This window comes from Callorhinchus milii, unplaced genomic scaffold (assembly GCF_018977255.1).
Source record: "Callorhinchus milii isolate IMCB2004 unplaced genomic scaffold, IMCB_Cmil_1.0 Scaffold7, whole genome shotgun sequence".
Classification (NCBI taxonomy): Eukaryota; Metazoa; Chordata; class Chondrichthyes; order Chimaeriformes; family Callorhinchidae; genus Callorhinchus; species Callorhinchus milii.
Genome location: NW_024704748.1, coordinates 21,058,981 through 21,203,159, shown reverse-complemented (window position 1 = coordinate 21,203,159; position 144,179 = coordinate 21,058,981). Strand labels below are relative to the sequence as shown.

General features: G+C 36.4%; 3 protein-coding genes and 1 non-coding gene across 4 annotated transcripts; 1 reads left to right on the top strand and 3 right to left on the bottom strand.

Moving 5' to 3' along the window:
• The first annotated feature begins 17,635 nt into the window (after window positions 1-17,635).
• On the top strand, window positions 17,636-30,718 carry valopa (vertebrate ancient long opsin a). Its single transcript, XM_007896298.1, has 5 exons — window positions 17,636-18,005; window positions 21,862-22,072; window positions 23,924-24,041; window positions 25,466-25,705; window positions 30,488-30,718. The coding sequence occupies exons 1-5, from the start codon at window positions 17,636-17,638 to the stop codon at window positions 30,716-30,718; spliced, it is 1,170 nt and encodes a 389-aa protein (XP_007894489.1).
• A 5,769-nt stretch (window positions 30,719-36,487) lies between these two features.
• LOC103180446 (coiled-coil domain-containing protein 63) lies at window positions 36,488-70,963 on the bottom strand. The gene is made up of 16 exons (XM_007896314.2): window positions 70,672-70,963; window positions 69,718-69,789; window positions 65,813-65,912; window positions 65,091-65,280; window positions 63,912-64,013; window positions 63,219-63,332; window positions 62,172-62,239; window positions 58,538-58,725; window positions 57,421-57,615; window positions 52,021-52,266; window positions 50,791-50,873; window positions 49,480-49,648; window positions 45,663-45,826; window positions 44,302-44,405; window positions 42,807-42,897; window positions 36,488-37,177 (listed from the first exon to the last, which is right to left on the bottom strand). The coding sequence occupies exons 1-16, from the start codon at window positions 70,712-70,714 to the stop codon at window positions 37,145-37,147; spliced, it is 1,962 nt and encodes a 653-aa protein (XP_007894505.2). The 5' UTR covers window positions 70,715-70,963; the 3' UTR covers window positions 36,488-37,144.
• A 2,252-nt stretch (window positions 70,964-73,215) lies between these two features.
• Window positions 73,216-134,317, bottom strand: LOC103182574 (cilia- and flagella-associated protein 46). The gene is made up of 63 exons (XM_042336853.1): window positions 134,241-134,317; window positions 132,974-133,098; window positions 132,140-132,271; window positions 131,559-131,623; window positions 131,034-131,198; window positions 129,287-129,410; window positions 128,942-129,036; window positions 127,557-127,946; window positions 127,060-127,159; window positions 125,803-125,901; window positions 124,300-124,490; window positions 123,031-123,259; window positions 122,412-122,532; window positions 121,477-121,603; window positions 120,653-120,780; window positions 120,426-120,559; window positions 119,155-119,288; window positions 118,513-118,725; window positions 117,477-117,699; window positions 116,569-116,718; window positions 115,365-115,415; window positions 114,865-114,969; window positions 113,998-114,179; window positions 113,399-113,530; window positions 112,832-112,997; window positions 112,198-112,288; window positions 111,187-111,334; window positions 110,281-110,464; window positions 109,929-110,088; window positions 109,484-109,585; window positions 108,332-108,549; window positions 107,998-108,117; window positions 107,053-107,217; window positions 106,388-106,536; window positions 106,054-106,152; window positions 105,368-105,482; window positions 105,111-105,147; window positions 104,647-104,798; window positions 103,964-104,164; window positions 102,658-102,764; window positions 101,333-101,515; window positions 100,896-101,031; window positions 98,801-98,998; window positions 98,088-98,276; window positions 96,243-96,380; window positions 95,913-96,092; window positions 94,641-94,808; window positions 93,629-93,726; window positions 92,728-92,798; window positions 91,453-91,583; window positions 89,288-89,406; window positions 89,070-89,155; window positions 88,180-88,344; window positions 86,302-86,363; window positions 85,919-85,976; window positions 85,228-85,263; window positions 84,515-84,617; window positions 83,717-83,829; window positions 81,631-81,712; window positions 80,178-80,314; window positions 77,709-77,831; window positions 76,646-76,792; window positions 73,216-74,117 (listed from the first exon to the last, which is right to left on the bottom strand). Exons 1-63 carry the CDS (start codon window positions 134,284-134,286, stop codon window positions 73,990-73,992), a joined length of 8,526 nt encoding a protein of 2,841 aa, XP_042192787.1. The 5' UTR covers window positions 134,287-134,317; the 3' UTR covers window positions 73,216-73,989.
• trnav-uac lies at window positions 120,111-120,182 on the bottom strand. The gene has a single exon. It is a non-coding gene; the product is annotated as a tRNA-Val (tRNA).
• Window positions 134,318-144,179: the final 9,862 nt, after the last annotated feature.

Genomic DNA, 144,179 nt, shown 5'->3' with positions numbered 1-144,179 from the left:
AATAACATGTGAGCAAATGCTGTTCTGAGTCGGTTGATTACAATCTACCATTATAGTGTGGAGTCCTGTAGCATATTGGTTAAAGCGCTTACCTCGCAAGCGAGAGGACCCGGTTACACTATAGGACACACTATAAAGTGCGGTGACCGTGCACTCTGTAGGTGAAATATTTAGCAGTATTGCACGACATCACATATTAGGGAGTGGAGTTCAAACATATGTTGCACTATACTACCCCAAAGATGAGTAAGCAGTGGCGAGAGACATTCAATACACAAATTGTGTACTCCTATTGTTTTATCCATTTCAGACATAACAGTAAAAATATTACAGAGCTACAACTCCATGAATAAAGATAATGAGTTTCAGTTAAATCACTCACCAGCACACATCTTTATTCGCTGAATTGTATTGCTGTAATTTTGTAATGTTAAAAGAAGCAGTAATCATGGAAGCATGCCATTCTTCCCACTCCAAATTACTTACTGAAATCTCAGTTTGCGTTCAGCAATAGAAGCAAGGCATAAGAGAGCAGATAAATGTAATATCCCACATTATGTGAACAATCTACAACAACAATATCTTGCATTGATAGATTATTGAAATGCCATTTGATTTTAACCTAATTGTAAATATTAAGTATTTACAAATACCTATTGCACACATAGTTCATCACATTGTTATTTACATTTTTGTTTAAATGTCACTTTCCATCAAACCCTTCGATGTTTGTATCTTTTGATTGTGCACAGTTGTATATTTGAGGCTCTCAGACTAGTTCTGATCAAGTGTCCCTAACTTGAGACAACGAAGTACAGTACTGAGAATTACATAGATGCGGAAACAGGCCATTTGTCCCAGATGGTCAATGCTAGAAAATTACAGCAAATGAATGCACGCTAATTATTTTCTCTATAATAAATTATCCTAGCTGAAAGTCTAATGGTCCGATGTTTTGTTTGATTTGTATACCCATTATTAACATTAATATTAGTATTAATAATAATTATTATTATTAATAATATCAGTAATGCTCTTGGTCTTTAAATAATCCAAGTTCAGTCTACTGGTGACTGAATAACAGAACCCGCATTTAAGGGGAAGCGTTTTCTACCAAGAGATTGACTAAGGATTTTTTAAATCTAATTAGGTGTATTCTTCAAGTTGAACTGTCTTTAAATTGCAAGACTCATCATTATTAGATAGAAAATGCAAACATAATATGATGAATTTCAGTTATAATAAAGTGCTTGATTGGGCAACATTTAGCCAGTGAACATCAAAACATAGGGTATTAATTTTTAAATCTTTAATTGGACTGTTGTCTTGTATTTTCCAACCTCTGCTCCATAAATAGGGCTAAACCACAATTATTATGTATATAAAAAAGTGTTGCCTTTTGTATAATATGTTTCCTATAATATATGTTTATGGTTAAGACTGCAATTTTAGGATGAAATCAAATAATTGCCATCTTTTTCAAATAGTTAATAAATGATTGATAATTGTCAGTTCAATTATCACAACCTGCCAAACAACTAAACTGGAAAGATTTGAATAGATTCTGGTGTACAGACTAGTTAATTTAAATCTATTATCATCAACATTAGCAATAAATAATCCAATTTTAGTAATCCCTTAATCCTAATGAGTATATCACATGTGCCTACTTAAGAGTAGCAGCAAAATCATTTCCATAAGTATCTGATCATTCATTATAAAAATGCTTCAGTAAGGGTTGGTGAACATTTTAAAGTTTAGATTTTAGTGTTTTAGCAATGATTTTTCATTGCCAGGTTAAATCTAGACTAATGCATTGGTAGTTATCCTGAAGGCCACAAGTAATAATTTCTTTGCTAGCCATTAGTTTCCTCTGCCCGAAGTTAAATGAGCAAATTAAAATGTTCTTGATTGCAATTCATTTGATCTATGTTGCTTCCTTATCCCTTTGACAGAAAAAAGGACAACAATTTCAGATGGGAATTTGACAGCATAAACCATGATTGGGTAAAGCCCCATAGCTTCATAAGATGATTCAATTTTGGCTGAACAGTTGGCACTCACTTGATTAATAAGAATGTAAAATATGTAACAGAAGGCAATTTAATCTATGAAACCATTGCTACACTAATCTGCTTTATCATGGACTGTACACAATAATATCTCTGCAAAATTTCCCCTTCCTTTCAAAGGTAAATGAAATTAAAATCTTTAACTTTGTTAGAATTGACACTTTTTGTATAATGTTAGAATCACAATAGATGTTGCGAACGGGTTAACTTTTAAGTTAAGTGTGGGGGACAACTGGACTGACAGTCATGGGATAGGACACATCTGGTTTTCTCTGTTTTTGAAAGAATAACGGACAGGGGCAGGGGGTCACCTCTTATCAGTAAATGACAACAAGCCCACAGAGGTAACGGTCCAAGGTATCAGTCGACGCAGGATCTCGACTGAGCAATAAGTCGCTAGCTTCTGACAGTGCCTGCCAAGCAACAGAAGGCAACCCTCAAGGATAGCAACTAATGAGCAAGTTGTTTAAACTGGAGGACCTTGGTACCATCCCGGGATACTGATAAGGAATAACCAGTCACTTAAAAGGAATGTATAATGATCCCACACCACAAAATAAAGCACCAGATACAGCCCTAAACTGATCAATCCTCTATCTTAGACAATTAAGGACAATGTGTGTGTGTGCTGAGGCACGTACACCCCATGAGATGTTCACGTGAACCCAGCATGATTTCAACAGGTGATCTAATGTCCGCACCATGATTGGATGAACATCGGTATAAGAATTCCGATAACTTTGTGTACGGGGCTGTCCCGGGTCGCGGAGACAAGGATACGGAGATGGAAGACTGAGAGCTGGAAACACTAAGACTGAGGATATCAGATGGAAGATTGAAAGCTGTAAGCAAGAAGACTGAAAGCATGAAGAATCAAGCTTGTGTGCTGTAAAGACACAGTGTTGAACTCTTGAACTCGAGATATCTATAGTGGTGTTATTCTGTTATAAGAACTGTTGATTGTACCGGCCTTTGGTCTGACCCATCGGGATATTGGGGAATAACGAACGAATAATAATAAAACAGTCTGATATCTGGTTAGAGGAACTAGCGTTATTTCCTTACAGATTTGGCTGATTTTATTTTCTAACAACTTCATCTTCTGTTTCAATCATTTTTGACAAGTTGCTTCATTTGGCATAACATAGTTTATGGTCTCACCAATTCTGAAACCACAGAATAGCTAGATAGTTAGAGCACTCGCCTCGCAAGTGAGAGACCTGGGTTTGATTCCCGGCAGGTTGAAATGTTGGGCCAGTTTCCTTACTCCACACACCTCTGTTTAACTAGCAGTAAATAGGAACTCGGTTGTTAGTCGATTTGCGGATCATTTTTCTGGGGGTAATAATTCCTTAAAAAAAACAATAAATTGGTCACGTAAGTCCATGACTGTTTATGGGACACTGCTGTGCGTAATTGGCTGCTGCGTTTCACCCACAAGATATACAGTCAATTCACTTTATAGTATATTCTGTGACGTGCTTTGAGACATCTCGAAGACGTGATAAGGCGCTATATCAAATGCAAGGATTATTATTATTATTACTTCAATAAGGTCCTCTCTGAGACATCTCCTTTCAAGACTCAAGAAATTTTGGGCAAGTTTCCTTATTCCACACTCCTCTGTTTACCTAGCAGTAAGTAGAACCCGGTTGTTAGTCGATTGGCGGATCGCTTTTCCAGGGGTAATAATTCCATTAAAAAAATTGGTCACTTCATATCCACGACTGTTTGTGGGACACTGCTGTGCACAATTGGCTGCCGCGTTTCACCCACAAGTATACAGTCAATTCACTTTACAGTATATTCTGTGAAGCACTTTGAGACATCTCGAAGACGTTATAACTTGCTATATCAAATCCAAGGGTTATTATATTATTATCATTTTCAACTTATCATTCAATTATTTGCACCACCTGATTCCTAGCCAAATATTCATTAGACTTCTTTTCTTTTGAAATGAACTTATCCACATGAAATGTATTCTGAGCCTTAATAACGACTTTTGCACTGTACCTGATTTCTACATTTTCCAACAAAATCCCTGATTTCAGTTTAAAAGACCATAGCCTATATGTATCTACATTAAAGCTTGGGTATAAATATGAAATACACACAATCTCAAAGGTTATATGAGTCAGCATTGTATATCCAGGAATTATGTTAAAATTTGTTTTGTAATGAACAGTAAAAAAATCTTTCATATACTTTTAGGGTAAAGAATGGTTTCTGAATAGATTATACATACATGGAACAATTTGTGAAAAGATTTTTTCTAATCTCTCCTTTAACTTTTCCAATGACAATCCCCAGTTCATGCCCCCTTTACCCCCTTGTTACCAATTCAACAACCATCGTTTTGGAATAATCTTTCACTATTTATCTTCTCAAAATCTTTCAAAATTATGGCAACTTCTATAGAATCCACTTTTAAGCTTTTCAGTTCCAATGAAAACCACTTCAATTTTTGAACATGTCTTATATGTATAACTCCTTATTCCTGATACCACCTTGGATGATCCAATGCTACACCCTTTACATCACTATCGTTTGCAGATCTTGTAGATTATTAATGAAATTTGGATCATTTTATGATAATTATTTTTTCACTACTAATATAATAAGATCGAACTGGATGTTGAAACGTATTGGTGAAGGAAGTGCAAGAGAATGATTTCCTATCATGTTAAAATGACTTTGCATTAAAACTAATTAGAAGTTTTTTTGACAAGCATTAAATGAAAGTTAATGCATCAGAGATGTACCTAATAGCTTTGGAAGAAGCTTTGTCTGAGTATATAAAAACTGCTACTGAGTAGCAGTAGACCTTCCATTTATCTTAATAGCTTAATATAGCCTTTAGTTGTATAGGCTTAGACCATGATTTGAAAATAAATTACCTCAAAGGCTTTGTCTAACATGCATTAGTTTTATATTGCATAATAGAAAAAGGGCTTTTGAGTGTGGAACCTAGCCAATTTCTTGAAGAAAAAAAGACGATTATGCTTGAAAGTAAAATGACCATTAAAACACAAGCTACACTGGGCAGTCTCTTAGCTCCTGCTAACATTATTATGGGAATTTCAAAAGGAGTTTGCACTTTTGAATGATAGAATTGTGTATTGGGGCAGCGTAATTGGATGCTTCCAACACCGAACTATGTGGAGTGGGAAACCTCAGTTTTCTTTCTACCAATCTGCATGAAATGTGTAGTGTCGACACTATATCAGTGTTCCAATATTTCCAGAAAAGTTGCTTAATCTGCTCCTAAATAGTTTGCTGAGAAAAGTATATGTATCTGTATTGCTTTGATTCTTTCCCTTTGTGGCATAGCTTTGTTGCGATGTTGTATTCTTATAAACAGTATTAATACTAACAAAATATAGAATGAGGAAAAAAAACAAATACAGACAGATACATGACTTATGTATCATTATTACGCTTCACATATGGTTACTGGAATGTGTTGCAATTCTATTCAAATGGTTTTGGTGGAAGACAAATCTATTTTCTTGGTCTATTCAATTATACAAGGATTAAATATGTGTAAAAAAATGTGAGTTAGAATACAACCTGCGAAAAGGAAGTGAGCTTGACATTTATGTAAATAATTGTCTCTATGCAGTAATCCACAAGGATCCAACATACAAAATAGTTGCTAACATTGGGTTTGAGACTCTCTCTTGGGCTTATTTTCTGTTTTTTATGGAGTTTGCCGTATTCAAAAGAACCCTAAATGGAGATCATAAACTTCTTTTTCAAGCATCCTGCTGTGCTGGAGGTAAAAAAGTAGAGATATGAAGATATGTGTTTTCATGAAAAATTTATGAATAGAATACATTTGAGTTAAGAAGGTTACTTTGGTCTGTCAACAAATGGACAAAAATGTATTTTATTATTCAAGCCCTAAGGCTACATTAAATATTCTGTTCCATGAATAATTTTAAATGAATGTGAATAAAAAGGAAACTAATTGTTACTATATGTGTTCCTGAATTCATTTTCAATATTTTATTTATTTTATTTATTTTGATTTTAGTGACTCAATTAATGACAGTCTGATTTAGTAATTACATAAAATGCAATCATTGAAGTGTACAAATTCTGCCTAAAATATGTTTTTTCCTTCTGCTTTAAAAACATTTATCTTGTGTCAACATTTTACCACTGCGTTTCATCCATGCATTTTATATTTACTCATTTCAGAATATCTTAAAGGAACCGTTAGCTTGATCAAACAATCCTTTCTGATAATGGGTTCATATTTTGAAGAAGTTGAGTCCGCTCCACTTAGAACATGCTGCTTAAGTATAGATACATTATAAGTTAATAAGAGCTTCAGTGTGCTGTACTGAGCTCCTGATTGATGCACTCCAGTCAAAAGTTTGGAACTGGATATACCTCAGGTGATGACAGCATCACCCTCCATGGATGCACTCGACACCTCACAGAGCCAATATGGAACCTCGGCGTCCTGTTCAACCCGCAACTGTCCTTCATCCCCGACATCCATGCCATGACCCGCTGTCTCTCACCGCAGGCCGCCGAGACCCTAATCCACGAATTCATCACATTCACAATACTCTTCAGATGATCAGTTCATATCTTAAACATCACATATCTGGCGGCTTCTCTTATTGATTATGCTTTTCTTATTATTAAGATTAACCCTAATTTTGGCTCTATGTTGTTGGAAGCAAAATTGCTACTCAAATTCCTACTTATACAGCACGTTTGTTGGTGAATCTTTGCTAGTTTTCCACCAAATGTTCACTATAAATGCAGCATGTGAATAAACAGAATATTTTTCTTTCTCTCTAAGCTTCCAGTTACATGATTAGAATCTACTTATCATGATTTATAAATAAATTATTGAACTTTGTGTTCATACAGCTACAGCAAACAATTTAAGGAATATATAGAATGCAGAATACAGTTGCTAATGTTGAACCAAATTGTCTCAATTTTAGAATATGTAAATATGGAATTTTATGAAATGTTATTTAGCGTTTTTTAATCTTTATTTTATTAATTATGTTGTTGGTGGGATGTCACTGGAAATAAAATCTTTCACCTCTGCTGACACTGAAAACTGAAATAAGGGTGCAGCGAGGGTGCATAATTTGCCCGGTCCCCCAATGTTTTTTTCATATTTCTGTGTAAAGCACACAAAATATCTTCCTAAAAATATGGTTACTGTTTTTTTATTAAAGAAATTCAACATAATGTTAACCGCCAAAATAATATTTTATCTCTTCTCTCCAGGGATGATAAAAGAGCAGCTTGTTAATCTCTTTCTGTATTGGGTTGAGTAAACAAATATGTTATCTCTTCTTCAAACATTCAGACTTCTAATAGTAAATCCATTAGTGTAAAAACCTTCTACATATTTCTTAGTCCTATTCACATATCTAGAATTAAATTTGTATTTTAGAAGATTGAAAATACATTTAATTCAGGGTTTGGGCCAATATATAGAAATCAAGGGAACAACGAAAGTAATTTTCTCTGTCACTGAAACACCTCCTTTGACAGCCTACATGAAACCTAGAATAGCATGCATTCTAGTCCATCAGTCTCCTGGGCAGAAGTTCTGCACACGCCTTACAATTTCTAGAGGCAACCAAGCTACAATTCCNAAAAAAACACCCATTCCCCATATTTGTCTAAGGCAAATCCTTTCCTGCACTATCCTGCACAGATGACATACTTCTCTTATTTAATTTCCTCAGATTTTAGCAGCATCAATTGTGTAATGTCAAGCATTTGATCATCTAAGTCTAAATCTAAACCCTTCCTAACTGTCCTATTTGCTTTCTATTTCTACATTCATATTCTACCTCAAGTTGCCTGAGTGCATCTATGTCATCTGAATGTCCCATCATTTTAAAGTTTTGATTCATGCTCCCACTTCAATCTTCTTTTCTCCAATGGCAATTAGTTCAGCTGTGGAGTCTCTTCATAAAGTAAACCACTAATGGGCCCTGAACCTTCTCTGAGATATTGATATCCTTTTGAAGGTGGCGTACCCAGCAGACGGCCCCTTCCTACCCCTTAACCCTTGTGAGCACCTTGTAAAACATAGAACAGACAATATGGATTCAACAACGAAACACACATGAACTGCGCCCAAGTCTGTACAAGGCTGACCAGGACCCCATCTGGTGTTCATTCCACTTACAATACTGATGCAATTGTAATGAAAAGATGGCCTTTAAACAATAAAAAGTATGGGTTTGATGATGTTGCCGAGCTTTTTGATCTCTAAAGTTATGCTTTTATGTTCTAATCTCTTCTTGCTTAGAGTCACCAATGTATTCAATTATCAACAGCTGGTTTAATACGACTGGACTGAACTGCAGGATCTGATGGGACACAGATTCAAACAAAAAGGTAAATCGTCAGATTAAGCTATTGAATCGAGAACTGGAAAATATGCATATGATGTATATTACCTACGTCCTTAACATGAATGGTTTATCTGAGGAGTACTGGCAAATGGTCAAGAGGTTACAGACAGTTCAGATGATGTAACGTTCTCTGGACTGCACATGGCTACAATTTTCTTAATAAGCATCACTTTTCTCATACTGAAGAGACTGAGTTAGCTACTCGAGTTTAGTGAAGCTGACAGATAAAGCCGCATTTGGAGAGATTAGAGACAGTTTAGTAAATGCTTATGTCACCATTAAACCTCATTCAGACTTTCAGGGAGTTAATGAAGTGCAGTGAAGAAGCTAAAATTGTGAGAATCCAACTGAGTTATTCAAATAATCCAATTACTGCACATTTCCCAAGTGTGAATTGGACATTGATTAAACACTAGAGAGATAACTATTGAATAGTAGCAAGGTGAATGATTTACTTTCTGTTAGAATTGTTTTAATGCTGACACGGTGTTGAAATCAGGCAAATGGGAAAAATTACAAGAAAGAACAGGAGACAATTTTATTTAAGAATAAAGAGAGCAGAACTTAGAAAAACAATGATAATAATAATCCTTGCATTTGACATTATCATGTCTTCGAGATGTCTCAAAGCGTTTCACAGAGTACATTGTAAAGTTAATTGACTGTATTTTGTGGGCGAAATGCTGTAGCCAAATGCTCACAACAATGTCCCACAAACAGTCGTGGATTGAGTGACCAAATTATTATCATAGATTTTTTTGAAGGGATTATTACCCCCAGAAAAGCGATCTCCCAATCGACTAACACCTGGGTTCCTAACAACCAGGGTTACTGCTAGGTGTGTGGAGTAAGGAAACGTGCACAAAAACTCACCTTTTAATTGCAGAACAGAGATAGAGAAAATTGCAAACGAAAAGTTTAACAAAGAAACAGTGTGCCAGTGCGAAATGTATTTAACTTTGAAGAATATATAGAGATATAAATTATTGGATTTGATGAGCTATTTTATTACAAGTTCAGCAAATAATAATTGATAACTTGAAGTATTTGTTCAAATTGCTGCTGCTTGTTCTTGTCTCATATTATGTTTCTAAATTACAGACGAGGGCAAAACTCAAACCAATAGCTTAAACCTGACTAATTGCTCAACATAACAAAACAAGGCATTTTTTATCTTAATTAAAATTGAAGTGATTTGGGATATACTGTGATTAGAATTAATCCAATAGTTTGTGTTCTTAACCATATTTGCTTGTTAAAGTAACATTTCTGATACAGTATTATGGTTATGCTGATCAATGTGATTCTTTTTATCATTTAAAAAATATTCAAGACACATAAACAATTTCCTTGTTCGAAAACTAAATGACTGAACAATTTTGCTTACATTGAATAACTAAGCTCAAAACATTGAATTGTTATGGCTCTTTGCTTTCATTTCCACTCACACAGCTTCTTTAATACCATTAAATTAAATAATAATTATTATAATGGTATTAAAGCAGATCTTTAATTCCATTATAGTTGTAAGGTTAATAGAAAAGTTCACTAGCTTTTATGTGATATGATAACCATTCACTGTTCCTCAATTTCATTGAGATTTCCATTTCCAACATCAGTAAACATTTTATCTACTCCTTTGATGCCAATCCTATATTCACTCAAATAGAAAAACAATACAAACAAAATGAATACACTTTAAAGTGTTACATTTGGACAATCAATGAATCTTTAACCAAGTTCCAAATCGAAATGTGACGAATGTTATGCATAAAATGCGCTACTTGCTTAATATTAATCAGCATTTATCTTGCTTTAATGTGGATCCTGGTACTCAAATGCTCCTCATATTGTTACATCGATCATATACGTTGTTCACAGTAAACACTCACAATAAACTGTTCATGAACAGTTTGTTGTGAGTGTTTACTGTGAACAACATATACCTGCAAAGCTGCAAATTAGTCAATATTTGAAGTTGCGCAAAGCTTCACTAATGATACCAGCAGACTGCAAAGCAGATTACAGGACTCAGAAATACTCAGCACTGTTGAAACTCAAATGAAGGCAATGTTCATTGGAAGTATTTATCCACCACAGAACAATAACTTTTTTTGTTCAAGGAGATCTACGATGGCATTTTAAAAATAGGTAAATCAACGTATCAATAAACCCACTGCTGGTGAAAAGATTTTCAAAGGGAAAAAACATTTCTTTAAGCACACATTGTCTTCGCTGCAGATCATGAACAACACTTCAAAACTGTCACTTGTCACACAGGGTTGAAAACAGATCGACTGAGAGACAAAACCATGAATCAGCTGTATATATGTTACCGATAAGATATCTATATTGATCTCAATAAGATGGCTTTCAGCAGTACAATGTTTGATAGATATCTCTGTAAGAGGACATAACAAGATAAATCACCCTATGTGCCTGTTAGGATCAATACTAATATTGTTAATGTTTCTTTTGGTGTGGACAAATAATGCTGGAAATAATGCATCTATCAATTCAATTATCTTGACAATTCACTTGTGATTTGGAGTTTTACTAGATTGCTAATATTAGAAATTCCTCAACTTTTGAACCAGATTATAATGCTGTTTATAGTCCTGTCGCACACAAATTAAAGAGTCAGTCTTCTTTACAGTATGTCATGTGATGGGCTTCGAAACATCTAGACGATGAGTGTTATAAAAAATGCAAATATTANTTTTTTATGTTATTGTGGTTTAAATTACTTTGTAGAGGTAATTTCTAAATGGCTTTCAGTGATGCATCAGCCAGGCCAATAACACTACCACTTTAAGCATGAATGGATGTTACATTTCTTAATATCTACAACTTCCTTTAACTTTAGGAAGTTCTACAACATTGAACTAGGTTGATTTTTTGTTCACCAGGTATTTTGTCAAGCCATTTTTGAATAGTCTTATTAATAGTCTCAGTTCCATCGATAAGTATAGAACTATGTTTGCTTTACATTGCCACATACTTCCGCATTCAAATTGTAGATAGATATCTTTCCTAATTTTCTTTTGTTTCTTATTTTGCAATTTTTATTATTATTATTTTATTATTATTATTTTATTATTATTAATTATTATTATTATTATTATTATTATTATGTGTTATAAAGATAATACTGGTTTTATGAAGTTACTGGTTTATTTAATATAATTTCAGAAGAGTTTTATTGTCATGATTTTGTGATCCTGAGGCAAGAGCAATTGCATTTTGTAAATGTTTAGGCTCTACCTTGTGGCAGTGGTGACATTCTGGAAACTCCATTGAATACTCACTTGAATGGCGACTCAATGCCTGTTAGAACTTTGCATGGTATTGTTTTGATCATTTACACCCCACAGGTCACAGGAACTGTCTCACTTTCTCAATTGGAAAGAATGTGAACTGGCTTGCACTGTCTCAGTTAAAGGATGTTGTTCTTGTCTGAAGGAGGCCTGATTTGCATGAAAACTCATGGCCTGTAAGAATGTGTATTTCTTGAGTGTACAAGGGGACAAAAAACACTAGGTGTTTGAGCAGGCAGGAGAGTTGCACCTTGGAGGGACATGTAACAAGAAGTGGATCAGTTCGCTCTTCTGTTCAAAGCATAAGTGCCAGGATTTTATGTTGTATAACTCCGACTAAGGCTTTGGGGTGTCATCAAATTATATGCTTGTGTCCGTTAAACATTTATTTTGAAAAGCATATATTTTAAATTTGTTAATATAAACGGGATACTGGTTTTGTCCTCCCGACTCGAAAAGCCCCAACTCTAATCACTGAAGCATTGGATATAAAATACCAAGCTCTGTGACAATCTCAGCCTATGCAACATACTGAATAATTTATATACAAGAATGTTCAGGTGTCACCTTGGTTTAGCTCCCCATAAATTGGTCATTCATCTCGTGTCTGTTTGCAGATCTTGTGTGTAAATTGGCTCCTGTGTTTGCCTACAAATACACGATGACTACACATGAAAACAACATTCTGTCAAGCTCTTTAAGAAGTCTCAATCTTACAAGCACAAATATGTCAATTCAAATGAAACATTATTATAATAATATTTCTATCATTCATAATTTTTGCTTTTTTTTGCCCTTCAGATATCAGAATTAGAAAGATCAATTAAGTACAGTGCAACAGATTAACTGGGCAATTTCACAACCTATCAAGAGAACGTACTCCTATTAAAGTGTCCTGAAACACAGAAATTCATTCAAAATTTATCCAACTTTTAATGCAATAATGAGCAGTGAACCCCTAAAATTCAGTGCACACACGATTGATTGAATGCATGAATGCTGTTTCACTAAGATCAAAGATTTCATTAAAATTAAATGAGCATCAAACGTTCATAATTAGTAAAGAACTGTTTGGGATCAAAACCAAAAACATTAACCTATATTCCTCTCTGCTTTAAGATTGAACTGCTGAGGATTTTGAATATTTTTGTTTTTATTGGTGATCCTTCAATGTTTTTGACATGACATCAGTTGGTAAAATAAGATTCTACATGTTTAACTAAGAATCAATTTTGAGTCCAACTGAAATATTGAAAAAGGAACCTTGTATTTTTGTTTCACTTTCTGAATATAAACAGCAGTTCCTAATGTTTGAGCCAGAAATACCATGTCAATAGATTATTGACATGATCGTTGACATCAGTGCCTTGGAACGTACTCTCAACGTGAAAGGCGATATACGAATGTAATTTTCTTGTTGTTGTGTTGCGTCATTGATCCTAATGCGTTTTTCATTTAACTGTGTAAAAGCTGTTAGCCCATTTCTTCGGTGGTAAATTTAGTAGATTAAATGTTTCAACTCTTTGAAAAACGTTTTCATTCCATTAATCCTGGCAGAATACTTTAGAACATTCTATATACTCCGTACCAAAATACAACCGTGAAGCCTTCTTGGTGGAATATTTTCATCCCACTCTCAGGAAAGTTTCTTTTGTGATGGTGGAAGTACAGTACTGCATCTGAAAGTAGAAATAAATGTTTTTAGCCTCTGCATAACCTATGAGTTTTCAACACATTAGATGCTTCTGTCTGGAATTTTTCTCTCTTGATATACATCAAAAAAAAATTCAACTTGTTACCTCTAGTGATGATTCTCAATCGCATGGCAAAAGTCTTCTCTCCGCTTCTGAGGACAGGAAATTTCCCAAGGAAAATATTTTTGCAAATTATAAATGATTGTTTGACCAACCCCTGAGATCTATATTCAGAATTTGAATGATAACAAGCCAACACCACCATACAGGATTACTGCAGAAAAAAGATGAATCGCATATTTAATCTTATTTTGTGTAAAATTATATGATCTCTGGAGAACATGATTATTCAGTTAGTTGCTTGTATTTCACCAGCTCAGAAAATTGCATTTCAAGATCTTACCAGGGCAAGAATTGTGTCAGGATATTGTTTCTTGTCCAACTGTAGAAGATATATAGAGGTGATTTTTCCCCTCATCAAAGTGTTTCATACTTTATATCCTGATTGCCATGACATATGCTACAAACTTGTGCAAGGATTATTATTATTATTTCTTATTATTATTATAACCTTGAAGTTAAGGAAAGAAAACACATTTCTGTCAGGTGTGCCTGTAAATCACAATGTTAGAATGCGGCTGTTGATTTAAATATGTTTAGTAATGTTTAAGTTTTCCCATGGACTATATATGTGTGAAGATATGATCGCTTGGTTCTAAAGATTGATTTTCTATTCATTTTGTCTTTTTCACTGCATGTTTCAGTGCACATTCTTTTGACTGTTCTAAACCAAGCTGAACATACTAATGTACAAACATCCAAAACATTGTGATGTACATGCATTCAAAATAAAGTACTGTCAAAATACGATCCAGCTAGTTTGATGTGAATTCATTCAGTATCTTAGTAATTTTAGGGAATACTGTTGAATAGTCTCTTTGCTTCCAATTAGGTATTATGTAAACTGCAATAAAATCTTAGAATAGAAAGATATGAAGCATTTTGATTAGAGCACACAAGTGCATCTACTTTCAATTTGCCAAATTAATCTAAACTTCTCATGTTAGGTTTCATTTTAATTCAATATCTTGTTTGCCTTTACTACACAATTGTAAGCTATTATTTTATGTATGGCCTTTATTTCGTGTTGGTACTACTCAATGAATCATTTCTATTGCTGTTTTTTGTGATAGATAGCTGTAAACCTGCAATTTTACAGTAGATGAATTGTAATCTGCTGAAATCAAGAATTTATATTAGACCAGTCTGATATGCAATGAAAATACATTGAATAAAACTGAACTTGATGTGATGTGGCATAGTTTGCTCTATCCATTGTAACAAAGGTTAGACGTTAGTCTACCTTACAAGATAGTAGCCGATAAATCATGAGAGAATATACGCTGGCTGCGGAAGTGCATAAGATCAATTTTTTCATAATGGGTTTCATTATGGTTTGAATCCACTCTTGACTGAGAAATGCACCATTGCAACTTCTGCTGTACACAAATTATGGAGGATGAGGATCTTAAACTTGATCCTCTGTGGGATGGGGATCCAATGAAGCCGAGCGAGGATGGGGGTGATCGGCTCCTGGAGCAGGAGAGGACATGAGCTGCAGAGTTCTGGATAATCTGCAGCTTGTGGAGTGAGGAGTTGGGAAATCCATCATCCAACTGCATCTGAGGGCAGTCCATTTATCACACAAATATGTCTTGTGATGTATTGAAGAGCTTCAAATAGGATCAAAACTTAAGATGGATTGTTCAAAATATAAATAAATATTGCTTCATTTTAAGAATAAAGTTATTAAAAATGATTCCTCACCACCAGTTGTAGCATTTTTTTTAAAAAAAGTTATGAATAATAATCCCAAAAGATTGCTTGGATTTTTGCATTTTTTGCAGCTCAAATATTGAATATGAGGAAGCTGGTTCAACATTAGTAGAGATGCAGCTATCAACTATGGGTGGGTGCAGTGCTTCACTTTCAAGCATATAGATTTAAATTGCTCACATTGTCACAATAGATAAGCTTTGTTGTTCTTAAGATTCAATCACAGTCATATCAGCACTGACTTGTTAATTATAAATAATGGATGTTAAATTGACTGATGATTTATAACCAATTTTTGAAGGGGTAAAACAAAATACACATTTCGTTTAGAAATCGTTGGAAACACAATCACTATTTGAAAGGGAAAAGAACAAAATAATAGATCTTTAAAGGGAGCAAAACCACAATTAGAAGGAAATTGGACAAGAATTTGCAGTGGAACAATATCAGAAGATACCTTGAACCATCGTGGAATTGTATTTTGAATAGCTAGTTTCAGTGGGGGAGTAGGGACCAGCTAAAGATCAATGTCCTTATTCTACACTATAATTCAATAATATAGGTATTGTCTGACTCAGTTGATTGTATTGCACTCTCACCTCTGGTCAGAGATTATGGGTTTAAGCCTCACCTGTCTTCTTTGAGTTCATAGTCAAGGTGTTGTCCTTTGGAAAATATATCAAATCAATGTTCTAACTGTTTGCTCAGGTACTCATTAAAGATCCTATGGCACTTTCTAAAAAAGGAAAGTTTCTCCCAGTTTCCATGCCAACAGTCTGACAGACACAATTAGCAATTTTCTGCACACAGTTTGTTTGTTTGACATTGCTGTGGGCAAATTGAATGCTGTGTTTGCCTTCACATGCACTACACTTTACAACAACTTTTAATGCATGCTCTAGATCAAATGCGGGGATTATTTGTGTTACTATAGATAGGGTCATCATTATATGATAATTATATGATAGTTCACATCATAATTGTCATTAGAGAAAGTTAATCAAAATTTTTATGGTGATTTCTGATCGAGATGTTTCTCTGATATTCCAGTTGTTGATTTTGCTACCTTGAAACCAGTTTTGCTAGATTTAAGTATTGCATTCTTCATTGTTCATGTTGATTGATTCCAAATAATTTGGCATTGATCCATTAAACATGCACAAAGNAAAAGATAGAAAATGCTTTCGTGCATTGTGCAGAAAGTGGAGTCCTGTAGCTCAGTGGTTAGAGCACTCGCTTTGCAAGCGAGAGACCTGAGTTCAATTCCAGGCAGGGCAAAACCTTGGGCAAGTTTCCTTACTCCACACACCTAATAATAATCCCTTCAAAACCAAAAACAATAATAAATTGGTCATTTTCAATCTACGACTGTTTGTGGGACACAGCTGTGCACAATTGGCTGCCGCGTTTGCCCACAAATATACAGTCAATTCACTTTACAGTGTGTTCTGTGAAGCGCTTTGGGACGTCCTCCCGACGTGAAAAGCGCTATATCAAATGCAAGGATTATTATTATTATTATTATTATTAAAGTTTCCAACATGTTCCAAACAGTATAAAGGCAACTTCTTATATTTTAAACAACAACAACTTGGATTTATAAAATAGAGAGGGCGAATAATCCTCCCAACGTGTAGATGGCACTGTATTGTTGGGACACACTGCAAGATTGCCATTCTGCAGTGAGACATGTTTTGCCAGTAAAGTTATAGGATGGCAGTGATAAGCGTCCTACTTTTTTGAGGGAGGAAAAAAAATGCATTCAACGTGTCCTGTGATCCTTTTCATTTTCTGGTGAGTGATTTCTGAAACATTAATGGTTCAGGGAACAACCTAATCTGCCCCTTTCTCTCCCCCCCCCCCCCCCCCCATCCCCCCCCCTTCCTCGTTAAGGATTCTAACTATTAAAAAATACAGAAGAAATTCAGTCCAGATCAATTTTAGACGCTTCCCCTACGCTCCACCTCCCCACCACCACCATCACCAAAACCCTCCACAAACTACAGAGGACAGAACATAATTGCCAGTCTCTAGCGCAGAGTATGAGGTTAGAGAGGAGATACACTTGAAGCAGGAGAGGGCTGACATCCTGCTCTTAGAGCCTAAGAAATATCTCTCTTCTAGACTTTTTTTTTCTTTGCCTTTCCCTGGGCTGGTGATTTCAGGGCTTGTCCATGGTTTAAGGTTTGAGCTAAAGCGGAGCTGTGATTGTTGGATGGATTTTGGACCACTGGTTTGATCAGTGTGTGTGTGGGGGGTGTGTGTGGGTGTGTGGGGGGTGTGTGTGTGGGTGTGGGGTGTAGAGGATGGATTCCTCGTGGAGAGGGGCAGTGGATGGAGCCCTCCCCTCCGAGGCTAGTGTTGGGGTCTCCACTCCCAGAGACCCATTTAGTGGACCTCTGGGCAAAATCGAGTCGTGGAACTTCAAAGTTTTGGCGACTTTAATGTTTCTGGTGACATTTTTATCCCTCAGTGAAAACTTTACTGTCATGCTGGTAACCTACAGGTTTAAGCAGTTGAGGCAGCCTCTGAATTATATCATTCTCAATTTATCCCTGGCTGACTTTCTCATGTCTTTAATTGGTGGAACTATCAGCTTTGTCACCAATCTCTACGGGTACTTCTTCCTGGGAGCCTGGGCATGTGTATTGGAAGCCTTTTCTGTAACTTACTTAGGTGAGTAGGTGTTTTTTTTTGTTAAAATGCAATTTGAATGTACGTTTTTCACGTCAATACCCTTGCAATCTGTGTTGCATTTGGTAATATTGCTGGCATTGACTGATGCAAAAAGAAGGAGTTTGTAGAGTTTTTACGAAACGCTTCTTAGGGGAAGCTGTGTTGGTACAGAGATGGTTTGACGACCTTTTCACATCACACATTTAAAAGTGCAAAAAGCTGAAATCTGGAACCTGCCTTTCCAGAGATGAGAGTGTGAAACTGCTGCCTGGTTTCCTTGTGAATCCCTCCCTTGCATTATCTGATGTGGGAACATCAGCAACAATGAGAAGTTTTTTTTAAAATTATTTCTCCAGGTTAGATGTTTGTGCTGTCTTTCTGCAGTTTATGCTTTTGACTACCAAGCAGCAACATTACTAAGACCACCACGTCTCATTCAAGAAGCTGTACTCATATTCGCAGAATACCCTAATACTGTACAGTAATGAACGAGCAGTTAGAATGCTGACCAGTGCCATAGCAAAGGTTTTGGTGAATCTGATTCGTAAGTATCCAGCTTAGTGTTGATTTGTTTTCCAGGTCGCTTAAAGATTGCCTCACTGGGACCAGGTAAACTGTTCCTGTTCGGAAGTTTGACTTGATTTTAAAATTTAAAAATAAAAAACATGCAGAGTTTGCAATTCCTCTGGCTGTGTATGCAGATAGATCTGAGTTCACTCTGTCCAAGGTGTCAAATAATAAGTGCAGTACGTGTAACGCTTTTTTATTGTTAGCCATTATAGTTGAAAACTGGAATCAAATTGAGATAGACTGCAATTCAAATTTGTAGCCAAGATGTGCAGTGAATGGGAATCTCATTCTGAATGTTATGTGTCTCATGAGTATATTTTTTTAAAAAAATGTGAAAGGGTGTTATTCTCCCAAGGAATAATACAACAACAAATTGCATTTATATAGCGCCATTCGCGTCGGGAGGACGTCCCAACGTGTTGAAATAGAGGGGAAGCCAACCTGTGTGGATTGTTTTATTTGGGTCAGCTGACAATTGCAGAAATCCATCACTGTGCTTAAGAGTAGTGGCGCACTGGCTCTTCGAAAGAGCGCAGGATTTACAGGTAAAATGGGGGCGCCGAGTGTTGGGGGCGGCAATTCAGCATAAAACCTCCGCGCGTTTAAAGAAAATTTTTGTGGAGTTTAAACAGTAGGGTGGGTTTTCGATGATAATTGCCTGGTCCGAGCTCTGGGTTGATAAGTATCAGGCAATCATGAGGGCGTTTCGGAAATTTTCTTGATTTCCCATAGAGCCAGTCCGCCCCTGCTTAAGAGTATCCAAATCAGGCCATGCATGCCATCTACACATGGAAATTCCCGTGTTTATAATGGAATATACATTCTGTCCTCAGAACAGATGCACCCAGCATTCCTAATTGCGGAGAGTATGAGACAGGTTGATAGTAACCAAGAGTATGCACTTACCCTAACTCAAGTTTTTCCTTCCTAACAAAAACTCAACCTTATCTGCACTCGAAGATTGGTAAACAGCAATTTGAGCACAAACAGCACTTCATGCACAAACCTAAGTTGTTTGCGAGTATTTCTGGTAGGCAGGAAAGTGATATATATATATATATATATAACTATCCATAAGAAAATTATTTTGAATGCACGGACCTGTTCTGGAGTAAGGTTACAATCTTCCACTTGGAATTTATTTTATAATAATAATCATAGTAATAATCCTTGTTTATAATGTTGAGAGTGGCTCAAAGTGCTTCACATATTTTCTGTAAAGTGTAATGACTGTGTATTGTAGACAAATGTACGTTAGAAACAACTGATGGAAACAGAATTTTAAACTATAGTCAAACTTATATGTTTGTGACCTAATTAAAATTGTGTGATGGTGAGCTAAGTTTCTTGGCTAGAAACAGAATAAAATCTTGAAACAAAAATACAGACTTTTTCTGAAGTTATATATATCAGTTTTATGTGTTTTCTTTACCAAACTAATTTTGAAAAATAGTTGAGGTCAGTGTTTTATTGTTACCATTCACACGCAAAGCATCAGTATGACAGGATTCTGATGTCATTTCAATCCCTACATTGTTAGAAATATAGGGACAGGATTAAGACATTGTCCTAATCTTCAGGCCATTACAACTCTTTAATTCCATTTCCCCATTTTTTTTCCATATCCCATTGTATTCTGATTTTCCAAGTGGTGTTGCCACAGTTTTGAAATAGAACTTGTTTAATACTGACATCTCAACATAAATCAGATTTGTGAATGAAGCATTTAAAAATATCTTGAAAGGTATTAAAACAGCTTTAAATCAATATGTTTGCGCAGTCCAAATTGTTTAATCTCTGTTCAAAAATGGTTCTACAAAACTCTTTAACTACCATTAAAGCCTCTTAAGACATTAGAAAGTTGGTCACATCACCAAATATTTATTAACATTAAAAAGCTAACCACTATTGAACACCAGTTTATAGGATTTGCACTTCTTCAGAGTACCTGTTAGCACCCCCAAGTAAAAGTGATTTTGAAACTGGAAATATAAATCTGGCTTCCTGCTTCTAATCACTGTAAACTGGTGGAAGTCATTTAGATCGCTTTGAGCAGTATAAATGGTGGATCAAACGAGAGTTAAAGCTCATTGATTTAATGATAAATTAAATAGCTGCCAGGAGACCTGGATTCAGAGTTAGTGCAAAAGATGATGATGAATGGAAAACACTGTATTAGGACAGTGTACAGTGCACAGTGAAACATCGGAACACATTGAATAATTTTCATTGGAAGACTGATGTTCTGATTGATGGAATGCTTAGCAAACCTTGATGATATGGTAAGATCATGGGCAATAGTTAAGTGTCATCTGTGGAATACAGTGAATAGTGTGGCTTCTAATTTTGGATTAATACCCCAAAGTTTAGATGGATTTTGCAGGATTTCGAGGACCAGAAGGAAACTTCACAGTAGCTTTATCTGTTGGGGGAGTTCTAGTTGTGGTTACCTCCTGTTCAGAAGGCTGAAGCCAATTGGAGTACATGAAGGGTTTATATCTTCTGAGGGCCAGACATCCAGATGGGCTTTATTGGTCAAAATGTTATTTTTACTTTGTGCTTCCTCATGAGCCATGACTTATTTATCTGCAAAAAGTGCATTGTTGCATATCCGCCTTGTAGAATAATTTTGCATTTATCCATAATAATCTAAGAATAAATACACCCCAGCAACAGTCAAGGGTGCATTGCTATTGAAAATAGTTTGTATCAAGTTTGCAGATTAGCATGATTTCTTTGGACAATGTTCACTTAACATGTAACCATTTGCTTTTTTTCTGATAAATTACATCTATTGTTAATTTTATGCCTGAATATAAAATAATGAATTGGAATGCACAGGCTTACTCTTCTATAACACCCCAAGCTACTTATAGCATAATTACACCCATGGTATACAGAAAATGTGGTGTACCTTCAGGCTTTCTGCAGGATTGCTCACAGACTAGATGGCCTTCTGGTATCTCATGTTATTCTAGCAACTACTAAAAGCACTCATGAGTGTTTTGCCCAGAAATATTAGTCAGTTCACTTACAGTATATTCTGTGAAGGGCTTTGAGACCTCTCGAAGATGTGCAATATCAAGCTGTATCAAAAATGCAAGGATTATCATTATTATTATTATGAGAGTACTTGCCGATGTCCTTTGTGCAACACTCAGGAAATGATGACAGCAGCAGGAAGGCTGGATCCAAACCATCATGCTATGATAGGATAGGCATGTACTCAGTGTGTGGCTTTTTATGTTGTCACTGAACTTTATTAAGCTATTTTGTGTACTTGCAGGAATTGTGGCACTCTGGTCATTAGCAGTGCTGGCCTTTGAACGGTATTTTGTGATCTGCCGACCACTGGGCAACATCCGCTTACAAGGGAAGCATGCTGCCCTGGGACTTCTTTTCATTTGGATTTTTTCCTTCATCTGGACCATCCCACCCGTCTTGGGCTGGAGCAGTTATACTGTCAGTCCGATCGGCACTACTTGTGAACCTAACTGGTGAGCCAGAAGTTTGATTAAAATGCATACAGCTATTAGTGTTAGCTCACAATACTCATATGCATTGAAGTTATGTTTAAGACTAACTTGACATTCCGTATGTGTGTTGGGAGGGGGGAGGCAGTGTTTGTCCCTCATTGAGCTTGGCAGTCCCAGATTTTTCTAAATAGTGTATAGTGCAATATGTTTTTGTAGTTTGTCAATTCTGGCTGCGCTCAACATTTACCACAAGGGGTCATACACCTCACTGTATGATATTAATGATAGTATGATATTGAATTAGAAAAGCATTACATTCCTGGAATTTATTAAAGTACTGAAAAAAATAAGTGATACAATGTGTTGCTTGACGCACCAAAAGTTGTAAAATTGATGAATTAATAAACGTTATAGTCTTGAGTTGCAGCATGTATTATTTCAGTTGGTGAAGCTACTTGACTATTTTGTGATACTTATTATTTGCTGTTAATCAATAATGTAGTATGAAATGTAGATTAAGCACTGGTATTTAGCTCCCCAAAAACTACTTGGAATATGATTTATTTTGTCTAATCTGTATGATATACATCATTGTTATAGGATTAGAGTAAGGTTACACATTCCTTCAGTCTGTTTCTGTGCATAGATTAAATGTTAGGCCAGCTTTATCTAACCATCTTCCTCTTCATATTTTTTTTTAGTCTCCATATTATGAAGTGCCCTTGGGTTTTGACCCTTCCAGAGAATAACTCAAAAAGACAAATACAGTACAATTAGCATTTTAGCATAAAGTAATGTACAGCACCACCATCCACACTTATCAACTCAAGAAAAGTTTATTTTCCAAAATTTCAATCCCTATATTTCATTATAACTAATATCATTAGCCATAATACAGTTTCCATGTGGACAGTTCTTTACAACAAATAACACATTGCATTTATATAGCTCTTTTCACATTGGGAGACATCTCAAGGCACTGCAGTCAGACTGCCATACCCAATCTTGTTTCACTGTTGATCTCTATGCAGTACAAGGAAAACCTAGTGTTAAGTCACTGGAATCATTGTATATGAGCATAATTAACACTTCAAGAAGGTTAGAAACAGCTGAGTGTAAGGGAGACTTTTCAAATATAGATTTACACTCATTGTCTGCAATCCCCCACCATCTCAACCCCAACGACACACAAACACACATTAAGACAAACTTAATAGAATTGAAAGACAAATGCTACTTAATTACACCTTTGTTGTGAGATTGCAAAATTAAAGATAAGTTATGACAACCTTAGGATACGAAATGGGACCAATGCTTAACTCTTGAAATCACAGATAATGACTGGTGGCCCAAGCTCCTTCCTCTCCTCTCCCACATATGTTTACTGTTTTTTTTATATACCATTAGTCAAAAATTGGTTTACTGAAGAAATAGGTTAAGTTGAAGGACACACATATTAGAAAGGTAAGTTTAATAATGCACTATATTCCATTGTGGTTTGATTTCATTGAGACAGTGTAAGTGTGAATTAAGACTGCTATATGATGTGCTTTGGGTTTTGAACATGTTCTGCAAATACATCTTCAAAGGAAATTAGTTTAGTAATTAGAATATGCTGTGATGTTCTATCAACATTCAGCACTAGCTGTTGTACTTCAGTTGTGAAAAACTATTTAATGCTGCACACATTGTTTTGTTAACTGCCTCTCAGGTAAAGAAAATTGTAATGCCACTTGAAATGTTTTCACGTCCTAATGAATTAATTCAATTTATTAACCTGTGGTTTGATAGTTATTGTTTCAACATGTGTTTCATATCAATAAGAAGTGTTGGGATATATCTAATTATAACTATGCTGCATATTTTTTGCAGGTATTCTACAGAACACAATGATCACACATATATCATTGCATTATTTATAACCTGCTTCATCATGCCTTTAATTGTGATATTTGTTTCGTACGGAAAACTGATGAAGAAGCTGAGGAAGGTAAATTACTCTCTATGAATTACTCTATAATAAGACCAGCCACAATAAATTTCATATCCTCTTGTTATAATTTCAGATAGATCTTACCACGTTCCCAAATATTTACTCCGCCAATCTCCCCTTCCTCCTACCTCTTTTATTCATTTCAAATGAGCATTTTCCCTTTGGTGCTTCATTCAAGTGGTAATTATTCATGTGCAACTGTTTATAGTACATGGCAGCCTGTTAGTGTGTGGAAGCGGGTTATTGTTTCACAAAGATAAATAACCTGTTCACTTGAAAAAATTCCCATCAGGTGTTACTGGATAGCTAGGAGGAGCACAAACCCTAGATGGTTTTTCTTTTCCATAACCCAGAGGACAGAGGCCAATTTGCTGCTCTAAAATCATTATCAGTGACTTTGTTGTTCAAGAGTAATCAACCCTGAATAAGATCCACTAATGAGGATCGATCCTGGGACCTGTCTGGCTCACTGCATAAATGTACTGACTAACTAAAGGGAACGCTCTCCAATTTTATTCCATCAACCACAGCTTAAGGAAGTTGACACATTTACTTTTACCAATTCAAACCTGTCAATAACCAAATTTGCTTTTACCAACTGCTCAGATATGTACTGATGGCCCAAACTGTCTACACATTTTTAAGTGGTTACTTAATGATTTACTTTCAATATTTTGTAAAATATAAATCAATTAGTAAAAAATATACAACACAATTAGTAGGTAGCTCAGTGCCTTTATGCAGTATTCACATGACCTCTGGTTGCAGTCTGAACTTTGATTATCGTCCAAAGTTGCACATGGTTTCCATTTAAACCATGTGATAAGATAAGGCAGCTCTCCATCACTGTCTTAATCTTAAACAGCTTGCATTACTTCGTTTTAGTAAACTTCAGATTAGTACATCAAAAGGAAGAAATTGGGAATAAAAATTGCATGCATTTCAAACCTGCTGTATAGATTAATCCAAACGATGATACTAAATGCATTCAAAATTGATGCAGCAGCCAATTTGTGCACAGCAATATCCCATAAAGAGTCATATTGAATGAACAATTTTATCCTGAGACCAACAACTCAACACTTGGGAGCTCCCTTCTCTTTTCAAATAGTGCCATGGTATCTTTAACGTCCATGTGAACAGGAGCCAGGATCTTGGTTATTCCTGAAAGACAGCACCTCCAATAATGCAGTACAAGCACTCCAGGACGCTACCCGTATGAATGGCACTATATAAATACAAGTTGTCGTTGTTGTTGTACACCTATGGTACTGCATTGGAGTGTCAGCCTAAATAACATACAAATTCTGATTCCCAACCTGGAGCTTGAACCCACAACCTTCTATCTCAGTGGCAAAAGTGCATTGCTGTAAAATGGAATCGATAAGGTATGGAAGCTACTGACGTGATTTCTCTCGTAGGTGGCAAGTACTCAAGGGAGACTGGGAGTTGCAAGAAAGCCTGAAAAGCAGGTAACTAGGATGGTGATAGTCATGATACTGGCATTTCTTTTCTGCTGGACTCCATACGCAGCTTTTTCCATCACGGTTACCGCTTGTCCCACCATCAAGTTAGACCCTCGACTTGCAGCAATCCCAGCCTTCTTCTCGAAAACTGCAACTGTTTATAATCCAATCATTTATGTGTTTATGAATAAGCAGGTATGTTTAATTTGCATTTTTTTCTTCATAAATGTTACCCTAATTTTAGATTAATAAGTAATATTAAGAATATAGTCTGATCGATCTTGACGTTTATGTGTTTACGCATTTCATACTCGTTACATACACTTCACAACATAGTTAATATCAATTCAAAATATTTTGTTGATTTAGCTGGAAGAGGAAACCTATTTAATAATAATAATAATCTTGCATTTGATATAGCGCTTTTCACGTCAGGAGGACGTCCCAAAGCGCTTCACAGAACACACTGTAAAGTGAATTGACTGTATATTTATGGGCGAACGCGGCAGCCAATTGAGCAAAGCAGTGTCCCACAAACAGTCGTAGATTGAAAATGACCAATTTTTATTATTGTTTTTGATTTTGGAGGGATTATTATTAGGCTCTGTGTGGAGTAAGGAAACTTGCCCAAAGTCTCGCCCTGTCTGGAATTGAACTCAGGTCTCTCGCTTGCAAAGCGAGTGCTCTAACCACTGAGCTACAGGACTCCAGATAGTTCTTCATATCAATATTCATGATTTCGCATGAACACAATCAAACAAAGGAGTGAAAGTTATTTGCACTTGCTGGTGGTCATATAACTTCACCTGGCCTAAGCTGAAAGAAGAAGATAAAATAAAGTGCCGAAAAACCATGTTTCTTTCTCAATTCATTTTTAATTTATGGAAGGAAAATTATTTTAAAAGAGCACATCGATCAGAGATACCCACAGGCTAAATCGTTCTCCTTAAGAAAGAAGAGGGTTTTGAATACTAAAATCCACATTCTATATTCAGGAACAGTAGTGAATTACCTTTGACATGATAGAAAAGGGAAAATAATGAATCATACCTGTAATATAAAGAAGGTTTCATTTTGGCTTAACTTATCGAAGTATTGAAAACAACATTTTGGATTTTTTAATTAATCTTTTAAGTGTTACATAAGATTATTAATAATCTGGTTGGATATTTATGTATATGTAAGCTATTTTCTATTAATACATTTAATTGGGTGATCAGAGTGATTCCAAAGGTACACTCTTGATTTTGAGATGAGGTGGTTACATTTTTTGATACTGTTTATTAGACTTGGATTAAGAAAAAAAAGTGTTAATTATTAATGAGTCAGAAATAGGGCTCACTGATTTACATTGAGATTGATGTCAACTAAATAGAATTTGAACCTATTTATTAAATTTGAAATATTGAATCTTCTTTTAATTCATTTAAAATGAATCTTGTATGGTGAAATGCTGATTATTTTTTGGAATGGGTAGGACATTTTTCATAAAGTATATGACTAGGCCAACTCCATAATAGGCCAACCACCTGTGATGAAATATCTGTTACCATTACTTCATTTATTTTCACCACTACGACTAGTATACCTTTCCAGAAAGTTAGCATGCAGGTACAGCGAGCAATTAGGAAGGCTAATAACATGTTAGCGTTTATTGCAGAAGGGTTAGAGTACAAGAGTAGGGAAGTCTTGCTGCAATTGGTGAGACTGCACCTGGAATATTCTGTGCAGTTTTGGTCTCCTTATCTAAGAAGGGATATACTCGCCTTAGAGGGGATGCAATGTAAGTTCACTAGGTTGGTTCCAGGGATGAGGAAGTTGACCTACGAGGAGAGATTGAATAGACTAGGCCTATATTCTCTAGATTATAGAAGAATTAGAGGAGATCTTATAGAATCTTATAGAATTATACCCTTATAGACAGGGTAGATAGTGTGAGACTGTTTCCCCTGGTTGGTGAATCTAAAACTAGGGATTAGTCTCAGGATTAAAAGTCAGCCCTTAGGAACTGAGTTGAGAAAAGATTTCATCACTCAGAGGGTAGTAAATTTATGGAATTCTCTACCCCAGAAGGCTGTGGATGCTCAGTCTTTGAACATATTCAAGCCTGAGATCAAAAGATTTTTTAAAAACTAAAGGGATTAAGGGATATGTGGAAAGGGTGGGTAAATGGAATTAGTTTAGAAGATCAGCTGTGATCTTATTAAATGGCGGGGCGGGCTTGAGGGGCCGAATGGCCTACTCCTGCTCCTATTTCTTATGTTCTTCTTAAGTATCTCTACCTATAATGGCACCTTTGACTACTACTGTAGTTCACTCAACAGTAATGCCTACAAATAAGAGAGGTTCTGGCTGCACCAAATTAAAGTACAGAAACGTTAAAGTACAGAAATGACATTACAGGAATGCCTGTTTGTGTGACTCATATTTTCATGAAAGCATTCTTATCAGCAAATCAGTATGTTAATATTATATACTTTACTCTTTCTTGAACAGGCAGTTACGGTCTGTTACTTGGGTGCACCTTTGTTCACCTGGTCATCCAGGTGTATCTGTGTCCTCTAACACTGTCTTCCCAGACCAAAGTCTGGGATGAATTCTACATACTGAGTCCACCATTTAACTTGCTCCAGGTTCCACTATAGCTAGGAATAGTTTGCAAGCAATATATTCTCATGGCTAAGATGACTAGATGTTTCTATTCTTCTATCTAGGTCAAACAAATCTACCCTAGCTGTATAGATACTGCATGTAGCAGATTTTGTCCAAGGCATGCAATTATTTGAAGCCTCCTTCTCAGTGGAAGGAATGAAAAGAATCATCGTGATGCCAGATATTGGAAATCAAAAATAGAAAATTCACAGCAGGACAATCAGCATTTGAAAGAGAAAAATAGGTCAATGTATTCCTTCATGAGAATTGCTATGTATCTTTGACAGTGTTAGTTGTTATCTCATCCTCTTCATTAATGCGTGAAAAGACCTTGATCTGGACACCACAATAAACACCCGCATGAAAATGTCTTTAACTTGTAGTGTTCTAGATGAAGTCTTGTCTTCTATTCAATGCTTCCGAAAGCCCTATCTCACATTCTTTGTGATGGCAGTACAATGAAGGATAGACCAACGTATGGTAATCTAGACTGAATCACTGAGATGCTTGATCAGTTTGCACTTGAAAGATAGAGATCAATAATACAGTAGAATAATTCTGTCTTATATTACTCAAATATTTCATTTTTGAGGTTTGAGATTTGGACTTCTGATTTTTATATACTGAATCATTAGAAACTCCAAAGCTGGAGCGACTCCACCCTCACCAAAATAAAACTTGCACCTAGTATATACTTTTTAAATTACTTAAATCAAAATAGATATTTAAAATGTAGTGTAGTACACTATGTTTCAGTGCTGTAGATTCTTGGCATGTAATTATGTGTGTGCAAAAATGATCAACTAGGTCATGAAAATCAAAGGTGTGCACACATTGCAAATACATAGGGTAATTCAAAGAAATGCATGTGGAAATGATACAAATTATGATTCCAAACAGAATAGCACAACCTACAGGGATTAAATAGTTGGATAGCTCAATAAAATTACCCATTACATTGTTGCAGACATATAAAATCCATTTGGAAGTATCTAGATATTCAGATTGAAGATTTATAATTATCAGAATAAATCGTAGCATTAATGCTTTAACAGCCAATGAAATAATTGGAAAAGTGTTATGGACTTACAGTATGAAGTAATACTGAGTTCAGAGAAATATTTCACCAGAAATATAAATATCTGTTGCAAATTAATTACAATACAACTCTAACACAAAACTAGCTGCACAGTAATGAGACAGGACAAACACCTTAAATGGATAAACAAGTCCTTAGAATGAAACTGGAGCTTTGTAGATATAGTCCCACAATTACTTAGAATGAACTGTTCATTTGTATCTCTAGGGCAAATGGCAGATACATATGAATAGCAAGCTCCAGAGAATTTCTGTCTGGTGCTCCAAAAGTTGTCCCTCAATTAATCACATCAGCGATGATTCAAGTCTTGGTACAAGTTGAGAGCAAGGATGCAAAATGAAAAAAAAAGTAAAAATTGCCAAACCTGTACTGTGTTACCTGAGATAATGCTGTCATAATCTTAAAATACAGCATCAGGTCATTGTTTGTTATTTCTGTTCTGACAGCATCAGGTCATTGTTTGGGATTCTGACTCCATGCTGACTTTCAGATCTAATGAAAATGCTTAGGGGTCCTTTGTAACAGGAGTTAAACTAATCAGTGGCTTGTTCTTCAAAGTATTTTGTACAGACAAATATATTCGTCAGATCATTAGAATGAATTTATTTATCACACATTTCTTGGAATGACTGACGATCATGTATTAGTCAATTATAATAAAATTTACATTTGTATAACACTTGCACACAAAAGCATTTGACAAATATATTGGCGGAAACGCCAGGGAAATAGAGGTTTGAAAAAGTTGACCGAAAGCACATTCAGATATCCTCTTGGATCCATTCTCTGTCTTTCTCTATCACAAATTAAGGCAGTCACACTGTCTCCTACTCTAAATCATTCTTTCCAGAAACTCAAGATTGATGAACTTCTTACCTCCCTCCGTCTTTCCTTCCATTGTACAGGGTGACCAAAACATTGTGATAACTGCCTTATTATCTAAAAGACAATATTATAATTTATTTAAGATTTATTAGACATTGTAATGGTATCACAATTTTTTGGTCACCCTGTACAAATGTGAAACATTTTAAAATCCAATCTTAGCATCATTTCTTGACTTGTTTGTTCTCTCTTTCCTGTTCTCAACCTAGTTGTACTGCTTTAACACAGTTGAGTGCAGTTAGTCTGTAATTCATATTTAGGATGGCAAATCTAATGCAAACATTTTATTAGCAGATTCATTTCAGATTATTTTATTTCTAATCCTTCTCTTATTTATACAGTTTAGGAAGTGTCTGCTTCAAATGTTCAGTCTGACTGATTCATTGTTAGGAGAATCCAACACCCACCAAACAGCAGAACAAGGAGTGCAGATTGGCAATGATAGAGAGATGCCAACCATTGGAACACGGAGCGCTGCTTCTTCCAATAGAGCAGAAGGTCATGAAGTGCACGGCAATTGTGATTCCTTTGCTCAGCTGTCAATTCCTGAGAACAAAGTGCACCCAATGTAAATGGAAGTGCATAAGGGATGTAAAACATGCTGCCTAAAGTCATTGTAATAAACCATCAATGCCACCTTTCCGCGCAAATTGGTTACAGTAGGGAGCAAGTCAAAACTGGTGGCAGGAGAGCTTGGCTTCCTCTTCAATTTTGCACCTGAAATCGCTGAGCAGAATTATAGCTTCAGATGAGATGCAGTGATGGAACATGCTCAGCAAAAAAATATAATTCACATGGAAGGAGAGAGAAGGATCTGAAAGATACTGCAGTCTTTGCCTAGCAATTGCACATACATTGCAATGGTAGAACTATCAGCAGCATTTTTAATTCATCATGTGTTGAGGTGATTTAAAGTGTACTGGATATGCATATTTTCTTTAAATATAGAAAGTATAATTTTAGGTATAGTAGTAAATGTATTTAATAATGGCCGACTTTCATAACATATTCACACACTCAATAGTAAAATGATAAAATGATGTTTTGGTACAGATTAATATTAACAAGTAGTGTTCATTTTGAATTCAAATGTATTTACTCTCTCTGTTTCTGATCTCAAAGTATCCAGTCACAGTAGAGTGGTCAGTCGTTGTTTACTGTCTTGTATAACTTTATGCTTAGCTTGTAACATGACACAGAGTGAAGCATTGGTCCAATATTCCTTGCATGGTGAGTTGCTGGACTGACCAAGGTAGTTTATGAACAGATGTGATAACCTTCTTGATGTAGAGAAAGATGAATTTGGAGGAAATGCCATTTATCATATACACATGCCAGGGAGTTATGGAGCAGGATTAAAAGATACCTGCTAAACATTAAAAGACATAAAGGTCACCCGCCCAGCTTCTTAGTTGGAAAATTTAGGCAGCAGAAGAAAATAATAGGTAAGAATGTCTACTAAGCGAAGCTATTTCTGCATATCTTTTTGATTTTGTCATTTACCAGGACAAAATACTGCAGGTGAAGATAATTGTTCAGCCATTACAAATACCTGCTTAATTCAATGGACAGTCTATTGTATTTAAGTGGCTATTAACATTATCATTTGTATGATATAGTATAACAACGTATTCAACCCTAGAAAATGTCAAAGAAATTTACCCTGCACTTTGATAAAGACTGTTGACATTGAGATGATGATTAAGCAATATATTGCATGTACATTATTATAGCATCAACACAACAGATTTTATCAAATCTGTTTTTAAAATTTTTTACCCGAGAATATCTTTCGTTAAGTTGAATCTCCTGAGTTATATATTTGATGCACAATTCTGTCTCTTATGCACAGTAGTCTCTCATCAACTTACTTTATTCCTTATTATTTGTCCAGAGGTGTTTTGGTAGACTGGGTTTCCAAGATAGTCTTTTTATTTATTACACAGCCTTTATCCTAATCACTCACAATGAATCCCTTTTACTCCAATCCAGTTTCCACACACTTCAGTTCACAGATATTTTACATCATGCTCTTATGTCACATTCAAGTAAATATTCATAATAAGTTGTTACAAATGTTTGAATGCAAAGCAAACATTAGATAATGAATCAATGGATGGCTCAGTATTTTAAGCATAATTATGACTTAAAAATTTTTAATCACATAGTTAAAGAATATTATGGAAATTATTTATATTATAAATAAGATGCTGAACAAGGACACCAATGCTAGTGTTCAAAAAAGATAGTCAGTTTATATACTAAACAAGTGCATTTCAATTGTCATGATCAGGAGTTAAAGCTATGCATCTTTCTTGATCTTTATTTGTATGAATAACATGAAGTATGATTTATGACTTGTCATAAAGAACAGTTGTTAGTAATAAATTACAGTAAAAATAAATTATTTCTGAAAAGAATAATATTTTTGCTGATTATATTAAATATATCACAGAACACAGAATGGCAACCTAGAGAAATAGATATTGATTTTTTTTCTCCCTATTATATTAATTTAATAAAAAATGAAATCTTTAAATGAAAGACATAAATCTCTAACCTACTTCTGTTAGAGGTAGTTGGAGCTCCATAGTTAGAGTAGGTGCAAACATTCATTGCTCAGAAGAAAATATATTTGCTTTGGAGAGAATCTATGATTCTACGATAGCAGTCTTTCATTCTTAGCCCAACTGAGCACCAATACGAAAATGACATTCTTAGCATTAATGTTCGTTTAAGCCAAGTTAATTCCAAGTTGCATCACATAAAAGTTGGTATTCCCCAGCAAACTAACACAGCGTTAACATTGTGGTAACTCATCAATTGTGAGGAAGCTGCGGGCAGTAATTATTCACACTCAGCTTCTGTTAACCATGCAAGCAAAAGCATTAACAAGAAGGGTGGTACTAGGAGAACAATAAGTGGGAAGTTTGCTACTTCTTGTACTTCTTCTTGTTACTGTTTTGTGACAAGTCATAAATCACGTGTTTGTGATGGCAAACTGCATGGTTTTAGTTGGTTAAACACCAATAGTATCCACTCTTTGGGATCCACAACTTTGGCTTTTGTTATTACTGTTCAGCCTTAGGTAAGCAAGGTACATCACTCCAGGTAGAGGGAAATTCCTTTCCAGGCAGAGGGAAATTTCCATATTTTGTTGCCTACAAATGTGGAGCTTTCAGTATGGTTTGGATAATCTTAAGCAAGTTGATGGTTTTCTGCATTTCGTAGACACCAGCTGGCTGAAAAAAGACCTCACAACCTTCTTATACAGAGGCAAGAGGACTATCAAGTGAACCAACTGACACAAGAAGAACTAAAAACAGAATACAAAATTCTTTGATTGGTAAACGGAGATGAGCTGTCATTTTTAAAGGGTGATGTTTATGCATATGTTTTAATGGAGATACCTTTCGTTTATCCATTGTCTGTAAAACACAATTGGTCCATTTTAATGCTGTGATAGACAATATTGATGATGCTTGATCTATATTTGTCTGAAATCCATGCCTAGGATTTTGAAATATGAGTTCAGGCTTACCATTCTAGGAAATTACTATGACCTTTAGATATATATCTCACATGTGTCAAGGCTCTACTTTTTACCTCCCAAAGTATTGTTGAAATCATATCAGTGGTCCCAATTTATTTTAAAATCTAATCACAGTACATTTTCCATTAGCCATTGAGCATGTGAAGGTCTCAGACAATGTTGCTAAAACTTGGCTTTCACAAATGAATTAAATGAATGACAATGATAGATGAAAGTCTATCTGGTTTGAAATAAATCTTTTTACTGAACAATTAGAATGTGTTATCTGTAATCTTTCTTTGTAAGATTATTTTAGCATTCACCAAAGAAATCGAATTGTCGAAATTAGACCAAGGGCAAAGAGATTAGTAGATACTAGATTCAAAATACACATAGTTGATCTAAAATTGATTATGCTGAATGCTTACACAGATTTTATGATATTGGGCTGTAAACTAGTTGACTGAACTATCAAACTCTCATATAGTTTATGTTGATACAAAAAGCAGGAAAAATCATTTGGATACAAAATTTCAAACAGCATAAATGCTCACAGTCAGCAGAAGGAACTGGATTCCTACTCCAGCTGAGATTGGCTAAATCAGCATAGACGAGGGATTGAATCTGGCATCTTCAGGATCTGTATGGCACAACCATACACCATACAATATCTTCCACAAAAACAGACGTCACTGGGAACACTCAGCAAGTCAGGCAACATCTATCTGATCCCCAAGCTTTAGCTTTTGCCGTGTTCTGACGAAGGGTTGTGGACCCAAAACGTTGACTCATTTTCTCCATAGATGCTGCCTGACCTGCTGAGTGTTCCCAGCCACTTCTGTTCTTGTTTCAGATTTCCAGTATCTGCAGTATTTTGCGTTTTGTTTATACAATATCTTTTACCCACTGAGGGAACAAGGACTATTAATTTATATAAAAAAATGCAGCCTTTCCTTGATTACTCCACTCCAGGCAAAAAAGATGTTCTCATAATTCTTTGAGCTTTCCTGCTGTTCATTCTAATTGTTCCTTGATGTAGCTTTTTCAAAAATTGCTTGTCATTCTTCAATGAGATTACAAAAACAAGAAAATAAAAAAGAAAAGCAACCATTTTTAAAAGTGATTGTTAGAGGTTCAAAATAAGTTTTCAGCCAACAGAAATGTTAAATCAAATGATCGACATTGCCATTTTCGTAAATGTTACCCTGTCAATCTTACACACAAAGGTATGAATGAGTAAACACCTCACTCACATGATGTGGCTGTCTTGGTGACACTCTGAGTATTAAATGTCATTCAACATTCATATGTTTAGTTGCTGTATGTCTCTGAATGCCTCTGAATAATTCTGCTTTCACTTATGACTGAATAATCCACAAAACTTAGATTTTGTTCTTCACTGAGTTCATCAATAAATATTCTGTACAGCAATAGCAAGATTGAACACTGGTCACAGTTTGCAAACTAAACTCTATTCTCACTTTCCACTGTTACTTATTTAATAAACCAGTGCAATTTCTCTCCAAATTCCACGAGTTTTCACTTTAGTCAGAAGTCTTGTAGAAATTATTTTATAAATAGTTTGTACTTAAGAAAAAAGATCAAGATCCATCTAGTTCACCTTCCACCTTCCTAGTGGTCGCATGCACATACGTCCCAAACTACTTATGTACTATATCCCATAATGTTATTTCTTAAAAGAAAATCTGTGTTTGTAAACTATCTAATGGATACATTAATATATCTGGAATATATCAAGAATAATCTGCCTTTCAGAAATTCATGTTGATTTGGATATTTGCTTTACTTTTATTAAATTGTGGAGTCCTGTAGCTCAGTGGTTAGAGCACTCGCTTTGCAAGCGAGAGACCTGAGTTCAATTCCAGGCAGGGCGAAACCTTGGGCAAGTTTCCTTACTCCACACGCCTAATAATAATCCCTCCAAAACCATAAACAATAATAAATTGGTCATTTTCAATCTACGACTGTTTGTGGGACATTGCTGTGCGCAATTGGCTGCCGCGTTTGCCCACAAATATACAGTCAATTCACTTTACAGTGTGTTCTGTGAAGCGCTTTGGGACGTCCTCCCGACGTGAAAAGCGCTATATCAAATGCAAGGATTATTATTATTATTAAATGTTGCTGACTAGCACCCTCCCCTTCTAGAGGACACAGAATCTATAACTAAGGTGACACTGACCCAAATTCAGAAGAGGGAAAAGGCAAACAGATAGTTTTAATTATTCCAGATATACAGTTCAGATTTAATTATTTAATGTCGAGTGATGAATATGTGGAACGAACAACCCAGGGAGGTAAAGAAGGTAGATTGGCTATTTGGCAAAGAATTCAACTGAGGGGGTATGAGCGACAGAGTTGAGAGAATTATTCAGTTATTATAAACCAGCTCCAATAAAGGGCTTTTATTGCCATACATATCAGTATAAAAGCAATACTTAGTGCAAGTCCAAAGGGAAAAATAGCAGAAATATATACGTCCTCTCAACTCCAAGGAACTGACACATGAGCAAAATGTAACAATATGCTTTTACAAACACATCTATCATGGAACTACTGTACTAGGGTTGAGTTGTCACTGAAGTTTAAACATTTCACAGTTTTGCTGGATGAACACAGACTACATACAGTACATCACTGATCTGTTTGGGACTTTAAAGATTTCTCACTGTTAAAGCAGCAATATTCTTTAAGATGCATTTCTTAAACTTTCATTTCATATTGTGCTGGAAGGTAAAACAAGACTCACAATTTTGTATTAGGATAATAATCAAGAATCAGGATATGGTTCTCAAGAAGAAAGCATTTTAATTGAGGAATGAAGTTATACAGTTCAAAGAGCCTGAATTTCATTCATTATTTAGAATATTATCTGAACTCATCAAATAGATTACCACCGTGTAATCACTCCCAGATCGCCATTAGGTATTTTAAATACTGAATAAATTTCAGTAATCAATATTTTATAAAGACAATTAAGTTGATAAATATACAGAAATAATGAGAAAAATGTTAATTTTTGAAAACTTTATTGAAATTTATTGAAAAATTGGGATTAAGGAACATGACCCTGACTGATATGGGAAAGAGTTTTACTGACAGCACTAACATTGTACACCTTGGGTCAATATCCATCCTCTTCCCCAGCAAAATCTTCAATTCTTATTCATTTTAAATGACAAGTTAGTAGAATGAGCTTTGAGCGATGTTTAGACAAGCTTCACATTGATACTTTTCACACTGGGCAATGACTAGACTGAAGAATTTCACACAAAGTGGTGATTTGACTGAAGGCTCTTCAGTCTTGAGCTTATAAAGGTATACAACATTTTGAAATGGGATTGACAACATGAACTCAGAATAATACTTTCAGATGCCATTTCGTTATCCACATCATTCTTGTGATGAATCAATTCATGTTTTCCTGTTGCTTCAAAATGCATTCTTAGAGGCTGTTCCCATCCTCCACTGTAGATAGCTGGAGTTGGAGAGTGCATTGTTAAGATGTTGAAGTGATGTATTAAACAAACTACAGCTGAAATTGTATCGTAAAATATATGTGGAATGTTTTACTTTATGTAAACTATTTACATAATGTTTACTTTCATGATATAACAGAAATTTCTGCAAGTGAAGATAGTTGACTTGAATAGACAGCATTTAAAACCAATTTTAGTTACAACTTGGGGAATGACACAATTATGCATTAGCGTAATTTCGTGCATAATCTAGTTCACTAAGTTTAGGCACATAATATTGGTTAGTGTGACCAAACTGCCTCGTACCTCCTGCGCTGTTCCCGTCACTCTCTGTGCTGCCTCATGCGTCCCTCTCCATTTCCCCATCGCTCTCCATCTCATACCTCCTGGTTCGTCTCTTTGCCTATTGCACTCCACCTGTCATGTGTATCTAGTTACTGTTTCAAGTTTTAGACCACAACATTTCTAGCCCTCTCTGGATTATAAGGAAATTATTTTAGCTGGCACCAGATACACATTAACCAGGAATGTGTGTGCATTGTGTAGGGTTGTGACATACAGATTGCATGTACTGGCAATCTATATGTTACAACCCTACACAATGCACAGGCCTATACCCTTTGCAGTAAATCTTGTGAAGTGCTTTGAGATGTCATCCTGATGCGAAAGGTGCTATATACAATGTAAGGATTATTATTTATTATTATGGTGCTTTGAAAGCAAAATAAACAGCCCAAAACATGTCTGGGAAGAATTTAGTATTCAGTCTATTTTCTCTATGGTTGCATCAAAAGGAATTTATTAATTGCTTTACTGATTAGAATTGTGTGCTCTATTGCAAAATTACAATTTAATCAGATTGTGAACCAAATAATCTCAATAAAATACATAATAAAGAGGGAACAATTTTTGCAGATAAAGTTGAGTTGCTTGCTTCAAATAAGTGAAACTAATATATGATCTTTTCAGGCTGCATTCTGGTTAAATACTTTATATGAATCTAATTCCTCCACATCCTTATTGTCATTTCATCTGCTGTTATACAACTGCCCTTGAAATATTCCATCATGATATTAACCAAAAGAATGGTCATACAATTCTTTCCCCAATCTATAAACCGATCAATCCATAGAGATGTTGATTCAGAGATAATTCAATTCCAAGGAGCTCCAGTTTTTCCCCCTTTTCCCCCACCTGCTGCCCTTAATGGAGGATATATTTGGTAGCTATGGCACTCATTATATCGACCTTGAAAGGGTGAATGGACTCGCTGATTCAAAACTAAAACCTCCTGATGCTCAACCAACTGAACTATTCAGAACCTTATTTTCATTGGATTGTAATCAATTCCAACTTGATATGGAAGATCCCTCCTTATATCATGCACAGAGGAATGTGTGAAACATTGATCATGTCAAGAATGTAATTATATCAGGAGACTGAATACAAGTTTTCAGAAATTTAAGAAAATTAAGTGCAGCCAGCCAATACAGGTCCTGATGGAAGCTTTATTAATGGCATGGAATCTTGATGAATGAATAAAATATGGTTGGAGTATAATACAAATGTAAATGTTTAAAGAATTTATTCTGGTCAACAGAGTTTGTATGATTGGCATCCATATACAGAATAAGTGTGCCAATGTTACATGAAACATCTCACACTGCTGTGTCCTTACCATCAGTATTCCATCAATTTGAATGAGAGCTATGTAGTTGGTCTGTATAGGCATGTGATTTCATCAACAGTTAGAAGGTGTTATCAACAAAAATTACCTGGCTGCGGTTACTACAAGGCTACATTAATAATCAATCATAGTGTAAGTGGTGTAGCCAAGACCCTATGGTTGCCTGGAGGATATTGAAAGGTACCTCTATTCAATGACAGTATAAGGCATCTTAGCACCATTTTGGATTATCAATACAAAAATTAATTTACAATACAATCCAGTTTCAACGAAATATCAAATGCAAGATTATCATTTTGTTTCAATCTTTCTGAATACACTGTCAGTTATTCGAGGTTCAGAAACCCACTTTTATATTTTTACACTGCATTTTACATCATGCAACCAATGATCAATATCTTGCCATTCTGCATTGTTCTTACAAACAGTACTTTGAAACATTAAGCACTGTATGTAGTCAATATATACATATAACTACTCAATGTTACATTGTTGTACATTTGGTGACTGCAAGCTGTAAATAATAAGCCATTTCGTTGTTTCTATCATATAAACAATCTGCTGGTAATTGATAGCAGAGTGCAATAACTCAAATATTTATTTAGCAATTAGTAATCTAGTATTACAGATGGAAAGAAGTTCCTGTTATCAAACAAACTTGTATTACACTGATACACTTCTGGTTAAATAAGGAAATATGAAAATGATGTTATACATAAAGGTATGATGTATAGAAATGTTTATAAATGTTACTAAATAAGATAGTGGTTTCATTTGTTTCATTTGTTTAAGTAGTGTTACATAATAATGTTTTCACAACTGGTTAAGTGTGAAGACGTACAATAGTCATACATATATTCCTTCCACACATGATTATATAACCAATATCACAACACTAAGATTATTTTCAATGCTACACAGAATGATATTGCACAGAAACAAGCCATTGGACCCAGCTTGACCATCTGAGTTAATACTCCACACAAACTCTCACCCCTCACATTCTCCTACCCTGATCTATGTATTGTACAATGCTTGTACTTTTATAGTAAGTACAAGCATTGTAAATAATGAGTGACTAAGAATATTTGTGTGCCAGTGCATTCAAAGAAATTTTAATTCTAATTCAATACGATGTTGATTGAATCATCAAATAAAACTAGAAACAACTGATGTAACTTTGATGTACACAGTTATTAATACCAAAATTAATTATTTGATCATTTTCAGAGACCGTTGTTGTGCAGTCACCTCTTTAACAATCACATTCTCTAAACTGATTAGCATTTGTGGCTTTCATCTTTTATTTGGATCTTAAACCACAAAAAAGCAATCTCTTTAACATTTTTTGAATAGATATTAACGATTCCTATAAAATACTAACACATCTAAAAATCTATTTTTGACTTAACTTCAGTTCTCTCAATCATAGGGGGCATCTTACTTAGCCTCAAGCTCTGAGAAAATTTACAAATCCCTTCTTTAATTTGTATTCAGTATAATTTCAATATTAAGTATTCATTATACTTTAGGATGCAAACACTACCACAGGAGATGGTGAAATTATTTTCTCCATAAGTTTTACAATGTTGAAACACATTGTGTTTCACAACTTTTGTCAAGTTGCTTTGTTAATTTTCTCCCAGCTCATGTTTGCATCTGGCGAGGTATTTAAATAATTTAGAAATTCCTAAATGTTCAATCTAATGGACCATATCAAAATAATTGGAAGTCAAATCCAAATTATTTACGCTTCTTTAAACTCTGCTTAATAGTGGTACATTATGACTTGTTGAATATTTAATCTACTCCTAACACAATTATATCATTTAAAGGAATAGTAATGTTAGGTCAAGGTAATAAATCCACTGTTTTAATTTGATTTAGTGCCTTATCACATCACCCTGCCTATCTATTTCCAGATACTATTAATTGCATGCTGGCAAGAGCCAAGATCCTAGAGTGTATATTAGGGTACTGCTGGAGTTTAAACAGTGAAATCTGCACAGCTTGTCATTGAGAGCACTGTCTGGGAAGGCTCTTGCTACTGTCCAGATAGGACCACCCTGTCTATGCTCTGCAGCTCGTGTACTCTCGCGCACCAGCCTCCGTGACCCCATCACTCCCACCCTCGCCCGACTCCACTGGTTCCCTATCCCCCAGAGAATCGAGTTCAAGATTCTCGTCCTCACTTTCAAGGCCATCCAAGACCTTGCCCCTCCTACCACACTGACCTGCTGACTCCCTACCAACCTGCCCGCTCCCTCCGTTCAGCGGGCTCCGGCCTGCTCCATGTCTCCCGCCCGACCTGCCCTACCATCGGTGGCCGGGCTTTCAGCCTCTCTGCCCCCACACTCTGGAACTCCGCCCCACGGTTCCTTCTCCTCGTTTCCTCCCTTGCCTCCTTCAAAGCCGGTCTCAAAACCCTTCTCTTCGATCGTGCCTTTGGTCTCCCTCCCACCTCTCTGCCTTCCCTCATCCCTACACCACCCCTCCCCCATGCTTGCGTCCCAACACCTGACTGTTCAGCGCATTAGGACGTCCTCCCGACGTGAAAGGCCCTCTTTAAATGTAATGTTGTTGCTGTTGTTGCCCCTCCATGTTCTGTTGATGAGCCTAGCTGGCTACTGGAGTACTAAGGACTACCTGGCTCAGGAAATGGACTACCAAGGGTTGTAAAAGGATTAAATCAATTCCGATATACTGTTGCTAAGTACGTCACCTTGGAGCCAGCCTAGCTCCAAAACGACTCTGCTCGCCTTGCCACAATTGTTTATTGTTAATCAAAGTTAAATTAAATCGAGGATACTTCAAGATTTTTTTTCAAAAAGGGTTAGCTTACATTGTAGCAGAGAACACAGCTTCACTAGAAAGTTGTATTATGCAACAGAGCCAAAGCCATATCAGCCCAGCCCACACCGCCGCCGCTTTCAAAAGACCCAAAGGTTAACTAAAAAAAAAGTCAATCCATCTATGTCACTGTCTGAAATAATTTAAACTTTTAAAAAATAATTAAGATACACGTATTCCGGAATATACTGTAATTTATGCAAAATTGATTTTTGTACCTTTTATCATTTGTAAGAGTAACATTTCAAACAAGTGTAATCTAATTTGAAATGTTATTCTGTTGCAAACCAGAGGTGATCCTCCGTGTTACAGTGATGAATGATGAGAAATGACTAGAAAGCTCAGGCTCTTCAGTTTTGAAAAGCGATGTCCCAGAGGTGACCTTAGCAGTCAGTATCCATGATACTTAATGGATAGAGAAAGTAAATGTGTAGCAATATTTTTAGACATGAAGAATATTAAAGGATATGGGAAGCGATCAGGAGAGTGGGATTGGATTAAATTGCTAATTTGAAGAAAAACACTAGCACAGATTTGATGAACCAAGTGGTTGTTTTTTGTGCTGTAACATTGTATGAGGGCATGAAAAGCCAGCAGGGCAAGAGGGGACAGGTCAAGTTTTTGTAAGGCCAGTTTAGGACTGATAACTGGAAGCATCTTTTAACACAGGGGGTAATCAATCCCTGGAACTGGTTGCTATGAATGGTGATTGTGGTCAAGAGTCAGGAGAGACAAGCAAGGATCATCCAACAACAACAGCAAATTACGTTTGTATAGTGCCTTTCAAGTCAAGAGGACATCCCAAAGCATTGGACAATCAGGGATAAGTATGAAGAAACTTGTTCCCTGGTCTGCTCCTTGGCCTGCTCTTTGCCATCCTCAAATGATCATCAAGGGATAAGGAAGAGTGATATAGTTCACTTCTCTCAACATTGAGAATTATATTCACAGGGGACTCATTGTATAAACACATCTGTTTCTCAGCACTCACTCCTAAGTTATTTCATGTTTAAAGGAAAGTTTAAAATTTGCTTCTCCTTTAAAATGTTGCTTTAAAACCGTCCTATCAAACTGTTTTCTTTAAAACTCACAGCTTTCAAGGCTTTCTTCTGCAGCTCATTCTTTGAGAGAGGCCGTATATCCTTTTCATTCATCTCGTCTTCATCACTGTCAAAATTCAAGCTGCGGTGAAAAGGTGATTGAATAAAGAGAAAGGATCAGTATGAAGAAATCATGTATTTTTTGTGAATCTTCTGGTACTGATTCTAAAATAATCACAATAGGCAGATACGGATTACAGCTCCTTTTTGCATCAGTGGAAATAATTATGTATTTTATCTCTTTAATTAAGGAAATGATAAGCACACAAATATAAAAAAGGATAAATTGCAAAATTGGCAGATGCCATTATCAATACAATTTACAGATTGTTAATGTCCTTGCATCTGTATTAAAATTAATATTTAACAGTATATAATTTCACTCTGGTTTCTTTCCCAAAAGTAATTACCAAGAAATTTGCAACATCTTTCTTCTTAATTTTACTTTTATCATATAGCATCAGCTCGATAATACTGTAAAAAGAAATGTTCCACTTTGTCTCTGCTGATGTGATTATTAGATTATTAGCCATTCTTATAACCCATTGCTACATCACAACACTGCACAACTGCAGTGTAAAGGCAGCATTTTTCTCACCAATTTCCTTGTCTTATTTCATGTATTTTTCATTGGAGTCTCTTTTCAAGCTGCCCTTTATCTAGTCTGCCATTCTTCTGAATTAAAAACTTTTCAGTGTTTTATTCAGTTCACGTATACAACAAGTTTCAGTAGTAGCTTGGATTAATTCCTCTTTTTTGCTTGCTGGGTCAGTTTGAAGTGAATATTACTTAATTCATACCATTGTTGTCCATTGTATGCTACTTTCAAAGTAAGATCTACAGTCATTCTTTGGAAAAAGATTCATAATCACAAATTTCCTTATTTATTAGGCTATCTTCCAACTTCATTGAGGTACCTGCCGAGTTTTAATAAGTCAGAAAGCCAGCTCCCCTTCTCCCCACAATTACAATAAAATGCTGCTTTTGTCTCCTTTCTCATGCAGTTCTGAAAGCAATTTCCAGTTACTGTTCTGCCTTTTCTTTTCTGCTGTGTTTTGAGAAGCTGAATTAAGGTGTCGCTTTGTGCTTCAAGAAATGCATCTCTAACACTGCCATGTCATAAAGATGTGAATGATTCACAGGCATCAATGGCCATTTGGAAAGTACTTCTTTGATGGATTCCAAACTAATTTCAGATAAAGGTTTGTTTTGATAATCTATTGGATGAGATGCAATGCCTTGGTAGTTTAATCTGCAGAGAATTTGCAGGATGCATCCTGTAAATATGAATCCAGATGAGAATTCCTATGTTGTGTTATTTAATTGGATTTTCTATACATATATCAACATCTTCAAAGCAGCAGGATAGGCAGAAAGAAACATTAAAAGCACCGGTCATAGTTACGGAAATTCAAACTTGCAATAGCAATTCCAGAAACTTGAATTGTAATATCTTCTCAACTGATAGATTGTGATCACATCATACCATGCAGATGGTGGCTGAATCTCAAACTGTGTAGAAAATTTGGACAGTGAGTTGCCCAGGTAGTGTTGAATGGATCCTTGACTCTTCTCCATTCGCTCAGCATTCTGTGGGTCAGGCATTCATATTTGAACAAAAAGGTGTTACCAAAGGTGAACTAAATTATTAAAATTTTTAACATCAAAGCTATCCATGTAACATCATTTTCTGTCAGCCCAAAGTGAAAGAATGGGGCGATGCAAACATGACTATTATTAATTAAAAACTTTATTTTATACTCCACAGGCACAATGTGCCGCTCTAACATCCCTGTTGTCTTATCTCTCAAATTTGCAGATAACTATGATTTGCCAATTAACTTTTCCATTTTGGTTTGAAGGAAGCCAAGCAAATGTTGTAATTGTCAGCATGACCCTGATAAATGTCAGATTCTGAAGGAATCTTGGCCTAGAATTCACATATACTGCTGTTATTGTCATGCTGCACATAATTATGATACACATTCTGAAAGTACGAATCTCAGCTAACAAGAATTGAAGCAAATGCTTTGCCAGCAGAGAGATATTCCTGTTATCCTAGAATGAAACTAAGATTTGGTTAATAAATAATTCATTTCTGTTCACGGTTGATGTGATTTGAAAAAGAATGAGGTTGTATCTGATTAGAGACTATAGCTTTAAAGGTGAATACTGCAAGATAGATATTGATTATTTCAATGTTGTTGCATTTGGGTGGTGGGTTTGTTTGTGGTGGTGGGGAGAGAGAAATAATGTTATTTGTAGAAGAATGGAGACCAGGGTTGAGTTGTGCAAATGTATGGGTAGATGAATATTCTGGAGTTTTTACTCAATTACCTTTGGGCTTCAGGTTACATCTACAATTAGCTTAGGTGTCAGAGTGGGCAAGCTTTATTTGGTCTGTGTATTAATTGAGCTCAGTGATAAATTGCACTCTCCTATTTCATGCTTTCTCGTATTCTCATTGCATCATCTGAAAATATGATGGTACAGTATATGACTAGGTACTTGAAAGGGCAGTCTCCTGGATGCAATCTTCCAGGAGAATGTTATGTATAATTTGATCCTGAACCTAAACATAATCCTTTAAGAAAAAGGCTTTGTCCCCTGTTTTGTTTGTTTAGGAAAAAAAGACTAGGGAAAAAAAAACATACATCAGGATTTATTTCTTAAACACAAATATGCACAAACAATGTGATGTACCAGCTTGACCCAATTTTTCTTCAATCATAAAGAAAATGCTCCTTTCACATATTTTGCTTGATTGATAGTTCTCAAAGAATTCCTAATTTGTTTTGAAATTGCAAGCATGTGCTGGCAAGAACAAAAGATAATCGATCTACTTACCTTATACTGCAAAAAGGAGCGTGCAGCCAGTAATTCACTAACTCTTTGTTCAATCATTCCTAGATAGGTCAAGATGTTGTGGTTAGTTACTCCCTCTGACCAGCCCAGAAACTGTGAAAAGTCTTCTGTATTTAGTTCCAACTTTTTGGCAAGACTGTCTATACCTGGAATATGGAAATACAATAATTATTCAGATTAAAAAATGCAATTAAACGTGAGGCATTTCTTAACAGGCATATATTTGTTGACTTATTTTCTTGTTGTGAGGGAGAAGATTAATGCATCATTTCATCAAAATAATACAATAATAATATAATAATCCTTGTATTTTATCATGTCTTCGAGATGTCTCAAAGTGCTTCCCAGTATATATTGTATATACTGTATATTTTGTGGGTGAAACGTGGCAGCCAATTGCAAACAGAAGTGTCCCACAAACAGTCGTGGATTGAGTGACCAATTAATTATTATTATTTATTATATCACCTGATATGATTTACGCTAAATCATGCATGCAAAGGCAAAGGTTGTATGAAATATTTTGTCATAAAGATGATGCCTCTTAAAGACTAAAATCCAGTTCTTTATATTGTTAATTCTACAACTCACAAAACATATACAGCGCAAAAAAAAATTATTTAGTTATGTTGCACTTTGCTTCCTCCCTCCTGTGTCATGCACTATTTCTTGGCTGAGTGAGCAGACAAGTCTGTGCCAGTACTAACCTTCTGTTCGTCATTGAGACATGCTCAATAAAACTTACATGAACTAACTTGCCTCACACTTTTGCCTTCCTCTGAGAAACTGCCTTAATTTACAATGATTATTAATTTTTCAAGTTATATATTCAAGTTTACTTAATGTGATAGTTATGTATTTTACCACCTTGGCTTGAACTTCTGGGACTGCATGAATAAAGAAGTATTCACAGTGGAGTACTGTAACTCAGTAGTTAGAGCACTTGCCTCACAAGCGAGAGACCCAGGTTTGATTCTTGCCAGGGCGAAACCTTGGGCAAGTTTCCTTACTCCACATGCCTGATAATAATCCGTCAAGAAAAATAAATAAATAACTTGGTCATTCAATCCACGACTGTTTGTGGGACACTGCTGTATGCAATTGGCTACTGCGTTTCGCCCACAAATATACAGTCAATTCACTTTACTGTATATTCTGTGAAGTGCTTTGAGATGTCTCGAAGACGTAGAAAGCCCTATGTCAAATGCAAGGATTATTATTATAATTTATTGAAAAGTTACTACAGACAGCAAGACACTGAGGGCAAAACAACATAAATGATAATATTAATGCTTGAATCTGATGTAGTACCTATATCAAAATGTTTCAAAGTGAAAATAGAGTAAAATAGAGTAAAATAACCAATTTTACTTACTGAATTTCTGACCATGACAATGGGAGAAACTCCATTCTCTTCATAAATCGTGTTATGGGATTAATGCCACCCAAACAGGCAGCCCTGCTTAACATCTCATCCAAAAGACGGATGCATTTTAGCTCCCTGAAATCTAAGCCTGGTCACAATACATATCTAAATATTTTTATTTGTTCCAAAATAACTCCACTACATTCAAAGTAATATATTGGAGAAGTTATCAATCATGCTAAGGTATGGATTATATTTCCTTATATCCTGGCTAAAGATCAAGATTTTGGATTAGCTGCACGTATATAAAGATTCTGTCCCTAGTCTCTTGTTCTATTCTCATGTTAAATATCTAGATCCTTTCTGCCTTTTAGTTTAGCCTGGCTGCAGTCTTCTTTTGGACCTTGGTCATTGGTGTCTTGGTGAGATCCTACTTTTGTTGCTTCTGTTTAGCATATATATGTCATATCTTGGTAACCTTGGTGATCTTTCTATTTGCTACCAAACCTTGGGAGACACTGAAACCTTCTCAGGGATGCTAATTTCGTACCAACCATACTTGTCAAGCTCTTTTTATGAATTAGCTTACTGACAAGTGCATTATCTTGTGAATCAGTCATCTCCAGTATCCAGTATCATCTCATCTCCATCCATTCAATCAATCTAAAAAAAAATCACTTCCCTTTTTAGCTTCCTATCATATCCATAGTAAATAAATGAGTTCTCCAATGAGCTATAAATTGCATTATTTCAGCCCCACCGAAGGCTATTTGATATTTGCACGTTTTTGCAGCTCCTCTGAGGCTATTTCTCTCACAACGGATTAATGAATGACTTACCTACTAAATAACTGTCCCATCCAATCTCATTTAACCCCACTGAAGATATTTTGTAACAGTTAATTGATTTGGTAAACCCCTTCAGAGCAGTTAATTATACTGTAATCAATGAACTCGCCAGCTAATCTGAAGCAATGGGCTCAAATGCAATCACAAAACGAATTAATCACTTCCTGCCCAATCTATATGGACACAAAAGCTCCACCTTCAATACTAATGTAATAAATTTTCACAACCCAACTAGCATACAAAAACATTAGCTGTGGCCCCCAATAACTTTTAAATAATCAGTATCGCTCCGATAAAATCTTAACATAATAAAAATTTAATTTTCTTCTTGCCAGAGGAATGTATAATTCTAGCAAATAAAGCCAGTAAATAAGTTGCCTCAAGGAAAGTTACTGCCACTGTACTACTGAATCTATTCTGATACCTTTAGTAGATTAATCTTTCTCTTTGTTTTATATCTTGAACTATAGAACCACAGAAATGTGTGGCGCAGAAGGCCATTCTGTGCTGGCCCTCTTGGGTAGATGTACCATTTTCCCTCTATTTTTTTATTTTCTTGCTTTGTATCCACTTCTATACATCATGCCTCTTGCTTAGTTTGCCTTCAGATTATTAAGTCGCATTACAGCTTGCTCTGATATTTTGTGTCTCTTGTCTTCTCCCTTCACCCCTTTTGGACTTCCTGGGGTTTAACCCTATCTCCCTAATTGAATATCCAGCTGAATATTCTTGATTTTCACTTCATTGCTGCTCATTTGCAACCTTTTTTTTTGACTGGCTGATCGATTGCATCTCTCTTCCAATCACATTATTTGTTCCTCCATCAATTGTTTCTAGTCTCATCCAGCGCCATCAACTCTCACTATTAGTCTGAAACACATCAATATCTGCCCAAACACAACAAACTTTCCTGGGATTTCTCCACCATTGTGAAGGGCTGAAAGCACCGAGCTTAAAACTGTTGCATCTCAGGCATTTACAGCCTCAGGCTTATAAATATGGTTATTCCAATGAGTCTTATTTATACCTCAAGCACTGGGAAATCAAATGGTTCTCTATAGAAAAACAATTTCAGTTTGACTCTATGCTTGCTTCCAAATATTTTTTTAAGTGAGATTCAAGCGCTATCATTTGTAATACATGAGTGCAACTCAGCTCTGGTTAGACCTTAAAAGGATTTAACAGTGAGAGGGTTCCTGCCAGCTTCATTTGTATACAAAATAACATTGACTTCATTTCTAATCAATTATATTTTAGCAGTCGCTTTGAGACCTTTACGTTTTGTGAAGGTGGTATATAACTGGAAGTTACTTTTATTAATATCAATATTACTGCAGTACTTTGAGGTGGCAGAGAACAAATAATCAAAATCGAAGTCTGTCATAACCTTATAATGAGGTGAATATATCAATGCATTTGGAGTGGATTTGGGATGTCCTCCCGACGTGAAAGGCGCTCTATAAATGTAATTTTTTTATTGTTGTTGATTGGATAGATGTTCTAAAAGGAATTTTCATGCCAGAATGTGCTACTTTAGTGCAAGGAGGTAAATCCTGTTTTAATTTGAGAAATAAAGCTGGCCTACCTGTTTTCAGTTGATTTAAATTTTTTTCAGATCTGTCACCTTCTTCTTGGAGTTTATCTGCTGCTTTTGCTATTTCTTTCAGATTTTGTTCAAGATTGATCTTCATATTGTCCTGCTCCTGATTTATAGTGTGGATTTCTGATTTCTGAAACTCAATCCTTATTTTTAGCTAGAAAATAAATAGTAACAAAATTTGTGTAAATGACAAAACACATAACATTTTTAACATTGGAATTAATTTAATAGTATAGTATTTATTTTTTTTACTTATATGCAGTAACATATATTTCACCCTCTGAAAACTAAAGTGTTTTTTACTGTACGGGCCGTAACACATGTTTGTTCCAGACTTTCAGTGCTACTGTTATCAATCAATTTATCAATATTCTCAATAGAGACTGAAATAAAACTGAAATAAAACACAATTATGGTAAAATGGAGGATGATCATTCCATCTGTTTTATAAATCAGCACACTGTCTGCACCAGAGTGATGGAGTGCTCTCACTTGAATTTCTCTTGAGAAATGGTGAAGTAAAAAAATGTATTCCCACAAGTTCAAATGAAAACTTATTTTTCCAGTTGCAGCAAACACAGGTGTCTGGACTGCAGACCAGTAGATCTGAAAAAGGCTAATCTATATTTCAAGCCCTTGGAGACGTTACCTCGTGTGAATGGCACTATGTAAATGCAAGTTGTTGTGGTATTGTGGCATCTGAACTGAGAGTTGACAAATAGAAAAAAAATGTACTTGGTTTATTATGCATATTTCACAGTGAAATGTTGCAACTGTATTTAGTAATTCTCTGTCCAGTGGGTAGTTTGTGTCGAGGTTAAGCCACAAGGAAAACTATAGTAGAATTTTCTTCCTGACACCAAGTTAGTGGTTTCAGGAATAGTTTATTGCTGATAAACATATAGCCTTACTTTGCTGTGGAGTGTTGAAAGCTCTCAGAGGTGGTTGGACAGTCCAGCAACTTTCTATGGACTACTGTTTAATGTTAGTAAAAAAATAATTAGTCACTCTTTAATGATACTTAACATAAGTATAACTCACTAAGTTTTTTTTAAATGTGATGTGGAAGGAAATATAAATCCTGTTTCCTGCTCCACATCACTCAACTGCTCTCATTGATATGGCCTCACTAAAGAAATTATTTCAGAATAAGATCAATATATCACTGCTGTGCGCAATTGGCTGCCGCATTTCGCCCACAAAAATATATAGTCAATTCACTTTACAGTATATTCTGTGAAGCTCTTTGAGACGTAATGTTGGGGCACTTTATCAAATGCAAGGATTATTAATTACCTGTGCGATGTAATTTTCTGTATTTTCAATTTCATTGGTTTGCTCGGTCACAAAGTTAAACAACGCAAAGTTTTCATCTTCTCCTGTACAACAATAATAAGAATACAAAACAATAGTAAGCAATTAGATGACTCAGAATACATAGAATTATAGAATCATAGAAATTACCGAACAAGAAGCTACTTGCTGGAACAAGTTGGCCCGCGGTTATCATTATAATAATAATAATAATAATCCTTGGACTTGATATAGCACTTTTCATGTCTTCTAGACTTCTCAAAGCGTTTCACAGAATATACTGTAAAGTGAATTGACCGTATATTTGTGGGCAAAACGCGGCGCACAGCAGTGTCCCACAAACAGTCGTGGGTTGAAAACGACCAATTTATTATTGTTTTATGTTTTGGAGGGATTATTATTAGGCGTGTGGAGTAAGGAAACTTGCCCAAGGTTTCGCCCTACTTACACAACATACACAGAAAAAATGAAGTTATACATTCGACCAGCAAACTGCCCACATTACATTGAGAATGATTACACCGATAGAGAAACATAGCAACAGGTACTATGGACACCACCAGCACACCACTGCAGAGATTTCAAGCAATGTCAACAGGATTTATATCACATATTGCTCAGAATAAAAATATAAAAAAACAGCTCTGTGGTACAGACACGTAAATAACTAAATTTCAAAACTGGAGTTGGACAGTGAAGGCGCCCAAGCATCCTATGCTAGCAACAATTCTTAATTTGAAAAACTGACAAGATTTGTATAGTGGGAAAACCTGGAAAACATGTTATACCTCGCTTTAGAAGTTGGGTTTAGCTAACATCTTGGGAATTGATTGAAATGTTGTGACCTGCAGGGTAACATGTTAGTAGTTGCTCACCAGGTGTAACCATTGTGACGAAGAAAGGGGGGGTTGGAGGGGTGTCATTGACAGACATATCGACAGTGGTAGAATTTTCAGTGATGTGAAAAATATCACTGGTGAGAATTCTTACATCACATTTTGCATTTTCACCCCCATATATTTAAGTAGCTATTTAACTTACAGTGCATCCATTTTGGATGCAGTTACATGTATGATGTATATACACACAAAAAAATATGGATTAATGAGTGTAGTTTTAATAGGAATTCCTATTTTAATTTTGCATGAACAATAATATAAAATTAACAAAACTTTAGATGCCTGAAAAAAACAGGCTGAATTTACTACTTACTTTTCATGAACACATCATAAAATAATTGTGCATCAAAATCTACAGTTTTCTTTCCTTCTTGGATCACTTGGTGCTCTAGAGATTTCGTATTCATCCCTTGCTGCCTCTCCTGATCCTCCAATGCAGTAGCTAGTATGGAGGATCTCCTTCTGTGTTCTGGGATCCTTGATTTTTTTCTATCGGCATCACTTTCACCAGCAGCTTCCTTTGAATAAGTATTTAAGGACACGGATTTCCTCTTGACATCTGCCCATGGAGGAAAATACTGAGGTATGAAAGACATATATACATCAAGCATCGATAAATTAAATCTCCTGATGGCATTTCAAGATTCGTAAATTCTTAGCATAAACCATTTTTTAACCAGGAATTTTTAAATTCTCCATCTGTTATCAATTATTTTTAAATGATGTAGAATTTTAAAATTATTTTTAAAAATAACTGATAGAAGTACTAAATTAAATGCATATTGCTTGATGAGTCTCAGCACAACCTTAAAGTGACCAATAAAGGAACCATTTCACATTTTGTAAAAGTTTGCAAATCTGCAGTGATCTTACAAGCAAAGAAGGAGGTTATGGATGAAGATTTTATTAAATATTTTCCATGCACTTAAACAGGTTATGTGCAACATAATTCATACATATTCAGCACCCACAGTTAAAAGAACAGTTCAAGGAAAGACCACAAGTCTTGTTTCAAATATAATTTTATGACTCCTACCTTGATTGTACTGAATGTGATTCATTTTTAGTAGGTCCATGGCATTTTATAGATTTAAAATAAAACAGTTGCTCTGTCCCTATGAAATTCACATATACCATTAGTCTTTTAGCTGGCATGGTTTCCAACACATTACTGGAGTAATTTAAACTTCAGTGACAAGTGTATCATTTCAACTAGACTCATATTGATATTTGTCTGAACTGCAGGGATTTGTTCCTCAGAGCTTCAAACATTCGATTAATGCCTGAATAGCCACCTTAAGCTTACATTTCTTAGAGCTTCTGAGAAGCTGGCATTATGCCAATTCCCTGAATCTATAAAGAAAAATAGTTCATAATAGAGCAAGATTCCTGCTAGGTCTGTGATGTCAAGTTATCAAAGTGTGGAGGAAGTTAGAAAATTGTTGGTTGCAGTTTTGAAATTGTACTCCACTGGAATGTTAAAAACATGAGGGGGAATAAGAGGATTTCAATGTCAAGTAGACTTGAGCCTTAAATAATCCACATTTTAATTCTGAATTACATTTATGCTATTATAAATAGGGGTGGGGGGCAGGGTTGGGGTGAGGGAGGGCAGAGAGTGTAGGAGGATGGCTGAAAGCACAGTCGAAAAAGAGTGTCTTGAGTCATGCCTTGAATGAGGCAAGGGAGAGAGCAAGGTAAAGGGATTGTGGGATGGAGTTCCAAAGGGTGGGGGCAGAGAGGCTAAAAACCTGGCCGCTGATGATAGGTGGGAGACATGGAGCAGGCCAGAGCTGCTGAACGGAGGGAGCGAACAGGTTGATAGCGGGTCAGCAGGTCAGAGACGTAGGAGGGAGCAAGGCCGTGGAGGGCCTTGAAAGTGAGGATGAGGATTTTGAATTCTATCCTCTGAGGGATGGATGGAGACCCAGTGGAGATGGGAGAGGATGGAGGTGATGGGGTCATGGAGCCTGGTGTGGGAGAGGACACGAGCTGCTGAGTTCTGGATGAGCATCAAGTACATCTTACAAGTAAAAACAATACATTCCTATAAACAAGTAATATCACACATGCTCTTTGGTCTCACAGAGGGGTAAAAGGAGCATTGGAGCAAAATCAATCTGAGAGAATACCTTAGAAACTCCCTGGAAGGGACATGAGATCCTGGACCTATCTGGACCCATGTGTCTTACTGCACAGTTTCAAATCTTTACAAAGAAAACCAACTGCAAGTGATTGACTCATATAAAATAATGTGTCTTTCTGATTGCCCTTTCTTGTTCTGTCTTTCAGCTGTATTGCGTACTAGTGATGAGTGCTGAAACAAACTGAAAACCTGAAATAAACTCAGTTTGGCTCATTTTGATAAATGGTCAGATCTTTCAAAACAATGGTAGCATGAATGCATAGAGTTTGTGCATCATTCATATTCATCACACCTCTCGCACCCCCCCCACCCCCACAAAAAAAAGGCCCTCTGTCATGTACCATAATGTATATCATCAAAAGCGATTTAATTTTAAAATGTAATTACTTCTGTATGAAATGTTTCATCCCTGATAGACTTATAGGTCTGTGCTGGGAGAGGCATTAAGTGCTTGATCTCACTCTAAGTAATTGAGTAGGATTCCGACCATTTTCTATTGTAATTACTGTATATATTTTATTCTTTGTGACCCATGGAGGGAAAGCAATGTTTGGTGGTTTTATTGTTTCTATTCAAACATGTTTTGCCCACAAAATACACAGTGACTGCACTTCACAGTATATCCTATGAAGCATTTTGAGACATCTCGACGATGTGATAAGGTGCTAAATCAAATGCAAGAATTATTATTATTATTATGTTCTTTGGTGGGTGGGATGACTGTTTTAAGTATCCCTTGGATACCTATCAATCGAGAGAGTTGTGTATTTGTTTATATCATCATTACTATCAAAATCAAACTACCGTTTCAGTTTCATGAATGTCTGAAATTGCTGCATACAAATTGGTTCCTTTTTTGAATCTACTAATACAGTCACATACTCATCAGTAAATCCTGTGAGTTGCTTTGAGATGTTTCAATGACATGATAAATGTGAGGATTATTTATTATATTCACATGGAATAGGTTATGTTCTCTGTCAAAACAATGCTATCCAGGTTTTAGAGCAAACTTATTGCTCATTTTGATTAAAACTAATGATGAATTATTGAAAAGCATCCAAATGAGACTTTTCTTTTTGGAGACAATGACTAGAAGTCATTTTCTTATGTCAAGTTGTATAAAGAGGCAGTATCTTGTCAAATTCTACAAAATCTTGCAACAGCCTGAACTGTGGGATAATTTAACTTTGAGGTTCAGAAAGCCTATTCATTTTGTATTTAAAACAAGACAATACACCTGTATTTCCACTTGCTTTTCTGCTCACCTTTCCAGACACAAGCACTGCCTGCATCTGTGACTCAGCTCCTAGATACTGCTCTCAGACTTCATTGAAGGGTTTTCATATGGTAATGCACGAGCATATTGTCATCATAGAGTAATGCTCATAAGACTTGAATTCAGAATTTATAGATTAATTGTCAAGCCAGCGCATAATTACTGAAATTATTTACACACAGATTGCCCTCAACACAAGTATGGAGGGATTTTATTTATTTCAGCAGGTGAAAGTTTTCAGCATGATTTTTCTATAACTAAAGGTTAGTAAGCATTCAGAATTAGTGAAACTCCTAGTTAATTCTATATACCCAGCAGTGAGTAGGAACCTGGTTTTTAATTGATTGGTGGATCGCTTTCCAAGGGGTAATAATCCATTCAAATTTTTTGAAAAGAAATAATAATTTGGTCACTCAAATCTTGACTGTTTGTGGGACATTGCTACGCGCAATTGGCTGCCGCGTTTTGCCCACAAAACACACAGTCACTCCACTTAACAGTATATCTTGTGAAGCAATTTAACTCGGCTCGATGATGTGATAAGGCGCTATATCAAATGCAAGAATTATTATTATTAATAAGAACTTTCCAGGTAGACTGGAACGATGATTATGCACCATTTCCAATGAGCCACCTTAGCAAATAATCACTGTTGAAGTTTAATTCCTTAAATGTGATCCTTGATGTGCACAAATTGGTTGCCATGCTCACCTACAAACTACAGTTGCTACACTTACTGTAAATCCTGTAAAACACTGAATCCCTCTCCTGACATGAAAGGCACTATGTTAAATGTAAGGGCATCTTTATATTTTGAAGTACTCTGGGAGGTTCATACATAGCCAGTTGAATCACAGCTGCACATTCAGTTCTTCAAGTACCCAAATTTAGATTTTCTGAAAACTAATTCCCGAAAAAATTTAATTTCTCAAGTCGTTTCCTGTAATGTTATGCATATTATGGGTTTCTGTCCAATTTTGTCCAATTTCTAAGGACAATTTATAAACATACATTCATATTTACCTTTAATATCTGCGGAAATATCCAAGTTGTGCCTAAAGTAAATCTTAGCTATATTTTCCTATTATTGAGTTAAATGAAGCATATGTTTCAATGAAAGGAGAAAATCTGTTTTTTTTTCAGATTCAATAATAAGCACATCAAATGTGCTATAAAACATTATACGTTTCACCTTTTGCCTATTCATTGGAATAAAACCCTCTATGTTGAGACCTGATTCAACTTTTAAACCTCTTAAACGAAAACAACTGCTTGATGATTTTTGATTGTCTCCACAAAAAATAAAACGAGTTGTAATTGCCTCATTAATCATAATATGCCTGATTTGAGACCTTGGAGCATTTAATTAAACAATGTGTCCTTACTGTTTCTGAAGTGCTTTATTGGCAAACTCCTAGGAGGTTCCTTCACACAGTAACCTCAATGCATTTGTAATCACTGCATAATCACACGTGTGAAGAAATCCTTGAATGTTTGATGAAAACATAATGTAGGCTTCTTAATATTAGTCAATCTTATACATTATCCTTCCAAAACACATCAGAAACATTTTGTGGATGAAATACATTTACTTCAAATGATGAAACTGATCATTGAAAGTTCCTTCATATACCTCCCCAGTAGATGCCATTGATAATCAAATAAAATCTGTCAGCACTAGTGTCATATTGACAGGGAATATCACAGGTTCGATCCCTCGTCTATGCTGAGTCAATTGATCTCAGTGTGGATCTGAGCAGCAACTCCCCCCTCCCACTGGCTGTTCCAAGACATTATACCAAACTGCAACATTTGCTTACAGATATGTTCCTTATTCCCTTTATGGGAAAGGTTCAATGGAAATTAGTTGAGCTGGATGCTATAAATCAACCAGGTTGAATCTTCTGAAACCCCTTCTGAAACCCCCTTTTTATGTCCCGCTATATGTACTAATTGATTACCACTTCAAAATGGCATTCAGTGTTGTGATAACATAATTGTCGCCTTAACGTTATAGCACCAAGATTGATCAGCGTCAAATTGTATCTTATCCAAATGTTATTAAAAGTATACATTTGCCATATGATTTCTATCTTACATCTGACAGGAATTCGATTCTCTTGTGCATCTCAGTGTTCTAATAGCATAAACAACTTTATAATCTAAGATATGAATGGAATTACTGCTTCTTTGACTTCCGTTATTAAACACTGGCTGAAGAAACTTCACCAGGATTTCTTTCACATCATGTGAAACAGGGAACATTAAGAATTCATGAATTTACATACCCAATTCCCAGGTAAGTTTCTTTTCATCCTCATTTGTTCCTTCAAGCCTGATGTCAATCCTGTTTCTTCCGGTCTGTCGATTGAAATTGTTTTTTTTAGCACTTGTCTCAATTATGTCATTGATCTTCTGCATCGCTTCCTCATATTTATTCATCAGCACCTTGTGCTCAATCTTCCTCTCCCTTTCCATTGCCTCTGAGAATAGGATCAGAGATTTTAATTCCAATATGTCATTCAGCAGAGTTTAAAATGTCAGTTGCTTCAACTTTAAAGATTTAATGTAAACAAATGGATTGAACTTCTGAACATTAAAATAACTGATAACAGGTAGCTACATCAAAGAATTCAATTATATGAGAATTTAGGAGTTTATGTTTTATTTGGGATATATTTATAATTTTGTATGTCTGCATATCCTTCTGGACCTATTTTCACAAAGAAAATTGTGCATTTTTTTATCTTAAGTTTCTTTACGAGTAAACGGTACTTGTCCAGCTAGGACTGCCCTACCTGGTGGACTTTGGTTCACATGGTTAATAATAATAATAATAATAATAATCCTTACATTTGATATAGCGCTTTTCACGTCAGGAGGACGTCCCAAAGTGCTTCACAGAACACACTGTAAAGTGAATTGACTGTACATTTGTGGGCAAACGCAGCAGCCAATTGCACACAGCAATGTCCCACAAATAGTCGTAGATTGAAAATGACCAATTTATTATTATTTTTGGTTTTGGAGGGATTATTATTAGGCTCTGTGTGGAGTAAGGAAACTTGCCCAAGGTTTCGCCCTGCCTGGAATTGAACTCAGGTCTCTCACTTGCAAAGCGAGTGCTCTAACCACTGAGTTACAGGATGTATACACATTTTTAAATCTCACAGATGAGCCAGGAAGGCTAGTAAACCATCAATGATGCATTTGGTTTCTGTACCAATTCCTGGATTCACCAGAAACATCTTCTTAAGGCCAAAATTTATACTGGAGACACGTAGCATGCCTCCAGCAGAGTGTTTGAGTGTCTGTTTATGGAAATAACAGCTTAACTGAACAAAAAAGTCAGTGTTGTGTACATTCAGCAAGTCCACTGATGTCCACAAGACAGTGATTATGTACCTTTCTTCTTTATTGATTTTAAAAGCTGTTTATCTGATTCTCTCTCTTTTGTTTTTTGTACAAGAAAAGTACTCAGGCTTCCAACATGATCCAGCTCTCGTTTCATTTCTTTCAATTCTACATTATATTGCTCAGTGTCATTCTCCTGCTGTTCCCAAGCACGTGCAATACGAGCTTGAGCCTCCTCTCTGTGTTCAACAAGGAAGAGAAAGCAGAAAATAATTTGAAATTAAGTTTCCTTAAATAATAATTCAACACATGTTGAGCTCAATTTTATGTCAAATCTTTCATTAAATATTCCTTTTCATCCACATGGAGAAAATTATGTTACTGACATGGAAACAAAATCTGCATTTGTAATATGTGCTAAAGTGGTGTTGGGAATGAGAGTGTAGCAATGATCCTGTTTTCATACATGATAAACTTAAACAGAATTTAGAGTAACACTCTGGACAAATACAACTGTACTTCATTTACTGTATTTTACTTTCTGTGTACATCCAAAAAAAAAGTTTCTTCCACGAGAGAATTAGGGAGTTCATTTGGTTGATAATAAATCTGTAAGTTTTGATCTTAGTCACTTCTATGCCAAAGGCTATAGATGGATTCATGTGACTATAGATGGATTCATGTGAACAAATAGCATGATGAGATTTATTTATTCCCAGTTGTTACTATTGTGCTCCCAGGAGAACACAAATGTCATGTTATTTAACACTACAGTACTCAATAAGAATATTGCTTCACACAACTGAAACAAAGATAGACAAATGTACATAAATTTGTAAAACATTTAGTTTACTGTCTTTCTAAGGGGCTGCAATGTAACTTTGATGACATAATCCATACATACAACAAGCTCAACAACAAATTACATTTGTATAGCGCCTTTCACGACAGGATACTTGTTTAACAGAAATGAAAACAAAATTTTAAAAATATCTAAGTTCCTACAAAATCTTAAATTTTAAGAAAATGGTCTTAAGGCTAAGAACGTATGAAAATTCAGGACTCCGGTATATTGTTTGGACAACATTACCTTGGTGTATTCCATATTTCCATCTGCCTTTATGACTGATTTCAAAAGGCTGGACTCAATCTATCATTTTCATTAGATTCCTCTGAAATACTTTTACAAAAAAATACCTTTGTGACCTACAAATAACAGTCGAGGCACCTTACAGTAAATGTTGCAATATGTTTTGAGATGATTTGCTGATATAAGGCAAAATGCAAGGATTATCAAATACAAAATGCAAGCACCCAGTGATGTCAAATTGCCTTAATGAACATATTCTCATTTTAACCGAGCTGTACAAAAGCAAGAACGTCATACATTTAGCTCATTTAGTGCTTTCTGTGATACAACATATCAAGTCCTTGCCATATGTGACCTGCATGTTTGCAAAGTAGCCTATTGTGACACCTTTTAGCTGAGATCGTACAATTCCATATGTAATTTGCAAGAAATAATGGGTTTGCAAGGATATTTGAAGAATGTCTTATCTTATGCTTTTTAATGAAGTCATGTCTAGGTTACCATTTCACAGCAGATGTTGGGCACAGCTTCCATTTCATATTCACATAGAATCTTTTTTAATTGCTTTTTTTTGGGAAGACCTTTTTAAGGTTAAATGTATGGTTGAAAAATATGTAACAATAAAGTGCAGTTGCCAAGCACAGATAGCAAATGAAACTGCATGGGCATTCTGATTTTCTAAACCCTTCTGTACAACAATAGATCCGGTTGTAACATGATTGATTATAATGCGCTGTCACTTAAAATTTGATTGGCATGCAGGCTCTGTTCACTGCACTTGTGCACAGCTATTGCATTTTTAGCCTGCAGGTCACGCCATTTGAGTGTTAGTTAGAAAGATACAACTTAATTCAACATAGAAAACAGAGGCAAGCTAGCATATGCAGTAAACTGACATCAATATGCAGTAACTTCTACAGCCAGACATTGGTGGCTAGGAGTTTTCTGTGTAGACATAGTTATGACATCATATCTTACAATTTTCATCCAATAAACTACTGTATTTCTAACTATATTACTTGAGGAGGAATTATAATATCACCAAATTTTTAATGACAAATTAATATTATAGTAGGATTTAGTTTTGCTAAAGATAATTACTATAATTTTTTTCACACAAGTGAGGTTTTATTTATAGACCACAACAGGTCACAAATTAAGCAACATCTAAAATATGGTTAGCAATCCTGAAATATTATAATCTACCTTCTAGATTTACACTGCCTTTGTTTTTTTAAATAAATATTATTTTGAATTTCTCTCCTTATTTGCTACATTTACTAATACTATTTTCTTTTTATTTTCTCATTGTATCCTACTTTTATTTGATGACTTTCCTCAGTTTCTGCCTTAAATTCTCTGTGCCCAGTCTTCCATTGAATTGTCATTATTCCATGGTGACATATTTTTTTCAGAATTTCGACTCTACTTTTGCTTAATTGATTAAGTTTGTTCCTAATCTCTTTCTCCCTCGTCCCCCAGTTTGCATTCTCAGAATTACTTCAAATATGTTACTCAACAGCTTTGCTTGACTTTATCGCTGCCATGACTACCACCCTCTGAACAGGTGTGCAAAATATCAGTCTCAAATGAATTACTGTGTCCAATAGCCCCAACTCTAAATTCAATACAGCCATCTGTTGTGAAGAATTTACACACAGTGCTGATTTATATCTGTACTTCCTTCCTCATATATGGCCATTTAGATCAAATTTACCAAAAAATACACTGAAATTGATTATTTGCATCCCCAAACATGTCTTTCAAAAGCAATTTGGATTTCTCATCTGTTCAGCACCTTGTGATGGCCTCTGAACGTGAAAGGCGCTTTATAAATGCAATTTGTTGTTGCTCCTTGTTATAGCACAACGCCACATCAACCCGCACACAGACATGCAGAGTCCTGTAGCTCAGTGGTTAGAGCACTCGCTTTGCAAGTGAGAGACCTCAGTTCAATTCCAGGCAGGGCGAAACCTTGGGCAAGTTTCCTTATTCCACACGCCTAATAATAATCCCTCCAAAACCAAAAACAATAATAAAATTGGTCATTTTCAATCTACGACTGTTTGTGGGACATTGCTGTGCGCAAGTGACTGCTGCGTTCGCCCACAAATATACAGTCAATTGACTCTACAGTGTGGTCTGTGAAGCGCTTTGGGACGTCCTCCCAACGTGAAAAGAGCTATATCAAATGCAAGGATTATTATTATTATTATTAAAAGGCAAATGGATACTTGATAGACAGTAGTATCAGGGGCTATGGAGAGAGGGTGGGGAGGTGGAATTTAACTGTGGATCGGCCATGTTCTTGGAAAATGGTGGAACAGTCTCGATGGGCTGAATGGTCTACTCCTCTTCATATGATCCTGTGTTCTGCCAAGATCATGCAAATTGTCATGTTATTGAGGTATTTTTCTTTGGACAACCATAGTCATGCTTGACCAGCCTTGGGCTTTTAAGAAAAAGTTCATATGGGATAATTACCCCCATTCAGTTTCTTTACCCTTATTTGTTATTCAGTAGAGTATGATAATTCTAATCTAAATAATTTTTTGGCAATATTGCAAAGATGAACTTTTGATTAAATATCTGTACCTTGATTGATAGGCCTCATTAGCATCATCCATCACTGTTTCAGACTCCCTTCTGGTTTCTTCAAGCTCCTGTTACATGTTTTCAAGCATTAGTAAAAGGCACAGAATACATTGTTCTCCTTTATCTCTGACAGCCAGTTTGCTCTATGAGACTGAGCTTGCTTTATTACCACTTGCTATCTCAGAACTTTTATTTATTTATGGTCTGTTGTTGTCAGAATAAGACCAAAACCATATGACCTATGCCAATCACATTCAGCATTGACAATTACTTAATTTTAACTAACATAAATGTAGACATTTTCAGGATGGAATGATAAATAGTCTGGAAGAAGACCCACATTGCAATAAATAGGAAAAGATACATAACAGTGAGTTATAATGGCTGCAACCTATAACAGGCAAAAGCTATGAGAGAAAACCTAAAGAGTCTATAAGTGTTATACGACCTGGAGATTTGATTTCAGCCTCAAGATGATTGCAGGTTTACGGTTAGATTTTAAATAGTTTGATTGGCTTGCTGCCTTTCAATTAATTTCTGTGCTACGTCTTTGATTCTAGCAGCATTCTTAATACAATATATTAAGAGTATTCACAAAAGTGTTTTAATGCCTGGTGATGTTGGAAAGAAAATATTAATGACTGTCATTCTTTTGTTAGCTGCTGGGTTCCAATCTCATACATTAACTTGTGTTATAAGCTGGAGCTAATATTGTACAGTGTTATGGTGACAATGTCCATTGTGCAGGAACAAAACTACAAAGAGGAAAGCTGAAATACTATATTCAGAAGAAACGGATTACGGATTTGAACCTGATCATCCTGTAGATTAACTTTTCCCTTATTATAAATTAACTTTGAATCTTAAATTGTCAGCAGGAATTTATCATAGATAGTTACTTCAAAATTTTGATTTGATAATATTCCATTGTAACCGGATAACTCCGTCATTCAATATGCTTATTTTGTTACATTTCCTTTTATTTAGAACATATCAAAAGTATTTTATGTTAAGTTGTCCAGTACTCTATATGGTCCATGTATTCACCTTTTGCAGTCTTCTGTGCAGCAGATGAAATTTCGCTCTTTCACAAAACATGACTTCTATATCATTGAGAAGGTTTGAGTTGATAATTAGCAGTCTGCTGAATTTAGAATTCATCTAAATAGATGTAGAAGCAAACAAAAGTAAATATACTCACAAATTACGCAGTCTATTTATAGTATATCATGTGAAGGGCTTTTGAGACGTCTCAACGATGTAATAAGGCACAATATCAAATGCAAAGAATATTTTTTCTAAATTTCAGCTTTATCCTCCTATAAACCCAAAGGAGCACAAGTAACTTCTGTTCATTAGAAACTTTAGCTTTAAGAGAATAATAGACTTCTGATGAATGAGGTATATATTTCTAGTCAGAGACAACATTCAGGTAATTGTTTTCTGGTTAAGGAGCACTTTTTAGTTCCTCATGAAGATGAATTCCAATATTTTGTCTTGAATGCTTGTGGAATTGTCTCTCTGGACCATGAAAAATACTCAAGTCGTGTAAGACTGTTAATGTGAATTCTTATTCTCTATCAAGTATCAGAATTTGTTCAAATGTAATACAAGTTTACACATAAATACATTCATTATTGACCATTCATTTTTTATAAAATATACTGCATATGAATCCAATTATTTCAATTATTTTAGATAAACATGTAAGGGTAACACACTTTATTGCATTTGCAGTACCTGAGCAACGTGATCAGTCAACCTTTTAATATTTGTTGTTGGGTCATCTATTGGAGTATCAGATTTTCTCTCTTCGGCAATTTTCTTTTCCATTTCTTTTATCTAACAATAATAATAATAATCTAAGGCATAAAGTCTGGATTTTAAAACTTTTTTTAAGAAAAATAAACTGAGTGTGACCAATCACATAGTAACTCTGAAAACATAATGCAGTATGTGTGCATTTCAAAATAAACTATCTTTAACAATAAATATTATAAAATAAGGAGGGGGTGAGGTAGAGTGATTGGAGGATGGAATTCCAGAGGTTGGGGGCAGAGTGGCTGAAGGCTCTCCCGCCAATGGTGGGGCGGGTGGTTCGGAGGACATGGAGCAGGTCGGATTGGTAGGGGGTTAGGAGGTCGCAGAGGTGGGGCGAGGCCGTGGAGGGTATTACCTTCAATGGTAAGAATGAAAGTGATATGGAGATGAAAGGCTAAACCTGCTCTGGCTTGGTGAGTTAATCAAGTTGGACTGCAAGCAGGCTTTAATAATCTTAGCCTCAATCAAATGATGATTTGATGACATGAAATGATGAAAGACAGATTACTCGATTTGTCAAGAAATACAAATCCATGCCAAATGAAGCAGGTGAGATAATTTTTCACCTGTTTTGTTGACTTTGGTTCAGCAATTTCTTTGGCTTGGGTTTATTTGACTTTGACTGCAATAGTGATGAAAAAATGATGCTCGATTATATTCATTCCAACATTTTCTTCGATTACATATGGAGATTGTTTCCAGAGCTTCATCAATAGAAGGCCCATATTCTTTTCAGTATTGGGTATGTATGTTTCAGGTCTTTTCACATGGCGAAATTTCTTCTACTTCAGGGACATAGGTCAAGTCAAAATGAAATTGAAGACCAGGAATACAGATCTGTCTGGGTTTGGTTGCATTTAATCTTCTGCCACAGGTTGATGCTCATATCAAGTCTCTGGCTAATTCAAGTTACATCTGACAAGAATTGTGAACCAAGGCCGATTCATTCATCCTCATTAATATCTTGACCTTGGTGACTTTTAGGATTCAAACTGGCCATCTCAGGTAAGGCAATGTTCATTCCTCTATCTACTAGGTACATTTTTACGTTTCACATGTAATTTGCCTGTGTTATTGTCACTGGCTGCATTACATTACCTTGATTTCAATTTCTGATTGCTTCTGTTTTTCTTTTTCTATTTCTTTGTCTATATTATCTGCTTTGTCCAGCAATGACTTCAGTTTCCCGGACACTTTGTTTTCCTTGGTTTGAGAGATTCGGCTTGATGCTCTTTTGAGGCATGTTAAAATTTCATCTCTCTCTGACTCCAATTGTGCAATCAATCCTCTTGAAGTAAAAATAAAACCAATTGAAAGAAAAAAAACTGGATTATGTTATGCAATGTGTCATAAGTTAAAATATACACTGCATTGTAAGTTAATATAATAAACTAACAGTCAACAGTAACATAAACTATACTTTACAGTGATTTATTTTTCTGAAAGTGAAGTGACATCAAAGCACCTTGTATAAAGCATTTTATATCAGAATAACACTGGGGTTTGGTATAATACCGCATGATTGATTGCTCCTCACTTTTAGAGCTCGCCTCAAGACTCACCTCTTTGACCACATATATCTCTGGAATTTCCATGTATAGGTGGAATACATCGAAATCTGTTTGGTTTGGATACTCTGAAGCCTGGTGATGGGTTTTCACATGTGTCAAGACACACAATCTGTATATTTTCCTTCCCCACCCTCTTAAGCTCCCATTCCAGGTTAGGGTGACCAGCCAGCTGGGTATAGCATTCTGAGTCGTCCATCTGATGTAAAAGGTGCTATATGCATGTAAATTGTATTGTAACGTAATATTCACCTCTGCCTTCTTATTTCTTCTTGAGTTTCTTTCTCATAAGCACGTCTGTCTCCCTGCAGGTTTCGCTTTTTTAGCTGCAAAGCAGCTAGTTCATTCTCACCTGAGAACACAAGATATCTTGAAATTCACAGCACATAACCTCCCCTGCCATATACTCTGAAAATAACATAACTAATGCTATATAATTCAAATTGGAAATGGGGAACTACAAAGAAAATGATCAGTTCAAGATGATAGCAAGATAAATAAGCCATTAGAGAAACAACCAAAAAAGAACACAAAGAATAATTCATTATTCTGCTGTACGGTGTCATGGGACTGAGGGCAGATTCCAAGTTTAGGATTCAGAGCATAATCTGATCTCAGTCATATAAGCACTTCCCTGGGCAGAAATAGTTAATGTACCATATCTGTGTAAGTTTACCTTGACTATCAGGTTCAAAAATTAAAATAAATAAATAGAAGAATCTGTAAAGGAATTAGAGAAGTATTGAGTTAGTATTAGTGCTTCCTTCTCCCATTGCTAATGAAGGGAAGCCAGCTGTCCTGCTGGAGTAAAGAGACTTTTTCCAACTCCTGCTACCACTTAATGGGACCCCCTTCTCCCCACATTCGCTCTATTCCTAAATAACTTGTTGAGTATAAAACATTTTGTGTTGGCTTTTAAACAACAACCCAAATAATTCAGCACTAATTGCAAGGCAGAATATATTGTAGAGTGGATTGACTATATTTTGTGGACACGTGATCCAGTCTTCCCATTTTAGAATATTTTAGATTTTCATTGACTGCAAAAAAGTTTTCTCTTTTTTCTTCAAAAAAAACATAGGAGGGAATAGATTTTAAATTTAAAATAGTTAGCAGAAATGGTTAAAATAGATGGTAAACAGTCAAATGTTTTTAAATATTTTATTTTCATGCTAGTTTTATCCAGTTGAAGGTAAGATTGTGATATTCTTAGATTTCAATAGCTATGTTGCGGTTATAGCAGTGTTAAAGTCTAAGTATTAAAATATTCTCTTGCTGAGTGATGAATGAGATTCGAGGTGATGGTGGTGGTGTGTTGAGTAAATTGTCATATCTGATCAACATTCTGTTCCTCCAGTTTACTCTTTTCTCTCTGATGCTTTGAAGATAAAAACAAATTAGATTTTGTGTTGCCCAGCTATATTTTCCTGATTTAATTATTTTTGAAGAAAAAAGCACCTTTAGAACATTCGTCAAAGCTATCTACCAGCATTCACAGTAAAGTTAAACTGTTTACCTTGAATAATCTATGTACAACCCAACTTTTCATTCATCACTTTCCACTTTCCTATTTCATAGGTAACAGCCAAGAAGGATTTTGACTAAGACAAATTTGGTAACTTGCTCTGCAAGGACATTGGCTTCTTTTGCAAAAGTTGAGACTCATTCAAATCACTATCCACCTTACTATCTATTCACACTCAAGCTAAATTTCTTTGAATCATTGAAAACATTCATCGTAGGTACCCATCATCGTTCAAGAACAAAAAGTCATCCATATGCTTCACATTACTCTGGAAAACTCCACACTGAATACCCACAAAATTGTACATTACATTAAAATTCATTTATCTCCCTTTCTATCCTTTTTGCGGCGATACTGCTGGCTACTCAGTCTCGTCAGTTTATAATTACAGTGGAGCTCCATCATAACAGATTTTGGGATCCATAAATTCCAAACACAAGCTAAAAACTCAACACTCATGTATGAAGCAGGCAGACTCACTCCCTGCACATGGGTCAGTTCATACCCTGAAAGTAAAAAGACCAACAGAAAGTAGATAGTAATTTTCTTGATGAACTAATGACCTACAAATTGGTGATTTTTTTTAGTGAGAGAAGTTAAAATGTCAGACTTCTGGGTCATCAATAATAACAACAAAAAGACTACATTTGTATAGCGCCTTTCACGTCGGGATGACGTCCCAAAGCGCTGGACAGTGTACAGCATTTCAGACCCGAGCTGGGATCGGGGGGGAGAAGGGGGGTGGCCGATGGCATGGTCGAAGAGAAGGCTCTTGAGGCGACATTTGAAGGAGGTTAAGGAGGGGGCGAGGCGGAGTGATTGGGGGATGGAATTCCAGAGGTTGGGGGCAGAGTGGCTGAAGGCTCTCCCGCCAATGGTGGGGTGGGTGGGGCGGGGGTCGTGGAGCAGGCCGGAGACGGCTGAGCAGAGGGAGCGGGCGGGTTGATAGGGGGTTAGGAGGTCACAGAGGTAGGGTGGGGCGAGGCAATGGAAGGCTTTGTAGGTGAGGACCAGGATCTTGAACTGGATCCTCTGAAGGATAGGGAGCCAATGGAGTCAGGCGAGAATGGGGGAGATGGGGTCACAGAATTTGGTGCGGGAGAGGACACGGGCTGCAGAGTTCTGGATTATCTGTAGCCTGTGGAGGGAGGAGTTGGGAAGGCCGATAAGCAGGGCATTTGCATAGTCGAGCCTGGAGGTGATGAAGGCATGAACAAGAATTTCAGCGGCCTGAGGGGTGAGGTAGTGGCGGAGTCGGGCAATGTTACGGAGGTGAGGGAAGGCAGAGCGGGTCATGGCTTGGATGTGGGGAAGAAAAGATAGTTGAGGGTCAAACAAGACACCTAGGTTCCTGACTGGCTTGGTGAGTTGGAGGTGCAACCATGGAGGTTGATGCTGCCAGACCCAGGTGTCTCGCTTGCAAAGCGAATGCTCTAATCACCAAGCTACAGGACTCCCCCCTGTTGACCCCTGTTGACTCCAGGTCTGCGGATGATGTCACCAAGGGGGAGCATGTAGATATTAAGGAGGAAAGGGCCAAGGATAGAGCCCTGGGGGACGCCAGACGTGACAGTGCGGGGGCTGGAGGAGAAACCGTTGGCACCCATGTCACTTCCTGCCTTGCACAGTATAACAGGAGGTATAAACACGTTTTACAAATATGCAGTGGTCGGCAGAACAACTTTAAAGCATTGCAATAGAATCAGTATCAAAAATGGTGCTAGCTGCATTCTATAAATTTCCTGTTGTTTGTTGTATAATAATATTAATAATAATCCTTGCTTTCAATATAGTGCTTTTCACATCTTCTAGATGTCTCAAAGGGCTTCAGAGAATATACTGTAAAGTGAATTGACTTTATATTTGTGGGCGATATGTGGCAGCCAAATCCACACACAGTGTCCCACAGACAGTTGTGGATTGAAGTGACCAAATTATTATTGTTTTTTTTCTTGAGGGATTATTGTCAGGTGTGTGGTATAAGGAAACTTGCCCAAGGTTTCGCCCTGACGGGAATCGAACCCAGGTCTCTCACTTCCAAGACGAGTGCTCTAACCGCTGAGCTACCATCTGCTTAAAACTCCAAAAAGGCCCCACTCTCACAATCTGTATTCGTACTGAAAATGGGGGAAATGCAAGCTTTTGCTGAACCAAAGGTTTCTGTCCTTTTCATTCATACCCACATCTCAACTGACTAAATGCAGTGATAACCAGCATTGAGTGTGGGGTACATCATGGTAAAGCTCAAATTGGTCCTCATCCCTGAATGTCACACATTATTTTCAATAGAGATCATTGGTTACCTAGCAAACTTTGGTGCATTTATGTTTCACTTCAGTAAAGCATGGGTATTAATTGCAGTATCCTACAACTGCTCCTCTGATATCAGCTCACTAATAGACCAGAGTAAACTAGGGAGCTACCTTGTCCATGACTGAGTGCCAAAATGATGTGGGAGATACTGATCTGTCGAGGGAGCAGAGGAGCTGTATAATGGTACCCATTAAAGAAAAACAAGCAAGGCATTGCAAATAGTTACTATCCAGTTGCAATACTATCCAGTTACTATGTTCACTTTAGACTAACAATTTTATACATTAGTTGTAGATGCAGCAATCTCAATTCTGCTCACCCTCGTTACCACTGGTAACCTGTTTGCTGCCATCCTGTTTTGCTGCTGACGACCTGGCGGGAGATCTGGTTTCTAAAAACACAATAGATAAAATAACTGTATCAACCAGAAAATTGAAATTAAAATTCTTTGAAGTTGAACAAACAACCACCATACAGATTTGAGTTGCAAACATTAAATAATATAATGCAAAAAGTAGATGTCTCTTAGATAAAAAAAGCACTCAAATTTTCCCAATAGAGCATTGAGACATCAATAATTCCATACTATGCAAAATGTACTTCCTAGTAAGAATGAACATTGAAATCTACTGATATGCAACAAATAACTTCCATTAGTTTCTCAGCATTTCAATGACGTCAATTAGGTCTCATCATTAAGTCTGCCTTGATGAAATCAAGCTGCATGTTGGAAGTTACTTGTTGCACGATACACAATCAATTTCATCCACAAAATACAGTCAATTCACTTTACAAAATATTATGTGAAGCACTTTGAGATATCTCAACAATTATTAAGGCACTATAACAAATGCAAGAATTATTATTATTACAAGTTGAAGATCTCAATCCAGAAACTATGTTTTTTGTTCTTCTTTGAACCTTTTACAATGAATGGAAAATGTAATTTGAACAGATTCAGTAAGATTTGCAATCAGAAACAATAAGGGAGTTGCTAAAATCTTGGGCTCAACCATCTTTTTAATCATAATAATCTTTTTGTAAATTTGACTCCAATCTGCTCTTCCTATAGGATGCCTGAGTTTGAAATGTACCTACTAAATAATTTTCATTTGCATCCAAAATAAACATTACCAACTCTCAAAATTATAGTCAACTTTATTTCAACTTTATACTAACTTGAAATTAACAAATCTGATGAATTAAGGACAATTGGACCCAACTTTAACAGTTCAGAAAATATACAATTATTGTTTTGAAATGAGTTACTCACTCTGGCTTCCTCTAAGTTCTGTTCCTTTCTTAGGTTTCACCATTTTGATGGAAGGAAGCCCTTTCTGAAGATCATACTCCAAATGAAAAAGGTGATGATGAAGGCTTCATTAGCAGAGAAAATAAATTGTCATAATAAGTCAATGAGTAAGAAACAAAATCATCCTCGTTAATAAATAAATTGGAATCTTGAGTAACTTCAGTATCGTATTCCTTGTAAAACTTAGTGTTTCAGACAGCAATTTCAGGTTTACACTGAAATGGTTTCAACACTGGTTGATAGTTCCCTCTTTGTGCGCAATAAAACAGCAATAATTTATGTTATGACAGTACTGATCCTGATTGAGAACCTTAGAAACGAAATAACAATGTGTACAAAATATTTACCTGCACAGGAAGACGCAAATTGAATAAGTAACAGGTCAGGTGTTATCAGTTACTATAGAAGTTATAATGTAAGCAAAGTTCAAACAGCGTTTCCAGGCACCCATTCCGTGGGAGAGGCGCTGAAGAAGAGGCTCATTAATCATAAACCCCCTTGGATTACAACAAAAGCAATATTTTTTCTTAAAATGGAGTACTGTAAGAAATGGAGTAAAGGTTTCCCATTTACAAAGAACAATATTAGTTAATCCAATACTTAATGTTACACAGATTTCTAAAACAATCCTATGCCATATTTCCACTGGTAATGCCAGGATCATGAAAAAGTGGATTTCTTGAGTTTAAAAAGCTCCCAAATTAAAAAGATTAAAAATAGGTTCTTTCATTGCAAAACATACAAAGAATGTTAGAAATGGAATTATGATTAGTAATGTGGGAGTAATCTATACTTGAAGAACATATAACAGCTTTAACTATTATACCTATTGTTACAACACAGGAAATCACATGGCTTTCAATATAGGGGACTTTTTCTACTAAAGACACTTTAATCTATCTGTTGTACAAATAGGAATTGGTTTAAATCAGCCTAGTATTGCAACCAAATTTCAGTCACAAAAATTATGTAATGATGCATTCTAGAATCACACTTTTAAGGTTAAATAGTAGACATTTTTAGCCACTATATCAACCAATTGATCATTTACTGGTTATTCATTAATCATGGGTTAATACAGAACATGTTTTGTTACTATTAAGTGTAGGAATGTTTTAATTAAAATGGACACACATTAACGATAGTCTGGTAGTACTCGAGATAGCTTGTTTGACTCCCAACCGAAATATCACGAGTTCTAGCATGTTAACATTACATTAGTCATGTCATAATTTTAGATTGTGTTATATGCCTCTGTCATGGATGGCAAAAGGTCATACTGTGTGTCAGCTTAACCTCTGAGTTGCCTTTCATGTTGCTGAACACATCAATGATCGGTCTTTTCTCTGACAAAAAAGCTCACTAGCTGAACAATAAAACCAAACTGAATGTTTTATTAGATCAGTTTGTTGTGGTCAGCCAGGTGTAATACTGTAATACGGCAGGATATCATATTTTGCATGAATTAGTATTAGATGAAATACCACAGTACCATTCCGATATTTCCAATCACACGAGTTACTCACAGTCGATAAGTTGCAGAGTGGATTTTCAGTTGTTTATGAAATATTTCTAGGATTGCTTGGATACACACATGTACCTTTTTTTTAACTCTGTAGAATTGAATTTGATACGATTTTATTCTTTTATGAACAGTTGCTATTACAATCTTGTCTCTTCGATGGATCCAGATCGACTTGCATGCCATGTGTGCTTAACAAATGCACAGTCTGGATTGAGAACTGATGTTCTTTCAAAAAAAAAGAATATGTTTTGAATCTTAGCAATGCAGAAGTCGGCACGTTGCGATTTCACAGCAAATCTTTACTTTGACGAAACAGATATTGATTTCAAGAACACGAAATAAAACAAAAAAACAATATAATAAATCCATCTTTAGTTTAGCAAGTCACTAGCCTCAGCTAACTCTGCTTCCTTCTTGAATGGTTAAATAATCATTTTATTTTGAGCAGGAGCTCCAACATTTATTCTTCTAAAATAAAATGACAGTTGAACTCCAACCGAATTGTACTGAACCCAAACCCTTCCATCAAGACAAGAGAAACTAATTTTACCTTACTATTATTTCTAGTGTATTCGAGTAAGGAGACAAATGCTATAATTGTGAAGTCCTGTAGCTCAGTGGTTAGAGCACTTGCCTTGCAAGCAAGACACCTGGGTTCAATTCCAGGCAGGGCGAAACCTTGGGCAAGTTTCCTTACTCCACACGCCTAATAATAATCCCTCCAAAAACAAAGAACAATAATAAATTGGTCATTTTCAATCCACGACTGTTTGTGGGACACTGCTGTACGCGTTTCGCCCACAAATATATGATCAATTCACTTTACAGCATATTCTGTGAAGCGTTTTGAGATGTCGAGAAGATGTGAAAAGCGCTGTATCAAATGCAAGGATTATTATTATTATAATTAATTGGTAACTGCTACTCTTGACACCCAATCACACATAATCCCTGTCAATAAAACAAACTATTCACCAAAATCAAGGTATTGTAAATATTTTAATCAGAAGCAGCTATTGGAACTTTTGAAGGTAGTTTTAGATGAGATTGTGGTTACCTGCCTGGTGTAAGAGTGGATTTAAGAAAATATGAATGGAAAAATCAATACAATAAGAATCAGCATTATTCTCATGACTCATTCTCACTAATGGAATGTTTCTTCCATTAATCATCACATATAGTTATGTCTATCAATTTTCCTTATTTCCTTTCAGTTTTTCAGACCTCACCCTTGTGTCGCTATTTAAATATTAACCATATGAACAGTAGCAATTGAAATAAACAATTTTCTTTGGTTCTATTTGAATATTTTACTATTAGATAGTTGCAAATGTTACATAAAGCCACTGGAAAACAGAGTAACACATTTTCAGCTCACTGAATAAAACATCTTAAATAATCAATCAATAGAATATTGAATGAATTAATTGGAAATGTATTCAAAGACAATTAATGCATGAAACATATTAACACAAAGCTTTCACAGGTCAAATCTGGCCCTAGTTACTGTTAGATAAAACACTGGAAAACCATATAACAAATGTTATACTGAAAAAAACTTAAAATATTTGGGAAACAAAGAAACTCATGGAATGCTGACAATAATAACACTCAGCGTCAACACAATCATTCATAATGAAAGATCAAAAGCTTGTTATTGTAAAACTGTAATTACCTATACATGGGATTTCTTACTCACTAAGCAGTTATTTTAAGATTTATAATTACAGATTTGATATTTCATTTTCAATAACCTAAATGACCATGAGATTAGGAAGTCCAAAAAGTATGAAGTTAAAATGTGACTGAAAAATATTGGGATCTTCTAAAGTGGCAAGGCTGGGCTGGGCTGTAGGTTTAGATGAATAGGTGAAAGACTCTCCTGAAAAACAAAAGGAAACACAAACTGAAATATATCTCAAACAAGCTTGATTGACGAATAATTGCATAGCTTGTATTAAGATCATGCATAAACCACACAATAACCACATTAATAATAATTTACATTCACAATAGTGAGTCACAACAAAAAGCCCTGTACGTGTTTAGATATGGAACCATGTAGATTTGGGCATAGAGTCATTAAAAATTAAAGTTTTTGTAACAAAGGACCTCTATCAGCTTGTTTGCTGTTTACCAGATTGAACTATTATTGATGGTTTATTTTTAAACAAAGGTTATTTAATAAGAACATAAGAACATAAGAATTAGGAGTAGGCCATTCGGCCCCTCGAGCCTGCCCTGCCATTCGATAAGATCATGGCTGATCTTCAGACCTAACTCTAATTACCTGCCCTATCCCCATATCCCCTAATCCCTCTATTTTTAAAAAATCTATCAGTCTCAGCCTTGAAGATGTTCAAGGACTGAGCATCTACAGCCTTCTGAGTGAAGAAATGTTTCCTCAACTCTGTTCTAAAAGGCTGACCCTTAATTTTAAGACTGTGACCCCTAGTTATAGATTCTCCTACCAGGGGAAACAGACCCTCAGTGTCTACTTTATCCAGCCCTTTAAGAATCTTATATGTTTCAATAAGTTCTCCCCTAATTCTTCTGTACTCTAGAGAATACAGCCCTGGTTTATTCAGCCTATCCTCATAGGTCAGTCCCCTCATCCCAGGAACTAACCTAGTGAATCTACGCTGCACCCCCTCTAAGGTAAGTATGTCCNTTTTTAAATAAGCAGACCAAAACCACACACAATACTCTAGGTATGGTCTCACCAAGGCCCTTTACAGTTGCAGTAAGACTTTCCGACTCTTGAACTCTAAACCTTTTGCAATAAACGCTAACATGCCGTTCACCTTCTTAGTTGCTTGCTGCACCTGCAAACTAACTTTTTGAACTGGTGTACAAGGACACCCAAATCCCTCTGAACACTTAACACTATCTAATCTCTCCCCCTCTAGAAAATAATCTGTTTTTCTATTTTTGCTACCTAGGTGAATAACTTCACATTTCCCCACATTAAATTCCATCTGCCACCTACTCGCCCACTCCCCTAGCCTATCTATATCCCTTTGCAATCTTTTTGCATCATCCTCAGAGCTTACTCTCCCACCTAGTTTAGTGTCATAAATATTGAAAATAAGCCATTTTAATAAGATAATTGGGGGAGGGGTGTTAAATTGGGGACCCTCATATTTGATATTAAAGGCAAAAAAGTAACTGGTGTGCATATGCCCTAAGTCAACTAAGGGGTTCTTAAGTTTAAGAAGTCATTTTGCTTCAACCTTCATTGTCATTGAAATTAAAGATAGCCCCCACTCCCCCCCAACACACACACACCAATGTTCACTTCACTGGACTGCAAGATACAAAAAGACTTTTAAATAGTTTCAAAGTCAAATACATACTTTCTCACTATAGCTTAGTTTAGACGAGTTCAGAAGATGGGAACATGCACATTTTGTCTTTGAAACATGTGAGCCAAGACAAAACATTACAAAACCTAACATAAGTCACATTGTATTTCTTTGTGGCTTTTTAAAAAAAAATAGAAATGGCTCAATTTGAGTTAAGTTTGGTTTGGTAGTGAGCCATATATAAATATTCTGTTGCTAAGCATATTAATTTCAATCTAAGCAGACACTGATCGCCAAGGTCTTTACTGTTCCCAAATGAATCACAATGATCACAATGTAGTGACAACATGCTTGAACTCATTTATATCACATTACAGTGAATCATTAATCAAGCACAGTAATAATGTCAAAATATCAACACACCCAGTGAAAACAAATTAAACTGTTGCACAGAAAAAAATGAAGAAACTCATTTCACATTGTTGTAGAGAAAGGTACGGGAAGTGCGAATGGTTTGTTTACCTCCATAAGTTTCGTGGGACACTGCGCAATTAGCTGCCGAGTTTTTCCCACAAAATATACAGTCAATTCACTTCACAATATATTCTGTGAAGCGCTTTGAGACATTTTGAAAATATTATAAGTCGCTATATCAAATGCAAGGATTATTATTATTACTATTGTAGTATAAAGTATTACTTGAATTAAGCTTCTTTTTCTAATTTCAAGTTAGTCTAAATCTTTCCTGTTTTTTTGCTTTAATATGTATTGGTATATTTTGGTAAATTGTGCTAATTTTGCAAAGCATTTCCATTCATTTAAATCCAAACATTATGTAATACACTACTAAACCATGAAAAAATTAAAAACTCAGTATTGGATTTCCCAATTCTCAACAGGATCCACCTGTCCCACTGCCACCTTATTCCCCAATAGAAGTCAATCTGGGCTGCACGAGTGATTGAAATACTGGATCTTCACCTCACTGAAATGTAGATTTAGTAACATGCTGCTCTGGGATCTCCATTCACAGATGACTCGGCAGTAAGCTTTCTACTGCAAGTGCTACTTGAGCAGCCTTACTAATACAGATACCATTACATACCTTGAAATAGCTCGGCCTCAAAAATCTCAGCTGTTTCCTCATCAATATTCTGAAATTCAGAATTCTCATATTCTGTGAAATCATTTCTTGTTCCAGCCCTTATGGTTTTGGGGTCTGCACGACTACTTACTCTAGATTCCCAGTTATCTACAAGAAACAAAATTCCGATTATTTAAAACTATATCTACCTTGACCTCAATTATACTATACAGTAAAACTTGCATAAGTCTTATCTTTATAAATTGTATAATTGCCTAACCATGCTCACTTACTGGCTGCACTGAATTATGCCTGTGTAGCGTAGATTATTGATTTTTGCTCAAAAAACAGTCACTCCACTTTACAGTATGTACAATTTATATAACTTTGCCTGCAACGTGGACTTTGCCTAAGTCATATTAAATGTTATTATCCAGACTGCTACGACTTATGTGATTTACTATATTAATATAATAATAATCAGCCTATTAACTATGTCTATGGCTTAGTTTATAGAAACTCCATGCTCAAATCATCAAAGAAAAATACACCAGTATCAGCCTTAAATATTGAAAGTAGTTCAGGAAAAGTCTGTTTCAACCTCCTATCTATATGTCTGTAGCATTATTATTGATTTTGATTTCTTTTGGCTTTTCAGTTTTTACAATAATTATAAAACAATCTTGTCATTGTTTAGAACATAATACATTCTGATTTGATACTTAATCCAATGACAGTTTTTTAATCCTCCAGGCTCAATCATTGAAAAATAGCTTACAGCTCACACTGTGATGTAGAACTAACCACTAATATTATTCTATGATCTCCTGTCCTGATGCTTAGCAAATCTATAAGTAGTTTTTTGCTGGGTGCAAATTGGCTGCCAAATACACACTTTTTACACAATCCACTTTACAGTATTTGACCTGCTTTGAGGCATTATATCAAAAGTAAACATTAATGCCCAAATGTACTAGTTAGTTTCATTGAAATGCTACTGTAAGAATCAACTCACATCTGTCTGGATAGTCTGATTGCTACTCCATATTCTACTGAGCACTCTTTCTAATGTGTATATCATTACCTGAAGGTTGAATATTCGAGTAGTTATTCTCTTCGGCGTCAGTTAAATAATTGCTTTCTTCCTTTTTAGTTCTAATGATTCTGAGGACTGTTTCACCAGTGGTTCTTCCACTCTCCAACAAATCTAAAAGAAACAATGGTCTACTTACTTCAAGCATATACACTTTGACTTAATAATTAACTAAATTATTTTAATAATAATAATAATACTCCTTGCATTTGATACAGCACTTTTCACGTCAGGAGGACGTCCCAAAGCGCTTCACAGAACACACTGTAAAGTAAATTGACTGTATATTTGTGGGCGAACGCGGCAGCCAATTGCGCACAACAATGTCCCACAAACAATCGTAGATTGAAAATGACCAATTTTATTATTGTTTTTTTTTGGAGGGATTATTATTAGGCGTGTGGAGTAAGGAAACTTGCCCAAGGTCCTTAAGGAAAAAGTTCTAATTTTAGTTAAGTTTAAACTTTTATTCCTTATTGCGTATAAGTTAAAACGTACATCCTGATATTTGCTTTTCTAGTCTCTTTGTCCATTGTTTCAAATAATTTTTAGCTTTTCTAGATTTACTTTTTTCAAAGTTTAAACTCTTAGAATTTAAAATCCTCATCCTCACTTTCAAGGCCCTCCGTGGCCTTGCCCCTCCTATCTCTCTGACCCCCTATCAGCCTGTCCGCTCCCTCCATTCTGCATGCTCCAGGCTGCTCCATGTCTCCCACCCGACCTGCTTATCATCGATGGCTGAGCTTTCAGCCTCTCTGCCCCACCCTTTGGAACTCCATCTCACAATCCCTTTACCTTGCTCCCTCCCTTGCCTCCTTCAAAGCATGACTCAAGACCCTCCTTTTCGACCGTGCCTTCAGCCAACAACCTACCTCTCTGCCCTCCCTCGCCCCAATCCTGCCACCCCATGCTCGGTTCCTGATCCCTGACTGTTCAGCGCCTTGGGACGTCCTCCTGACATGAAAGGCGCTTTACAAATGTAATATTGTTGTTATTGTTTAGAAAAATTAGGGGAGATCTTATTGAAACATATAAGATTCTTAAAGGGCTGGATAAAGTAGTCACTGAGGGTCTGTTTCCCCTGGTAGGAGAATCTATAACTAGGGGTCACAGTCTTAAAATTAAATGTCAGCCTTTTAGAACAGTGTTGAGGAAACATTTCTTCAGTCAGAGGGTAGTGAATTTATGGAATTCACTACCCCAGAAGGCTGTAGATGCCCAGTCCTTGAACATCTTCAAGGCTGAGACTGATAAGATTTTTAAAAAATAGAGGGATTAGGGGATATGGGTATACGGCAGGTAATTAGAGTTAGGTCTGAAGATCAGCCATGATCTTATCGAATGGCGGGGCAGGCTCGAGAGGCCGAATGGCCTACTCTTGCTCCTAATTCTTATGTTCTTATGTTCTTATGTTTAGTGATCTATCACACCATCTATTTTGAAGGTGAAAACAATTTTATTGAAAGCTTTACTAAAAACAGAAGACGCTGGGAACACTGAGCAGATCATCTACGGAGAGAGGAAAATGAGTTAATGTTTCAGGTCAATGACTTTTAGTCAGAACTGGAGGAGGTTGGAAGGCAGCAATTTATAAGGACAAACAGAGAAGGGGGTGGATAAAAAAAGACAAAGAAACAAATTAGGTGGAGGACAGTAGATGATGAGATCAGAGGTATTGATGGTGCGAGACAAAAGGAGGCAAAAGTGAGAGATTATAGAAAAAAAAGATGTGTCTGAAACCCACAGGATGTGTGAATGGTTGTAGAAGAGGGGGAGCGGGGAAGCAAGGTTGAGAGAAGACGGGGATTGTGTTTAAGGTGTAAAGTAGTTCAAATCAATGTTGAGGCCAGAGGGCTGTAAGGTGTCTAGGAAATGGATGAGGTGCTGTTCCTCGATCTTGCGTTGTGCTTTGTTGGAACAGCTTAGGAGGCCATGGACAGAGAGGTCAGAGCGGGAGTGGGAAGGAGAATTAAAGTGGCAATGGACCGGTCACATGGTAAAAACCAAGGCATTCCAGGTGAGAGTAGAGATGATACATTGTTCAAGAAGAAACTTTTTTATGTGGAGAGCAAATCAAAAACATGGAAAAATTGTAGTCCTGACCATTGTTCCTCATTTGCTCCACCTCTGCTAATTAGAAATATATAGAATATTCAGTTTAGGATGTAACCCTCCCACATATTTTCTGTGTGCTCTTTATATTATTCCATGAATAAATTTCAAATCCATTCTACATATGATAGATAGATTTTAAGACACATGTTCAGTATTAAGAACCATAATTCTTCCTGACTACAATTTATGTTCTACTATTTTCACCCACAATGATGTACTTGAGTTTACTTAAGTTTATAAGAAAATGTTAACTTGTATTTCTTTCTGAGATCAAAAACATTTTTGTTCCTTGGTAAGAAGAAGGTCACCCTACTGTAGTTATTATATGAACACTGAAATACCTACCTCCTAACACCTTTGAAAGCCTGATGGCATTGTTTTCAAGTGTGCTATGCCACTGGTTGGCCATGATGGAATGAACTCCAGTTAAGCTCAGGATCATTATTGTTTCCAATTGTTGCTCAATTGACAATTGTAACTTGCTGAAAATAAAAAGAAATGAATAAAAACAACAATCCTTGCACTTGTTGTAGCGCCCCATCGTGTCTTCAAGACATGTCAAAGCGCTTCACACAATATACTGTAATGTGAATCTGTTGTATCTTTAGTGGGCGAAATGCGGCAGCCAATTGCACACAGCAGTGTCCCACAAACATTGAAATGAAATTTTCATAGCTGTTCTCTAATGCTGTTCTTTCCTTTAATGAAAGAACAACATTAGAGAACAGCTATGAAAATGATTAAATATTTACTGAGGAAAACAAATTGTCTTACTTACTGGTGCACAGTGCACAGGCTCTTTGTTCTCTATCAATAAAAATGAGAGTTCACAATATGTCTGTGTTGGACATTTCCTAAGTACTTGGTGAAACTGCTAGATAGAATATCATACAAACATGAGAGATTGTTCTATGCAAGGAATTGGGATATAACTCTGATAGTGGTCATAAAGAAGTCCATAAAACCTGAAGGACATCTTCCTTCCCAACCCCAAATAGCTTTTTTTATTTTAAGGACCTCAAAAGGGTGAAGAGTCAAGTGAACTTTATGGTCCCAATCTGATTAAGATAAATTCACTTTACAGTTTATTCTGTGAAGTGCTTTGAGACGTCTTGAAGACGTGATAAGACACCACATCAAATGCAAGGATTATTATTATCCTAGTTCATAAATGTAATACCTCAACTAGATGAGGGTATAGACAATACAAAAATGCTGTGATTTATAGCACAAAGACAGTACTGCTCTCAAGGTCCTTCAATAACTGCCAAACTACTAGAATCGGTATTTGGATATGTCATGGAGAACATATTCCTAAATATTATTGTCAATAATTTGCACTGGAAAACCAACTTAAATTTAACTGAAACTCCATTTGATGAACTACAATTAAAATCATGTCTCAGTGTAAAAATAAGAGGATAAGGCAATGGTTTGCCTTTCACTGCACTCATACCTACTGTAGTGGGCACTATAACTTCAGGGCAGGAAGGCTCAAAGGTAGGAGCCTATGCTTTCTTAAGGAGGTGATGATGCCCCATCTCTCGTGTTCTGGGGTTGGGATGAGAAGGGTGGAGACTCTGGCCTGGGAGTATCAGGCCTAAGCTACATGGCTGGCCCAAGGTTAGTTAATGGTTGAGGAGGGATTGCGAGTGCATGGGTCTGTAAGAGTTGTGATAGGCGCTGCCCTCATGCCCAGATGCCTCTGCACAAGTTCGACTTCCATGTTCCTGGCAAAACTCCTTAGGTGTTTGACCACTTTATTCCCTCTAAAATGTTAAACTGCATCAGGAGTTACCTTTTATCCACATCTGCCATCGATTGCCGCAAGGCACTCCGAATGGTCTGAACCAGATCTAAAAGAATTACTAACTGGCAATCTGTGTAAGGAAAAGAAAAAACATCATTACTTACGATGGTTCTCAATGCATCATTTTTTGAAGAGTTGCCCTTTAAGTCACAAATCTGCCAGCATTTATTCTTCCAAGAAGGTTGCGAATTAATAGTACTTTAATAATAATCCTGCATTTGATACAGTGTAGTTGTCATGTTGTCAGGACATCTTAAAGTGCTTCACAGGAAAGACTGTGAAGTGGATTGACTGTGTATTTTGTGGGTAAAACATATTGATTATTTTAGGCGGTGAGCTACTTTTCTCTTCAACCGTGCCTTCAGCTCCCCTCTCGACTCTCTACCCCCTCCTCGTTCCCTCCCTTCCCTCCCATCACCCTGACCATTTCCCCCCTGCTCGGGTCCCGACCCAACTGTCCAGCGCCTTGGGATGTCCTCCCGACGTGAAAAGCGCTCTATAAATGTAATCTTGGTGGTGGTGTTGTTGTTGTTTTGGTGCAGGATTCTCACTTGTCCTGCCTAATTCCTAAAGGTCAGCATCTAAGCCTCCATCATTGGATGGCTGAGATCTTTGCTTCCAATAACTGCATAAGCTTCATGTGCCTTATGTTATCTGCTTTTGATATCCTCAAAGAATTTTATGCCTGTTTGGTTCAGACAGTCCTTAGCATCATCTTGGTGTCTATAGGCCTGACAAGTTTTAACATCCATTATGTTTATTGTAAAGGAGGAATTCCAGTTTTTTCAAGCTCTTCTGATGGTCACATTGGATGGTTTTGTACCTCAACTTCTTAATAGTTTCTTAATCTCATGGTAAATTGGTTACGAAAATTAACTACTGGTTGAAGCTGCTTCTCTAATAACTCCTTCTTTTGGCTGTTTTGCCAGGCATTAAATCAACAAAATCCAATGAAGAAGTATTTTCTTTCAGAACTCTTCTACTTCCTGAACATACTGAACAACCAGTGAACAAAAGTATTGATTTTTTTCACAAGATAAACATATTTTCTGTTTATTTGAGAATTGTTCAGTGCCTTCCTCAAATCGTAATTGNCCACCATGTAGAAACTCACATGAGAGATCACACTGACTGCTGGCTATATAACCTTTACTGCTTAAAATTATTCAGTACCAAAAATACATATAGCAAACTTTACTGTGAAGTTCATGGTGAAATATGGTCAACATTACTGCAGTCCTCTGGGTAGAAAAATGTATAATTCCTTGGAGTATTCACAGGCTTCTTAATTCCTAGGCTTCTTAATTCAAGGATATAAATACACGGGAAACTGACATTTCAAGGACACTGTGAATCTTTAGAAACTGCTAAAGGCAACCTAAGTATTATCTAAACATGTAAACTATTGGTCCATTGTAGGTAATGTATTCAGTTAACACTGGGCTGCTCAGCCTGTTGCACTTCCCCCGTTTGCTCTGCCCCACTGTTGATGATAGAGTTTTCTAGCGATTCTGCCCTCGCTTTTTGAAATTCCATCCTGGATTTCCTCTGCCATGTCCCCTCCGTCCCCATCTCCAAAACAAAACACCTCTCAAGACTTGTGTTTTGAACTATTCTTTATTTCCTTAACCCTCAGCTTCCCCTCAAACCTCCCACTAATGAAATCCCAATGTTGAACATTTTTTTTGCACAGGTTTTATCATTTTGAAATACAAAATGGTCGACAGGTCACCACAAATGTCAGTTCCTGCACACTGCACAGCTGAGTAGTGCATAGGAAGTGATGCTTCCTATGGCACCTTTACAACACAGACATCCACTATTCATGTAGTCAAAAAGATCACTAAAAACTTACATTATAATTTGAAAATTAAAAAGCTGATGGTCAACCCTATTTATATCCTTGTTTATCCAATATTTTATACCACCATTTGAAAATGTAACTTCAATAACACTTTCAGGCATTAATTAAACTAAAGCAGAATTAAATATTTCAGAAACCTTATACCAATCTGATAATCAGTCATCATCAAAAAAGTAATAGCACAATTATTTGCAGTATGAAAACTTATACCTTGAAGATTCATGGAAATGAGCTTTGATGGCAACATATTTGCGAGAAAGTGCTCTGTCCCATAAAAGATAAATGCTTTGCAACTGCTCAGCTGTTGTTCCCAATCTGCATGACTGAAAGTAGAGAATAAATTCTTTACAATTTAAAACAAAATATTTATCCCTCACATGATTTGGTGATAAATAGTAACGATTGCATCTTTAGCACTGGGTTACTACTGACAAATATAGTCACTGTATTTGTGGACATATGTAGCAGCCAATTTGTGCATATTGAGTTCTAGCACATAGCCTGAAGTAAATGACCAATTTATCTGAGGGACTGTTAGCCAGGACACCAGGAAAAGCATCCTTCTTTTTTGAACAATGAAATGTTTCACATTAACCCAAACAGTTAATTGGGACTTTGGTTTTAATGTCTCATTTCTTTTTGTTTATACATCGAAATGCAAAAGTGGAAGCTGTAGATCTTGACTTGTATTATAAATTGCTTTTCAGACAGTTCTCAAGAATTGAGTAGCAATTTGTTTAACTCACTTTTTAAACCAAGAAATGATATTGATTTAAAACAAGTGTGATATTTTGACAACTAAAAAGGCAGATTGGGTTTGAAAATGAACATTTGAATTCACCTTCCTTACACCTCACAGCCACTTAGCCAATAACAAGCAGAATTAAAATGCAGCCTCTGAAATTGCAATTGAACAAGTCATCAGGAAGTCTGCCTTCACGATTGTACAGTCCGTATTTTGCCAAAATTTAAAATGTCCCCACCCACCAAGAAAAACGACAACACAACCTTGGCATGTGGTCACTGCCTATAATGCCATGCCATTGACTTGTAAAGTGAGCCTGGTATTGGTCCTTCAAATCTGTCATTATTTTTATAGGGTTGAAGAATTCTGAAAAACAAAATTACAAACAGATTGCGAATTCAACTCAATTGTTTACTCAACATTATGTAGAATGTTTGATTTTTAATTGTGGCTTTTAATGTTTACTTTATGATTAATATTACAGTATTAAAGCTATTACGTTTGAATAGCTTTACTACTCTTAATATGAATTTAATTCAGTAAATCTCCTGAAAACATACAGAACTGATCAGCCCACCAAAGTGCTTAGAATATCTCTAAAGATTATAAGTCTGGAATATTAATACAATTAAAATGAATACTGCTAATTAGTACAAATAATCAAAAGTATGTACATTTGGAATATATTTTGTATGTAATGAGTAGCGATACACATTTAATTTTTTTTGATAAATGTCCCACTTGAGATAAAAACAATTCAAAATTCAATTTTTTAGACACTTTAAGGTCAAGTGTTATGAATAAAATATCAATTGAACTTAATTTCAGTAGCTTCAACTCATAATACAGTTAAAAATGGTGTTAATATATTTATACAATATAACTGATGAACGCAAATCTAATATAGGGTCTTAATTATGTTTTTGAACTTGATATATGCAAATAAAATACCAAAAGTATCTTTTGATTTTCTTACCTGAGTCTATGGCAACATCATAAGGTTCCACAATATCTGACAAATTCAGTTAAGATAATATTCAATGTGATTAAGTCTTTAATATACAAACAATACCCAAACGTGTTGAGCCAGGACCATTAAACCTGTTAGGATTTTTATTTGCAGGGTTGATACATCGCCACTTTCAAATATTACTAATGAGTCAGACAAGATGACCAACCACCAGCAATGCCTTACCAGCCACGTCTCCTTGCAATCAAATTCTCTCTCCCGCCATAAGAATATATTTCTGACAAGGTATTGATTTTCACTGACTTCAAAAAGGTTCCAAGCTGAATATGCCTACTGTGATTCAGCGACAACCTTCCAATTTCCAACTCAACCAACTTAACTACTTAAATATGAGGATGTTTTGATTAAAAATGTCGTCGCTATTCAAGTAATTATACTACTTAAAATAATTACAAATAAAATCATTATTAGAAAGTAAATCAGTCAGATGCTTGAATTTTTAACCTTTTAAGTCTTGTAAATTTGGGTGCACTTTTATTTTATCCCAATAAAGCAAACATGACTATTTTTATAGCCAGAGAGTTAAAGCACAAATCCCAGGAATCTGATTATGGACACTAGAAATGTTCTCTTGTCAATGGAAGCTTGCTTTGAGGCAACTATTTATTAACTTCAATTCTTTACATTAGAAGGATACATTTGAATTTATTTGTGTCTATTGGGAAGCAGTTTGGTGGTACAGCACGATCAAGTGCCTGTAATTCAAACATACAGAAAATTAGGAACAGTCAAAAATGATTCAAATAATGTTTTAGTAAACTGCAGTTACTGAGCTTTTCATTTACTTTTTGACTATTTTGTACATTAGAAATTATTTCCCCCCAAAATACAGCCATTTTCCTTTACAGTATATCCTGTGAAGCGCTTTTGACTTCTTCCTGATGTAAAAGGGCCGAATGCCAACAGACCTAGTCACTTGACAGTTTTCGATTTAAAAAAAGTCACAAACTCTGTTTACAGAATGAATTGTCACAGAGATAGTTTTTTATCATCCAGAATAAATAGGGAATCGTAGTTTACCAATTTCTTTTTTTTCTTCTGTTTTTCTTTTGCTTTGGGGGATTTTTTCCCCTCGAGTTCTTCTGCAGGATAGAAACAATTGAAATCTTTAAAGAAAGAAAATGCCTAAAGAAATCTATGAGTATACACGAAAGAAAGAGTATACAATGATAACGGGATAACATCTTGCAGCACATTTTTAAGACAGGGTCAGACACCAAGCAGGAGAAAGGGATAGGTGCTGATAGGCACGGTCAAAGATGACGGATAAGACAGAAGGGAGGAAGAGAGTTTCAGAGGTTCATGGCTTACAGTCTAAGCGGCTTGGCCACTGATGGTGTTGCGGAGAGGATGGGGACACGAAGGAAGCTTGAGCACAGAGGAGGAGATGAGCAGAGGAGTGAGGTAGGAGAAGATCAGAGAGATAGGAAGATGCTAGGGAATTAATGGATTTAAAGATGAGGGTGAGAGCCTTGAAATCCACTGGGAAACAGAGACAGTGAAGCCCGGCGCAGACTGGGATGATGGACATACAGAGTTTTGGTACAGGTAAGGATATGGGCGTTGGAGCCTGACACTCTATTTTGTGGCGAATACATCATAATAAGCTCTATATGTTCTTTTATCTACTAGATGTTAAAAATTACATTTTGCTCTCAGCCTCTTCTCTCTTCAATGTGTTTTCTCATATTCCCCTTAACAGAATCTATCTAAAATAATCTCCTGGAATTTTTATGCCTCATTTCTCCATTGCAGTGCCATATAACCAGCAATCACACCTCATAATTGGAGCTAGGTTTCATGTTTATTGTCTATTTTTAGGCAAAAATTGGGTCCACACTACAGGAGTTTCCTGATTTACTATTTTCCTGATTTAGTATTTTCTGCTGCTAACCATTGCCCTCTTGTGTTGGTGAAATTCATAACATTTTAAACATTACTTGGTGAAGTCAACTAACAATTGTAGATCTCTTTCACTTTCCTCCCAAATTCATGTAATAATACTTGCATTTGCTATAGCGCTTTACATCATTGAGACACCTCAAAGCTTCACAGAATATACTGTAAAGTGGATTAACTGTGTATTTTGTGGGTGAAACACGACAGCCAATTGCGTACAGCAGTGTCCCACAAAGAGTCGTGGATTCTTTTCTTCAGTTATTAGACATTTAATTGTATGGTTACAAAATAAAGAATGAAACTCCTGTTGCTGTTTGTTTATTAACTCCTAAGCGTCTTGTTTCATTCTTTCTGTGTTCTTGTGATAACTGATTACGCAGTTTCCCTTTGGGCCAACTTATTTAGAGCAAGTGAATTGCTGGATCTTTTTTCTGTAAACTAATGTTTAGAAACCATTTTTAGTTTCAAATATACTTTACCTGGCAAATACAGGTTGACCAAAAAGTCATGATATCTACCCTATTGTATAAAATATTATAATTTCTTTAAGATTTATTAGACATTGTACTGCTATCACTTTTTTGCCACCCAGTATAAGACGTACAATGCAGTTTACATACCTCAACAAGCATCCTGACCCATTAGGTCCTACAAGTTAACTTATTAAAAAAGCTTTTTCATGCCTTAGATTCTGAGTCTATATCCTTACCCACATGGAATGGGACGGCACAAACACGACCATTCTGCCCATCTAAAATTTAAACTTACCACATTTGTATCAACTATGGAAATGTAACCAGTATAAGGAGTAAAATAAGATGAATAAGAAAAAAAAGTGCATGTTAACAATTATCAATTATAATATCTAAGTATAGTATAAATTACAACGTGATCGCAATTCAAATCACTATAGATCAATTCATTGTTCTGAATAGAGATTGTTCAGGATTTTCTTTAACCAAGAAGAAAGATTAATCTATTTATTCATTTATTGATTACCTGGCACACCTCTGTGAAACCGATTGTATAGAAACTGCAATGAGAAGTCTCTTGACACGGAAGTAATTTCATGCTTTTGAAGAAACCTCAGTGTTTCCAATGGTAGCTCCAACAATAGGTTGTCAGGTAACAGAATTATATATTCTCCTCCACTTGCAGGGTTATCTTTAGGAAAATAAAAGTTTGATTAAAAATGTCAGTTGTAATTTCATAATATCAAATGCTGCAACTCATACAGCACCGCTGCCCTGTCAAAATACAATCTGATTACTTAATCAACAAAACGTGCTACTTTCACTGGCCCTTAAGGTTAAACTCGCACATTAACTGATATGATTGAAAAAAGATAAAATGGGTCCAGCTGCATTAGCTACATGAACACATTTAAAGTACTATAGTAAATAGTAATATAGTAAAACTTTCTGAACACTGAAAGCAGTAAACTTTATGTTATCTCCAAATAGGACAGAAAGCAGAAATAGCTGGGACATGCAAATAGATGAATATGTGCCCATTTGTTGGTATACATTTCTTGGCTGGCAGATAGCAAACCATTAACCATTAAGGACCAACACCCTCTTTAGTTAGTGCAGAATGCTGAGGGCCCCTTATTGCTGCAAGATCTATTTCTGAATAGCATTTGTTTAAAATAGCAAAGCTAGTCTCCCTTTGAAATATTTATTTCTGTGAATGAACTTGGCTCCAACCAAGTGCCCACCCCATCTTGTTCATTACTACTGCCAGTGGTAACTGCAGGATATTTGTACAGATACTGGGAATCTGATTCCCTCTTATTATTGCCAGTCCATATTAGGACACTGTTGTGGACTAGGTTTACTTTACAGTAGGTTATTGAGATAGACTATTTGTAATAGTCAGTTGTTACAAACCTTGAAGTGACTTTTCAGAAGCTGATTTCATCTCCGGGTTTTTGTTTTTTGACCTTTTTGTTTTGTCAGTTTTGTATATTGGTTGACTGAAAACATAAATAATTCCTGCATAGTAGTGTTAACTTGTATCCACCAGAAAGATCAGTTCAATGTTCTACGGTAACAACTGGAGTTAGCAACTGAGTTTATTTTAGATCTGAAACATTATAAACACTTACCCAAAGATTGAAAAGTCAAACTGTGACAAAACGGGCTTCAAATATTCTTCCAAGGATTCAGAGATGTTGCTGAAGTTTGCAAGAAGCCTACTTTTATTGGCTTCAATAGTTTCTGAAGCCTTTGTCATTTGAGAATAAATCAATTAGTGAAATTTATATTTCAAATCACAGTGCAATTTTTAAATACATGCATACTTTGATTCAAGGATAGTAAGCAAATAAACATCATAGCAAAAAGGTACAGTTTCTAGTTATAAAGTAGCAGAAACAGAAAGAAAGGCAGTTGAGAGGTAAATTACACTGTAAAAACAGAAGGGAATAAAAGAGCCAACAATGCAATTCATTGCTGCTAATCAATCAATCAATCAATCAATCAATCAAGCAAGCAAGCAAGCAAGCAAGCAAGCAATCACAAATGCTGTAATAAATGGAACATGCAATGATGTAAAATTAAATATTATTTCAATAAACCACAGAGAGAATTTGATTTTTAAGTGCAAACATTGTATCGTTTTGGGGTAGTCAACTGAATGTCTGAAACATGCAGAAACCTATTGCCATGCTTAAGAGTATACAAAGAATACAGAGTTACATATATGCATGTTGTCTGCACATGGAAACTTCCCTGTGTCTGGAATAGACTGCACATTCTCTCCTCAGAGAGATGCATTAATTAATAATTAGCAGCAACGGAATGGCTCCCCGAAGGGGCTTGGGCTTTTCAGGTAAAATGGGGGTGCCAAATTTACATAAAACCACTGCAAGTTTAAAAATCTTTGTCTGGGCTTAAACAGGAGAGCAGAATGAGGGTGTTGGTTGGCTAGCATGGCTGTCATCTTTCACGGACGGCAGGCTCTGGGTGTCGGTCCGAGCTGTCACTAACTCGGTCACTGGGAGCGCTTGAGAACCATTCCCAGGGGCACCCGGGAAATTTCCAATATAGCTAGTCCGCCCCTGCTAATTAATATTATACATAGGCACTAATTAATATTAATGTTATGCACAACACATTCGCCTACATGGATACCAGTAAAAATAATTTTGGGTGATTCACTTAACTAATGTAATTCAAGGTGACTTTGGAAAATCATGAAGATGCAGTTTGATGGAAAAAAAACACGAAAGCAGATAAGCTTATTGAGCTACAAATGCAGTGTTATGATTTATAATAAAAGAAAAGGTAACATGAATGACAAATTATTTGACAAATATATATATTTGTCAAATATATATATTTGTCAAATACATACATAAAAATATGTATACATCTCGAAGACTATATATATATATAGGCACTATATAAAATGCAAGAATTATTATTATTATATAGGATAGGTAATCAAGCATGGAGGTTTTGTTTTTAACAAATGTTTTAACAAATGTATCATCATAGGCTTAATAACAGTTATGAACTTCACCCCTATGTTATGGATTTACGACAGAGGAAGCTGGTGACTCTTTTCAGTTACCCACTACCATTTTATGGAACGAGTATTATAGTTAATAATTATTGACATGTGGAGTCAGAAATGCCAATTGACATAAATCACATCCATTTTAGCTCCCTGCTGGCATCTTGAATGCAAGTGTATACCCACTTTTTCCAGAGGATGACACCTAAGGCTGAATAATTTAGTGCTGTTCACACGGAGTCCTGTAGCTCAGTGGTTAGAGCACTCGCTTTGCAAGCGAGAGACCTGAGATCAATTCCAGGCAGGTCAGGGCGAAACCTTGGGCAAGTTTCCTTACTCCACACAAACCCTAATAATAATCCCTCCAAAACCAAAAACAATAATAAATTGGTCATTTTCAATCTACGACTGTTTGTGGGACATTGCTGTGCGCAATTGGCTGCCGCGTTCGCCCACAAATATACAGTCAATTCACTTTACAGTATATTCTGTGAAGCGCTTTGGGACGTCCTCCCGACGTGAAAAGCGCTATAGCAAATGCAAGGATTATTATTATTATATTATTGTTCTGAGATTTTGCCACAATTTTGCAAAACTCTCCATATGTTCGCTCTGTATGTGTTCTCCAAAAGGTGTTTGATACTACAGTTACCTCAGCTAAAATAAATGAAGCACAAAAACAAACAAACCCACTATATCTATATCTACATTGTGTGGACCCTCATTCACAGTTTTAGAAAATTTAATTTGCACCTTAGTAGCGTTGCATTTGACAAAATAATGGGCCAGATTCTGCTTATGTTTGTGGAATCTTTTCACCAGATGTGAAAATAATGTAGGATCAACTGAGGCTCGCACAATTTTAGCTTGGGTTTGACTTTGATCTGAAAAAGAGTATAGAAATGTTTGTTTTAAAAATAGACAACAATTATATTGAATGGAAAAATTCAACAAATTGCATTCGAAAAGCACCTTTCAACTCAGGAGGGCGTCTCAAGGCACCATCCATATGGGGAATCAGAAAATATCCCGAGTGCAGCTGTGAATGGTTCCCAAGCATCCCCGTCACAATTCACTATGTGGTAAGATGCTTTCCCAAAGGGAGTGAAAGTTCAAGGAAATAACTATGACTCAATCACAGCTACTTGGCCAATATAAGAATGATATTGGTACAGGATATTATTGACCAACTAAGTAGAGTTTAACTTGGATCTTCAATGGAGAATACATTCAAAATGTATTCAACTCACCAAGCCAGTCAGGAACCAAGATGTCTTGTTCGATCCTCAACTGTCTTTTCTCCCCCACATTCAAGCCATGACCCGCTCTGCCTTCCCTCACCTCCATAACATCGCCCAATTCCGCCACTACCTCATCCCTCAGACCGCTGAAACTCTTGTTCATGCCTTCATTACCTCCAGGCTCGACTATGCAAACGCCCTGCTTGTTGGCCTTCCCAATACCTCCCTCCAAAGGCCGCAGATAATCCAGAAATCTGCAGTCCATGTGCTCTCCCGCACCAAATGCCGTGACCCCATCTCCTCCACTCTCGCCTGACTCCATTGGCTCCCTATCCTTCAAAGGATCCAGTTCAAGGTCCTCCCATACAAAGCCCTCCATGGCCTCGCCCCACCCTACTTCTGCGACCTCCTAACCCCCTACCAACCCGTCCGGTCCCTCTGCTCAGCCGGCTCTAGCCTGCTCCACGTCCCCCGACCCACCCACCCCACCATTGGCGGCAGAGCCTTCAGCCACCCTGGCCCCAACCTCTGGAATTCCATCCCCCGGTCACTCTGCCTCGCCCCCTCCTTAGCCTCCTGCAAGACCCGCCTCAAGACCCTCCTCTTCGACCATGCCATCGGCCACCCCCTTCCCCCCCCCTGACCCCAGCTCGGGTGTGAAATGCTGTACTCTGTCCAGCGCCTTGGGAAGTCCTCCTGATGTGAAAGGCGCTATACAAATATAATTTTCTTGTTGTACATTTACAAAATAAGCAAAACAAATAATTCAAAATACTAAATATCTTACTTCCTTGAGAGCTTCTGACTTTTTGTCCAGCAGATTTTGGTTTTTCGAGAAGTGCTCCATATAAGAGTGTCCTAGAAGAAGGTTACAATATTATATGTAACAATAACAGCAACAATAACTTGCATTTGAAAAAGGGGATGGAAGGAGCAAGGCAAAGGGATTGAGGATGAGTGTTCCAGAGTTTTGCATAGTCGCTGATAGCACGTCCACCGATGGTGGAACAGAGGGCACGAGGGACATGCAGGAGGCGGAGCCTTCCTAAGAAACACATTATTATCTTAATGTGGCATCTCCATATTTACTCGCAGCCCAAATTAAGACAATGTAGGATAACCTTCCCACCAGGTCTGTTGTGGTTTATTTCAGGATAGAAGCAACTAAGATCTCAAATCAATTAATGTGATTCCAGTCATGTGAACTGTACTCAAGTTTAAACTGGTGGTCCTGTTTATTTTTAAACTGATGCAGGTATGTTTGGGAAACAGAACATATTTTCTAATCCATCAGTGTCAACTTCCTCCAGGTAAGTTATGGGACAAGTTAGATGCAAGATAAGTTGTTCTCTGCGTGACTAGCTCTTTCGGAACATAAATAATCTGACTGACATTTGGTACATTTTGCTTAACCGCAGATGTATAAAGCTCCCTTTAGCATGAAAATACAAACCCCATATTAGGAAATATCCAAATAATAAAACTGGTTTTATAAATAATTTACCTTTCGTATATTACAACTTAGATTATCTGTAATGAAAAGAAGATTTTTGGCAAATTGTGAAAATAGGGTGGAGCTGTACACCCTACTGTGATTGTAAGTAAACACAAGGAAGTATGAAGAACTAAAAGACAGATTTATATTTGTGCACATATAGAAAAATGCATAGAAAATATTACATTCATACCTGTCTTCAGAGTGCTGAAGAATGATGATATTAAAATTGGAAGGAAATTCATTAAACAGACTGAGATGCTGGGGATGAATTGCGATGTTTTGCCATGCCTATAAAGTGAAGAATTAGGCTAAAGTGAATGTATACCTGAATGCATAACAAACAGGAAATGACGTCAATGACAAGCTAATGTTCCAGAAGTTGGCAATTTTAGTGCGAAAAGCCAAACAAGAAGTGAGCCAGCTGACCATACAAATGTACAGAAGGGCACTTGAGATGTAAACAAAGAGCGTGCTGAAAATGTATGCATGATAAACACGTCCGTGTACAGTGCACATTGGGACACCACCCAGAAGCGGCAAGTGTGCCTAATCAGGGTGTGTGCGGGCGTGCACATGGATGTAGTGCACACAGGGGTTTCCCAACTGTATTAAAGGAAGTGTCCCAAAATAAATGTGTGCACAACTTGTGTACTGTGAAGCTGTCCACACTCCCCAATAAGAGGGGAGGGCTAGGGAGGGGGTTACAAGACCCCATTTGTAACTGTGCCGTGCAAAGGGCGGCAGAACCCCGAGGCGCAGAAGCCTTGGTCCCTTCACCAAAGTGGAGTGCGCAGAGGCTACCCCTGCCACAAGAGGCTGGGTCTGTTACATTCTGTAGCGGGATAATAACATGCTGCGTCTTCTTTTCTGTAACGGGTTTGATACTGTCTGAGACAAGCATAAATGTATATCAACAAATAAGTATATATATTTTAATTTTTAAAAAATGCAGTGAATGGACATGCATTTCAACTGCGTTATAACCGTAAACAACCATAAAGAAGCACATCAGTGAAGTTGTGCCTTCTATACCAAGTGATATCCAAAATCAGTTTTATATGGCGAGCTCAGCACACAACACTCAGAATTACCTGCCAGTCTGAGAACATCTTTCTAACTTCTACCATCCAGAAAATTCTTCATCCATGCCAGGAGAATAATAATATAGTTAATTTTAAGAAATGTGCTTCCTTAATTCTTACCTGAAAACATGTTTCAAGTCTTTCATTGACTGTCTTGAGCAAAATGTTATTCTTTCCCCTCTCACTTAGCTGCTGTTGAAGATTTGTTAATGCTGCAAGCTGGGAACTGCTGGTATTACATCCTACCTTCATCAAGACATTTTTCAACATCACTGAAGCTCTGCAACTCTGGAAAAGTTTTATAGAAAAGCTTAGCCTGTTGATGATCTGAAAGCTGATAGTGTAACCATAACTGTACCGTTTTTGGTACACACAGGTACATATATACAGTGAAACTCTGATAATTGTCACTCAGGGGAAATGGCTCAAATGACTAATCAGAGTTAACTGGTTATCCAAAGTACAGTATCTTAAAAGTACAAAGTACTCGAATAGCCAGGATAATGAGTGAATGTCAGGTTATATAGGTTGATGACTTATCCCCGGTGCTAATTATCAGAATTTCACCGATCATTGCATAAATGTACAAATATGAGTCCTACAAACAATTTCATTGTCACAGTAAATGAAGAAAATAATGAACACAAAGAGCTCACTTGTTCTTAGCAAGTAATTTCCCTCCCGGTATGACATGTTAGTAGTATTTTTCCAATGACACATCAAATGTGCTAAATAAGTTTTGTGGGAGAAGTAGTGTATCTGGACCTGTTCCACATGAAATTTTCAATGCTTTATAATTAAGTTAAGGGGTCAAATCTTACAGGAGTCCATTTAAGAATTTTTATAAAACATTTTCAAAATTATCTTTTGTTTCCCGATGTGAAAGGTGCTATATAAAAGTAAATTTTGTTGCTGTTGTTGCATTTCTTAAATATAAATTTTAGATCATTTATTTAAAGTCAACCACTTGTGGAATTTTTTTTAGCATTTATTACATTCACTTGGGAAGGGATATAGGTAATATAGTAATAATAATCCTTGCATTTGACATAGCGCCTTATCACATCTTCGAGACATCTCAAAGTGCTTCACAGAATATACTGTAAAGTGAATTGACTGCATATTTTGTGAGTGAAACCGACAGCCAATTGCATACAGCCGTGTCCCACAAACAGTTGTGGATTGAATCTCAAGTTAGAAATAAAAACAGGAAAAAAAAGTAATAAAAAGTTTGTTACAACTTCTAAGGAAAAAAACAGCATTGCCTGAGCAATTTTGCTGATGAAACTTAATTAACAATTAAGAAGATAATAGTGTATGTTTACTCATCCATTCTGTTGAACAAGTTTAAACTCCTTTTGACATGCATGAAGTTCTAATCAATCACCATACCTGATGGAGTGCTAAATAATGCCCTGCTGAAACCGGATCAAACTGGCCGAAACATTCAACCATTTCAAGACTAGCTGCTGCTATTTGCTCAGTATATTTGTGGAGCTGTGCCCAGTTTATTGACTGTATCAGAACTTCACTCGCCTGAGCCAGGTACATCTGAGACAGGCTTCTTTCATACTTTAAATAAACAGAGAATAAGATGAGATGTAGAAACTTCCTAACTTACATTTGTTCAGATGAATAATACTAAACAGTAACTTTATGAAACTATTCACAATGATTAATTAGAAATATCAATAAAGTACAACCAAATTAAAGTGCTAGTACCTTCAATTGCTTGGCTTTAGCAACACATTTTGCCAGTTGCTGCGTACTCACTGGTAAATCATCATATTTCTCTTCTGCTTCCTCATTTTCCTCATCTATGTGGTGTGACAAATGACCTCTGTTGTCCTTCACATCAACCTTAAATTATTTACATTAATAATAAATAGTTAGAGCCCAAATCTGTAATTACAATAATGACATAAATTAGAGGTTTTTATGGGATAGAGGAAATATACACATTTTTTGTCACAAATGAGTGTACTGAACATCAGGTCTTGATCTTTCGTCCTTCTATATGCTCCAGTTTAGTGATATATCCGCAGGCATAGGATCCACTTGAAACCCAAACCTATCTCTCTCTCTGCCCCTTCCATGATTTAAGGACAATTGCTGTTCTGAGTGATTACTGTCAGACATGGAATACTAACCTGAGACTCTCCTGCTTGACTCCTAACAGCACCTTCTCACCTGCAAATTCTTTTCCAGTCCTATGTAACGCTAAATTCAAACATCTTATTGAATCTTTACTGTACCTTGAAACTTTATTTTCTATTCTGCAAGTGACTATTTGTTCAGGTAAATCAAAGTGTTAGTGGATGAGTTTATTTGCTTTAATGAACAATGGACAGGATCACTGGACTGTACAAGATCATTTGACCAGATGCTTTTAGGACTCCGGGCCACCAAAACTGTTCATTTTCGGTCCCCATTTCCACTGTTGAGACTGAAAATTCACAGAAGATTGATGGGTTTACCTGTACGATGATAGGTATATGACATATATGATGCAACCACATCAATCATTTTTCCAACTGATTTAACAAATCCATTTAGTTCGATTTGAGCCAATGAAAATCATTTATTAAAAAGTTATTTCCGCTTCCAATGTTCACAGTGGAAGAGGATAGTTTTTTCAAGACAGAAATAAGTAAAAAATAGTAAAAAAATATTTAATTGACATGGAAAGCTTTGGCAGTTTTATAATATTTATTTTTATCTATCCGTTATTTGTAAGCATACTTGATTTTCAGAATTGTTCACGAATATACCTTAATCAGTTTGTATGTTTCTTCAATTAAACAAGCAAATGATCAGATCGAAAAAACACTCTGTTCAATGCTTTCAAATTCTCCTATAATTTCCCGTTTTAGATAATACACAAAATTAGAAAAATAGGAGCAAAAACTTCGAAGATAACAGTTGAAAACAAAGTTATTTTCTCCCTTGTGTAAATTGATTTCTTTATTTTTTTTGAGCTGCCCTTTCCGGTGTTAATTGGTAGATACCAGTCTAAATTGAGAAACTTACTCCCTAGTTTCAGCCAGGACCATAGTTCAACTAAGAGAAACATGAGAATTGCAGATTTTTTTTGTGTCCTCTGATGAAAAGAATTGCATTACCTCAATGAACTCCTCTAAAAGCTCAGATATGATCAGGAACTGGTAATTGTGAGGAAGAATCTTTCTGAACTTGTTATCTTGAAGCACTTTACTCCTACTGCACTGTACAGTGAGTCTTACATTAAAACTGAGAAATAATATTTCCATCCCACCTTCAATTTAATGAAGCATAGTGTTTATCTTTTCTGTATACTGCAGGAATTCTGAATTTGACCTTCTGCATCAATTCAAATACATGTTGAACACAGCAGCTAGCATTTTAGAGTCACAACGGTTGGATTCCCCAATACAAAACTGTTCTGTATTGCTTAGTTTAAATATCCCTGTGCAGTTGATATTCTTTACAACAAAACACAAACAAATCTTGAAATATAAATATTTTGTGCAGGAGTTTCAAACAATAAGGAGATTCCCAATTAGAAATGATTACATTTCAAGAGTTTACCTTCATGTGTTGTACCCAAATGTTGCCGAAATGAATTGGATCTAACCGGACAGCCAACCACCTTAGACATTTTCCAGTAAGAAAGAAAGACTTTGTTTTTATTTCTGATGAACCACTCTTGAGAAGACTACTACTCAGTAGCTGTAACAGAGCATTTTGTCCCAATACCTTGGATATGGTTACCCATTCCTGCAAACAATCAGGGGCATAAATTACTTCAAAATACATTTTGGTTACAATATTATCCCACCGCAGATCAGACCTCGCAATGTGCCACGCAAGACACACGCGAGACACAGAGTGATTTGACACAGTGGTGCCAAATTAACAGGCATATTTAAAATAGCAGGGAATACAAATGAATCGGGAACGGGCCTTTTATCTGATTTACCCGGTGTCCGGCATCTGATTAAAGCAACTTCCACTGTATTTGAATAATTGTAAAACCATATAAAGCTAGGAACTGAAATTTATTTAATTACTTCTGTGCCTTGTCCTAAATATTATAGATTTTTATTAGTACATAAAAAAAAGGAAAATTACTTCAATTTAGGTACTCAATTCAGATAATATTCACAAGGTTTTAAGTTTCGTAGTGCTTAAGCACTTAAGATAACAATTAACTTACATAATACAGTATATATCTTACATTTACTATATCAGTAAACCGCACAAAATTCCTATAAGGATATGTTAAGGCCATTTCTGAGTACCTCTTCTATAGGTGTGTAGTCAGGAGTGGAACGGATGAATTCTTCAATGGTTGTTTGCATCAATTTCTTTTTTCTTTCTGCTTCCGCTTCCTTCTTCTCTTGAATAGTTACCAACTGAAGCATATCCAAAACCAACTCCGCAAAGGTTATCTTGAGATTTGCCAGTTTCTCCATCACAGGCATACTTAAAGTTGCAACCTAAAAATAAGTAACAGATGAACAGTGTGAAGAAAAATAAACCAAACCATTTTTTTAAAAAAGACATGTAACAAAAAAAGTTTGACATTTACAATGTAAATAACATTATTTAAAACCTGCACCCTGTACAATTTATTTTTAAGATACAGTTCAAGATCCTGGTCCTCACCTTCAAAGCCCTCCATGGTCTTGCTCCCCCCTACATCTGCAACCTCCTAACCCCCTACCATCCTGCTCGCTCCCTCCGCTCAGCAGGCTCCGGCCTGCTTCAAAAGTCCCCTGCCTTGCTCGCCCCACTATTGGTAGGTGGGCCTTCTGCCACTCTGCCCCTACCCTCTGAAACTCCATCCCGAGTCCCTCCGCCTCACCCCCTCCCTTGCCACCTTCAAAACCCATTTCAAGACCCTCCACTTTGACTGTGCTTTTGATTGCCCTGCTTCCCCCCCTGCCCTCCACCCTCCCTGACCCCGACCTCCAGCTCCATTACAAAAGTCTGTCTATCCAGCGCCTTGGGACGTCCTCCCAATGTAAAAGGCGCTATACAAATGTAATTTTGTTGTTTGTTTTATATAGGCTAGAAAGTAGTCAGACAGATGCATTTTCTCCAAATGTGTATTTTCCTTAAAAGTGACATAATACAAAAATTATAGTACTTTTGTTTCTACTTAATTTTTTACTGTAGTTTGGCTAGTTTTTCTTCATTGTCACTTAATGATACTTTATTTCATGATTACCCATAGTGTAATTATCATTACCACCGAAATAACCGTACCAGAAGTTTTTTTTAAATGGCAGGATTTCAAGTTAAATAACTTAGCTTTTATCTTCCATTAGTATTCATTTAGAATGATATAATTCTTTTTAATAATAATCCTTGCATTTGATACCCTTGCATAATCATGATTTTACATTGCCTTATCGCATAACTGAAATCTCATAAGGTGCTTTACAGGATTATACTGTTGATTGTAGTCACTGTGTAGTTGTCCACAAACATGACAGCAAATTTCTATACAACAATTTTCCACAAAGAGCCATGAATTGAACATTATAGTAGTATTACCCACATTAATTGGGACTGGTCCCTTAGCAGTTTATCAGACAGTGTGAATACTTTGGACATCACCGAAATATAAATTAGCTACAGCCCAACTTAAAAAAAAGTTTCTATGAGGATTTATACTGTCATGAGAGCCAGTTCAACTTCAAACAGACCCCGCTTTCCTCCCACAAGCAGGATAGTTCTCAAGACTGAAGAACCCTCCTTGTCTAATCATTGCTCATAGCTCATTCCTCCATCACTGACAATCATTCTCATTGCTCTCCTCTACTTTAGGGTATGGGCAGCCCCCTTATGTCATGATGACCAGAGCTGTGTGCGATACTCTAGGTGTGATCTAATCAGAGCATAGTACAGCTTGAGTATGATGGGGATCTAAACTCAACTAATTTAACCTAACATTGCATTTGCTTGTTTATTGCTGCCTCACACTCTTAACACAGTGAGCTATAAGTCAACCAACACCCCTGGCTTTTTTCAGCTTCCTGTGTGTAGTACCTTCCATTTATCTTAATTTGACAGGTCTCAGCCCATGTCCATACCTTACCAAACTCTCTTTGTAGGATCTTTGCTCAGATTCTACATTTCCCCCTCAATTGGTGTCATCTGGAAACATAACTATCTTACACTGAGTCTACGAATCCAGGTCATGAATATATACGAGGAACAAGAGGGTTCCAGTACAGACCCATGAGGTACTCCACATTTTGACCTAACTTCCCAAACAAAGACCTTCTGCTTCCTTCCCTTGAGCCAATTTTGAATCCATACTTTGATAGTGATAAATAGCTATAAAAATACAAGTTAATTTCTGGTTTCCAAGTAACNTTTTTTTACCTCAGTAAGGGGTAACAAGCTCATCACATCCCTGAAGATGTCTTCTTCAATTATAATGGCCTTTTCCATCAATTCATATGCAGCTAAGAGGTGACTGTGTTTCGGTTCCTCATCTTCACTGTATTTGGCAAGTGTTCTTCAAGGGAAAAGAGTTTGAATAGACATTATTCAGATACAAATATGGCCTAGGATCTAATTCATAAACTTTAGTTTTTTTGTTCTTCTTCACTACTCTCACTCTGCACCCAGCAAAAACAAAAAATGTGAGTATGCAATGCTCAGCGAAAAAACTTGAAATTATTATGTATGTGTGAATGTGACCCTTCTTAGAAAAGCGAACACTTGAATCAGCAATTTTATTTTTCCTTTTAATTTCCTTCATACTCTCTGCAATTTGGAAGAGCTGTGTTAATCGGCTGGGGGTCAAGTAAACCTACCTTCTTATTTTGACATGTTCCACCATAAAGCCCACTGCTTCTTGCTTGTACCCAAATTGAATTAAAGTTTGTGAAGACTGGTGCAACTGGTCACAGGCTGAGATCAGACTTTCCATATTCTGATCTTTATTTAAATTGAAGCCACTTGAACTGTTTATGGCTTCTACTTCAATGATGGTCAACCTACAAATGAAAAAAAACCTTTAAACAGTATGCACAGTTATGCAGTAAAGAAGTAAAGCAAGCTAATTTGGGAGCGCGATTTTTATCGTCATTAAAAATGAGGTCCTGTATCCATTTAATTTCACCTGAAATTGCTTTGGAAAATCACCAACGGTTTTATCAGTTAAAATTTTATAGGGGTTAAACCTAATACAGATGCATTCATTTAAGCGAGGTTTCCTTGGAGCTGAATTGGCTCCTGGGTGACATGCCTGACAACAGAATGTCAGATTCTAGCCAGCCCTCTGTGGCGGTCTCAGTAGTCTGGTTCCTAAGCCAGGAGCGTCTGCAGTATTCCAGCACACTGCTAATGACAGCACAGCCAGCCTGGCTCATCGGCAGGACCTGGAAGGCCAGACCAGTCACTGGGGGCAGGGAGTCATCCCATTCAGTTCCTGTTAACCCTACAAGCCTAAACCCAAAACGGGTGAGGTGGGCCTAGATGGACAAGCAGCAGGAAAGCTTGCCAGACAGTAATATCAATGGCAAGCTATGTGGTTTTAGCAGGATAGCCTCCAGCAGTCCCCCAAAGCACACTCTAGGGTCCACAAGCCTTGGCTCTTGCCAACCTGCGCCAAATACTTTCTGGAATTAGGTAAGCAGGATGCATCTCTCCAGGGAGATATTGCATATTCCATTCCAACAATCTATCTCTGGGATTTCCAAGTGTAGGTGGGATGCATGGAAATCTCAGCTTGGTTTGGATAATCTTAAGCATGGTTTCTGCATGTGTCAGGCACCTAGCTGACCAAAAAAAATAAACACCATTGCTTTGGATCTTGCCAGAATCCCTGAATAAATCTTCTTTATTTATCAACTGTCATCAATATCCGCTGTACTGCCATAGAGAACCATTCTTAACAGTTTTCAGACTCACTTTCTGCAGGAGTGCTACATTGGCATTTATGTGTGTTCATTATCGGCATGCTTTCCCATTGGTTCCTATTTTACTACTAAATCTAACAGTAATCTGGTAAACAGTGTGAAGGTGAAATAACCCTGTATTCAGTAGATAGTGCTAAAGCAGTTTCCCTCACCTTACTAAACTGCACTGTGCATTTCTATGCTGCAAATTTCTATAATTCTATGATTCTAACCCTTACCTTGCTTCCAATGAAGCAATCATGAATTTAAGAACTGGAATTCGATTAGGTTTTTCCACCAGAACATCCTGGTACATTGCAATGCCCTGTTTTAAGAAATTACTTGCCTAGAAATATAATAATGGAGACAGTTATTAATGTAGAAAACATTTTGATTATTATTTACAAGACAAATGGAATTTGTTCTATTGATAAAAAGCATTATATAGTACATTGAAATAATCAAAAAGATGTGTATCAAATGATCAAAGCAATACATTCCGAATGTCATTATTGATTTACCTTGAATCGGATCAGACATTCCTGGTGAATGCTAAGCATTTTCCACTATCAAAGTAAACTTACAGTCTAAGGGCTACCTTGCCTTTGAACTAGAACTTGTACATGGGGAGCAGGGGAGGACAGCAAGGAAGGCATTTTAAAAGTAGAGGTAGAGGTGACAAATATATTAATGAGATTTCAGCATTGTCAGGCTTGAGATAAGAGACACAGAGGTAGGTGATGTGGTGAAGATGCAGAAAAACGGAATGGGTATCTAAAATCACTTTGCACCTACTCATGCTTTAGTTATATTAACTTACATACCTTAATAAATCCTTAATTTCATGTCAAAACTAATCTTGAAGTGCTTGAAAGTGTTTGACTGTGTATGTCATGGGAGAACATGGCAGCCAAATGTGCACAGCAATGTCCCACAAATAACCATAAAGTGAACAATCAACTTTATTGTTGACTTGGATACCAGAATAAACTCCCTTAACTTTTTGAAGAGTGCCTTTATAATATGGGATCTCTATCATCCACCTGAACAAGCTTGGTTTAACGTCTCATCCGACAGATGGCACCTCCAAATATGCAGTACCTCCCCAGCACTGTATTGGAGTGTCAGCATAAACTATATAAGTTCCACATCCTGATGTGGAGTTTTAACCCAACAGCCTACTAACTCAGATGCAAGAGTTCGACCAACTGTGCATTCAAATGCACTCCAAAACAAGCAGGGCCATGAGGGGAAAAGAAGTTAGCATCACTAAAACTCTTGGGACCTTGCTTCAGAAACCATTGAGCCAAAGCCAGGGCAGGCGAGAAAATAACACTAGTCTTTAGGATGGAAAAATTATGGTTTCTTAACAGATATTAAATCTGTTGTTGAAACACCCAATTTTGCACCAAACTGTTTGTGCAGATAAAGAAAAAATATTGATGATTAACAAACATCAAGATGCCAGAGGTTTCATTGAAGAAAGTCATCTGTTCATATAATAATGATCATTATTTTCTTTATTATTCAGGTTTCAAATCTTACCAATTCATGATAATCCTGGGGTTTCTTTCCCACAGTAGCTTCTATCATGCAAGCGATCATATTGTACCAGTAGTATTCATTTCCTCCAATTTTATAAGCCTCTTCCAGGAGGTGTTGTGCTTGACCGAAGTTCAGTTCACGATTGGCCAGCGCTGCTAAAAGGTACAAGCTTCTACCCTCAGCTTCTTTATTTCCCAGTTCCTTTGTCAAAAAATGTATGAATAATTGAACAATTTCTTTCTGTAACTATAGAATGGTTAGATAAGGTATGAAAATAATTGGAAAGCTCAAAATACATGTCTATGGTAATTTAAAACATTTAAAAAACATGGAATGAGAAATTGCTAGAGCATTAGGTCTGCTCCTTCCCAAACCATGCTTCTCTATCATGGATATCGCCTTTTCCACACTATTTCCCAGGGAAACATTCTGCATAAACACCCCTGATCTCCAAGTACGTAGCATCTCAAAATATAGTCAATTCACTTTACAGTATATTCTGTGAAGCACTTTGAGACGCCTCGAAGACATGATAAGCCGCTATGTCAAATGCAAGAATTATTATTATAATTTACTATGAATAATCCAAACCAGTTGCATTTTAAAAGTTAGCAATGATTTATTTTATAGATGAAATTGTTCAGAAGACGGCTAAATAGTTCAGGACCCAACAATACACTAACCTTTGCAGCCTTGTGAGCTTCTGCTAGCAGTAATCTAACAGGTTGGTAGAAACCAAGTTCCAGTAAAATTTCTGCTTTATCAATCCACAGATCTATTTCAGAAACTGCGCTTAACTTTTTTCCAAACATCCCAGAGGTTGAACATCCATATTCTACAACAAATTAAGAGATAAAACTTCCTTTGTAATACTCAATCGAAACACAAAAACTCGGTAAATTGTAAACAGCTTTTCTCAAAATGATCTGACTTTCATTTTTTAAAAAAAGTTTTGTGCTCATTAAAGAGATATTATTGCTGGGAAAAGGAATCTTACCCAATTATGGACATCCAGAGCCATTCACTCTATTCTGCTAATAATGTGCTTTGGTCCGAGGTCAAAGCAGGACTCCGACAGCACTGACACCATTTCTCAATTCTACAATAGCCATCCCTCTTGTCTTTTTAAATGGGATATTAATTTTACGGACAATTTTATATTGTGAATCACACTCACTAATGTACTGGTGGGTAGAAAATCCCAAACTCATTTTAAATTGTGTCATTACAGCCAACAAATAGAAGAGATTTTCATCCCATTGATCTGTTATCCCAGGGATGAAAAGTTTACTAGGCACACCCAAAACCACATTCACCAAGAACATTACTCATAACTTTCTTAAAATAATGCCAAGTCAGCACTTCACTTATAGTGATTAAAACATTGTTTTAAAGTTGTCTCACCATTTTCTCATTTGGTTTGGATTGATTGTCAGACAAGTGTTCATGTGAATCTTGTATATTTTGTTCTGGAATTTCTGACTTTTCATCTTGTAATTTAGCAATTTCTTGACGAACCCTTGAAAAAAGTGTTAACTTATACATATGTTTACTGTTTGATTTCAGTTCAAAACAATCAGTCTTTTTTATGATTTGTAATGAATTTTTTTAAATGCATTTTTAAGAAAAGTATTTCTGCTGACCATTCATATTGCCTTCAAAATAATATTATTTAACTATTTCAGCATTCAATAATTGTTCCGTACTTGGGGAAATTATAAATCCAATGGGAATTATACATTTCGTGCATATAAATAAAATGTACCATACATATGTGAATGCCATTTGATTTCCCATAGAGGCACTGAAACACGTCTAAAAATCCAAAAATACCCGAGAAAAGTCCATTTTTAACTAAAAGATTCTATACTATACCAGGAAAAGTACAAAATTAATTTGATGAATGGAGATTACAATATATAATATGCTATAGTAAATTCAATATTGAATCAACTTTGAAAAGTAAGCATTTTATTTCATTTCTGTTACTGTAACTTGATTTGTTCTGCTAGTTATATACATTTTTTCAGTTGGTTATACTTTGGAAAAGTGATATGATCTAGATGTATAAAACACCAAAACCAGCATACTTAGCTCGTTCCTTATCATAGATAAACTGTGTTCCAGGTACCCTCTCATGGTACTCTGCAGCAGATATTAGGTTCAGTTCTATGCACACTTGGGCAATCCTATGGAAAGATTTTATTTATGATATTTACAAAAATGAAATGTAAATATGAAAGACTACAAATATTTTAAGGCAGTACAAGAGCTCTGCAAATGAAAACATACTCTGAAAATATTACTTTACTTTATCATAAGGTCAAGTATTATGATCTGGTTTCAGCACAGACAGGGAGATAACATACATGATATTTTACTAAATTAAATTGCTGTGTTCTGTGAATTAAATCATATATTTACCTAAAATGGTAGAGGTCAGAAAGACTCATGTTATTCAACACGTCACAGGCTATTATTTCTCCAAGTTGAAGGACAGGCAAGGTTAAATGGTTGTACGACAAGGCTTGCAGCTCCTTAACCAGTAAATCAATGTAGAATAAACTGTATGTCTTTCAAACAGGAAAAAAAAAACCAGTCTTATTAAAGTTGTATTCATATATTTGTGGAGTCCTGTAGCTCAGTGGTTAGAGCACTCGCTTTGCAAGCGAGAGACCTGAGTTCAATTCCAGACAGGGCGAAACCTTGGGCAAGTTTCCTTACTCCACATACCTAATAATAATCCCTTCAAAACCAAAAACAATAATAAATTGGTCATTTTCAATCTACGACTGTTTGTGGGACATTGCTGTGCGCAATTGGCTGCCACGTTCGCCCACAAATATATACAGTCAATTCACTTTACAGTGTGTTCTGTGAAGTGCTTTGGGACGTCCTCCCGACGTGAAAAGCGCTATATCAAATGGAAGGATTATTATTATTATTATTGTATTACATTCATGAAAATATTGTATCCTTTCCAACATTACAAAAAAAATCCTCCAGATCTGGGAACAGTATTCAAATCTTAGGCAGACTTAGAAAAGTTTTAGGTTTTGAAGAAAAGTAAATGTTGAGCCAAAACTTACAGGTTTCAAAATATTACTTGCGTTGATAAGACTACAATCTGAGCAAGTCTTAAAGATGGCTCGAATTTCATCTGGGCAATCATAGTTTGCCCACTCCTCAAAAGTAGAAGGCATGGATTCAGCATTCTCTTTCAATTTTGGTCTCACTCGAACATGAGAGATTGTCTATCAAACAAAAATAATTAGTTAAGATTCAGAGCAGCATAATAATATTATAATAATCCTTGCATTTTATATCAAGTCTTATCATGCTAAAACATCCTAAAGCGCTTCACAGATTTTCTATAAAGTATGGTGACTGTGTATTTGTAGGCACAAAACAGCGCCAATTTGCACAATGTAGGATCTTGCAAATTGGCACTGCTTAGGTCCTACATATATGAAGTGAAATTAATAACTAATTTTATCTGGGGTGGTTGTTGGTCAGGATACCAAGAAGAACTCCCTTCTCTTCTCAAACAGGGTCATAGGCTCTTTAACCTCCACTGGGATAGGCAAACGGAATCTTGGTCTCATCAGAAGGATGGCACCTGTGACAATGCATCACTCTCCCACCATTGCATTCGAGTGTCAGTCAAGTCAATAAGATCAGTTACATTGTGAGGCTTTAACCACAATCTTCTGACTCAGAGGTGAGAGAGAGTGTGATCAACTGTTCCAAGGTTTCTGGAAACGCTATTACAAAACTGTCCCTAAATGGTGTACAGGAATAGCCCACTAACAATTCTTGCCTATTTGTCTCCTTACTGCAGGAAGGGCCCAAACTCATTTTAGCATCACACAACCAATAGAGCTTGAATCAGATACCCAACAATGTTAGAGAGAGATTAGAGAGAGTATAAACAAATTGGAGAAAATACAAGAGAAGCCTATAAGAAAAAGATTAAGACATATTTCTATTTTTAAAAAAAACTATCTAATATACATTAATATAATATACATTACCTCTTTTGGATCCTTTTTCTTTGATTTCTTTGTTGACTTACTAGATGGTAGCAAATCAGGGGAAGGGGGAGCAGTCTTTGCTAGTTCTTTAATAATTGATCCTGCTGTTGCCAATGTTGCCTAAGGTTGTTATGAGGAAAAATAAACAATTAAAAATTGGTGAAATGTAGTTGTAGGTTTAAATAGAACTTTTTTTTTTCCAGCATGAAAACATTGTTATGGGGTGGGATGAATTCAATGGATTAAATAAAAAAAAGCCACAAAAACAAAAGTTCATAAAGTAAAAGATTAAATCTGTAAATATATTCCCAAATATTAATGATTTGGTACTCACCTGCCAAATACACATAACATAAGCATATGCCATTAAGCAGTACTTTTTGTGCTGGCTTGAAGCCCGGCTTGAAATTATAGCCATTAATGTGTGGATTTCAATGAGTGTCTGTAGTTGTCTCACATCTTGTAGATCTGCTAAGGATAAATTCGGGTCGATATTCTGTACACCAATCTGTGCCTGATTCTCCAAGGGAATTATTTCCTTTTCTGAGGCACCTTTTCAGCATCAAAGTAAACAAATGTTTTTAATGTAATTAAAGAGTTAAGGACTTAAATTTCAGATAACATATTGAGAAGATAAAACCATTTAATTAAACAACAAAAACAACAATTTGCATTTATATAGTGCCCTTCACCCAGGATAGTGTCTTGGACTAATATACAGAACCAGGGTTGGATCCCAAGCAAGTGAGAAGAGGGAGGTGATGGCCACCGAAGTGATAGGGTTGCAGATGGCATATAAAGAACAACAAATTGCATTTCTATAGGACCTTTCACGTCGGAAGGACATCTCAAGGCACTGGACAATTGGGGGTTTGTATCTGAGCTGGGGTTGCGCGACAAGGGGTTGGAGAAGATGACCGAAAGAGCAATCAAAAATGAAGGTCCTTAAAATGGACCTTGAAGGAGGTGAGGTAAGAGTGGGGCATAAAGGCCAAATGCTCCACCACTGATGGTGAGATGGCCAGGACGGGGGATGTGAAGCAAGCAAGTGCCTGTTGAGCAGAGGGAGCGAGTGGATTGGTAGGGTTTAGAAGGTCACAGAAGTGGGTAGTGAAAGACTGTGAAGGAATTTAGAAGTGAGGATGAGGACCTTGATTTCGAATCTCTAGAGGATGGGAGCCTGTGGAGCTGGACAAGGATGGGGGGTGATAAGCCTGTGGATCCTACTGCGGAAGAGGACGTGAGCTGCAGAATTCTGAATGGTCTGGAGTTTGTGGAGGTAAGAGAGTTAGTGTAAACAATATCAAAGAGGGGGCGAGGCAGAGAATTCCAGAAATTAGGGGCGTAGAGGCTGACCACATAACTACAGATAGTGGGGAGGAGTCAAGGGACTATATAAGTGGTAATATATATGCAATAGTGAAAAAAATTAGTGTAATGTCTCCACACCTTTCTACTTATCGCTCTTCTATACTTATCAACAGACCTGTATCTTCTGGTTCAGGATTCTTCTCTGGTTTCTGCTCTTCCAGCTTCTGTTTTTCTTGTGAATGCTTGCTCTTTAATTTCTTTTTTTTCACTTTAAAGTCTAGACAAAAATATTACTATTCTCATTGCTATAACAAGGTCAATAAAAATCTCATAGTAATATGAGATTTATTTAAAACAATCAAAATTATCTGTTCAGATATTTTGTTGAATCGTTTTTTCACACTCGAAGTTGGAGAAGATTTTGTTTAAAGAAAAGCTGAGGTAAATATATGCACATTTTATGTTAAAAGATGAGTTCCTGAATATGGCAATTTAGCCCTAACACTGGGGATTTTGGAGTAATGACAAAATTCCCTGCCCACACCTGGTGAGTGGTGAGCGGTATGTACTTTCTGTTAAAGGATAGGAATCAAAATTTTAATTCAAAACCTTCAGCTTACCTTCTTCCACCCTGGGTTTCACACATAATTTCATGCTTAGCAGTAGATCCACTGCCCAGTCCAAGAGGCAGAGAACATCATTTTCAGGGAAATCATTGGAATATAGCCATTCAGCAAACTCAATAAGATGGTCAACCTTCTGCCAATTACTTTCTGGTTTCTGAGAGCCACCAATCAAAGAATAAGAAAACAAAACGAATACACGTGAATACTTTTTCAGATTTTTCAACGGAAACTAATTCATAATGCAATTAAATTTAGTAAACAGAAGTTTAATTGAATTTTAAAGAGAGTAAAAAGCTTTTGAGGTAGTATATAAGTTGTTTGGATGAAAAATAGATGTTCAACATACCTCCAAAGCCTCTATTGATTTCTGATAGCAAGATATCTTGCCTGTTCTTTTGTTAGAGAAAACGACCACACGGCGCCACATGGAAGATAAGTACTGTTCACTTTCATCTTTTAATTTCTGCAAATCCATCCTGATACTGTGACCAAGCCGTACATGCACCATGATTCTATGCTTGAAGATCAGACTTAAAAGGAAAAATACAGCATGATTTTTTTGTTGTGTCAATGTTTAAATAACATAAAGCATATTTAGAATCATTGCTAACAATTCTTATCCTAATTATAGTCTAAACATTAACGCTTCTGCTCTTTTAGGAAAACAGAAAAGCTTCATTTGTGAGTTAGGATGTGAGGAGATGGACAAACTAAGCTAGTGGAAAGGATTTGGGATGGATGGGAGAACATCCGAAAACATAGTTCATTTTCGAACCAATGACATAGGAATAAGTAACATGGAGCATTAAGATTTTGGAGAGACAGTTTGAGTACAATTCTGGAGTGAAGTAATACTTCATAATCACAGGACAATCCATGAACCACTCACTGGATAGATTAGAAAAAGTCAGTAATTGCCTTACTTGCCAATTGGTGCAGAAGGGAAATTTTTAGATTCCTTGGAGATTGGGTCAGTTTCTAGGGCAGAAAGGTAGATGTACTTACAGGATTATCTTCAACTAAAATTAAACTGGTATTAATATACTTTGGTAGAATTGTGGCCTCAAGCAAGATTGGAAACCAAATATTTGGGGTTATGAAATTTTCAGACAAGATAAAAAAAGTAAAACGTAGGTGAGGAATTAATTCCTAATTACGAAAACAATAACTGCATTGAAAAAAGAAGATAATATCAAAGATAGTGTTTGGACTGATTCTCTGCATTTCAGACTCTTGGTTTATTTCTACTTACAGCTTATGTTTAGTTCTTGGCATGTCTTGAATGGCTTCATCTAAAACTTTTAAAGCTGCCTTCCAATCTTCTTTGTCAGCATAAATGTGGAACAAAAGCCCATACATTGCTGCTCTTAATGTGAGATCATCTTCAGGATTACCGCCAGCTTGAAAAAAGTTTAATACTTTAGATACTCTAAATTTTAATAAACTATTACTTAACAATTCCTTAATAAGACTTGTTCATCATGGTTTGGATATGTCAGGATGGCGCAGTGCCAAACTCTCGCCTCGGCGTCAGAAGGTTATGAGTTCAAGCCCCAAATGAGGATTCGGAATCACATATTGTAAGCTGACATTCCAATGCAGTGCTGAGAGGGAGGGGTAGTCGCTGCATTGTTGGAGGAGCCATCCTTACATGAGACATTAAACCTTCACATGAGACATCTGCCTGTTCAGATGGATGTTAAAGATCCCATGGCACTATTCGAAAAGATAAAGGGAATTTCTCCAGGTGTCCTGACCAACAGACCCCCAAGTAAAACTGGTCACTCACCGTAGTTATTTGTGGAGCATTGCTGTGCACAACTGGCTGCCGTATTTCGCTTACTAATTACAGACAATCAATTTTATATCTTATGAAGTGCTTTGAGATGTCTCAATGACATGATAAGGCATTATATCAAATGCAAGGATTATTATTATTATTTTTATTGAAAAACAACTCCATCATTGTCAGAAATTGAGTACTGGTAGGTTATTAGAACATGGTGAAATTTGGCTATGATGCCCAACTTTTCCTTCCTTTCCTGCTCAAGGTTTCTGAGGCCAACCATAGTGGCTCTACATTTGTCTCAAGCAAAATACATTCACTCAGCATGGACCAGGGATTGGACTTTGGAGCTTCCTGATCTGCATGACGATTGGTTACAATTTGGTCCCATCCCTTCTTACTTTAAGATCTATTTCTGTTGCCAATTAATATGTTTTACTTTGAAAAAGTGCATAAAATCTTAAAATTTCCACTTACAAAATATTAATTGCCTTGGCACAACTTCAAGTGCTAGCTGTTCAGCTGTTGGTTGTGCATTTTGTTGATCTTGTTTTTCATTTACATCCATCTGCAGGACAAATTGAAACAAACATTACTAAAAGAGACATATATACAACATAGTGCACTAATATTGCACATTCCTTGTAGGGAAAACATTTGAAAGCACTTTACAAAGACAAAGTAGGTTGCAGAAAGACAGACACTGAAAAGAAAGAAAGATGGATTAAGGTAGAGGAATTTTGGAAGGAATTTCTAGAAAGTGTGGGTGAAGTGGTGGAAAGCTCAGTCACAAATTAAAACTGTTGATTGGTTGAAGTAAGAATGTAAAGCAATTAAAACTTCATACTTCATACATGACAACATTTGTCTTTGCAATAAATGCTCATTTAAAAATATAGCATGAGTAATAACAATGTTTTTGGAAGTAAACTCACATCGAAGGTACTGTTTCACCCACAAATATACAGTAAATTCACTTTGCAGTATATTCTGCGAAGCTCTTTGAGACTAGAAGACGTGAAAAGCGCTATATCAAATGCAAGGATTATATTATTTTTATTATTACTGTATTATGAAATTAGAAGTTACAGAAATTCATCAGACACCATACCTTTCTATCCTTGGCATACGTGGTGTTTATGGCATTTAGAAAGGTTCTAATAGGTTGTTCCAACAGTTTTCTCTCCATTGGAGATGGTATCATGCTTAGACAGAAATTCCAAAAGTTTCTGGCTGCATTCATGACAAGTCTGATATTTCCAGCTTTTTCTCCATAGCTCAAGTATAGAATAAACATAGTTAAATAATGTATACAGTTGCTTCCTTCACAACATCTACCATTGTTTGTAGTTTCAGTTGAAAATAAACCCCCAGATATACTTAAAATTAAATTAACATTTTTACAGCACCAAAATATCCTTTACTTCGAAGAATAATGCACCTTAGTTATAATACTGGGCCTGGGTGACTATTCAAAGCTGACCGCACTATAACAAGGTTTCCCTGTATTATAATTTGTACTGAAGGGATACATTTTACAATACAAAAACACTTAGTCTGTAAATTACTTGTTCATCATGGTTTAGATATGGAACATGCAGCATAGTATTAAAGACTAGCTTTCTTTCTGCAAATGTAAAACTTCAAGAAAAAAGTTTTGGCAACAAGATAAAATTACCATGCACTCTGTTCAAATGCTTTCATTGCATTCATGTGCATTTCCTTCCTTCCAAATGCAGTATCCATGCTACTTAGCCCTTGTAAACAGGCAGCAACACTTAGCAATTCTTGTTCAACTTTGTAATTATAACTATAGAAACAGAAAGAAAATGAATTAATGAATCATGAACTACTAAACATTTTCCTTTAACTTCTCATTTCACAAAAATGTTTCTTCACAACATAACTGACAGTTATTCCTGAGAATCTGAGTTTCAAATGGAAGATATGTCCACAAAATACATACAGTCGCACTATTTCAAGGAGATTTGAGGATTTCAACTCATTCAGTAGACTGTTTCTGGGTTTTTGGCAGGAATTGATTGAACATCTAGTTGAACATCTGGTTGGAGAAAACTATACACCTAGTGCACCAAGTGGACGCACCAAATATCTGTTCATCTTATCAACCAGTGGAGTCACAGTAATATATATGGCACGATCCAGTAGGAGGCAAAGGCATGTTAAATTGACGGAATTTTGCATGATCTCTGAAACCTCGGCAACGAGCAACATAACATAACATATTTTTAAATCATAAAACTACACTGTACTCACTTTACAAGTTTCTTGAAGCCTGCAGTTTTAATAGTTATTCCATCCAGTTTAAATGCTTTCTGGCCGCATTTACTTACTAATTCATAATTTTGAGCAGTGTAAGCAATTTGCATCATACGTGTTAATGCTTCTAACTCCACCAGTTTATCTGACCAGAGGCAGTTAGATACTAATTTATTTATCTGAAAAATATAAAATGTTTATAATAATAAAGAAAATGATTCTCGTAATAAAACTATGCACTGTTAATTATTATACTTTAATTTTATAAAAGTAAACTTAAAAAAAAGCTTTTATATTGCGAAAGGCAGATATTTAAAATTGTGATCATCAAGGTTAGATTGTTATGATCAAGGCTTTTTTTTCAAAGAATATTTCTTGATGGAAGTTCTTAATTTCACAATGAACTGGTATCAATTTACCCTCTCTTCCCAGCTTTTTTTTTAAAAAAGGTATTTTCAGATTTAATTATCGGAACATCTCTCAATGTACAACTGGAAATAAAACCACAATAAATTGATACCAAAAATATTTAGCTGCATTGCACACATAACAAATTTATAATTATAATCACACATAATTCACCCACAAAATACAAAATCAAACCACTTTACAGTATATCTTGTGAAGCACTTTGCGATGTCTCAAAGACGTAATAAGGCAAGAATCACTATTATTTAAAATGCAAAATTATTATTAATATAATTAAAAATCAACTTGCATTTATATAGCACTTTCATGCAGGGTACCATTTTGGGGTGATGAACAGTAGTTTTACATAAGAAAATATTTATTGCATTCCAAGATACATTGACTGATTTCTGAATTTTCTGTAATATGTAAAGAATCAATAAATAGGCTGCTTACTTCTGAAATGTTGGGAACATTGAATTTCATTAGGTTCAAGTTGTTGCATGAGTACATCTCTAGAGCAACAAGAGCTCTCATCATTGGATTTTGGCCTTTATTACGCTGTAAAGTAAGTGAGCAAATGTTTAGGTTATGCTTCACAACACATAATAACAGAAAAATCTTCAACTAACCTAGTTATTTTGATTTACACGATTCTAAAAAGAAAACATAAAAGTTTTGTTAAATTCAAGTTTCCTTCTTGCCTTTATGGCTTTATGCCATACAAGATGGTCTCTACCAAACAGGCAACTGAGGGAGCTTGAAAAGGGAATAACTGGAAACACTTCACCACATGACTAAAGCAAATGGTTGACAATGACGTTGGCCTGTAATTATAAAGTTAGACAGTGAAATAAACTTTTTTGCTGATTTGGGAGACAACAAACAAAGGACAAACTAAACTCACAGCCTAGACAATGCCTTACATACCCCAGAGTAAGGGAAGGTTAGCTGACCTGAGATTGGCGTGACACTTTTGAAGGTTCAAAATCTTTGGAGGCTTTTCCCTGCAAGATAAAATTTCTAATTTTGAGTGAGATTTTTTATGCTTTTAATGTCCAATTATCTCCCCTCCCCTCTCCCCTCCCTTCTTCCTCCCTCCCGTTCGCCCACAAATATACAGTCAATTCACTTTACAGTGTGTTCTGTGAAGCGCTTTGGGACGTCCTCCTGACGTGAAAAGCGCTATATCAAATGCAAGGATTATTATTATTATTATTATTCCTCTCCTGAATCCTTTTTGCTTCTTGTGAGGTATGGTTCTACAAATGGCGGTGATCCTTCAGAACCTTGCGCAAGTGGCTATTATTCATGTGTGAGCCATGGTATCCAACTACAATGAATATCCATATTGAAGTTTAATGTTACACACTGGCTGGGGTAGAGGTGTTTGAATTACCCTCAAGAGCATAGAACTAACTTTTTAACTCCTTAACTCAATAATTTGAAATCAATTATAATGCCGAACTGATCTGACAAAGATAATTCATTTGTCAGGGATTTAAACCTGCAACCTTATGATGTGCATTGAACCAGTGCTGCACAGGGTGTGCCTTTATCCACTTGGTATCAGAGAATTATGTATATGAAGGTTGAATTAATTATTTTCAAATAATTACTTAAAGGAGTAGCAATATTGAGGGTTCCACTCATCACATAATTGGCGTGTCTGTGGAAAACTGTAGCCTGAATCTAATGCACTTAATATTGTTCCCACACAGCATCTAAATCTAGAACGGTAACTCTACAGGCAGTATTAATGCTGCAAATGTGTGAATCAATTATTGAAAAAGTTAAAAAATATTGTCAATAACATAACTAGCTGCAGGGAGAAAGATTTTAACATCTCCAAGAAACTAATTATTCGGGGAAAGATTTTAACATCTTCCAGAAACTAATTATTTGGGGTAAATAATTATTTGAGGACAAGATTGCAACGCTATGGGGAGAGAGTGGGGGAGTGGGATTGAGTTGGATAGCTCGTTTCAAAGAGAAGGCAGAGACACGATGGGCCAAATGGCCTCCTTCTGTGCTGTATAATTCTATGATTCTATGAAACAGAAATGAATAATATCATGAGTATAATTAATCCACCAGCCAACTTCATCAGTCTTCAAGATATACATCAAAATCAACACACAAGTTTAAAAAATATTTTACCTCATCTTCAATTCCTAGCTTTGATCCAACTTGCTGCTGTAGAAGCTGTTTTACTCTGACCCAAGTGATCAGAATATGATGTCTCACAGCAATGGGAACAGTATTAGTGTATTCAGTTCTGTTTGTGATAGATATTGCATATTCACAGACCTGCAGTAAAAACACACTGTATTTGTTATAATGCGATTATTCTCAAATTATTTTAAAATAAACTGAGATCAATGCCTTTATCAGTTTGGGGTTTATGATTCTTATAGAATTGTCACATTTTCAGTAAGAATCAACTAGCTATGAAAAGGCATGCTCTTTAGGTGAAGCTTATCTTCAATCATCCAGCAATTTGTGATTTTAGGTTATATGTTTTGCCTCTTAAGGCATAATAAGTAAGGACTAATAAGCAAGGAACCTCAGCAAACAGAAAGCAAACAGTATTGCCTTACAGGAGTATTGAACATCCTTCATTCTTTATATAATTCATTTCACTAAATTAAATGAAGAATTGCCTCGAAGAACTCATACCAAAAGAAATCATGCTATTCATAAATCATTCACCTTCTAAATATTACAATATGCTGATACGTTATAACAAAACTTCATGAAGATCATATTATGCCAGATAACTGATATAAATAACTGTTTGCATTTATAATTGGGTAAGATATGTCTCTACATTTTGGACTTTGGAATTGTAGCTAAGGAAAAACCTACATAAATTAAATTCAGTTGCCCTCATTGTTACACTTGCAGATTACTGGAAGTTGTATGTATACTGAGATTCTGGTCAGTTAATGCCCAATTTTGTTCATGTTAATTTTTGTTCATTGTTCATTTGTTCACAAATGTTTTAATCTGGGACAGCACCTCAAGATTAAAATTTAGAGAAAACTATCTTGAATTAATTTACATACCTCTAATGCTTTATTCACATAAGGAATGCCTTCAGGTTCAACCGAAAGAATCTGTGGAGCACTTGGCTTTTCAGTTCTCTTTGCCAGTGATTTTTTCCTTTTACTTTCTGTTGGAACCTTATCGGATACTTTTTTCTCAATGTTGTCAACTGGGTTAGGGATCCAAGGTTGAATCAAGCCCTGAGCTAAGGCATTGCACAACATTACCAAAAGAATAGTCTCCCTACAAATACAGAAAAAATTTTTTTGGTAGGTAGTGTTCAACACCAGATTCCGTGACCCTATTACCCCCACCCTCACCCAGCTCCACTGGCTCCCCATCCCTTAGAGGATAGAGTTCAAAATCCTCATTCTCATCTCCATGCCCTTGCTCCTTCCTACCTCTGTGACCTGTTAACGCCATATCGATCCCTCTGCTCCCTCTGTTTATCAGGCTCCGGCCTGCTCCATGTCCCCGCCCCCCCCCCCCCGCCCAGCCCAGCGCGCCCCATCATCGGTGCTCAGGCCTTCAAGCCTCTCTGCCCCAATCCTTTGGAACTCCATCCCAGTCCGTTCGCCTTACTCCCTCCCTTGGTCCTTCAAGGTATGTTTCAAGACCCTACTCTTCGACCGTTGCCCTCCTACCCTCCCTGCCCTACACCCCTCCTGATCTCAATCCCCTTCTCGGGTCTAAATCCCTGACAGTCCAGCCTTGGGACCTTCTCCTGACGTGGAGCTTTCGATCACCAGCTATGTTGTTTTCGATTACACAAACAGAATGTTGCTGCCTCTTCATAGGACAACACCAACAGCTCAATTTGAATTAGTAGTAACAAAGATGATGTATGTCAGTCTTTGGGTTGAAACATTTCTAACATAGCCAAAAAATAGTTGATATTTATTGACTAAAATTCATAATTTTTTACCAGATTTGACAAATATGTTATGAAACTTTTTTTAAACTTTGTTATTTGCTGTGTAGATCTTTTAAATAAATTAATGCCATTTTAAAAGTTATTGAAAAAAAAGTCTTCATCATTCGACAATTAAAACTTACCCTAAATGTCCAGTTTGCTTCATTGCATCAAGTAAAGACTGGAAAGTATCAACAAGCTCTCTGTATCTCCCAGCAATTAAGAGATGATGATTACAATTCCAGAGATACACTGCTGCATTGCACACTATCAATGGATCTTTTAATTCCACTCCCAATTCTGCACCTCGCAAGAAATTCTTTGTAGCATACTGAGACAGAGAGTCTATCCAATCTCTTTAAATGAACACAGTAGAGTATAAGGGCTGAACATTACTTTTATCATATTTTCTTATTGATCAGCATATTGTACACTTTTGTCCATATTTACAAATTAGAAATGTCTTAGTGATGTAAACTACTAGTTCATATTGAATAATGATAATGTTATTTTCACTTATACATGAGTAACAAACCAAGTTCATTTTCCCCTCCATAACCCAGAGGCATTAAGGCACCTTGGAGTCCCTGAATTGAAATGAGCAGTGCCTTTACCCATTATACCATTTATAGACCACTCTTGGGAATATTCTTGGTTTCTGAATCACTTGAAGTCTACAAAAATGCTCCACAGACATTTTTACATTTCTTGCTCTGTCATTTTCTACATAATACATTGACAGTTTTTAAAATATGTAAAGAGAAATCAAACTAAGTTTGAAATACCTGTATTGGATCCATTCTGGATTTTCTTCTGGATTTGGGGCTACGTATCCTTTAGGATGCTTACTTTTATCATCTGGTGGAATGGGACGATTGTTATACTGAATATCTTCTTTGTTCAACAAGGCGATTGTAGCCTGAAATCATTAGAATACCATCAAGCTTTACATTTGGGTTAAACCAAACGTCAGCAATTCACAAATTATTTTTTAAATCAAAAACAATTACATTTAACATTTAGTGCAAACATACTTGAACAAATTCTTAATAAATATATATGAAATTAGTAGCAGTCAAGAAATTAGATAGTGGAAATCAGATACTATTTCACAATTAGTTTCACAATTCAGAATGTAGAAATACAAATAAACAGAGAGCAAAGTTTAACACTATACTAGAAATAGATATTTTGAATCTAAACATGGAATTATAGCACTATAGGAATACACAGGGCCAGTTCAGCTGACCAGTCTGAACAAACATAAGCTTGATTAAAAATAAAAAAGGTTATAATTAGAAAGATTTGTAAATGATAAGGATTACAATTCTGTAAAGTGTTAAAGAGTTTGCTCCTGTAAAAGTCAATTTGTTCTTAAAGACTGCTTATGGTAGTGGGTACTTTCAGAATAGTAAACCTTCAAGAAGGTGCTGTTTTGTAATAATCTCAACAGGGTTAATGGCTTTAGAGCATCTATTGCAAGTGTTAATTACTACTAATAATAATAATAATCCTTGCATTTGATATAGCGCTTTTCACGTCGGGAGGACGTCCCAAAGCGCTTCACAGAACACACTGTAAAGTGAATTGACTGTATATATTTGTGGGCAAACCCGGCAGCCAATTGCGCACAGCAATGTCCCACAAACAGTCGTAGATTGAAAATGACCAATTTATTATTGTTTTTGGTTTTGGAGGGATTATTATTAGGCGTGTGGAGTAAGGAAACTGGCCCAAGGTTTCGCCCTGCCTGGAATTGAACTCAGGTCTCTCGCTTGTAAAGCGAGTGCTCTAACCACTGAGCTACAGGACTCCACAGTACTAAGATCATCCATGGAAATTAATGGCAAAAATGAGTTCTTTTGACATCATTCATCCACCATTATCTTTTGAAGTGATTGCCTACTGATCAACAGTCTATTCCTCTAATCTTTCTGTTTTTAATTGATCAATCAGCTGTTATAATCGTATATATATGCACACACACATACATGTATAGATAACTTCAATGCTATCATAGCCTGGTGGCAAACCAAATAGACTTTGAATATCCTACCTCTCCGTTGATGAAGCTCACATCCACAAAGAGTCGAATCAAATCCCTTTCAAAAGCACAAGCTCGGTTTTGCTGATGTGATGTTCCTGAAGACAACTTAGTAGCACAGCTGTCTTCTGTTGTTTTTCCCTTTCCTGCAAAAAAAAATCCATGTGTTAACGAAATGCATTATCTTGTCCATTTTAAAAGATTTTCTTTAAAGAAACAGCTTGTAGTTCTGTTCTCACCTTTACTAGGATATGACATTTTCCATCGGCCATCATCATATAATAAGCAAAATCGACAAGCTGCACGACATACATCCCAAACTTCTTCCTTACGTGCAACTTTAGCTAAATCTGCCCAAAGTCTAACTCTGTGGATCAGGATATTTAGGTTTAATTAATTACAAACCGCAAGTTTGTCTTCAATTTACGGAAAACAGCATACCAATACATAAATTTACATCAGGATTGCCAACATTGACTTTATTTATAGAAATATGACAGATTAGTTATGGATATTTAGTTGATTCACTTTATTTTCAACCTCTCTATTCTTTCATTAAAAAAAAGCTTAACCACAATGAATGCTTATTTGGTACAAAACATAATCCTGCTACTGACAGGGAAATTGACTGAAAGATACTGAGAGCTCAAAATTTTGCCTGAAATGAAATAAATATATAATTGATCTCAAAAGTATTATTTAAATATCAACTGTACAAAGGGAATTGCTGCCATCTTTTTCTATTGAAATGCTACACCTAATAATGTTAGGTCAGGCAGTATCTATGGAGAAAGGAAAGTGAGTCAACGTTTCGGGCCCATGACCCTCCGTCAGAACTGGGTGAGTCAACATTTCGGGTTGACTTGACCCTTTGTCAGACCTGCTGTTGACCTGCTGAGTGTTCCCAGCAACTTCTAATCTGCAGTATGTTTTTGTTTAATAATACTGCTTTATCTGCTTTACTTTTTTTTCTAAGTTCTAATCCATTTATTCTCACTCCATCTTAATTTAAAAGGAAAATATATACAGTACAATAATTTACCGTTGCACAGCATTCCCCTACCTCATTTTGTCATTCACAGTTCCAAGTCTTTCCAGATGTCCTCTAACTTTCTTAACACAATGAATGTGATGCTGAGCTCTGGCAGCTAGTTGACCAATTAAACCAGAAGTATCTGGATTTATTGAAACTGATAGACACATTGTAGTAATTAGTTACAGATTCTGAAAATATAGCAATGTTAATTCTACTTCCACAAATAATAATATGAGTGATTTAAACTGCAATAATATAATAATCCTTGCATTAAATGCTCTGAGATGCTACACCCTGTGTGGAGGGTGCTATATAAGTGCAAGTTGTTGTTGTTGGATGGCGCCTTCACGTCAGGATATACTGTGAAGTGAAGTGATTGTGTATTTGTTTTGTGAATGTAACTGCCAATTTGTGCACAGCAATATCCCACAAACATCCATGAAGTGAATGACCAATTTTATTTGAGGAATTGTTGGCCAGGAATTGGCAGAAATAAGTATCACATATAGCCACATCAATGTTCTTGGCTACTTATAATTTAAGGGAATCCCTTCAATCTGTAAAATGAATATTTTTTTCTTAGTTACCCAGTCCATTACCTATTTAACTTAATCAAATTAAAAACAATTGAAAACATCTATTGACAACTTCAGATAGAAGGCTCCAAAATAGATTAAACCAAACCATACAGATTTTATTTTCTAATCTGAACAGACACAGATGGGCTCTCAGTTTACTGTCTCATCCCCAGCACTGTTCTGGAGTACCAGCTTAGACTATGAGTTCAAAGTCCTGAAGAAAGGCTTGAACCCCCAAACTTCTAATTCAGAGGTGAGAGTGCTACTAATGAGCCAGGTTAACACCTAATGGAGGGAACTCGTGAAACAAAATGTAGTACTGCATTCACAGCCAAGAGATTCTAGTACTTCTTAATAAAATTAAAGAATAATGTTAGTCCTTACCTTTGGCTTCATTTTCACTATCCAGTACCATTTGAAAAGCATCGGGAGCCAGAGTTATCCCAGCATTAACCAACAAAGAACGCTTTTCTCGGACACTTTGCGATGCAGTCTCTCTTTTGGCCTATGTCAAAAATTTTATAAGTGGCCATTAGTTGATTCAGAAATAAATATAACACTACTTATACCTTAAATTATAACAATTTTCAGCATAGTTTAAGTGTTTTTTGGAACAAAATCACTCAAAACTATGCTCAGTTTTCATGTTTAGAAACCACATTTCTCTATTTCCTAAATAATAATTGATTTGAAATGTCAACTTTCATTTAGGGAAACAGAGAAATATGGCTTGCAAGAAAAATGAAAAGCTTTGCCGGGTGTAGCTGTTGACACTGAGACTATAACAATATTTAAAAGGGAGCTGAATAAATGTTTGAAAAAGAAAAATATAAAAGTATACAGGGAGGGAACAGAAAATTGGAATTAGAATAATTAGGTCCAGCGAACATGACATCCATCTGCACTATAATTTCTACCATTCTACATAAAAGCTGAATATCTTCTTTAATGCTTTAAATATAACACAACTTTTCCATGGGACATAACATTGTTTGCCTTTTACCTGTTCAATAATCTTAGCTGCCTTGTCCTCTAAGATTTCAGGAGTTTCATAAAGCATTGAAGATATTTCCAAACGATGTAGTGCTATCTCAATATGTTCCTGGTATGAGCTTCCATTACCAAAATAATATGCCTTTTTAAGATGCTCCATTGCAACATCTATCCGATCATCCTCTTCCTCAATGTAAGCTACCTCCATATGAACTTGACATCGAAGCTTTATCAACAGACTACAAAACATTCAAAAGAGTAAAGTACATTTCTTTTCCAAATTCCATATAACAGAATATTTCTGTGGAGTTTTCATACATAAAAAAAATTTCACCAACAAAAAGTTACATTTTAGGTACTTCTGAGTTTTAAATATCACTTTATGCCCATTTTAGTAAATTGATAGGTCTAGAAAAAAAGTATAAACAATCTTTCGGGTAAAATACTGCATTTCAAATTGCAAATTTTGTAATTTAGCTCAATAAAGGCAGAGGTTATCAACATCAATGTGACAGGGGGCAAAAGAAACAAGCAATACCTTTTTAGATTACAATAATATCATAGGATGAGGAGGAAAAGGATATCCCAGAAGGATTTTATTCAAAACAATAAATTGCGGGATAGCTCTATGTTGTATATTTATTGAATAGTGAAGATTAATCAGAGCACTTACAAAGTAATATTATCAGTTTCAGATAACATCAAACTAAGAAAGCAAAATAGTTCAGTGTCATCTGAGACGTAGGGTTAAATGTTACAACCATGGATCATACGTAAGTTAGACAGGTAACATCTTTATTCTTTGATACCTGCCCTAGACAAAATGAATTTTGTAACTTGCAAGTCATTCTCATGCCAAGGAGGCAGAACAAGAGGATGTAGTAATAAGGTTGTGAAAAGCAATTTCAGGACACATAACAGATAGTATTTATTTACACAAAGGGCAATTCATGACTGGAAGCTTGATTGAGGCCATGAATCTGGACTCCTTTTAGAATCAATTTGATGGGAAGACAATTGGATGGGAATTTGGGAAGAATGAGACCAAATATAGTAAATTGGGCCAACATCCAAACCTCTCTTCTGAACTGGTATCTGACTGCAGTTGGCTAAAATAGAAATCTCTTACTTCATTGCATTACTTTTTGAAGAAGTACAGCAGTAGAATATATAAACTGCATCTAATCCACACTACGTTAGGGACTGTTCGATGGTGATTTCAAATAAGCAAACGGTTACTTCCTACTACAACTATTCTTTTGCTTCGAACTTTAGTTACCTGTCAATCTCATCCAAAATCTTTGCCACATTGCTTAGTGATCTCTTCACATGTTTACGCAAACTAGGTTGAAGCAAAGGTAAACAAACGTTCCACAGGGTCACACAAACAACCTGAATAACATTAGGATCCCCCTCACGTATAGCATTTTGAAGAGCTTGATCCAATCTCCTAATTACTCCCAAGCATTTCTGTGGCAGAAAAAATAACACAAACAAAATAAAAGCAAAATCACCATTAAGCATGCAGGGTTCATTTGTTACCTAATAGCTATATGGCTGTACAACAACAACAACAAGCTTACATTTGTATACCACCTTTCACGTTGGGAGGACATCCCAAGGCGCTGTATATGGACATGAAAGAATTCAAGTTCCATTTTGTTTTAAGAAATTCATTTTAAAATCATTTTCTGTGTATAAAACTTCCAAATGAAAATTGTATTTAACAACAACAACTTGGATTTATATAGCGCCCTCCACGCCGGACGGTGTCCTAAGAAAGCATCATAAAGGTATTAATTTAGTGATGTATTCAATATTGATCAAATTGAATGTGCTTGAATGTGCTGGAGACTGTAACATTATCAATGACAATATTTGTGAAACCAGGTTTATGAAGCATTTGAAAACCAGTTAGAGGAATACTTGCTAATGTTAAATCAGTAGCCCACTAACCAGCAATAAAATACCGCAATCCACAAGACAGAATTGTAGTGCCGTAGATCCAGCTTCACAGATATCACAATTGGGAACATAATTGGGAGATCTGTCCAATTGGGGGTTATAATATGATGTGTTTAATAGATCCCATTGTAAAGACACATGGATGGTTCCAAAAGATAATAATCAACAAATATCCATTCAATAATAATAAGAGTTTAGAAAATGTCTATAATCCTACAAAATCTGCATTAGTCAGTCCAGGCCTAGGCTGTGATGCCACTTGGGTTTGGGTAGTACAGTAGCAACATGTTCATAACAGCAACAAGACGGACTACTAATAATACTATCACTGTGAAAAAATGTACTCAGATTAACTAATGATACAAACTATCAGAAAATGAATTAGCTGATTTCAGTTGGGGTGCCATAATTGGCCTCTAACTCTCCTGTCAAAGCTAATGAATAATGGCCACTTGGTGAGACCCGGAGTGTACACACCCAACTGAACCTCAATTAACATACCTTCAGGAGAGAGAGGAAAAAATGGCAGGTATTCAAATGTGGGAGAAAAATGCAATAAATAGAACACTGGAAGAGCTGACCAGTATTGTGTTGTAAAATTTGTTCACCCTCTCCCCTTATGCCAAAATAGGTCACATATTTTTTCCGTACTTCACAGCACGATTACAATTATACATAATTAAGGGAAAAGGGATTACAGTAGATAGAGAGTCAAGTGGAGTATAAACTTGTGTGGAGTATGCACTAGGTGGTCAAATTGCTTGTTTGGGTGCTGTACATTCTATGCAATTCTATATAGATATTTAAGCTGCAGTACCTCCACAAAACTCTTTGTGTATTTTTCTGATTTAACGCCAAGTCTCTGTATTTCTAGTTCACATATTAAGCATTCAATTTCAATAGCTGTTCGTGAATCCTGTAGAACAAAAAAAAGCTGAGAATTATACAAAATTAAAATTTTAAATTGTTTATTAGGAATGTAGGAAAACAGGAATAAGAAGAGATTATTCATTGATTTATATATATAAGGAAGAGGAATAGTTCCAATATGGATCCTGAAGCACCTTGTATAATGCTGCCACTCATTTTGCCTAACTCCCCAAACAATGATCCTCTGCCTTCTTCCCTTCAGTAAATTTTGAATCCATGTCCGTACCTTACCCTTAATTTACAGTGACCTCATTTTGTGAGGAAGACTTTCATGTGGTACTTTGTTAAACACCTTTTGGAAATCTAGATATACATATCATATTGCTCCGCTTTTTCAATCTAGGCTGTTCCCTCCTCAAAAAGTTTATTAGTTTTGTCAGATAAGATCAGAACATGTTGACCGTCATTTATTACATTATTTTTGTACAACTAATTTTCCATTTCTTTCTGATGATTGACTCCATCACTTATGCAATTATTAAAGTCAGGCTAATAGGACTATAGTTGCTAGGTATTTCTGTCACCTTCAGCCTTCATTAATTTCACTAAGAATCCTTACCATTGAAAGAAAACAGACTTTAATTCCATAATTATTCACTGAATTAAACTTAGTTCTGAGAGGTGAAAGACAATGTTCTATCCTACTACACCAGTAACCAAAATGAAAGTTTATTTAATACAAAAACAGAATACACAAATAAACTTTTTAGATTTGTATTTCCTCTTGTTAATAAAAATAGTGTTGCAAACAGAATGCCTCTATCACATATCAAAATTAAAACCAACATGTGGGATATTCTGTGAAGCGCTTTGGGACGTCTAAAGATGTGAAAAGCGCTATATCAAATGCAAGGATTATTATTATTATTATATCCAACAGGTATCAAGGAAGCAACAGATGACAGGACATCAGTTTCTGGGCAGAAAACAAATCAATGAAGATAAAAAGACACAATAAATTCTAGGCTCTTAATTCTCTTACACTTCTGATCTAGATCTGCAGAGTAATTATCTCAGCATTCTCTTCATATACCGTACAATTAAAATGTTTAAAAGAGAACTATTATACATTGAATATGTTACTTATTTGCCTGCGTAACTACTGGTCAAATGGTACAGATATGTATATGTTCATGCTACTTACTTTCATTTCATCTTTCTTAAGTTCATTAATGCAACTTGCTGCCACTTCAGGATTCTTTACATCTAATGAAAGGCGAGCTAATTCCATTAGTAGAGGAAATCTAAATGGAGGAAGATGAATAAAGGTAATTATACTGGCATATATATTTTTGACACAGTTGGATGCCACTGGGAACAAATTCTTTTACATCACTTTTACGTTTGGAGAAATGCATTTTCAACTGGTAAAAATATGCAATCGTCATTAATAATAACAATCTAGTGAAGGCGTAATCCTTCATAAATATCTGTTTTCTGAAGAAAGGTATCACTACAATATTGTACATTTGTAGATAGAGCAAAGTGCTAGAATCGAAGGGAAATAAAAATTAAAATTGCCCAAACCACCAATACGTTTTCATACAAATGGTGCAAAGACCTTCAAAAAGTTGTCAAATGGTCAAAAGAATGATTGAAATAATATAACAATAGAAATCAGGTTAAATGTGCCAAACCTACCTATTGCTTGGAGGAAGCTGCTGGACGATTGCTGTTAGCTGCTGTTCAGCAAGTGTGAGCCGTTGTTCACTAGATGTTTGCTGTCGTCCAAATATTGTTGATCGTCTTTGAGGGGGCGTCGTGTGCGGCCGGTTAGTGGGTGTGTGGCGACCACTGGGTGTGTGGCGACTACTGGATGAGTGCCGGCCAGTGGGTGTGTACCGTCCAGTGGGTGTGTGCTTTCCAATGGGTGTGTGCTTCCCACTGGATGAGTGCCGGCCAGTGCCCGACGATGTGCTTCGGTCAGAACTTCCAGGTCTGCTATCCTGAGATTGTGTATTTGTTAAAAGCTGATAGATGTAAGTCAGTTGATCTGAGAGGTCTTTTGGTTGTTCCTTTGTTTTAAGTTCGCTAAAATTGCACAAAATTACAGAATTAGACACTTAAATAAATAAATCTGAGCAATTATAAAATCTGATGAGTGTTATTCATGAACATTGATTTTAAATCTTCAAAGCGAACATAATAAGTTGTAATGGTTTATATCTGTCCAGTACTTTGTGACTGCAATGGTTTAAAACATTATCATTACATTCTACAATCCACACTGAAATCTAGCTAACAAATGGAGGAAAAATCTCTTTGTCCAACAAGTTATCTAAATGCATTCCTCATGATTTAAATCATATCATAAATCACACTACTCATATATATTCATTTTAACATATTTAACTCTTATACCTTCTTTCATTATTGGAAGGTATTTTTCGACGTGCTTTATTTTGACTTAAATTTGATTGGGAGAATGCTGCTTTAATTTCCTTGATGGTACTCGTCTCAAAGATACTTAAGATTAGGATCATTGAGATATGACAGTGCACCCATCAAGCGATGGTTGTATAATTTAACAATCTGTTCCAGCAAGGTTAATTAAAATTTACTTTGGGGTTATCTTCTCGTTTGGGTTTAAAGTGTATTTTATAACAATAACATAATTTAGTCCAGTGGCTTTCACATCAGAATGATGTTTCAAAGCACTTCACAAGATATACTGTAACATTGAGTGACTGTATTTGTGTGACTTTGTGACACAGCAATGTTCTCAAACAGCCATGAAGTGAATGAACAATTTTATTTGGGGGAATTGTTGATAAGGAGACCGGAACACTTATCTTATCGAACAGTACCATGGAATCTTTAACATCTACCTAAACAGGCACAGAGCTCCAGAGCTAGTGTTGAGCTATAATGCTGACTGCCCAAAATAGAAATTATTTGCAATTTTCAAAAATACAAGATTCTGATATAGTTTTTTTATACATAAAAAATGCAATTCCATGCATTAATGTAAGTTGCATTCTTTAACTTAATTTTGCAAATATAAAAGATTACAGTAAGATACTTACTATTTTAATTTCTGAATCCTATAAATTGCTGTAAGATCAGTGTTGGATTTGACCTCTTTTCTCACTTTCGCATTGTCCACAAGGTTATAATACACCTGAGTATGACAAGTTCCTAATTAAAATATATTAACAAAGAGCAGGAAACCGCAACACACAGATCACAGAAAACTTACAGGCAGAGCTTTTAGTCATCTATATTCTGTTTAGGTAGATGTTTGGTGCTAGTTCTTAGCAATCTTACCTTATATCGTCAGGGAACTTTATTAAATTTATGTTCTTATTGCCAAGCCATGTATTTATACTAGAAGCAGAAACCCTAGCCAGTGAACACCTGTATATTTTTACCTGCATGGAGAAGATCGTCTTGTACATACGTGGGACATAAGCTTTAATAAACTCCGCTGTAGACTTTGCAAATTGTGAGGCTTCTTTTGTTTTTCCAGCATCCAAAAGACATTCAATCAGCGCACTGAAAATACATTAAGATAAAATGTTTGCTTTCTGCAAATTAGCACTAGTTTGTTAAATATAAAGCTATAATTATTCATATTTTTCTTAAAGGATTTTCTGTACATCATGTTCTTGTCTTGCTTCGAATACAATTCTAAAATAAAAAGTGAATTACATCAGGCAACCAGATGGCATGGGTGATAAGAGGCAGGGTACAAAAAAAATGTGAAATCCATTCTATTTGTTTCTCTTTCAACATGAAATCAACAAAGATGAAATTACAGGGCAATCAAATTAAAAAACGTCCAACATTTATCATAGTCCTGCTCATAGCATAGGTGTACTGTGGACCCATGTTATATCGGAAGTGCGGTACATCTGGCTTCCAGGTTCAACAAGCCAACTTCCTGCACTAAAAAACAGTTTTGTCCAGGTCGCCAATAATCACCATTGATATAACTTCCCGCACATTGCATGTGTGGAAATAATTTGTACCTTTAAGCCTATTTGCCGGATACATCATTGACATCACTTCCTGCCCACCATGTATGCACTGCAGACAGGAAGTGACACCAACAGTGATCCAGAAAGTAGCTTTTTTTTTAATGCTTTTTTAACCTGGTGATCTGAGTTTATGGACACAGACAACTATGTCCATAATTGGGCTGCCCTATACCGCAATAAATAGGTCCACTGGTTCACTCTAAAGAAAGAACAGTGAGCCTATTAGCCATTACTTTACAAAATGGCAGCTAGGTAGAAAAAGTAAGAGTAACGTCCTCAATATGGCAAAGTTAAAAATTATAACCACGGTGAATGAATGCTTCATTTAAATTTGAGATAAAACTGTTTTACAAAAAATAGCCACTAGATGGTATCAATGTGCTAATTATTTAAAAATATATTTCCCAACTATATTGCAACCCCCTCATAACACATTAAATTATATTGCAAATACATTATGACATGGTTGCACAATGGATTTCATTCAGCAACCTGTGACCTTACGAGCTTTTCGCATTTGTAAGCCAACATCTGGATCACTACTTTGATGTCACTTTCTGCTTTGCTGTCTGTGTGCAAACCAGGAAGCGAGATCTGCATTGACCAAACGACTCCGATATTGTCCATTTTAGGTCTCCACACTAAAAAAGGCAAACTTCCGATCATTGGGTTGTTACCGATATCACTTTCTGCTTTGCAACACAAACTTGGTCATTTTTTCGTGTAGAGCAGAAACCAGCCATCTTGCAGGGAGCCAATTGGCCGGACACATGAGTCCGCAGTCAGATTCGCTATTGCGCAGGTGGGGATTTTATGGATACCAATGTAACAATCCAATTATGCAACAGGCTCCACTGTATTGAGTAAATGGAAAATTAATTTGAACATAACATGAATCACATAACATGAATCACACCCAATCACCAATATTGCTGTGCACAATTGGCTACTACGTTTCTCCCACAAAATTCACTTTACAGTATATTCTGTGAAACGATTTGAGACATCTCAAAGACGTGATAAGATACTATATCAGATGCAAGGATTATTATTGTTGTTACAATGGTTGGATCCAAAGCTAGCTCAAATATTTAATTCAAGCAAAAAGAGAAAAATGGAAAAATTGTAAGTGACTTACATCATTAATTGGGCCCTCCATTCGTAGTCTTGCTCTTCAATCCATTCCAATGCCTTAACAACTTTAGAGAGGCTAGGGATCAATGTAGCATACATACCAGGCTTCAAAAATGGTCTGACCATCATCCAGTAAATAACGCTTGCATTGTACACCAAAAAATGGTATCTGAAAAATAATACATTTTTTTAAATGCTCAAGGTATACCATAGTCAAATAGCTAGCATATGAAATGTAGAAGATATTTGGCTCAAAACATGATGCACGAGGATTGAAAATGGTAAATTAAATTTTATACATGTTTTTTGTCAAAATTGATCTTCAGACAATTTAAATGATTCAACTAAAATGACAAAAGAGCCCAAAGCATAACGTAAAAACAAGCACAACAGAAATAATTTCATCATTAAATAGAGAATAGGCAGTGAGATCACAAGGTTGTGGGTTCAGACCCCCATTTATCGTTAAATAATATCAAACACAAACTTTTGCTTCACGTGATTTAACCAAAAATTAGAACCAACATACCTGCTTTGTTTTGTAGCAAATTCTATTGTTTTGAGGATGTATGATACAGCTATATCCAAATAATCCTAGAAAAAGTAATAAAAACCTGTTAGTTAAATTTATGTTCCAGTTAGGAATCTGCAGTATAGCAATTCAGAGCAGGACACCACCACCACACAACAACAACTTGCATTTATACAGCCCCCTACATGCAGGATAGCGTCCCAGAGCACTTATATTACAGTTATATTACACTACTAGTTCTGAATCATTCTTGTTTGTGGCTGAATTCAAGGAATTTAAAAGTCTCTAAACAAAAGCTACAAAAAATTGCAAACAACACAATTGATTGAACTATTTACTTTACAAGTATATACAGTTACAATAACTATAAGACAAATGTTAGTTAATTCTCAAATTTAATTTATAATCACATCAAAGATACTGCCTGTTAACTTGCATATGCAAATGTAAGAATTCAGTTTGAGTGTTATTTTGCTCCATTCATTAAGAGTAGGTTTACTACACTTAGACAATTGAGCAGATTAATAAAAACAATGTTAATTGAATGTGAATACAATGCTAAAATAAAAAAACCTTACTGTGCTTTCCGCAGATGTTGGGACACTCAGTTGAGCTTGGCAAAGATATGCCCGACCCAAGAACTGATTGGTAGGAATATTTGCCTTAAAATACATATGCAGACAATCCTTGCTCATATCTCTAAGTCCAAGCTAAGAAAGAAATATATTTATAAGTCAATGAAGGTTGTTTAATCCCATTTTTACACTTTTTCACCATATCCCTTAATACCTTTAATTTCCAAGCATCTATTTGTTTATTCCCCTTTTAAAAATCCATCTGCCTTTTAAACAGATTAGTGTATGAATTTGAGCTAATTTATTCAAAATGCTTTTGCATCACTCTTATACCACTTTATTTTTGCCACGCCATTGTAATATGTAATGATAATGATATCATCCTGAAGTTGACCAAATAGCGATTTATTGCTAGAGTCTGAAAAGCAATATGTTTTCTATTTGGGGAATGCTATAAACACTGATCAATGACAAATTTTCTAAATAATTCAATAGTTTTACCTTTACTATCATACAAAGCTTAGAACGTTCAAAGTTGAAATAAAACTCTCTTACTTCAGGGATTTGTCATATCTTATACAGGGTGACCAAAAAGTTGTGATACCTATCTAAGAACAAATATTATAATTTTTTTAAGACTTTAAAATTAGACAACCAGTTTAATGCAAGAAATTTCATTAAACTTTTTCCGTTGAGCAGTATTAGAATTAACGATATTTTAATAAGCAATAGATTTTCAGTTGTATAAAACATTCCTCTTTAAAATAAAAAAAACATATCCACTGAAAACACATACACCATTTTATACTACAATAGTTACAGTAAATATTTCAGTACCTGTAGTGCCTGTTCCGCACAAAGTATATATAGATCAGTGTTAAACTTCTCACTCCCATCCAATGGAGATAGTTCTTTGTTAGCCATTTTTATTAGTTCATAAGCTGTCTTCAGTGCTTTAATATCTTAAAAATAATTGGAAGAAAAACCAAAAAACAAATTGCGTTAATATAGTGCCCTTCATACAGTTTAGCGTTTCAGAGCACTTCCCTTTCTTTATTGTTTGTATTTACTGTTCAAATCCATTTTCCAGTCCTCTTCAACCTGATGCCGAGCCGCGGAGAGTTAGGAGGTGATTAATACGACTAGTGCAACAAAATCTATGTGGTTTTGATAGGAAACTGAATAGGACTCAGGTGGATGTACGACATAGGTGATTATACCATTCCTAAAGATAAGACTTATGTGAGTTTTACTGTACGGGTCCATAATTCTGTCTATCCAGCGCCTTGGGATGTCCTCCCAACGTGATAGGCACTTTATAAATGTAATTTTGTTGTTGTTACACTACATTTTAGAACATGAATACAGATACCAAATGCTTAGAAAGCCATTGGTTAATCAGTGACAATTAGCACAGATTCATAAAAGACAAGTCATGTCTGATTTGTTTAACCTTGTTTGTGGAAGTAACAAACAATAAGTAAAGGGAAGGCAGTGGGTGTTTTGTTTATGATAAGGAATCACATAACAGACTTAGGAGAGATTGAACAACAGGTAGGTCTGCAGTCTGTCACTCCTAATGACAGACCAATCCGCTTGGCTCATCGGCAGGACTCAGACTGGGAACAGGGATTTTTCCTATTCAGCTCCTATTCACCCTGCAAGCCAAAGCCCTAATGGGTCGGGTGGTCCTAGCTTAAAACAGGATGCAGGATAGAAAATGGTCTCAGTTGCAAGCCAGGCAGTTCATAGAAACATTGAATTATACAGCACAGAAGGAGGCCATTCGGCCCATCGGTCTGTGCCAGCTCTTTGAAAAGAGCTACACAAATCAATCCACCCACAAATATACAGTCAATTCACTTTACAGTCTATTCTGTGAAGCGCTTTTAAGACATCTAGAAGATGTGAAAAGCGCTATATCAAATCCAAGGATTATTGTTATTATTAATCCCACTCCCCCCCCCACCCCCACTCTCCCCATAGCCCTGCAAACTTGTCCTCCCCTAACCAGTTTAAGCTCTAACTGTACCCCAAATGCATACTCTGGGTTCCCCAAGCCTTCCGGCTTTAATTACGAAGGGCAGAGTTTGAGTGAGAATACCATTGTCTTTTGCTTCTGTTAAATACTTCCTGATGTTCAAATCCATTTTCCAGTCCTCTTCAGTACTGCTGCTGGCTCCTCTGGGGGAGTTTGCGCTGGGTGGGGGCTCCTCTGGGGGAGTTTGCGCTGGGTGGGGGCTCCTCTGGGGGAGTTTGCGCTGGGTGGGGGCTCCTCTGGGGGAGTTTGCGCTGGGTGGGGGCTCCTCTGGGGGAGTTTGCGCTGGGTGGGGTGTGGGGGTGGGGGGCTGCTCTGGGGCGGGGTGTGGGGGAGCTGCTCTGGGGGGGGTGTGGGGGCTGCTCTGGGGCGGGGTGTGGGGGTGGGGGGCTGCTCTGGGGGGGTGTGGGGGCTGCTCTGGGGCGGGGTGTGGGGGTGGGGGGCTGCTCTGGGGGTGGGTGGGGGCTGCTCTGGGCGGGGGGTGGGGGGCTGCTCTGGGCGGGGGGTGGGGGGCTGCTCTGGGCGCGGTGTGGGGGTGGGGGGCTGCTCTGGGGCGGGGGGTGTGGGGGTGTGGGGGTGTTGGGGCTCCTACCGCCGCCTCATCTTCTCGCTCCGGCACAACAACCGCGGTAACCTGGCAACCAGACGCGCTGCTCCAACGGTGGCTCCGACGGACCAAACCTCAGCCAACGCGCTTCGCCAGTCAAAACGCAGACTGGTCCTCCTGCTGCAGCCTTTTTCTGATTGGTCCAGCCCAGCCCGAGCTGGTCTTCAGATTAATCAATGCTGCAGATATAAGGATCAGAATCGGAATTCATTTGAGGCTTAGAAGTCATCCGGGGGGCAGTCCAGGGTGTGTGTGTAAAAAAAAAAGGAGCAGATCAAGAAGCAACAGGAACTAATCAGGGAGATCAATGCTGAAGGGCGAAAGTTAAATCAAAGGGATGTGGGTCAAAGGCAATGGAGAACTGACAACCCATCTGTATCTCTGATAATGACGAGAATAGACAGTGCCGTGAAAGGGAATGTGGATTTACTTAAGTTGCTCTTTTGGTAGTTTAGTGTTTTTTTTTCCACGTTCTATTAAAATATATATATATACAGTTCCATGCATGTTAGAGCTGGTACCTCCATCCCACCCATCCCTCACTAAATGAGTAGCACTTACCGCTGCTAATTGTCACCCTGGCACTTTCTTACGACCACTGGATGAAGTATGTATGCAAGAGGAGCTTGAATCCTTTTTCCGAAGCTATTACTACAATCGGCCGCATCCTCACTGCCTTCCTCTTGTGTTCGCCTCTTTTATTTTTTGAATCCACTCATTCCCATTTAAGTTTCTGTCACTCACAGTCACTGTAGCTGGTCTGTGGCACACTGGCTGCAATTTGCATTGAGTGTAAGTAATCCAAAACTGTTGTCCTGTTACAGAGATATCAGCATGGAAGAAAGAACAAGTGGAATGTTCAGTCTGACAACTGGCATTCCTAGGAATCATCAGCAGTGTCTGTCCTGAAGAACAGTTGCGAATAACTATAACGTAGATCTTTGTTCCCACACAGTTCAACGGCCATTTCTATGAATGCAACAACAAGAACAATTTGCATTTATATAGCGCCCTTCTCTCGGGGTAGTCTCTCAGAGCTCTTAATAATAATAGAATCCAGTAGCATAGCTAGTTGGCATTCATTTTAACCACAGTGTCATGTCATTTTGCAGCATTGTGCAAGTATCAGCTCATCTAGTAGTGCAGTAGACAATATAGGTTCCTTAGTGAGAGTGGAACCCGCATTGTCTACTGCATCACTAGGTGACTAGGTACCATCATCCACCAGTGCTGCTCCTTCAACATCTAGCGAACAACCAGCTTGAAGTTGTTTGTGACACATGAGGTCAAACACAGGATTAAAACACACACTGGCAGATTTTATGAAATGCAAGTGTTTTGTGGATATATTTCACATTCTGTCAACCATGATGTCTCAAAGATGTGATAAGATGTTATATCAAATGCAAGGACTATTGTTATTATTCTTTACTTAGAATTAAAATAGTCATTAGTTGTATAAAAGCATGATTGAATGAAGATATAAAGGGTGTAGTAAAAACTAAAGTTGGATGTCAAGTAACAGATCTTGATGGTAAGTATGTCCATATGAAAACAACAGTGTTCAATTGTAGAATTTAAGAGAAAACCTATTTGCCTGCTATGGGGTATCTGCAGCTGTTTCTTGCCATAGTAGACATCTTGATAGTACAATGCTACTGATTTTTCTCCTTAATGCAGCAGTAAACTGGGCAGCAATTCTCAAAACGCTCCCTGGAGGATCCTAGGGGCACAAAGGTTGAGGGCACTGGTGAGCTTAATTAGCACTGGTAACACAATAATAATAAAGGAATAACCCTGTGGTACTTTATGGGCCAGATGGCACATCTCAGTGACAGACTTCTTAGTGAGCCTGGATTTTTTGGAGATTGTTCCTCTGGCATGCCCAGATAGCTCACTTAATTGTAGTCGAATCACTGCTTTGGGGAAGCACCTGCTGCACTTTGGTAACCCCTAAGGCTCTGAGCTCGAAAATCTCCATCTCCTTTAATTGAATAAAGTCAGCATTTGCCATGTCACAGTGTTCTCAATGCTCATATCCTACTCACACGATTCATCGGTTTGCACAATCTCTCAATGTTTGATCTGGTTTACTCTTGTTTACATTTTCACCATGATGTGTGATCATATGAATGTCAATCACTGGGCTCTAAAACTGACTTCATTTGTTACATATATAATTGTGGAGGGGCTATCTCATTTTTTTCCCGACACCTTTCTAATGGGCTTTCACTGGGGATGGAATCTGGGGTTATTTTTATGCACATTTGTGATATTGGCAAATTTTAAAATGGACTCACCGTTCAGGAGATCTGCCTGGACTCTTTAAATACTAATTGAGTAAAATTAGCAAAATAAATGACTAAACCCTTAGCTTATTATTTCATGTGGCGATGAATGGGACCGTGCTGTCATTTGGAGCAGAATGTGCATATTATTAATTGCCTGCAGTATGGGTCTGGTTATATTCTGCTGTAGCAATGAATATTAAGCAGATTGTCTATGCATCAATACAGTCACAGGGACTAATATCTCTGATCAGGTTAAACCAAATCCCAAATGCTACTCTGAAGGCAGTCTTGGCAGATTGGTTCTTTCCACTATATCAAAGAATGCAATTTGTACAGTTGATGCCAGTGCATCTGTTTAGAAAATAACTTGCTTTGAACTATATAAGATACTTTACAATAAAAATAATCCTTGCACTTGATATACTGTTTTATCATGCCAGCAAATATATCAAGTGCAAGGCATGATAAGCCCAATAAAAGATTTTACTGTAAAGTACACTGACTGTGTATTCACGGGTGAACAAGGCAACAAATTTGTGCACAGCAATATCCTTCATACAACTACTGAGTAAGTGAATGACAAATTGTTATCCAGGGGAGAAACTTCTCTCACCTTTCCAAATAGCATCTTCCTGATCAGGAAATTTAATGTCTCATGTTTAATGTCTCATCCAAAGGATGGCATCTCAGACACTGCCCCAGCAGTTCACTAGAGTGGCAGCCAACTGAATGCTAACAACTGAGCCAGGCTAACAATGTTTTACAATAAGTATTTTACATTTAAAATAATTATCACAAACTGCACATTAATTTTGAGATCTGCTGAATAGATAACTGTAATTTACCTAAATTCTGATTAAATATGAACCTAACGTTTCGGATAAAGGGTCACAAGGACCCTTCAGCCCATCCCAAACTCAATCACCTTACTTTTGTTAATTACCCTCTGGGTAAAGAAATACTTCCTGAAATGTCACTGAACTTTTCCCTCTTGGTCTGTTGCATTGGTGAATCTGAAAGTAATGTGAAGGAAATCAAAAAGGTTAAGCAGAGAGAGTTCAAAAACTATTGCAACTGTGCTCGGCTACAACTTTCCCCCACCCCCATTTTCTAATAGAGCAAATGATGACAGTAATTGAAGTGTAAATTGCAGCGATTAATAACAGGATTTCTAATGGACACAAATGGGGACTCCTTCCACTTTACTCAGAGGATGAAATATTTTAATTAGCAGTGTAATTTTGGGGATATAACATATCAATCATCTATGTTAATTACACTAATTAACCCATGCAGGTTAATTAGAAAATACATTATCTCCTATAACTTCTGAAACAAGTGACCTAAATCGGCAAATTGCCCAGATGTTAAAGTGAATCAGGTTTTGAGGGTATATTTGAAGTAAGAAATTAGGGTATAGTCATATAGCATCTTTAATAGCTCACCACAAGATAACTGTTGTTTCTCAAAGATGGGTGCACTGTACTGCTACCCCCACCTCTGCAACATCTCCTGGCTCCACTACTGCCTCACACTTCAGGCCACCGAAACCTTCATAACATCCAGGCTTGACTATGCAAGTTCTTTGCTTGTCAGCCTCCCCAACTCCTCCCTCCATAGGCTGCAGATCATCCAGAACTCTGCAGCCTGTGTCCACTCCTGCACCAGGCTCTGTGACTCTATCACCCCCATCCTGTGGAGTCCTGTAGCTCAGTGGTTAGAGCACTCGCTTTGCAAGTGAGAGACCTGAGTTCATTTCCAGGCAGGGCGTAACCTTGGGCAAGTTTCCTTACTCCACACGCCTAATAATAATCCCTCCAAAACAAAACAAAAAAAAAAACAATAATAAATTGGTCATTTTCAATCTACGACTGTTTGTGGGACATTGCTGTGCGCAATTGGCTGCCGCGTTCGCCCACAAATATACAGTCAATTCACTTTACAGTCTATTCTGTGAAGCGCTTTGGGACGTCCTCCCGACGTGAAAAGCGCTATATCAAATGCAAGGATTATTATTATTATTATCCTTAGCCAACTCCACTGGCTTTCCATCACACAGTTCAAGTTCCTGGTCCTCACCTTCAAAGCCCTCTATGGCCTCGCTGCCCCCTACCTCTACAAGCTCCTAACCCCCTACCAACCTGCTCGCTCCCTCTGCTCAGCGGGCTCTGCCTGCTTTATTTTGTCCGCCTCACCCGCCCCACCATTGGTGGGTGGGCCTTCTGCCACTCTTCACCCAACATTTGGAACTCCATCCCGCAGTGCCTCCACCTAGCACCCTCCCTTGCTTCCTTCCAAGACCCATCTCAAGACCCTCCTCTTCGACCGTGCATCACCCTCCTCCCCACACCCCCTGCCCTCCACCCTCCCAACTCCTGCCCCCCAGCTCGGGTCCAGAGCCTTGGGACGTACTCCCGACGTGAAAGGCGCTATACAAATGTAATTTTGTTTTGTTGTTGTTGCTATGATTCATAATGTCCAAACTAGAAAACCTAAAATCTATTAAAAAGAAGATACAAGATGACCACATTAGGATATACTTTGGTTTAGCATTGATCCAATTATAGAGCTGGTGGACTTATACAACAATGACAAATGAAACTTGTATAGCGCCCTTCACATTGGAAAGACATAACAGGGCACTAGACAGGATTTTTTTGGACCCGAGCTGGGATTTGGGATTAGGAGGGGTGGAAGGCAGTGGGATGGGGGTGGGAGGATGGCCGAAGGCACGGTCGAAGAGGAAGGACTTTAGATGGGATTTGAAGGAGGCAAGAGAGGAGTGAGGCAGGGGGATTGCAGGATAGAGTTCCAGAATGTGGGGGCAGACATGTTGATTACCCAACTGCCAATAGTGGGGTGGGAAGGGCGGGGGACCTGAAGCAGTTCGGTATACTGTACACCCAGCTCGCAAAGTTGTTCCAAAGTTACACTGCCAATTAAAATATTTCATCCTCTGATTTAATGTCACCAGTCATTTTACAATTCAGGTATATATTAACACACGAGCTATACTATTCTGGTATCCATGTAGCTTTTTATTTCAAAACACTGACAAATTTCAAATAATAATAATAATTGTTACATTGGATATAGTTTTACACAACCTACCCAACCAAAGTAAGTTAACCTCAACACCTAACAAAACACGATCAAATGTTGCATGATGCCTCTGAGATGCCTCTTTGCATGATCTAAATCATGATAAATGATCATGATTTAGATGATCCATCTAAACATCAGTGGTGTTTATGGATCACAGAGCCATAAAACTCAAATTCACACCATTATGTATTCAATTTAAAACAGTGAAGCAGATCTGCTAAATGGAGCTATGTTGCACTCGTTTTACTTTCATTTTTCAGGTTAGGCATTCTGCTAAGAGGGAAAGAAACTAAAAAAAACTCAATGGAATAAGACCTATTTAACAAGCTTTCCTTGGTAATGGTGAGGTACATACTGTATTAATAGTATTAATAATAATAATCCTTGCATTTGATATAGCATGTTATCGACACATGTTTATCATGTTTTCGACACATCTCAAAGTGCTTCACAGAATATACTGTAAAGTGAATTGACTGTATATTTTGTGCGCGAATCGCGCAGCCAATTGCGCACAGCAGTGTCCCACAAACAGTCGTGGATTGAGTGACCAAATTATTATTGCTTTTTTTTCTTGAGGGATTATTTGCAGGCGTGAGGAATAAGGAAACTTGCAAAGGTTTCACCCTTCCGGGAATTGAACCCAGGTCTCTCGCTTGCGAGGTGAATGATCTAACCATTGAGCTACATAAAAATGATCAGCTCAATCAGTATCTCTCAGATTTGGTGTTGCAGAAAGATCTCAAGAAACAACAAGAACAACTTGCATTGATGTAAACACTTCATATGGGGTAGTATCTCAGAGCACTTGAGAAAGATTAGATGAGGAAATCGCTTGAGCTCATTTGATCTCATCCTTCTAGAATATGTACTAAACATATTCCTATTACACTATTAAACTGTTTCTTGACACCGGCTATCCTTTCTGGTAATGTATTCCAGCTGCTTATTATCCTCTGCGACCATGCAATAGATTTAAAGGAACACAAACTCAGGAGCATGAGAACAAGATGTATTTATTTATCTTAGAATGGATTAATTTCCCTTTGGCTTGATAATAATCCGTGTATTTGGATTTTGATAAACTGGTATCAATCAGTATGATCTTTTTCAGATTCTAGGAAGTAAAGCGCTTTAAGGAGTCCTCTTGACCTGAAAGTTGCTATAACAAATTATTTTATTTTCATTGAAATGCAAACTATATTTCATCATAAGGTGTTTAAATTAAATATCATATGCTCAGTTTGTGCCTTGATCATGGGATGTAATTGTGGTAATGTTCTTGGCAAGTCATGCAATGCAATTAAATCTCAAGATTAGGATGCAATTTAAGAAAACAATGAGTTTGCCTGATTATCTATTATTTACATTTAGGTTTAATTGCCTATAATTTTCTGCTACAATTAGATTTGGAACAAATATACAAGTAATTGCTTTATTTATTTCAGAATCCTAATTACTAGCAGATTTTATAAATGTGTTTCATGCTGTTTAGCATGCTTTCCAGTCTATATCTCACATAAATATAGTTAATAGACCAAATGGAAAAAAAAAACAATTAGAATAACAACTGTTGCATGCACCATGAGTTTAACAAAATACCTCATTTGCTTCAACTAGAAGGTTTGAAGTAACCAACTTTAGTTTATTGCAACATTCTGAGAGCTAATTCCTCATACTGACATTCGACAAAGGGAAGAAAATTCCAGTAAATGGCTGATCACTAAATCATCAAAATGTAACCATTAAATTAGGAAAGAACAGTATGAACTAAGATATTAGTTAATTTATTCTAATGTCAGAGGCACAACTAGTCTCAGCATTTTACGTCCACCAAAACACCTGCAGTTAATATTTTGGGAGCAGCTACCAGAATTAGCAATATTGTATTTGGACAAGGTCAACATAATACTGTAAGAGTCAAACGTCGGAGAATAAAGTCATGCATTCTCAGTATTAGATCAGATCAAAATAGAAATGAACATATAAAGGATTATGTAACATGAGTTTTTTTAACATCTAGTGATGTTATTTAGATGTTACAATGTGTAAATAAACTCAAACATGGATATTATTCTCAGCAAGTACAAAAACATGAACAACATGCACTTATGTAGCCCCACCACTCAGGATAGCATCTCACAGTATTTGTCCTTGAGAACATTTATATTATGAATAGCACTCTGATAGAATTCTACTTCTTCACTCTGGAACCAAGGTTTGCATTCATCTCAACAGATGGGACAAAGGTATTCTCTTTGACAGCTGTTTAGGATCTGGCAAAAATCATATTTGAAAGTCCCAACAGTGCTAATCATTCTATCTATCATTCAGCACTAATTACCTATTAGGTAACTGTATTTTTAAAAGCCATGGAGATACATTATGTAAATGTTGCAGCACCACAGTTACAATAGCTTGTCTTTAGGTGAGTATACAGGTACCCTCTGCAAAAACATTGAAAGCTTGATGTGCAGGAACAAAGTTTTAAATTAAAATAAATATCTATTCACTTATTCAATGATAAACTTTAAATATGTATATATATATTTAACTCCACCTTTGAATGTATTTATTATCATTCCACTTCCTAAGTTTCATTCTGTTAAATTCCAATGAATATACTGTAATTTATCACATTATCATTTACAGTGGCTGATTGTACAATTGGCAACATGGTGTAATCTTCACTTTGTTGCACTTGCATTTTTAGCAACTGAGGTAACCAGCACTGTTTAAAGAAAAATTTAAAAAAATACAGAAAACCAAACCTCAAGGAATGTCAAAGATTCAAATCATTTTAATTGGTTGCAATTAAAATTAAAATAAATTTTGATTGTGAGACACTCTTTTTCCAGTTTAGTTAAGCGTCTGAGGGATGTTCTACATAATAACGGGTGAGTTGCACACCTCCAGACATGACTCATTTTCATCATAAAAATCTCTGTAGCAAAGATGATTTAGTCCATTTATATGGTTGGAGTGGCTTGTTTTTTTAAGTGAGTAAAGGTAGTATGAATAATTAGTTTCAAAATATAATTTTTCGAAAAGATAGCACAATATGTATTTTCCTTCATTTTAGACAAATTCTTTGGGATACAAGACAGATAGATTCAGGGCCCCAAATCCTTTGGAACTATAGAGGAATTGACGATGCCATTGCAAGAATTCAGCAGTGCTTGGCTTTTTGACAACATTACAACAACAATCCTTCAAACTCTCCGAACCCATGCGCAATTTAAGCGTCAGGTTCAATCCCCAGTTATTCTTCCTCCTTCACATCCAGTCCCTGACCAGCATCGCTTTCTTCTACCTCTGTCACATTGCCCGTCTCCAACAATACCTCACCCAAAAGCTGCCGAAACTCTTGTCCATGCCTTTGTCACCTCTCGGCTGGATTACTCCCACGCTCTCCTCGCCGGTCTCCCCTCCTCCACTATTCACAAAATTCAGCTCATTCAAAACGTCTCCACCCGCATTCTCACCCGCACCAAACTTCGTACCCCGATTACTCCAGTCCTTGCCAAACTCCACTGGCTCCCTGCCACCGAGCGGATCGACTTCAAGATCCTCACTCTAGTGTTTAAATCGCTCCATTCCTTGTCACCCTCCTATCTCTCTAACCTCCTCTCTCCCACAGCAGAACCTGTGTCTGGCCTCCTCCGCGTCCCCTGAATTCTCCGCTCCACCATCGGTGGGCATGCCTTCAACCACTACACCCCGAAACTTTGGAACTCCCTCCCTCAACCTCTTCGAGTCACCCCCTCCTTCCCCATCTTCAGGTTGCAAGACATTCCTGAAGACCTTTGTCTTCGACTGCGCCTACGGTCACCTTACCCCTCCCTCTGGCTTGACCTCGAGCTCTGCCATTGTTCTCTGAGATGCCACTCTTCGTGGACAGCGCTATATAAATGCAAGCTGCTATTGTTATGATATAAAATTATGTAGGTCCTTCTTTGGTATAAAAAATATTCAGTAGCTCCATCAAAACTATAATTAATC

Excerpts from the sequence above, each read along its gene's own strand:
- valopa (XM_007896298.1), top strand. The coding sequence starts at position 17,636 with ATGGATTCCTCGTGGAGAGGGGCAGTGGATGGAGCCCTCCCCTCCGAG. Across the intron at positions 22,073-23,923 it reads ACTACTTGTGAACCTAACTG|GTATTCTACAGAACACAATG; the intron begins GTGAGCCAGAAG and ends TATTTTTTGCAG. Across the intron at positions 24,042-25,465 it reads TGATGAAGAAGCTGAGGAAG|GTGGCAAGTACTCAAGGGAG; the intron begins GTAAATTACTCT and ends TTTCTCTCGTAG.
- LOC103180446 (XM_007896314.2), bottom strand. The coding sequence starts at position 70,714 with ATGGTGAAACCTAAGAAAGGAACAGAACTTAGAGGAAGCCAGA. Across the intron at positions 50,874-52,020 it reads TTATGATGTGTTCATGAAAA|GAGAAGATGAAAACTTTGCG; the intron begins GTAAGTAGTAAA and ends ATTGTTGTACAG. Across the intron at positions 37,178-42,806 it reads AGAAGAAAGCCTTGAAAGCT|CTATCTACAGTGGAGGATGG; the intron begins GTGAGTTTTAAA and ends CTCCAACTCCAG.
- LOC103182574 (XM_042336853.1), bottom strand. The coding sequence starts at position 134,286 with ATGGATTTGAACATCAGGAAGTATTTAACAGAAGCAAAAGACAATG. Across the intron at positions 94,809-95,912 it reads ATTATTTAGCACTCCATCAG|AGTTGCAGAGCTTCAGTGAT; the intron begins GTATGGTGATTG and ends AAACTTTTCCAG. Across the intron at positions 77,832-80,177 it reads GCTTTCAAAGGTGTTAGGAG|ATTTGTTGGAGAGTGGAAGA; the intron begins GTAGGTATTTCA and ends TGTTTCTTTTAG.